The 141,547-nt window shown below is 42.2% G+C and overlaps 10 protein-coding genes across 17 annotated transcripts in view; 6 read left to right on the forward strand and 4 right to left on the reverse strand.

Moving 5' to 3' along the window:
• Positions 1-837: 837 nt before the first annotated feature.
• LOC124050620 (synaptogyrin-1-like) lies at positions 838-20,447 on the reverse strand. Of its 3 annotated transcripts, XR_006841664.1 has the most exons (5): positions 19,926-20,442; positions 5,258-5,495; positions 3,338-3,483; positions 2,938-3,137; positions 1,203-1,338 (listed from the first exon to the last, which is right to left on the reverse strand). XR_006841664.1 is itself a non-coding variant. In XM_046373345.1 (4 exons), the coding sequence occupies exons 1-4, from the start codon at positions 20,025-20,027 to the stop codon at positions 1,126-1,128; spliced, it is 699 nt and encodes a 232-aa protein (XP_046229301.1). In that variant the 5' UTR covers positions 20,028-20,447; the 3' UTR covers positions 838-1,125. The 3 variants fall into 3 exon arrangements, 2 of the variants coding, with proteins under 2 accessions (XP_046229301.1, XP_046229310.1); XM_046373345.1 differs by lacking the exon at positions 2,938-3,137 and having other exon boundaries at positions 838-1,338; positions 19,926-20,447; XM_046373354.1 differs by lacking the exon at positions 1,203-1,338 and having other exon boundaries at positions 1,345-3,137.
• Positions 20,448-21,131: 684 nt separating this feature from the next.
• Positions 21,132-28,373, forward strand: ift27 (intraflagellar transport 27 homolog (Chlamydomonas)). 2 transcript variants are annotated; one of them, XM_046373373.1, is made up of 7 exons: positions 21,132-21,311; positions 21,803-21,882; positions 25,993-26,052; positions 26,375-26,434; positions 26,671-26,788; positions 27,862-27,985; positions 28,100-28,373. In XM_046373373.1, the coding sequence occupies exons 1-7, from the start codon at positions 21,278-21,280 to the stop codon at positions 28,137-28,139; spliced, it is 516 nt and encodes a 171-aa protein (XP_046229329.1). In that variant the 5' UTR covers positions 21,132-21,277; the 3' UTR covers positions 28,140-28,373. The 2 variants fall into 2 exon arrangements, with proteins under 2 accessions (XP_046229329.1, XP_046229322.1); XM_046373366.1 differs by having other exon boundaries at positions 27,862-27,971.
• Positions 28,374-36,532: 8,159 nt separating this feature from the next.
• On the reverse strand, positions 36,533-89,077 carry LOC124050643 (voltage-dependent calcium channel gamma-2 subunit-like). Its single transcript, XM_046373388.1, has 4 exons — positions 86,968-89,077; positions 50,610-50,693; positions 39,159-39,299; positions 36,533-37,351 (listed from the first exon to the last, which is right to left on the reverse strand). Exons 1-4 carry the CDS (start codon positions 87,176-87,178, stop codon positions 36,819-36,821), a joined length of 969 nt encoding a protein of 322 aa, XP_046229344.1. The 5' UTR covers positions 87,179-89,077; the 3' UTR covers positions 36,533-36,818.
• A 12,005-nt stretch (positions 89,078-101,082) lies between these two features.
• LOC124050660 (protein CutA homolog) lies at positions 101,083-104,675 on the forward strand. 3 transcript variants are annotated; one of them, XM_046373420.1, is made up of 7 exons: positions 101,083-101,216; positions 101,720-101,793; positions 102,220-102,338; positions 102,476-102,535; positions 102,673-102,718; positions 103,895-103,944; positions 104,141-104,675. In XM_046373420.1, exons 2-7 carry the CDS (start codon positions 101,731-101,733, stop codon positions 104,238-104,240), a joined length of 438 nt encoding a protein of 145 aa, XP_046229376.1. In that variant the 5' UTR covers positions 101,083-101,216; positions 101,720-101,730; the 3' UTR covers positions 104,241-104,675. The 3 variants fall into 3 exon arrangements, with proteins under 3 accessions (XP_046229376.1, XP_046229367.1, XP_046229386.1); XM_046373411.1 differs by having other exon boundaries at positions 101,084-101,216; positions 102,190-102,338; XM_046373430.1 differs by lacking the exon at positions 101,720-101,793 and having other exon boundaries at positions 101,089-101,216; positions 102,190-102,338.
• Positions 104,676-104,822: 147 nt separating this feature from the next.
• LOC124050653 (somatostatin receptor type 5-like) lies at positions 104,823-116,362 on the reverse strand. The gene is made up of 3 exons (XM_046373399.1): positions 116,147-116,362; positions 106,794-107,634; positions 104,823-106,475 (listed from the first exon to the last, which is right to left on the reverse strand). The coding sequence occupies exons 2-3, from the start codon at positions 107,574-107,576 to the stop codon at positions 105,750-105,752; spliced, it is 1,509 nt and encodes a 502-aa protein (XP_046229355.1). The 5' UTR covers positions 107,577-107,634; positions 116,147-116,362; the 3' UTR covers positions 104,823-105,749.
• Positions 116,363-118,228: 1,866 nt separating this feature from the next.
• On the forward strand, positions 118,229-120,485 carry LOC124064664 (kallikrein-8-like). Its single transcript, XM_046399314.1, has 6 exons — positions 118,229-118,343; positions 118,937-119,111; positions 119,254-119,436; positions 119,591-119,649; positions 119,874-120,019; positions 120,144-120,485. Exons 1-6 carry the CDS (start codon positions 118,304-118,306, stop codon positions 120,321-120,323), a joined length of 783 nt encoding a protein of 260 aa, XP_046255270.1. The 5' UTR covers positions 118,229-118,303; the 3' UTR covers positions 120,324-120,485.
• Positions 120,486-121,236: 751 nt separating this feature from the next.
• Positions 121,237-125,725, forward strand: LOC124050676 (putative trypsin-6). Of its 2 annotated transcripts, none has more exons than XM_046373450.1 (7): positions 121,237-121,710; positions 121,820-121,847; positions 123,906-124,080; positions 124,223-124,405; positions 124,560-124,618; positions 124,834-124,979; positions 125,104-125,723. In XM_046373450.1, the coding sequence occupies exons 1-7, from the start codon at positions 121,588-121,590 to the stop codon at positions 125,281-125,283; spliced, it is 894 nt and encodes a 297-aa protein (XP_046229406.1). In that variant the 5' UTR covers positions 121,237-121,587; the 3' UTR covers positions 125,284-125,723. The 2 variants fall into 2 exon arrangements, with proteins under 2 accessions (XP_046229406.1, XP_046229398.1); XM_046373442.1 differs by adding an exon at positions 123,233-123,312 and having other exon boundaries at positions 121,574-121,847; positions 125,104-125,725.
• A 1,487-nt stretch (positions 125,726-127,212) lies between these two features.
• Positions 127,213-131,693, forward strand: LOC124050686 (cationic trypsin-like). Of its 2 annotated transcripts, XM_046373463.1 has the most exons (7): positions 127,213-127,373; positions 127,483-127,510; positions 130,177-130,351; positions 130,483-130,662; positions 130,865-130,926; positions 131,061-131,206; positions 131,336-131,693. In XM_046373463.1, the coding sequence occupies exons 1-7, from the start codon at positions 127,251-127,253 to the stop codon at positions 131,483-131,485; spliced, it is 864 nt and encodes a 287-aa protein (XP_046229419.1). In that variant the 5' UTR covers positions 127,213-127,250; the 3' UTR covers positions 131,486-131,693. The 2 variants fall into 2 exon arrangements, with proteins under 2 accessions (XP_046229419.1, XP_046229425.1); XM_046373469.1 differs by lacking the exons at positions 127,213-127,373; positions 127,483-127,510 and adding an exon at positions 128,619-128,738 and having other exon boundaries at positions 131,336-131,691.
• Positions 131,694-132,255: 562 nt separating this feature from the next.
• LOC124050698 (glandular kallikrein-like) lies at positions 132,256-135,068 on the forward strand. The gene is made up of 6 exons (XM_046373482.1): positions 132,256-132,594; positions 133,345-133,543; positions 133,776-133,958; positions 134,095-134,156; positions 134,528-134,670; positions 134,803-135,068. Exons 1-6 carry the CDS (start codon positions 132,555-132,557, stop codon positions 134,953-134,955), a joined length of 780 nt encoding a protein of 259 aa, XP_046229438.1. The 5' UTR covers positions 132,256-132,554; the 3' UTR covers positions 134,956-135,068.
• A 3,182-nt stretch (positions 135,069-138,250) lies between these two features.
• The window catches only part of rac2 (Rac family small GTPase 2), a 15,263-nt gene continuing 11,966 nt past the window's right edge, over positions 138,251-141,547 (reverse strand). The window contains exons 5-7 of the mRNA XM_046373507.1: positions 140,306-140,465; positions 139,519-139,652; positions 138,251-138,868 (exon numbers count right to left, since the gene is read on the reverse strand). Of these exons, the coding sequence (XP_046229463.1) occupies positions 139,522-139,652; positions 140,306-140,465 (291 nt within the window). The 3' untranslated portion in view covers positions 138,251-138,868; positions 139,519-139,521. The remainder of the gene's footprint in view (positions 138,869-139,518; positions 139,653-140,305; positions 140,466-141,547) is intronic.

The raw sequence follows: 141,547 nt of genomic DNA on the forward strand, positions 1-141,547 counted from the left end.
TCCTGACATCTTCAGCTGCATCTGGTGTCTCTGTCCATCCCACAAGCCCCTTCTCACGGATGTCCTGAACCCCTGGCTGTTGTTCTACTGCAGTTTCACACCTAACTGATGATCTTGTCCCACCCGTTGAATTTACTTGTGCCCCACAAAATTCAGAGTTTTGCCAACAATTTGTGGCCTGGAGATGAAACTCAGATTCCAATAAAGTTTGGATGCTGTGTGAAACAGAAATAAAAACAGAATATCAGCTACCGAGCTCAATCAGTTACCGAGCTCATGTAGTGATATCCTTTGTACAGTCATGTGTTTGACAAAGCCGTGAACCTTGTGAACGGCTGAGCATTGCGAGGATGCTCCTTTCATACCCAGTCGTGATCATCGTCATGTGGCTGGCATGAAATTCAGAATGAGCATATAGTACTGAAAAGTAATGAGGTTGATGAGGTAAATATACTGTCTTCAATTAAATGACCAAATTATCACATTCCGTTTCATGTTTGACACAGCACCCCGAGTTTTTTGGGAATCTGAATTGTAAATTATGCTTTTTATTCTACGTTAACAGGGGGAAATCCGACCAACAACTGAACTGTATAAAATCCGCTAACTTTCCTCAGCTGAATGCATTCGCTGTAGCGTGTACGCACCAATAATCACTGGGTCATTTACACAACACTGATGTAATACTGCACTAACTTAACACAGTAGTCATGGCTAGAAAATCACCCAACGCTGACCCAGTGTTGAGTGATAATTTTTATATTACTCTTGAGTTATTTACTCAGTTTGAAACAAGGCTGCAAACTGCTGGAATCCACTCCTGCTCTTTGTGACAGATTGTGACGAATATCATTTCTGTGTCATTTGCTGCCTTGAATGTTGGATGCATGTTGTTTTGTACACTTGACAAAACATTCTGTGACAGTTTCAAGGTAAAACTTGAGCTTATTGTGTTTAACACTCAATAAAAACTACCCATAGTGCATCAGTGCTATGTTTCTTCGTCAGTTCTGACCCAGTGATTTTTAGTGTGAAAGAAGCTATTTGAATGTCACTCTAGACTAGGAAATATCGGCAACTTTGCCCAGATCGTCCCCCCATATCACCCCTCCGCCCGCACGTATCTCAGTAATCCTGACGCTGGTAGCCGCCGGTGCCGTCGAAGGCCCCATCGCTGTTGGCCTGACCCCCTCCTCCTGGGCTCTCCAGGTCGTCCCCACCAAAGGAGGTGTAAGGGGCTCCGCCTGCGTCCTGGCTGGGGTCCGTGTAATCCTGGGAGAAGAGGGCCGAGTCGGCCCCCAGCTTGTACCTCTGGAAGGCCAGGAAGGACTGACCCGCCTTGGGGGACGGAGGGATCGGAGATGGAAGGTGACAGGAAAGCAAAGAGGACAAAAAGGTGTGAAGAAATGGACAGAAGTGGAAGCACAGATGCAGGAGTGTTAGAGCAGAAGGTTTGAGAGAAGAGACAGAGAACAAAGCGATTAGTTGGCCTGCAAAGCTTATTACTAGAAGTGAGTCATTTAGTCAGCAAGAGCAAGTTAGTTCTACAGGTAGCAGTGCAAGAAGCCTGTTTAGTCGTTGTTTAGCTCCTTAATGAGGAACACCACCTCAGCGCCACTCCAGTCCACAGCGGGTGGGGACCAAGCAATTTAACTGTGTCTTTGTGCTTTATTAAACAGATGAGGTCCTGCACCGTAAAACAACACAAATCTCTTTTTTTTGTCAGCACTTAGAGATGTTTAAAGAAAATGTGAAATTAAACAGTTAAAACTGTCTCAGTCAGTCTCAGTTACAAAAAACAACTAATCTACCTACTAATCTTAATTAAACAGTCAAAGAGGGGGAAGAGTGGACACACGCTTTGAAACATAAAACTGGAGAAAAACATTTTTTCACATTAGTTAGCTGGAGCCAGCAGCTGGTTAGGTTAGCTTAGCTTAGCATGAAGAGAGGAACCGGATAGTGTGGGTTTGTCTGAAGGTAACAAAATCCACCTCTCAGCATCTCTAAACTTGTTTGACCCTGTCATGTCATGATGTGATTGTCGGCTCACTACAGCGTGCTGTGGTTTTTTACACTATTTTTTGTACAAATTAAACAAATGAGATATAATACACTTCAGCGGTGCTGACAGCCAGACAAAGCTGTCCTCCTGTTCTCCAAGTTTCATACTCAAAAGTGTGGGCGGTATCAGTCATCTCATCTCAGGAAAGCCAAGTGCACTTACGAAAATACTGAATTGTCCTTTTAAAGTATGGAGTCTAAAGACAGAATGCTCTGAATACTAAATCAAGACAAAATCCAAGTGAAATCCAAAACTTTAATGCAAGGCACTCTGATGATGAAATCGATACATGAAATTGTGACTTTATCACTGACTTTGACCCGTACAGTGAAAAGATAAAGCACTCATCACTCTGTAAGCTTCATGTGAATGAGGAGAAGTTTCCTGTTCTGTAAATCAAGACTACTGCACCTGCAAGGACCTGCAGGTTCAAACTTAACCCTGTCCAACACACGAGTCTCTCTAGGTTCGTATCTTAAAATTTAATGATGAACATTCAATTTGCAAGTTTTTCTTTTCTTATCCTTTGACTTCTTTTTCCTATCAAAATTTCAAAAAGACATGAAGATGTAATATTAGTTTGTGGTTAGGAACATTTTAATTCCAGTGTGCGGGGAGGATTTCATTCTAAAACAGATTACAGAAAATTTAAGGAGGCGTTCAAGACCAGAAATCTCAGCCTTTGGCGATGCAATTGTTGAATCATGCATATTGATCAACAACTGAATCAACCCACCTGCACATAAATTATCATTATAATGTGTTGTGGTCAGGAAATAAGTTATTGAACTCTGGTAGACATTAAAAGACATTAAGCAACATCTTACTCGCAGCAACTGTTCTTCTTACTGCTGGATTAAAAATACACTCACTTCCAGCACTATTTACTGTTACTGGGCGCCTTTACACAAGTGCAGCCACAGTCATGAACAGGAGTGTGTTGGACCGGCTGTGGAGGGTTAAGGCAGAGTCAGACAAGAGGCTGACTGGGCTGAGGGGGGAACAGCTTGGTGTACTCCTCTTCAAACGTCACGTTCTTTAACTTCTCCATAGAGAAAAGAGTCTGAGCGCCCTGTTGGAACAACATCCACACACTCATGAGTTCGCCTGTACGTACGTTCAAGCTAACATGTTCACACGCATCTGAGTGCTAACCAAAAAGAAGAAGGTGGAGGAAAATCTTATGTATTCAGTCTTCTCTGGCCATCCATCCATCCACCCATCCATCATATCATGTGATACTATGCACCTGTGAGGTGTGCAGGCTCTTACCCAGGTGAAGATGGAGAAGAAGGAGAAGGTAATGGCTGCCCGAGCAGCATCTCCTCCCTCCCTCAATGGGTTGTCCTCATGTTTGGTGACCTGCCACTGGTTTGCCAAGAAACAGAAACCCACAAACCACATGAAGGACCAGAATGCTGGAAAGAGAGACAAGTAAAGAGACAGTGTCAAAATAAATTTAACATGAAGCCAGCCTTTCCCTTCCAGTGAAGGGAAATCTTAATGCTTCAGCACACCAAGACATTTTGGACAATGCTATGCTTCCAACTTTGTGCCAACAGTTTGTTGAAGGCCCTTTTCTATTCCAGCATGACTGTGCCCCAGTGCACAAAGCAAAGCTCCATAAAGACATGGTTGGATGAGTTTGGTGTGGAAGAACTTGACTGGCCCACACAGAGTCCTGACCTCAACCCCATCCAACACCTTTGGGATGAACTGGAACGGAGATTGTGAGCCAGGCCTTTTGGTCCAACATCAGTGTGTGACCTCACAAATGCTCTACTGCATGAATGGGCACAAATTCCCACAGAAACACTCCAACATGTTGTGGAAAGCCTTCACAGAAGAGTGGAAGCTGTTAGAGCTGCAAAGCTGTCTGTGTGTTTAGAATGAGGTGTCATTAAAGTCCCTGTTGGTGTGATGGTCAGGTGGCCCATTACTTTTGTAGCTTCAGGCCTAGTGCAGTGATAAAATTGTATATCATCATTCTCACAATGAAGAAAACATGAATTACATCCAAAACCAGATATAATTCTGTCCTGCTGGGTAGGTGTCACATTGAGAGGAGAAATGAGAGGGAAAGCTGTGAAGGGATTCATAGTTCATCCCATCACATATATTGCAGTTCGAAATGTGGCAGTGTGGGAGACATCCAGGTCCAATCAGGACACGTTCCAGATGCTCCCTTGTTTCAGGAAAGCACAAAGCATTTCATATTGCATCACAGAGGTAGTAGGAGGAAGAGAGGGAGACAGAAAGTGTATGAGTGATGAAAATAAGGAAGGAGATTCTTGTATGTGACAGGAACGGCCTCATTAACCGACTCAACACTTGACGATCCTGTCATCATGTCTGAGTTGAGTGCAGAGAAGGAGAGGAAGCCTAATGCACACGGTACAGTGTGTCAGAGGCTTGTTAGTGCCAGAAGAGTACTCCTCGACTTATTATCCCTCTCACACCCCTTCTCCTTTTGTTGTGATGATAACCTAACTACCAATCTCTGCAATCTCAGAAATGTCTTCCTTTTCACAGCCGCTCTGAGGGTGGGATTAGTTTTGATTAGCTGGGGAAAATCTATCTCGGAAAAAGGGAATAAAGGATGTTCTCTGAACTTTGTAACCTGATATACATTATGTAGACAAATGTATTCAGACACATCTCTTTGTGGGGCTGTTTCTCAGAGGTTGGGCTCGGCCCCTGACTTCCAGTGAAGGGAATCTTAATGCTTCAGACATTTTGGACAATCCTATGTTTCCAACTTTGCTAGGTGCCTCAGTGCTTTTGTCTGTATAGTGTAGCTCAATTGCAAGAAAAGTACCTTGACCACATACCCCAATACACTGCAGTCTGGTAGCACAAAACTACTGTATGTATGAGAAATGTATGCATGAAGCTGAGGGATACCATGTGTGCTACGTCAGCTTTCTATGGATGGCAAAAAAAAAGAGTTTGATGACAGCAGCAACACCAATCAGCTGTCTTTGTGTTCGTGCTATACATTCAACATTGCTTCTTTCAGCGTACAGAAGACAGTTTAGCAACAAAAAATAAGTAATCTTTTATTGTCTAAAAATTATTGTGCGCATATGACTGTTGAAAAATGCAAAGAAAAAACAGATGCTTCTCATTAACTGTCCACCGTGATCATGTGGAGTGTTATTGAGACGGAGTACGCATAGATGAAGGGCTTACCTGACAATCCGATGTCAGCCAGCACCGCCTTCTTGCGGTCTTTGACGCTGCTGATCTGGGGGAAGTAGATATCCAGAGCCAGGAAGGCAATGCAGCACAGGAAGGCCATGGAGCCCATGAAGACGCCATAATTGCAGGCGTTTTGGTTGCGGTTGAAGATGCAGAACTCCTCCACTTCGCTGGGGCGGTTGATGTAGCCCTCGTTGGCGATGCAGCCAAAGATCACGATGGAGAAGATCTGCAGGGGAGAAAAGAGGATGAGCCCATAAGAAAGGACATAAGGCAAAGAAGTCTGGACCATCAATAAAAGGATGCCGTTTAAAGACATTTGGGAGGACAGATCTGTCTCCCATTATTCATTTTATCATTAAGGGGAGCAAACATACTACAAGATCCATCATCACACATGTCAGATCCACCACTGCCTTATTTTTTACATCAACGCTCAAGAAAAGCAGCTCTTTTATCATATTCACTCCCCAATCAGCAAAAACTGTTTCTTCTAGCTGTTGAGCACATCTGAAGTGAGATACAGACGTCACTGCATGCATGTCAAATGACAAAGAAGAAAATAAAAGATGCACGACAGCAGTTTAAGGACAGGAAAATTTTGCCATTTCTGTGGTGTTTCATAGTGTCCCTTTTTGGGGACAGTAACAGTAACTCATGCTGGAATGTCCATTAATGCATGAACCTGAAATAAAATCTGGGCTGCACCTTTCAATTTTTGCATTATATATTCATTTGGAGATTATTTTCTTTATCAATCAACTAATTGCCAATAAAATATCAGAAATCAATTCATTCAACAATAGTAATTCTCACATACGAGAAGCTGGAACCAGGAAAAATAACGACACAAGAGGCAACTATCAAAAAAGTTAAGATAGATAAATCGATTTATAATTTAAATTCAAATAAAAAATATTTAAATATGCAGAAAAACCTCGACTAACCATTAATGCAGTACTAACATTATTAGAGTAATAAAAAGTAGTAACTGTAATCTTCAGTTCAAAATTGTTTTAAAGGACTCATGTCATAATAAAAGTTATGACATCATCTGAGAATTCATTTTATTTAAAAGCTTTATTAAAGCTTTGCTGGCCTTATTGCAGTTTGGATTTTATTAATTTAACTGAGTAAATGTCGGTCTTCTTTTCATTTCTGCCTTTACAAAGACTGTCTGGCATCTGCTTGCCACGATCCCACTGTTTTTTGACTCACTGGTTCAAACTCCCAGATCAGGATTGTATTTGCACACCACCTGCCTCACCCTGTTCTCCACCTGCATGTTTTAATAATACTTCATAAAAGCCCAAAAAGAATCTCTCCTGCTGTAGTCAGAGTGTATATTTAGACTGACCGGGTAATTTATGAATAAGAAAAAGCTTCAGCGTGAGGCTCTCAGCCCATAATGTCACGACAACCCTGCAGGGAGTTTCATGAATAATCCCTCATGTCTTTTTCAAACAGTTTTGTTCCGTGTGCCTCTGGGTTTTCTCTTCAAATACGCAGTCGGGCTGCGGAAAAATCCGTCTTTCTCTGTAATTCAGTCTGACAGCTCCTGAACACAATATGCTTAGTGAAGATGTTAGTGAGGGAGGACATATGCAGTTTGAAAAATAATCAGAACATTAGACATTAGTCCGCTAAAGTAGTGTAAAAACAGAATTTACCCATATATGACAATATAACAAAGACTAAGTACATTTGTTCAGATTATTTTTTGTTCCAAATTGATTGTCCTGAATTTCTTGGCTGTGTTTTCTGTTTAAATGTCAAAGTAAATTCAAGTAAAATATATTAATCGTGACCTCCAAGTGGCACAGGACTACACACTGCAGACTATATTTTAGCATCATGTAATGTTATAAACAGAACTACAGGTGCTTTGCATACCAGCATCATTACACAACAGCACACCAAGACATTTTGGACAATGCTATGCTTCCAACTTTGTGGCAACAGTTTGTTGAAGGCCCTTTTCTATTCCAGCATGACTGTGCCCCAGTGCACAAAGCAAAGCTCCATAAAGACATGGTTGGATGAGTTTGGTGTGGAAGAACTTGACTGGCCCACACAGAGCCCTGACCTCAACCCCATCCAACACCTTTGGGATGAACACTGATGAACCAACATCAATGTGTGACCTCATAAATGCTCTACTGCATGAATGGGCACAAATTCCCACAGAAACACTCCAACATGTTGTGGAAAGCCTTCACAGAAGAGTGGAAGCTGTTAGAGCTGCAAAGCTGCCTGTGCTTTTGAATGCAACATTATTAATCGGCCGTATGAAAACCTTTTTAAACCAAGCGTCTAATTTAGAAATGCATGGTACCAAGTTGAAATGTGATGTGGATTTTCTTAATTGCAAGCGTGAGCTGAAGAGGTTCGATCCTGACTAGGATCGAAGGGCAGGCGTACAGAGACAAAGCGGAGTCAGTCACATCGCAAGAAGAATTACTGTGATAGCTTCTGATCTCTCGCTCCTTTATGTCCCTCTGCATTCCTTTCTTTTCTTTATTTTCTCCTCCTGTGCTGTCTGCTTTTGCCTCGAGGAGTGGAGACACAAAGGGCTACAAAATGGAGTCAATAACAGGAGCAGGTTACTAAGATACCATCTAATTCCTCTCTCCTCTCTTCCAGTCGGTACAGCATTACAGGAACACCCTTACCAAGGCCGTAAATATGAGACCACACACACACAGTGTTAGTATTCAACCCTGCAGTGCAGTCTAGCAGTCTACTTTGTACTTCAGCTGATAACAGCGAATCACACAGCTCTATCCAACTGACAAACCCTCAGACCGAACCCCTGGGGAGCTCGTTCCGTCTGGATGAAACCAAGTGTGTTTATGTTCGCTTGCAGTCTGTGTGTGCGGATTTTGCTGTGGTGAGTGATGGACTCTGAATGTGTGTGTGTGTGTGTGTGTGTGTGTGATTGAGAGAATGCAAGAGAGACAAAGCTCGAAGTGAACCTCGGGTTGGGTAGTTTACCCAGCTTTTGTGTCTGTTTGTGTAGCCAGTGACAGCAATACAAAAGGGAGAGCATACAATAAGCTGCACATCCACTGACAGTCCGGACCACGGAGGCCAACAACAGGCCGAGCAGGAAACGGGGACGTCAGTCGTCTCTGCTGCTCCTTCCATCTTTATCTGCTTTCAGGCTCTTCTTTTCAGCGTCTGCTTCACACGTGAGAAACCACATTTTCACCGCTGACACTGAGCACTCGTCATCTGAAGCGCCAGCTGAAGCAGAATGAGAGTTTGTTAAATTTACTTGACGGGGAATTTCAAGAGTGAGCCTGGTGAGATACAATCCATTTGACTTTGTGAGGGAAAAAAGCTGAAAATCAAAGTCGCCTCGATTTGAAGGAATTCCCCGTTGCCCAAGCCTTGCTTTATCCCAGTGCTGGCCCAGTTAACACCAGTATGTGTGTAATTTGGACCTCTAAGTATTGTGTATCAGAAAAGAGATGCCTTATTAAACTTTTCATCAAGAGATATCATCAGAAAAATATTGCATCTGGCCACATTTCTGTCTGTTTTGAGACTAAATACCTGCGAAACGCATCACATTCCCATCAACATCAGCTGTACTTTGCATTTAGCGCTAACAGTCCGAATGCTAACATGCTAAATATCAGGGCGTGAGGATTGCTGTTGTGAGCAGGTTAGCAAATTGACATTAGGATTTAGCTCAAAGCACCACTGTGTCTAAACAGTTTCCCCGCTGGATTTCATGAGCCTGACTGGGTGGACCTCGGGAGATGCTCCCCCCGCAAGAAAAGTTTGCACATTTTTTTAGTTGAATGCATCAGTCTTGCACCCTTTGAGAGTAATATGAATCTAAATAAGAATGCGTAGAAAGTCTAAAACACTGAGGTAATTAACAGAAAACACTGCTGTGTACAGTCTCACAGAGCCGAGCAGGACGGCTGGCTGTAGGTTCTTTTTGACTGAGTTTTGACAGCCATACATGTTACTACCTGACGAAGTAAGGCCTGAGTCCCTTGTATTAATCAGCAATAACATGAGTAACTCTGTATATTATGGTAGATAAATGGTCATTTTGTGCTACGAGTCCCAGTCGGCAGTGGAGTCACAAACTGACCACAGATCTAATCGCCTTCTACATCACGCAGAAGGGAGACGTGGGCTGGCATTTGGAGTCTCGATGTCAAACTGGAACAGTTTGTTAGCAAGCACGCACAACCTTTCTGCTTCCCTTGCTCTCCCTCCTCTCCCTCCTTCAGCCTGGCACACTCCTCTCTCCCTGGAACGAAGGAGGAAGATAGTAACACCTCGACCCCACCGCACCCTCCATGTACCTGCAGCCTTTTTTCTCTTTAGAGAGATGATGAGGAGACGGAGGAAGGAAATGGAGGGATTGCGGCAGGCCGAGCTGGGGGGAAGCATCCGGGGCAGAAGGGGTATGGAGGCGGCTCTATTTTTAGACCGCTCGCTCCCTCCCTCTTGTCTTCTCCCAGCTCCCTTTTTACTGGCCCTGCCTCTGGCCGCGAGCATTCTTGAGAAAAACGAGCATCCAACACACACACTCGACCATATACAGCTCAGATGTGCACGGTGCTTCGCATGCCTGGCTTTCTTTAAGATCCAGGTCACAAAACACATAGTACATGTATGAAAACACACACACACACTCACTTTTGATCACATGAAGTCAGGAGGACGCCAGAATATTCTGTCTGCTCACAACAGTCGCGCAGTGAACATAAAGATGCATACACTGAAAAGTAAAGTGGCCTCTCGAAGAAATACATCTGAAAACTCCTTTCTCTTTTTAGAGATCGTGACCTGTCTGCTCGAGATAAAAAGCCGACCTTGTTGTGAGCAGTTTCATGTAGGGAACTCTAAGATTCACTTAGCACAACTTTTGAATGCGTCTGACATGTTTGATTTGCTGTAAAAGGCCACGGGATTCGGTCAAAAAATCTAATTCACCTTTGTTTAACGTCCCTCTCCCATCTCTCTCTCCTCACTGCCTGTTAATGAAGGCATGAAATGCTTGTTTCATACCATGACTGCGAGTGTTTCAGTCTACACAGAGACTATGGAACGTGCACATCTGAGTCCCTTGCTGTTCTTTTATTTGGGTAGCGAAGGGACGATGTCAACTCCTTGTAACAAGGACAGCAGGACCTGCAGGCCACTGGTGTGACACAGTTTGATTTTATGATGCTCCCCAGAGAAACTCCAGTGGGAAATAAACTCACCACCGGGGGATTATCTTTCTCTGAGTGCCTCTATGTTCCACACTCTCTCTCTTTTATTTCCTCTGTGCCTGTTCCGGTGACACAAACACCAAACACACTTACTTGAAATAAGGATCAGTTTTGGCATGACCCACTTCGCTGAAGCTGAAAACGCACATCGTCTTCGAGGTCACGATTCTATTTACTGTCACATGGTGGTGGTGGTGGATGGGGGGGATTGAATTACTGAGCTTTTTCTCTGGCTGCTGGGAGAAATCCAGCTGGAGTACGTCCTCCACATGCACATCAAATACATAACACAAGGTGTAACGGTAATCTTCCTACCATGGTGCATGTATGCCCTGTGTAAGAATACCAACTGCTCTCAGAAATGTGCAACAAATTGACATGTGAATACTTGAACTCGCTGCACCTAAACATTCCTCCCATGAAAAGTGGAGCATGTGATATGGCTTCACACATGACTCTCCTTCATACCCACCCCCACTCCTTTTTTTTCCTCTGATTCTGTCAGTATATGACTTCTTTAGGTGTGTGTGTGTGCGGCTCTCTGATCCGTAGACAGATCACAAGGCTCCTGGTGGTGATGAAAGCAGGCACTGTGAAGGACGCCACGTGGGTTTCTGATCTTGTGACCATCAGAAGTTCACTTACAAATTGCACATTAAGGATGCCGATTGCCAGAAATCTGTGCTTGTGTGCGTGTGTGTGTGCGTGTGTGTGTTCATGCATGCATGTGCTTCCTCCAGAATCTCGCCTCTCCTCTCTTTCTGACACAGGTTATCCCTCGTTCCTCTTCTTACACTAAATTTTAATAAAACAAAACTTTGGAGTGCTAGATGCAACACACACACACACACACACACACACACACACACACACACACATCATCTTATCCACTAGATTGGTCTAAATCATACCAGTCCAGTCTGGCTGCTCGTGAATGATTTAAAGGTGCTGTTGTGCAGGCTGAAAGGCCCTTTGGATCCATTGTAAAGACCAGACAATCGAGTCGGGCCTCATGTCACCCCAGTATTCATGCACTGTACCTCACACAAAGTCCTGTATTCAAACTAGCCACACATACACACACACAGGGACACACTAGACCAAACATTTTGTCCAGGTCAGTGTGACGTCAGCCTTCAACACAGTGAATAAACCATCTCTTGTGTTGAGCCGTCGACTGATTTAGAGAGCAAATTAATGTTGCCATCAAATTAATGGAACAAACTGACAGATTTTCACTGACAGTGTGACTCCACGCTGTGATCACACTTAGACAACGTCAGCTTTGACAAAGAATAAAGTCTCAGACCCAGCATTCAGACGTTTTGAAACAGGAAAAGGGATCCTATGGGGAGACAATTTGTAGGACTGAGCCTGCTTTTGTTTGGGGGATCATCCAGTATCAGCATGTAGGCAAAATAAGGCTGACCGCTTCATTAATAGAGAATATATTTACATTTTGATTTAAGAAAGTTAGATTTTAGGACATTTAGGGCTAAAGGAGAGTTAATCTGTAAGTCCAGAAATGTAAATTTAGGGTGAAGGCTGAGCAACCAAACTTACTTGCTAACACACTGTATCTTGAAATGAATGTTTGCATTAACTGACATCTGACACATCCTGTCATGTTTTATGCAGTTCAGCAGCGAACCCAAATGCAGGACACCAGGCAGCCAGGCTGAAGAAACAAAAAGCACGCTTTAATAACACGGACTGATTCCTGAGGAGCAGACTGAGGGGGGCAAAAGATACAGAAACTAAAATAAAACCATGGCAGTAAAGGCTGGACAGAAATCTGGCAAGGGACACATGCAACAAATGCAGATGAAAGAGGGAAAACACACAAGGAACTAAAAAGCTAATGAAACACAGGCAGCAGAAGACAGGTGGGGTAAAAGGACAAAGACAGGAAGTACAGAAAACATGACATGTACTTTAAAAATAAAACAGGAAACAGACTCCAAGTAACCCTAAGACTGTGACAGACGCATCCTATGGACAGAAGTAGTCAAACTATGGGGACCAGGATGTGCTGATCCACAGAGGGAACGTGACACATTAGCTGCTGCTTTTCTCGAGTGCTGACATGACTTGAAGCTGAGAAAAAGGACAGCGTTGTATAAAAAGGACAGTGGCGACGACACATGTCAAAACGCCGCCAGTTTGTGGGCTGACGAAGAAGACAGTGGGAGTGTCGTGCACGACTGGACTGACTTCTGGGTATATTTAAATGTGATTTAAAGGTCCACATATAAAGTTTTGGTGAAAATGAAAAAACTTTACGTTTCAAATTGAGGCACGAAAACAGAAAACACAAGACGTAACCAAAGTATGTTCAAAACAAACTAGCTTATATGAAGTGCCTTCAGATGTGTCTCCTTCCTAGTCACACTGTTGGTGTGGCACTCATTTGTACTCATGGAAAGTGGCAAAAGTGGGTGTGTTCAAACTACTTTTCAACTCCACTGCGACTTTGGTAAGAAATTATCGTGTAGAGTCCCACCATACTTGTCTGACAGGTGGGAAGAAGGTTTCATGCGCTGCTCAACCGTCCAACAAGCACTTTAGCTGGAGATTTCACATTAAGGACACAGCATTCAGCCTGCCAACCTCCACACCTTTCCTTCACCCAGTTCCTTACCGATGTCAAGTGATTAAAGCAGAAGAAATGGACAACAAAGGCACAGGAGAAAATGATTCTGGATCCTCTACAGAAACAAACAGAAACAAACAGAAAATTGTTGATTTACTGGGGTTTGTGTGTGAGCTGCTGTCAGAAGCAAATGAAAACATTATTCCAGAAAAACAAGATCGATGTGACAGAGACAAATGATGCTCGCTACACAAGTCAACACAAAGTTAGCTGGACTGCTGGAGGATATTTTATACTGTGTATGTGTGTGAGAAAAGAGTGTGTGTGTGTGTGTGTGGGCTTATTGTCTGCTGCAGCATGTTGGCCTGGACTGGCTACACCTGATTGCTGCTGTCACCATGGCAGCAGCTGCTCGTGTAATGAGAGAGAAAGAGAAGTGATAGAGAGAGGAGACCTTGTCAAAGCACAAATTCAAGGAGAGCCACTGCAGCACCAAGGGGACACAATGAGACACACAGACAGACACAGTCCCAAGTCCAGGACACGGCAGCACTCGCATCCACAAATTTACACTCATCGATTCTGCTCTCCTCGACATGCCTCTCTGTTTTGTTTTGGGTTTTGTTTATTTTTTTCACTTGGATGTCCCTCACCATTTGAATTTGGGAGGCAGTTGGTGGGAACACGATCAGACGACTGGTTACAAACAAAGTTGTACCTCTGCTACGAAACAGACGGTTGCTCAATCTCGTCAAGCCGAGCATAATGGAATCAAGAGAGAGCGGAGCTGCAGTCTGGACTGGTGGTCATTCGGTTGCTTCTGCATGTGATTTTGACCAGCATATGACAGACTCATTGAGCTTGAAGAGCAGTTTCACTAAGATGTCATATTAATCCTTAAGTACGGCACCAATGTGTTTATCTTATGGGACTCACATTAGAATTTACAGCACAAACACATAACAGAGAAGATTAACAGAAAGAGAAGTGGCAACAAACCCTAACTTCATCATAAAATTTCAAAATAAAGGAACAAATGGATACTTGGTATTCAGGAATCCCTCCAGGCCTGTACAGTTATTGGGGAAACGCTTGCGAATGGAAGCTTAACTGGGAGACTCGACTCCTGATCTCTTGAGAAGACCTGAAGAAGACTTCACTAGACTTCCACTAGAAATTGTACAGTGGCATTACAGTGTGAAGCTTCTTCCCTCACAAACAATCTTCTACAGACAAGTTTTGTTTTAGACTATTATCAAGTTACAGTCCACGTATGTTGCCAGCATTGATGCCTCAGTTCAGAGTCACTTCTACAGTTCAGAAAATAGTCTAAAACAAAACTTGTCTGTCCAACTCATTTTTCACAGTCACGGTTTCCGTTTGCATATGGAGCATAGAGGAGGTAGGTGCAGCAGCTGTAACAGGCTGAGGCAGACAACACACAATGCAATAAAGTAAATCCCTGCATTCAGTCTGCTTTATTTTAGTTGACACTGATCCATTAAATATATGCCCAGACAGGCCCCAATACCGATCAGCAGGATCGATTCGGGACCTCTTCATGTGGACTTGATAATAAGCAAACTACTCTTTGTTAAAGCCTGTTGCTATTGATCAGAGGTTTGGAACCACAGTGAGGCAATTCTTCACATCGTGATAATGACACAGTAACTGGGAACAGCATGTTATCCTCTCTTCTTTTAACTCACTGACTTCATCACAAAACGTGTGAACACAAAACGGCTTCAGCCATTGGCTGTGACCGCGCTGCATGCCGGTTGATCATTTGGTCCGCAGTGTAAACGTGCTGGGTGTGGATGGCTCACTCATGAGTATACCACTAAACAAATCACTTCAGCAAACATCCACAAGGGATTTTGAGCGACGTCTTCAACAGGAGCAAGTTGAAGAAGTTGCATGTTTGTTATAATTCGCACAGATGAAACAACAATACTGTGGCCTCCTACAGATGAAGGCTGACTAGATGTTCACTGTATGATGGACTTCCAGATGCCAATCGTTTGCTGGTTCTGGCTTCTTAAATGTGAGGAGCTGATTGTGTCAGACATGACAGTAAACTGAACTTCTTTGAATCTTTGGTCTGTCTTTTCACCTTGAGCTGTTTTTTTCCTGTGGTTTTTTCACCAAACCAGCAACAACAACAACAACAACAAAAACTAGCCCTCCTACCAGCTCCTGCTCTGTCCCAATGATGCAGCCTTCCTTTAACTAAAGTTACATGAACTGGAATCAGACACACATGCTTCTAATCCGGCAGTGCAAACACAGACAAACAAGATTCAGAAGCAATCGGTGATTGGTTAAATGCAGAGAAGTAATTTCCCAGCTTGGGATTAATAAAGTATATATATATAAAGTAAATATATATACACATAATTAGGCATCATCTGGGTGAGGTTTATGACAGAAGACAATCCATCCTCATTGCAGTGTGCTGACAAATCAGTGGAGGGCTCGTGGACTCACTGACACTGACCAGCCAAATACCGAACTGAATTAACAATCCTAGTTGACACACAACTACGCGTTACTCTGGGCTCATTTGTAACAGTTTAGAGCAAAAACAGAGGCAGGCTTACTTGGATCTGCAGACATACAGGACATGTTTGCAATGTGGAGACTGTGAGACAGAAAGGCATTCGCACAATGCAAATGTGGAACTTGCATATTAAAGTAGCTTTCAAACTCAAACTGTGGATTGTGACATGTTGGCTCTAACAAACTGTGAGTGTTTGTGTGTGAGTGTGTTCCTGTTTTACATGGAGCTGACACAATGCACTGCAGAGTGTGTGTTGGTGCCCCTAATCTCCCCGACCTCTGACATGCTTCTCATCATCACAGCTAAATTTAAAATGTTAACCCAAATGTTTGAGTTTTCTTCAGCAGCTCGGTTAGCGATTAAAATAGTTTATTTAGTCTGTTTTGAAATGTTCCAGATGCTGTTAAAAAAATCTCATGTAAGAGAAGCCGACTTTTGGTGAACTGTAAGATGAAAGGGAACGTTTTGAACCACTGCCAGCATTTCCAGGACAGACAGTGACACCGAAAGAGAGGACATGTTGGCTACTTCTGTTCTAAGTACAGAAAATGTTCCCTTGTCTGCGTACGTGCCGAGTTAAATGGTGAACTTGGTCTGATAATTCACGCAGCGAGCCGACAGAAACTCTGCTTTGTGCACGTTTGGCTTCAGAAAGCAAAGCGAAATCAGCACAAATCTGAAGTAAACACCGTGTTTACGTACATAACGATTCCATAAAAGTTTTAAGCTGCTCTGGTGAGAACCCAAATCCTTTAACAACAGCAGAAATTAAAAATATATATATATATATATATATATATGCTCAAAGCAAAAAAAAAAAAAATGAACACCAAACTTCAAAGTAATCTCTTTTAAAGACAGATCAAAACCAGAACCGCAGGCATAAAGATGTCATCACAACTTTACAAGACAGGTTGACCGCGTTTGGTTTAGTTTACCAAATAAATTTAATCAGCACTACGTTTTTTTACTAGACTGAGTCCCCGAGGCCGAATCTCTCCACCTCCACACACAGCCCTCGCAAGTCGGAAGAAGTGGGAGATGGAGAGAAAGAGAGAAAAGGGAGGGCAGGCCATCATTCATAAACTGCTCTCTCCCCTCATCATTTCGGCCATGTAAATCCATCCATCCCAGCCCGTCTCTCCCTCTCTGATGCACGCGAACACACACACTCACACATTTCATGTTCCCCATCGCCAAATGTTATAAGTGCTGATAGTTTCCTCCCACACAATCCACAGCAAACTGAGTTTTGGCACCATCACGCAATGACGTCACAGCTCAGGCTGTGGTGGTTACCATGGAGACACGCTGTTGCTCTGGTGACACCTAGGGGGCGAGGCATCTCACGGGGGCCAATAAAATCACTCCTTACCTGTGTGTCTGCAGGTTTGTCTTTATTATTATTGTTATTATTATTCCTCGCCGGCATCCATCTTACCGTACTTCTCAAAGTGCAGGGCACTGAGGACAATAACGTGTGGTTAGAGGAGTGGAACGTGAAACTAATAACAGCGACAACACTTCTGATGACTAATTCAGCAGTTTAGGAAGAAAAACAACAAACATTTGCTGTTTCCAGCTTGTAAGATGTGAGATCTGCTTCTTTTGTATGTTTCATTGCATCGTAAAAGGAATATTTTTGAGACTGACCTGGTGATTCAAAGACCTCATCGAACACTCTGGGAGTTGCCAGTTTCTTTTTCGCTATTTTCTGGTATTTTAGAGCAAATAATTAAGCCCTTTTTAGTTTAATGATTTGTTCTGCTGTGTAATCTAATGTTAAAAATAATGAAGCTCATGCCAAATTAAAACGAAACACAAAATGCTTCATCACGTTAATATAGTGAGTACATGTGTGCATCTTTATGTGCAACCAAAGACCTCATAACTCTAAGAAAACTAGACCTGATGCTGAAGTCTTACGTGTTCCATCTGCCACACATTTCTCGCCTTCCCAAGCTACTGGGAGGTAAAGGGCTAACACACTCACAAACCATGGTATTTTCACACTTCTTTGATGGGGTTTAGATTAAGTTAGTAATTCACTATCAGTCACACTTTTAGCCTCAGTCACAAGGGATGGAAATAGGACCATAGTGTGACAGTGCTGGATGGTTTACTGAAGAAAGAAGTAAAACTACTCTCTATCATTCCTTGGTCTATTTTATGCACATTTCAGCCAAAAAAAAAACAACTTTAGTGTTCATTTAATTTTGACTTGGTATGTAATTTTAAAGTATATATCAGCACAACCGCCTGCTGGCAAAACTTTCCTGGAAAGTATAATTTATGAATCCACCTGTTTCTTAATCCTTTCAGTGCAAAAGGCTCTTGGTGTTATTTAAGGACATGCACACAGTCCCATAAATAAGGAATAATCTCAACTGTGTGACTTTCTGCTGTGAAGTGGGAACACTGCAAAGAGTGACCTTCTCTTCATGTTTTAAGCACTGCCTAACAGAACGAACTGAACGTGCTGCAGGGCTGCAAAAGGAAACACACAGGAGATACGCTTTTTATCTTCTGTGTGCATTTCACCCAGCAAACTTAAAGAGTAACTTTACACACTTCTTATCAACAAGTGTAAACAATGTGATGAAGAGGTGGATTCACACACAGGAAGCACAACCTGCAGAGCGTGGTCACATCTCGATCTAATCACCGTCAAAAAGAGAAACAAAGAGCAGCTTTTTCACAGAGAACATCACTTGACAAGATTTATAGGAAGCTACATGTGACTTATTAAAATGTTGGTGGACGTCATCATGAAGTACTTCTGCAGCCACAAACTCACTTTTATGTGAGGAGAAATCAAAGAGGCTTTCAGCCTATATTACATTTTGGCAAAGAAATTGACCTTAAGTGTCATTTATTTAACCAGAAGTATGGATGTACAGCTAAAAAAAGGAGAGAGACAAAGGAAAGGAGTGGCATAGACTCTGCTTGATGCCCCCTAATGGAAAAAAAATATTAATCTTTTAATTCTCCTTTAGTGGTATTTACTGTGCTGTGTCTGTCTCCTCTGCTTTTTGGTGTACACTATATAGACAAAAGTATTGGGCCACCTGTCAGTCACACCAACAGGGACTTTAATGGCATCGCATTCTAAATACACAGAGAGGGAAGGCTGTCCACAACATGTTGGAGTGTTTCTGTGGGAATTTGTGCCTATTCATGCAGTAGAGCATTTGTGAGGTCACACACTGATGTTGGACCAAAAGGCCTGGCTCACAATCTCCGTTCCAGTTCATCCCAAAGGTGTTGGATGGGGTTGAGGTCAGGACTCTGTGTGGGCCAGTCAAGTTCTTCCACACCAAACTCATCCAACCATGTCTTTATGGAGCTTTGCTTTGTGCACTGGGGCACAGTCATGCTGGAATAGAAAAGGGCCTTCAACAAACTGTTGCCACAAAGTTGGAAGCATAGCATTGTCCAAAATGTCTTGGTATGCTGAAGCATTAAGATTTCCCTTCACTGGATGTCAGGGGCCCAAACCCTGAAAAACAGCCCCATAAAGAGGGGTGTCTGCATACTTTTGTCTAAATAGTGAATATCAGTATTCCTTATCTCAAAAAAGTCATACAGAAAACAGAAAATTAATTTCATAATGACCATAACATACTTCATGGCATTCATATGGAATTTTCGGTCTGCGTTGGTTTCACATTCCTCTTAAAAACGAACACTTCTATGGATGGAGTGGCCACCAGGAGCTCTGAGACCTTTAGGGACGTCTGTTGCCTTCTGTTTACTGTCCTTCCTAAAAGTGCTTCCTGTTGCTATCCCTCTTCATTAGTGCTCCTCCTCCTCCTAGGGGAGGGGAGGGTGGGCAGATATTATGAAATTATTTGTTATGAAATCCTTGAAGTGTGCCTCAGTGTGCTTATTCAAACATATAGTTGCAGACTAATATATTATCAGAGAGGAGGACAATAAATGTAATAAACAGAACCAATCAGGACCAATTCTGGGTCTACATCAGCCTAATGTAAACTCCATATTGGGTAATATAGACATACAATATCAAGAACATATAAACAATATTGTTATTTAGTAGCCTAATGATAATTTGGTACTGAAAAATAAAACACCATAAAGCAGGAAGTGGTGTTCATTATTTCTCACTGACATGAACCCTGCCTGGGCCATATTTAGATGAGAAAATAATTACAAGGTAATCCAAATCTACATCTGATTCAAGTGGCCTACGTAGCTAAGAACGAACAAACTTGAGTATAATTATTTTTCTGTCTCACTCACCCAAGACACTATGCGGAGAATAGTCTGAGGCTGCTGGAAGAAGGTGACGGGGTCGAAGGCTCCTCCGGCTTTCCCGGCTCCGTATGCCTGCATCCCCTCCATGGTCCTCCCCCTCTCTGCACAGCCTCCACTCTGGTCCTCCCCTCCTTCCCCGCTGCTGGTTCAAAGGCACAGGGTGTGTGGAGCACCGGGCAACCGACACGGAAAATCCCCGAATCTGCTCCTACTGCTGTCACTACCAGGCTACTGTCACTGCTGCAGCAAGGATGGATGCTGAGGTCTCGCTTGGCTCCTCAGCGCACAGCCTCTCGTGTTCCCTCTCGTTGTTTTTAATTTCACCTCTAAATTCCCTGTTGTCCTCTCTCGATATCCGGCCAGAGGAAGCTGAAGGCTGTGCCAGTGTTGTGATGATGCTCTCTCCCTCTCTGGGCGCAGGAGCCGGTGGCGAATACGTGAACGCGCCTCCGTTGTCACGCCTCGGACCGAGCGCTCCTTAAACGCCCCGCCCCCTCGTATAAACGCAGCAAGCGCGCGCACTTGTTTTGCTTGGGACGCGCGCGCGTGCTCGCGCACAGGATCGCCACGAGAAGTCAAGCGCTTTCCCATTTGTTTGAGGGGCTTTTCCTCCTTAAGCAGACAGCAGAGAGAGAAGACGGTGAAAACTATTCAACCAGAATATGATATCCAATAAAGTTATATAACCACATTGTCTCTCAGTGTGTTGAAATGTACGTTAGTATAAATTCGGACTGCATTTTCTCCGAAAACCACTATAACAATTTAATTATTAATTTGAACGTGAAACAGTAAAGTTACAAAGGCCACAGAAACTACCTCCATGTCAAAATAACTGATTTGGTGGTTTTGAGGCAACAAAGTCTGCCCTCTGGTGGTCTTATCGGTTTTTGGTTTTAATTGTCAGGTTATTAGTGCCAAAAACGAGCCTTTCAGACAGTTCTTTCCCCCAGCCTATGTACTATCGTTCCAAACCAACGAACTGGGGCCGTGGTTGGCATTTCAATATGGGTTACTGTACTATAAGCAGCGGCAATTGTACACAGATGAAGACAACTTTCCTGAGAGACATGCTCAGGAGAAAAGTTATCCCCTTCTGGTTGACGTCCTCACAACCAACCAATGACAGCTCAGATACGCGTTGTACGTACTCTCTGGCAGAACCAATAAAACACCTCTGTTGCTGGTCGCTAGGAGACGCGGTGTGTCCATGTTGCCGAGGTACAAGGAAGAAGATATGTCGATGCTTAGACTGCCACAAAGAGAAAGTGGACTTTATTTATAATCATTTATGTAGCAAAAAGTTTACTTAGAGTGTCTGGAAGTGATTCGTTGTAATGGTGAAGTTGAGGGCGAGATGTCTGCTTGTCGGTAAGGTTTAAATTGGGTCCATCCTCTGCTACAAAAGGGCAACAGTACGAGGGCTAAAGCTAACCAGTCTGCTACCAGAGCCGCCGTAATCACTTCACCCAAGTCATTATAACAAATGAAGGCACGGTGCTCTTTTGGAAACGTTGGGTGCGTGTCGCGTCGGTTCTTCAGATTCAGTGTGTAAAGCACAACGGTCTTCTGTACCACATATAAAACCTCAGATGTTATGAGAATCAGTTGCATCAGCAAACAAATAGTCTTAACTACCTGATAATTTGGCGATACCATTACAAGACTTTGCTTTATTAAGAAATTGAGATGAATGGTTACTTTGATTGACAGAGCTCTCTGTAAACACTCTTTTAACACTTACATATCAAAGCAGATGAATTCTGAATCACAACCTAAACACACACATTTTGAAATTCTGTCTTTGTCTATCTGTGTGTGTGTGCTTGTGTGTGTGTGTGTGTGTGTGTGTGTGCACGCAGGAGATGCTGCAGTGGGGAAAACTGCACTTTGCCATATGTTTCACAGTGATGGTACTCTCTTCCAGAAGACCTACAGCATGGTGAGAGCATTAACACTAAGGAAAGGTTGCTGGTTCAGTCCCCTGGTGTCATCCTGCTCCATGTCCCACAGCAAGGTCATGCTGTTCCAAAATATACTGCAGTGCATGTGGAGAACACTTCTCGTGATAATGAGGATACGCTGCATTCACATCACACAATAATAACACGAGAACTGGGTTGTAAAGCATCTGTTTGAGGGATTTAGGGATTGGGTTGTGCTCTGAGTCAGGAACTAGCCACAGGCTGCTGTTTTTACGTTCAGGTAGAGTAAGTGAGATTTTGAACAGGGTTTGAAGGAGCAGCTCATGAAATTTAATTTTAGCTCATAGCCAGTCCATGTTAGACCACAGCATGCTGGGAGTAACTTGATCCATGTGCTATGAAGAGCCATAATATTTACCCAGTATCAGGTTATTCATTCCTGTCTGACACCACAGCAGCTAATCAGCAAGTTAGTCACCAAAGTCTCCTGCTTTAGTTGACACACTTTTAAGTAACTCTGCAGAAGTCTCCCAGAGTACCCATACCTGCAGAGAATCATGAGGATATTATTAACTATTAGGTTATACCTTTATACCACACCAATAACAGAGTAGTTGAGCAGCAATCGACTACTTGTGGAGCATTGCTGCATAATAATCATGCATAGTCACGTATTTCAAATTTACTCAGTTAATCAATACTTTAAGAATTAGGTCATTATTTAAATGTCCAGGTAAATATTAGTTCACTTTGCCCGAGGTCACAGCATTTACCCAAGAACTGTGTATCATTTACAAATAATTGAGACTTATTATGGTCACTGATGATTATGGTCGTATTACGTACGTAGCTTCTTTACTTGAAATGGTTGCAAGTATTTCAAGGAGCTGCTGAGGTGTCTTAAATCTGCCACAGGAATCACCGAAGTGCAAAACAGCACAATGTGCCAATTACTGCTGATGCAGAGAAGGCTCATCTGCATTATTTATGCTAATGTGCACGAGGAAGGGAACTCTGTCATTAACCTGACTGTGATATATGAGGTCATGGCTGCATGCTGAATCCCTCTGTCAAAAGTTTCAGCTGCTACACACTGAATGACACTTGCAAGTGTGCAGATGTACTGCATGTACTTGTTAACATAAATATATGCACTAGCACAACTTGCACACCTTCATTTGTGTGTTTCCTATTAAACCCCATAGCTGGTTTGAGTACGGAACAGGTTGGTTGGTAAAATACTGGACAAAAGCCAAATGTGTGTGTGTTTGTTCAGCTCTTGCTGTGTCAGCGGTATTGGATGTTCTGAGGTGACAGGAATGTCGATAATTAATACAGCAGGATTCTGGAAAGCCACCAGAACAGGTACTTAACAAGTGAACACACACACACACACACACTGTACACCAGCCGTGCTGAGTTTCTCCATACTGCATAGACCTGTAACTGCCTATTTGTGATGCTGTACATTCGTGTTGGACTAGCGGAGTGGAATGGTGCTGCAGTAGTGCTTCATTTTCACTTTGAACTGGCTTAATGTTCTGTATGTGCTTGCTGAACCGCAGACAAGCTGTAACACACCTGCAATAGTGCATAATATGAAAACATACAAATTAAACGCAGACTGTACGAGGCATGAAGGTTAGCCTGTGTACCTGCAGATCAAGGCCCCGTGTCCAGCACTTAATTAGCGGGATGCACTGAAACAAATGCTCAGGGGAAAGTGTTGGTCACGGTCTCTGCTGTTGCCATGCAACTGTTAAAACACCTATCTGAAGCCAGCCGCTTGCTTGATGTTAGTGGAAATATTTTTAATTTTCAGCTCCTAACTGCTCACTTGGCGCCACGTGTTTTATGTAAGACTCCACCTTCTAAAACCTTGAAGCTGTGAAGTGGAGTTCTTATGTATATTAAGTGCTGTTACGTAGACCAGTTTCCATAATAGTACTGATAGTGGAAAACTGAAAACCCAGAAAGTAATTCACGAATTTCTGTTATCTTTTGAATTGGAAGCTGATCTCAGGACAGTAAGTCTTTAAAAACAGCAAAACTGTTGCTGTGTTGTTTATGCCCTTTTCCTCATGCTTCTGCTGCTAAAAAGACATCACCCAACACTCGTAACTCGGAGACGCTTTGCCAGTGTCAGTTTTAAGCAGTGTTAAATGTGTCAGGCTGGATTTCTCTCTTTAAGATTTCACTGCAGACAGAAACAGGGAACAGCGTGTCCTTTCCATTGTGACTAATGTGAACAAGAAAGCGGCACTGGGAAGAGTTATTCCTTGTGCAGACACCCAACTCCTCCCTCGTGTTCTTCAACTTTTGATTTTGAAGGGTAGCGGAGGCTGTCGGCCATTCTGCTCACGTCCTCCTTTGAAAATGTCAGACGGCCCGTTAGCAATATTCCAAGCTTATTTGTTACTAATAGGCTCTCATTGACATTCCAGCAAGAGGCTTCCTATGCATCACACCAGCTCATTAGACCGCTTCGAAGCGGGGCCGCCGCATCTTCTGTGTGTGTGTGGATTCTTGTTATGAACCATTTCTGTGTATGAATCAGGTAAATGTTGGTCTGAAGTGTGTGTGTGTGTGTGTTTCACAGAGGCAGTGAGTGTGAAAGGTGTATGAGTGTGTCGGTGATTTAGTCTCTGGCATTTGACACGCTCGGTTAAGTATGAGCTCAGGAGATCAAATCAGTTTAGAGTTCGGTGCTGATGTGAAGAAACCTGCGCTTGCTTCTTCAAGGTCACCACTGATCTCAAACCAGCGGATACGCAGTGGCGAAAGGCAGCCTGCAACCATCCAATCCACTTAGGACGTCATTAGATCTCAAAGCTTGTGAAGAACACGCATCTGTGATAAGACCATATTTATCATATCCTCCTCACCCTCTGCTGCCTGCAGTCTCCTCCTCCTTTGATATCCACCTCTCGTATTTGCCCTTAATCAATTTTTAAAAATCTCAACCACTTTTGACTCCAACGGCCACATCAAATGACTGTTTGGTCAGATTCACAATCGCTTTACTGACTCTTTGATCACGTTGAAATGACGTGAATTACGTAAAATTACGATCCAGATTTCGTCCGTTTTATTTCGGTAAGACGGCTGTTGTTCGGCACATTTGCAGCCTCTTTCAGGAGCTCGTGTAGGCAAAAGAGCTAAAACAGCTAAAAGGAGCGTGAATATTTATACATACATTTATGACTCCAAATGAATGCTAATCTTAATTGCTGTCTGTGTAAAAAGGCAATTTCGCCTCATGAATATAAGAAATTATAACGTGTTGTTTCCACTGTTGCAATGTTGCTAAAAGACCAACAGTACCGGTGTAAAAGAAACTGAAAAGCATGTTTTTGCATAGTATTATAGGTATTAAAGGAAGCATTATTTTTCTAAGTACACTGAGACTGTATGGTAATGAATTTCAACTGACATTCGTCCCCTTTTGAAAAGACAATACTGCAGGAAGTCTCACTTCTGTCAACATCCATTCTTCATTTTCATTGATGGTTTTCATTAACCATTATGAATTATCACTGTGTCTGTATTGTTGCCACTGTAGGGCCGCAATGGGGCTTGTATCATCTGTAAACAGAGCTGCTAAAGGAAGAGGCTTGAAGTAGTGAGAGTCAGAGTAATGGAGACACGGGAGAGAAGGTTTGGTCAAGATGTGAACATGGAGACGGTGAAGCTGCTTTCAAGCCGAGCCAAGCTGCTAATTAGTCATGCTTATGTTTAGACATTAATAATAAATCAAACCAGACAGTTTGTTGTGCCGCTGTGTATGGTGTCCACTCTGTGACAGCCAAATGTCTCTTCTCTTCTCTTCTCTTCTCGGATCTGTGAAATGTATGTTGACAGGAACAGCTGCAATCTGATTTGATCAACTACAGCTTTTGAAGAGCAGTGAAAAGAAAAGAAAATGTTGCTGAAAATACACTCAGTACAACAAGGTTCCTTTATAGAAAAAGCACCACATGGCACATGTTTTTTTTTTCTTTCTTACAATCACATTGTTGTTCATTAAAAAACAGAGAGACGTGGCCCGCAGGTTTAATGAAGGTCTTTTAGCTTTACATTACATAAACAGCTTTATAATTAACATCTTGGTTGTGTTTGTTTGGCAGACAACCGGAGTGGAGCTGCTAATTAAATGTGTGAACATCCCAGAGACCAGCGACAGTGTGGTGAGTCCAGCCATTGTCTCCTCCTCGTTCTGCGTCCACCACGCAGCTTCCGCTTTTTGGCCGTCTTTATAATAAAAGTGCTTAAATCCAGGTGGAAGGTGAGAGTTGGAATCCATCACTCGGTGTGGAAGACTTTTCCTCTCTGACATTTAATATTGTTAGTTTCTCATCTGTATTCAGTAAGCAATCGGGCAGCATTGTAGGAAGAACATTAATGCTCTTTGCAGTGAAAAAAAAGGAAGTTTAAAACCACGTAATTTAACTAAATCTCCATGCATAAGACCTCTTCCTTTCTCCTTCTCTCGTCGCCTTTCTCCTCCAGGAGCTCTACATCGTTGACTCTGCAGGGAAGCAGACATTAGTGGAAGCCTGCGAAAAAATGGTGCGACTGCTTCTTTTGAGTTTTGTCCATTTGCATGAAAGTAGTGAACATTACCATCCGGGACTCCACATGTTCCAATAAAGTGCAAACACAGGGGAGCTACTGCAGTATCACGCATATCGTCACAGAAGAGGAAAGGAATCTGATGTGATACTAACCCGTCTCCTCATTCCCTACATGTGAAACCTACACGACGCTTTGCACCACATCCTCGCCCACCACCTTCCCCTCCGTAGTGGGGCGAGCTGTCCTTGATGTGCATGGTGTTTGACCTGACCAGTGAGCAGTCGTTTACCAACTGCAGCCAATGGATGGAGAGAGTCCGTTCTCACTGCAAGGGTCTCCACATTCCAGGTAACAATTTCTAAAGGTCAAACGTTGTGTTCACACAGGAGAAAAGCTGTTCGCCTTTCGCTAACTCGAATACTGCACATTGCCCATAAACTCGTGAGCAACGGCAGGTGTTTGAAGTCAGTTCATCCAGCGCCTGGACTCCGCACTCACCAGAGGCTCCGGTTCAGGCTCTTCTTTATCCCCTGTTCTCTCTGTATATTCACGAAGTGCATTCCCCCTCCAGTCAGATGTCCCATAAACGCCCGACAGTGGCTAACGTTATGTCTGCGACTCGCCGTGGCTAGCAGGTTGATAAGGGAGAGTAAAGATAAATATGCTTTCTAATTCCAGAAATTTCCAAGTAAACCAGCAAACAGCTCGAGATAAGAGCAGAATCCAGTGTTAATCCAGCTGTTCCCCCGGCTGTCCCCAGCTGAGCAGCATTTCTGTCCCCACACAACCCTCTGCAAAGCCCAACATCACAGATGCAAATTTTGCAGTTATTTTATTTGCATTGTGCCATTTGCATCGTCCAGCTACTCGCATCTTTGCGTTAACTTTGTATGTAATCTTGACGTGTAAAAAAGTTGGCTTCCTGTCTGAACACATCAAAAAATCTGTGGAACTTTGATTTATTACATGGAAAACTTCCCCCTGAACCTGCACTTTTGTCACTGATGTTTTCTGTAAAATTAGCTGTGGATTTTGATGCTTCCCAGAGGATAAATCTTGTTTATTTTTCTCACATGTACCACAATTTGTCCGGAGTTTGCCCAGATTTTCCACAATATGTTATGCAAACAATATGTTATGCAAACAATTTCCTGATCTTTTAAAATATCTGCAATATGTAATAATACACAATACGTATAATACAAAAAAAGTTTTCTTTCTTTCTTTTTTGTTTCTCACATAGTAGATAGTAAATGAGCACATTTCCATCAGCTTTGTATAGTTTGAACATCAATTTGGCATTTGGCCTTGGAAACACTTTGCATGATACTTTAAATAGACAATCACTGAATTGTACAGATATTACATCTTAAATGCTTTTCATGTCTCTGTTCTTGTGTGTGTGTGTGTGTGTGTCACAGGTGTCCTGGTGGGCAACAAGTCAGACCTGTCAGGTAGAAGGGAAGTCCAAGCGTCTGTGGCCCAAGAATGGGCCCAAAGCCAGGGGATGGAGTACCACGAGACATCAGCTGTTAGTGTATTTCAGTATGGACATCATGCCGTGTTTGTGCAACGTACATCAAACGGGTTGTATTGTGTTTATGTATGAGCTGAGATCAACATGACCCATCACTGTGTGTTCACGTTGGCCTCTTGCAGAAGGAGATGGACAACTGTGAAGCACCGCTCCTCAGCTTAGCCCGGGCCTTCCACTCTCTCTACCAGGAACGTCGCGAGACCATCCAGAACCTGAGTGCAGGGTAGCTGCCCTGATGTTCCACTCACAGGATAACAGACGCCGGAATCGGAGAATTCAATAAGCTCTATGGATTGTACATGTGAGGGATTGTTCTTTTGTACCACAGAACGGCTTGTTCAGACTGATTATTTTCACATGAGCATGAATAAAAATTGTTTTTCTGGGATAATCAGCAGTGATGTGTGTTGTCTCTTATCTCCTCATCCTACACACAGATGGTGGGCTTTTTCTTTCATAAGAGATGGTCGGGTCATTAGCAAAAACCTCAATAACACTCCAGCTCATTGTGGAGGAGAGAGCAGAGTCTGCACCTCCTCTCCTCTCCTCTGCAGAGATGTCTGCTCCTGATTTCAGGCAGGACAAAGATTCAAGCTCACCTTTATTTACAGCCTCCTAACCTCCCCCTTTTTTATGTTTTCATGTATTCTCAATGTCACTTTGTTCTTTGTTTTCCTCCTGACTGCCTCTTCTTTCCTCATCTCTCTGCAGCACTTGCTCTTTCTCTCTGCCTTTATTAGTTTTCTTTTGTAGATTTTTTATTTTTTCTGGCTTGCTGTGTCTTCCCTGTCCTCCCTTCCCTTCCCTGTCTCTCTGTCTCTCTCTGTCTCTCGCTGTGTTAACTCCCCAGCTGCAGCCCTCTCACGTCATTTCAGGCGTGTCCCCGGTGCGGCGCTAACAACCAGTAATCACCGTTCTAATTAGCGGTCTCCCATTCAAACCAGGTCAAAGCCGAGTCCTTGTTCTCTCCCTGCCTCTCAGACCAGCTGCCACCATTCAAACGAGGGCGCGTTTGTTCAAGCCAGACACAATGTTTTATTTCTTATCTCAGTAGGCACTACATTGAAAGTGACTGCGGCGTGTACTAATCACAAGTCTCTGTCCGGAAATTGATTTTTGATTTGAGTGTGTGACATTTGTAAAAACCTTTACTCACAAACTGGGATTATAGATGATAATAAAATAAAGTAACTTACTGAGCAAAACTTTTTTTTCCTCTAAAAAGGTAAACTGATTTGTAACGAGTTTCTTTGCAGAGTCCATCTTTAACACCTTGTAATTGTTATTTCAGCACAGTGTTTTTGTATTCCTTGAGTGGGTGATCATAATTATAGCAATTAGGATTGTTCTCTCCTTCTCTTTATTTCTGTCTCCATTGTTTTTATGCCTATATTGTCTATTTGTGTGTGTGTGTGTGTGTGTGAGGTTGTCTGCATGTGCTATCTGGAGTGCCAGATTGTACTTTTTTCCAAGACATACAAAATCTAAATAATTGCAAAACTGTTTGTTACATTTGGGTGCTTTGTATGTCAGCATGTAGATTATAGGCCTGTTTCTTTTCCTGCCCACTGATGTGCTTATTAATGTGTGGAATATGTGTGGAAGGGCCAACTGCAGTGGTTTCCATGAGCTGCTTATTTCACACATGCAAAGGTGCAACACAAGCTCTTGACCATCCTGAAACAGTCATCGTAAGCACTTCAACAGTGTCCTAAAGTCTGTCTTCTCTTCTTTTAAAGCGGAGCATCAGGTCTTGGGAGTATAATTTAATAACATCTCAGGGCAGACTGTGGGCTGTCGCTTATTGCTTTGGGAGAGTCTTCTTCATTTCCACAGATATTGAAACAGTTGGTCAGCGATCACAGAAACGTTGAGACAAGCCTGTTTTAGTGGCTTTATACGCCTCCACTGCGCTCAGTCATCCGTCCCTGCTAAACGCACTTATTCACTCTCCGTCATTAGTATTCGAAACAGGTTTGCTGTCTTGGCGCAGACCTATAGCACAGCAGGAACAAGTGCTGTTCACCTTTTCGCCACGAGAGAGGGCGACAGTGGGCACCGCCTCTCCTGTGCGAAGCTGTGAGGTCTGCAGGGTGACAGTTCAGCTCTGTGATGTTTCAGATGGTGGGATGATTAGGAACTGGTCTGCAGTCCACTATGTGTGTTTTACCAATGAGTAATGATGCTTTTTGTGCCTGTCTAGATCACAGACCACAACCACTTCTTTCTCCACAGTTTGGTTCAGTTCATTTTAGGGATAGATTTGGGTTAGTTCTGATTATAACCATGAAAACTGAATATTATTTTCTGACATACAATAATTAATGCAGGGTCTTTCCTTGCAATACTCAGCAGACCACTGATGAATGTTTTTAAACGGTTCATTCCTTACACAATGACGCTTACATGTGCCATTAGATGGGTGCTTTTATTTGGAGCATATGATAAGTGCTTGTGTTTTATCATGCATGGCCGCAGTGGGCACAGAAGCACTGTGCTGTACTGCTGCCACGCTCCATCGAATGATTAAAATGGGGAATGACAAAAAGGTTGCGCATTCTTAATATCAGTATGAATATAATCAGTTTAAATGTGCATTAGGCCTGGTTTATATAAAAAGAGAAAGAGCAGCAGTGTGGGACTTTACCGTGATATATCAGTATTACATCATATCAGTATGTATGAATGGCATATCTGGCTGCGGCTTTTAAGCAAATAAATCAGTATTGCACCTGCTAAGGTTGTCAGAAGAATCAATACTTTTTCCATAAATGGTCTTGTATGTGTTCGCTTACTTTTTCCTATTTTATATACTGAAGACATTTTTTTTCTTTTTTGTATTAAGTATTGTTTTATTTTTACACTAGCATTACCATGTTGGAAGCTTGGTGTGAACATGTCACGCATGGATTTTAACCTCATTTGAACTTTTCGTCATTGGTCACCAGATTTGACTTGAATGGCAATTGGCCTTATGAGTAGTGCCTCAAAAGTGCATACAAAGTTTCAGTTGCTTGATCTTGTTGCCCCATTCATGTGATACATGCTGGGAGTGGTGCATGCATCTGTGAGCTATAGGCCGACATCCACACACACCTACAGCAGAGCTCTCAAACATCAGTTATGTCGTTCCTGTGGCGTCGACGGATCAGTTCTCATAGGTGTAGAAATTCACAGGCAATTATCACAAAGTAGTTTATTATATTGGACACAGCGCACAGTCTGAGATGCTGCACTGAAAATCTTCTCATGTACAAATGAAAAATGTTGAGTACCTCAAGCTCTAACAACTATTTTGAGATAAAACCTAATTTATTAACACTTGGATTATCAAAGAAATGTCGTACAGCATACATACGTATCTGCAGATTTTATAAACGATGCTCGCAGGGCTCTTCACAACATCGACAACTGCTATTAATCTGAGCGTATCTATCTGTGCATTTTTTCACATCATATCTGTGCAAGGTCTGAGTCTGCTTCGGGACATCAGGGATTTATTTCAGCTATATTTCACCGCAGAGCTCCTCACCCAAACAAACACAGAGGTTTGTATTCATGACACAGCCTGAGCACAGGCCAGAGAGTTCCAGCTCATATCTTCCACCTACACTCGCTCTTTTTCTGTTTGTCACACACTTTTCCTGCAGATCAGCTCTTTGTCTGTCTGGTGACTTTCTCCCTTGTTTTGCCTCTTTCCAATCCTTAACACGTCTAGTTTTTAAGCAATGCTTTCTGTGTGCCTTTTCCCATGTTCCTTTGCAATTCATATCAGGTTGCCCCATGGCAATATTAGCAAATTATACAATTATATTGTAAATTATATTAATGTAGTAATTTGATTAAATTGACCTCAACCTTGGTTTCTCTTTCTTACTTTCTCTGCCTGAGTGTACGTGTGTGTGTGTGTGTGTGTGTGTGTGTGTATGTATCTACCCATGGCTTGTTCTATAGCCCCTAACTGTCCGTGACCTAAAAAGCTTGCTAATTGCAGGTGAGGAAGGACACAGCAGCTGTTCCCCCAGATCTGCTACCCTGTCTGAATAGCAGCATGGCAAAAATCATCCACAAGCCTTCAAGCTCACCTGCATAATAATATTGAAAAAATAAATAAATAAATAAAGTCTCTCACATTATTACCTGTCTGCCATTTCAGAAATGTAATATCCTTTATAGCATCAAATAGTGCAACAGCATTCCAAAAAAGGAAATTAGATGAAATATATGTGCCTTGTTTAAAAATTGTCCCCCTTTCTGTTTTGTGCCAGGAAGTAAAAACTCATTGGAGCAGTACGTTGTTCAATGGATGGACTGCCGACACAGCCTGCCAGTCTTATTGGTTTGTGGTACTAAAGTTAGCATTACAGGGCAGCCGTGGCTTAGGCAGTAGAGCAGGTTGTCTGTGGTTTTGTCCATAGTTTGGTGGGTGATTTTGATCCCCAGTTCCAGTTGGACAAGATATTACAAAGTGCTCCCGGTGGCTGTTCCACTGAATGGGGCACTCAGGATAGAAATCGCAGAGCTGACCGTTACCTTGCATGACATCCTCTGCCACCAGTGTGTGTGAAAGGCACTCAGAGCTAATTCTCAAATTATAGAGTGTAAATTGCAATAAACTGCTACCCCATGAGTATGCTAAATCAATGGTTCCTCATCATTTTTAATTGTTGCCCCTTAAAGGAATAGCTGAAATCAATAATCTGTCAGTTTGAAGTTAGCCAGTTAGCTTAGCATAGCGCAAATAAACAGCAAGCCTGGCTCTGTCCAAGGGTGCTAAGGTCCACAGCTTACAAGCATCTCCGGCTTCCAAATGAACAATTTGGATCTAATTTGTTTAATCAGTGCAACAACTGAAGTGCAAATATTATAATTTGAAAATTAAGGGGTTGTGTGTTGGACTAGTTCTTTGCTGGAGGACTTCCTGCTTTTTTATGTAAATGTCAGGAATTCCTCTGTACTCGCTTTTTAAACTGTATCATATTATTACAAGATTATGATTTAAAACTGTTAAAGTCTATCATTATTCTGGCAGCACGCCTCAGATCCCAAATGTATATTAATCTTAAAATGGAAAGTCAATCTTTCTTTCTGCAAATGAGAACGTCTAAATTTGCTCTCCACTACATTCACGGCGCTAACAGGCTGTTGTTGAAGATTTATGCTCTATACATTTCAGCGAGGTCATCGAGTTGAAAGACTGAGGCGATAAAATCTTTATGTACCTCCACACCAGACGGGGGCAGTGTGGCGCTGCTTGAATCAGGCTGCCCAACTGCTCCTCTGCCTTTTCTCTTTTCTCCCTCCCCTCCTTGACTTCCCTCCCTCCCTTGCTCGCCTCTCTTCAGTGATCACAGCAGTACTGCAGAGAGACATGCCAGCCACTTTGATCATCGCACCAGGGGAGGAGAGATAGATGGGGGGAGAGAGAGAGAGAGAGAGAGAGAGAGAGAGAGAGAGAGAGAGAGAGAGCATATAGAGACAGAGTATCATGCAGCAGGACACCAAAGTTGATGTTGAAGAATTTGACGTTTATTCGGCAGCTGACGGAACAGCCAGCTACTAGTGAGCTAACAGGGAGATAGATAGGAGAGTTAGTGAGAGGGTGAGCAAAGGAAGAGATTGAGTGAATAAGGATATAAAGATGATAGAGTGAATCACAGAAAGTGACAGAGTGAGCAAGGACATGGCAGAGTGAACAAGTGGATGACTGAGTAAAAGTTTAGACAGACAAAAGACAGAAGTGTCCATTCCACAGCATATGTTACCCACGGATTTAAGACGGTAACAGTTTGAATAAACCCCACCAACAGTGCGTTTGCAGTACACATTGTTTGCACCCTGAGGAAATCTCGCCTGTACTGCAACGTACTGCTGCAGTTTTCTACCACTACCAGCCCAGCAACAACAACAATCAAGAAACTTTAACATTTACTGTGAGAAAATGTGCAATATGAGAGGCTGAGGTCTGTTATGCTGCAGTGACTAGAAAGCCTTGTCATTATGATGCAACCATGCAGTGTATGACACTGTGTGCTATGGCAGCTACACTATGCAGACAAAAGTATTGAGACACACCTCTTTATTATTGAATTCAGGTGTGGTATAAGGTTGTTAATGCTTCAGCACACCAAGACATTTTGGACAATGCTATGCTTCCAACTTTGTGGCAACAGTTTGTTGAAGGCCCTTTTCTATTCCAGCATGACTGTGCCCCAGTGCACAAAGCAAAGCTCCATAAAGACATGGTTGGATGAGTTTGGTGTGGAAGAACTTGACTGGCCTTCACAAAGCCCTGAGCTCAACTGGAACAGAGATTGTGAGCCAGGCATTTTGGTCCAACATCGGTGCTTGACCTGATGTCCAACATCAGTGTCATTTCAATGTAATGTCGTTAAAGTTCCTGTTGTTCTAATGATCAGCTGTCCCAGTACTTTTGTCCATATAGTGTAGTCCGCTGAAATGTGGACATATCACAGTAAAGTCTAAATGAAATCACAACAATGAACCTCTTATTTGAGATGGATGAAGATGAGATAAGGACAAGTAGCATCTAATCCGACCAGTTTGGATCAGTGTTGAATTTGTGTTTTTAAGCTTTTCATTGTGCTACAGTTTGCTAATAACCTGTCTAACTTGCAAAATGTTTGTCCAGAATGGCCATAAAGAAAATGTGGATTCCACTAGATGGTGAACAAATCATGCTACACAGTTCTCACTCACCTCTTCTTGTTTGCAAACATAATGTAAATAGCAACCTACAACTTGTCAGATTTGAGAAACTCAAAGGAAGGGCCTCTCTTACAAACACTGCATTTTCTTTCAGCTGCATTTTTGACCCTCCATTTTTCGTTTTGCTGGTCATTTTCACCTTTTAATCCAGAGTGCCTTGAGGGGGAATTCACTTGGGTCCCATAGAAAAGAAGAGGTGAACCTCGCACCTACAATCAGACCTTTTCAAGAGAGGTTCTTCAGTCTGTTACAGTAAAATGAACAACAGCACCCTGCTATCTCACTGGCCTTATAATTTTTTGCTTTTTGTCTGTCTCTTAATTGACACAATGACTTAAATCCTAATGTAACCTAAGGCGCCAATCATTCGTTGGTCTAACTGGATTCTGCAGCAAACACGATACAACAGAGACTCATTCTGTTCCCTACGGGGGGTTCAATTTTTATTCATCATCAGGACTTGATGCATCCAAGTTCAGAATCATTCAGTTTTGGCACCTTGAAAGACATTACGCTTTTTTCTTAATTCTCATTTACAACAACACAACGCAAAACCAAAGAACGAGAAAAAAATGAGACAAAGAAACAGACTAAGGCTGTGTGAGAGTTCAAAGGAACTGAGAAAATGAAAGAAAAAAAGGCAAGATAAGATTTTCTTGTTTAAAAAAAGCCTTGATACTATCTCGCTATCTCAAAATTTCTTCTTTTTGTTTCAAGCGTAATGGAGCCCCACCCCAAATTACCCATTCAAAAAAGAAAAAAGAAAGAAAAGAAAGACTGAAAGAGACACAGTACTGTAACATTAATTTCTACTTTGTCACCCGACTGCCCTTACATGGTGTCTTTGTTCATTTGTTCAAAACATAGGTTCCTTAAAAGCAGATCGGATGATTTTTGATTAGCATGCATGTAAATTCTTAATTTTTTGGAGTCACTCAGCTTCACCTCGCTGGTAGCCATATTCTCTCAAGCACTACTTTGTGTCTTTGGCAGTAGTGACGTTTCATTGTCCACAGTCTTCTTCAAGTTTGCTGAGAGATCCTCCATTACCCAGAGTTCTCTCTTCACTCCGCCCCTTTTTGGAGCAAAAAAAAAACGTAAGGTCAACTTTTCACCTCTAGTTGACCCTGAACAACGATGGCTGCCAGGGTTTTGGCGGAAGGCCAAAAGATATTTTTTTTGTTGTTGTTGTAAAAGAATGTGATGATGTGTCTGACACTAACTAATATCAGTTTATCAAGCCCGTCAAATGAGCCAGTCGCGATGAATCCTCCATCTTCGTTCAGTTTCCATGATGACTTGATTAAGTTTCACTTGTAGGTTACTTTGTTTTCTTTTTTTTTGTCCTGTTGATGTTTTTGCGCCAGGGAAGTCTAGTGTCATGATTTATTAACATATATATTCATATATTTATATATAATCAATACATATATTAACTTATGTTTTTTTTCTTTTTTTTCTTTTTTGCGGCCTGAATAGCTCCCTGCTAAAAATCCCACACCGCAATGGTTCACAGTATTAATGAGAATAAAGAATGAAATCAAGAAGATACAGCAACTAAAGAAAGGAGTGGGGTTTAAGGGAGCTTAGGGTGTGTGTGTTAGGGGCATGTGGGATGGTAGTGCGAGGGCGGGATCATAGGCGGGGCCAAGGGCTCAACCACGCCCCCTTTTCATCAGACTGAGGAAGAGTAAAAAATATAGAGTTCACCTTTTAATAGTCACTCTGGCCCAGCCCACCACTCCACTGTTCCACAGCCCCAAGACAGACAACCACCAGTCACCCTCCCGCCTCCTGACTCCTCTTTCCCCATCCTCCCCCTCAAATCTTTACAAACATGTTCAAAACTTGTTAAACAATGGCAGATGGAAAAATCATGCATGTTTCTTTTTTTATGCATTTTTTTTTCTCTGTTTCACTTTTTTAAAACAGAAACTCAGTGATCATCTGAAGTGCTGTGGAGCGCTCAGAACTTCCCTCCTGTCGCTTACCCCTCACTCCATCCATTCCTGTAAGCCTCTGTCTGTCTGTCTCTGTCATTTGCCGCCTCCCCCCAAATTCCCTCTGTTTTTTTGTTTTTTTTTTTCAATGTCTGAGGTCCCTGTCTCAGTTTCATACGGGTGTAGTGCGTCGGTTGGCGGTGTTGCTGTGGCCGCCTGAGTCTTTCAGGTCCTTCTGGATGCAGTTGTGGACCTGCAGGAAGTTGTGGTCCCTCTCCGTGGAGTTATAGGTGGCTGTTGGGGTGCCCGTTTGGCCCTTGGGCAGCGTGTACATGGACAACTCGGTGGAGGGCAGCGTCCCGAAGGCCTTCAGGCCCACTGGTGATGCCTCGCGAGAGTGCGAAGGATCCGTGGAGCGGGACGAAGAGCGTGAACGGCGCCGATAACGGTAACGGTAGCTGGGGATGCGTGTGATGGCCGCACCTTGGAGGTAGTCGGCAGCTCGCGCCCCCACGCGCAGCTCTCGATGGCGGTCGATGAACATGTGCACGGCCAGCACGCCCACCATTTCGGCCATGATGAAGGAGAGGGCGCCGAAGTAGAAGGACCAGCCGTAGGAGTAGCTGTTCTTTTTGGAGTCACTCTTGGAAGGGTCCCCAGCATTGGCTGATATGTACACAATGATTCCTATGATGTTGCTCAGGCCTGGGACAGGGAAAGAGGAAGAGAGATTTGATCAAAACTAAAATGCAGCCAAACTATTATTCAAGTAAACCCACACGCTAAACAATCAAAGTCATCACAGTTATTATCTTTGTCAGCTGCAAAAAATACAATATAAAAATGTAAGAGTCGCTCCCTGCTCAAGGTGTGACATAACTCATGATTTTACCTACAGGTACAGATGGGTTTGACCTCAGTTGTGAACAGGTTTGTATCATGAACCCACATTTACAACCAGCATGCTGCCAAAAAGCAGAAATTGACATTGGCAGGACAGTTCATCACCAAAATAAGCCTTTCCTACCGCCAGATATTCTGATCTCTCTCGTTTGTCTCACCCTCACCACCTCTTTCTCCCTACCTTTATTTGGATAATATGTTATTCTCGACATACATCATAACTCTGGCTGTGTGTAGCCAGAAATAGACAAATGGACAGACAGACAAAAGGACAAATGTGCAAACAAAGAGTGAAAACAATACAATATGAAGAGGCAGAAAAGCAGACTGAGGTGTGAGGGCCTGTGAGGGCCTGACTGAGATGGATCAGAGCAGAAGAGTATCAGGGACACCTTATTTTTAGAGTGTAATCCCAGTGGCCTCCTCTTAGCCTAGCAACAGGGTGAGAGAGACAGACAGACACAGTGAGAAAGAGAGTGAGAGAAACAGAGAGAACTGCATCTCTCACTTCTGACTTGGAGCGGGAGCTAGTTATCTAGCGCAGCACAGTAGGCCATGGCCTAGAACCAGAGTCCAAGCACACACACATGCATGCATTGACAAAATCTCCAAAACTCTCTTGAAAAATGGAAACCTTAGCTATATTTGTCCCCCCAGCTTCCTTCTGAGATGACTGTTATATGATCCATGCACATCAAAAATGCAACACATCACCTGTGTCTGCCTCCATAGCAGGCAGCTATTTTCACTGAAGAAAAAGCCCTAAAATCTCTGTACACTGACGGCCCAGTACCAATCAACAGACAGACAATTCAACAGCTGAAGAGTGAGATTTTTCCCCTCAAAAGGCGTTTGAGACAAAACAGCTAACAGATGACTGAACAATACTCTTCCATTGATCATGTGGCCAGAATCATAAATGCCAATATTACTCACTGACTGCACACTGTCTAAATAAGCCACAGTTTGTTCTCACACCTTAGCCCCATCAACTTTAAACACTCAATATGTCAGTGTTGTTACAGCTTGTCGCGCTGCCCTCAAATGGCCAAAAAATCAATGAGTGCAGGTTTAAGGATAACATGCATTACATCATCAGCACAGGCCAAAGAAGGCTATAAAATGAAAAATATGCAGCAGCCTGAAATGAGCATTTCTGCTGATATTACAGGCTGATAAGATGAGGCTTTGATTATGCACCCATGACACAAAATGCTGACTGACTGGTTTTCTTATTTTGTGAATGTGAATGTGTACATTTTGAAAAGTCTTGTATGTTGGTGTCTGCCAGTGGGTCATGAGGATAAGAGAAAACAAATAATTTGTTAATGTCATAACAAGAGAGACTTGATGCTGTCTGCAAAAAGGTGCAGAAAAGTGACATTGCATTTCTAGTTTCATCCACAGTATTTTTCCTAACATTCATACGATATACTTCTACTCTCTTCTGTTCTTCCTTGTTTTCTCTTCCATTTGTACTTTCTGTCATCCATACTGATCCTCTCTTTCCTCTTCCTTCCACCGTCTCCTATTACCATTTTACTCCAATATCTTCCCCTTTCTTCCTGAATCTTCCTCCCTCCCTTTTGCCCCTCCCCTTGCTTTGTACCTGCAGAGACGAAGAGGATGCCGGAGCTGAGGATGATGTTGTGGCGTGACTTGTAGAACTCGCTGGCGGCGATGCACAGCCCCCCCATGAAGAGCAGGATCACACTCAGGATGGGGAAGATACTGGAGGCTCGTACAGCGCCTGAGCACACGCACACCAAGAAGAGAAATAATTGTCATTCTCATAAATGTCACCATTAGACACGTGTTAAAGACGCTGTGATATTTACAAATTGTATGACAGCTGAATAAATACAAGAGATGATGTAGACGGGCGATACCAGCACAGCATGCAAATTACATATCAGCGATATGATCCCTGAAAGATTTCCTTCGGGGTTAAATATATTCATCATTGTACTATACATTGACTTCTCCTTTATTAGCATTATGGTATGTTTACTTGCAAAAATCCTTTTCCACCTTGTTTTCCCGTGACTCCTCCTTTTCGGTTTGCATCAGTGATCTCCACTATCGTGCAGCATGTCCGTCCTCCTTCTATCAGGCCTCTCTCCATCACTCTATCACTCCATCTCTCTTACTCTCTGTCTGTCTATGTCCTCTTTTCCTCCCCTATCAGTCTGTCCATCAGCTGTCTGTCTGTTTGCCCTCTGCTCGGCTGATTTGCTGATTGGCCTCGGGGTTGTCACAGTGCTGCCATGGTCACGGAGCTCGATCTGGTTTCTGAGGCGACCAATGTCACATTCCTAAACTTTTGCCGGTGTTAATGCCAATACAGCTTCCTGCAGAATTTAGCATCCCTTGTAAAAGATACCACGTTCTTCCTTTCACCTGTCTTTATCTCTCTGTGTCATTCTTTGCAAGAACACAAGGTGATCTTCAACTTAGCAGAGTAAATCCTTCAGTTGAGGACAGTTTGAGTGACACACCTTTCAGTTCCACGTTAGGTGGTTGGTACAGAATCTAACTTCAAGGTACACTTTAGAGACAAAAGTATTACACCAACAGGGACTTTAATGACGTCTCATTCTAAACACAGACAGCTCTGCAGCTCTAACAGCTTCCACTCTTCTGTGAAGGCTTTCCACAACATGTTGGAGTGTTTCTGTGGGAATTTGTGTCCATTCATGCAGTAGAGCATTTGTGAGGTCACACACTGATGTTGGACCAAAAGGTCTGGCTCACAATCTCCATTCCAGTTCATCCCAAAGGTGTTGGATGGGGTTGAGGTCAGGACTCTGTGTGGGCCAGTCAAGTTCTTCCACACCAAACTCATCCAACCATGTCTTTATGGAGCTTTGCTTTGTGCACTGGGGCACAGTCATGCTGGAATAGAAAAGGGCCTTCAACAAACTGTTGCCACAAAGTTGGAAGCATAGCATTGTCCAAAATGTCTTGGTATGTGGAAGCATTAAGATTTCCCTTCATTGGGAAGTCAGGGGCCGAGCCCAAACCCTGAAAAGCAGCCCCATAAAGAGCTGTGTATGGATACTTTTGTCTATATAGTGTAGGTTAAGCAATGAATCCATTTTATCAGACCTTGTGTATTTGTTTTTGGGTTTTTTTTGTTTAGCATTTTATAGCCATTTTATATAATAGTTTTATATACTATTTTCATTTATCATTATTATACTATTTCTTAGTAATAATAATACATAGCATTTTTAATTGTAGTCATCACATTAGAACTGTATATTGGGACAAGAACTGTGCAGTCAACTGGCCAGATTTTTATTTGTAATTACCGGACTTGTGTACACAGTACACAGTAAGTTTTCATGTGCAGCAAGAGAGAAAATTACCAAAGTTTGGGGTGTCGTTAAGCAATTTAGACAATCTGGCTGAACTCTCTCCTGTTGTGGTGATGTGTTCCCAGAGTACAAAGTTAGCATAATTAATAGAAATGATTGAAAAAGAAACTAACATAATATGACTTTGTAGTAAGTCTGTACTCAAGACACACAGAAAGTGGCCGCTGTCCTTGATCTGGTGCTTAATCATGAGTATAACCCTCTATTTGTTTAACTTTATTTTTTTAGCATTATGGGTTTTTTTTCTCCCTCTATCTGTACAGTGATGTTTCCATTCAGTGAAGCAGATCAAATACTAAGGTGACCTCAGAGTTGGCGCTGCACCAAGCTTCCCCTCCTCTTCCTCCTCCACCTCCTCCTCCATCATATTTGTTTTAACCCCATCTCCTCTTCTTCATTGACATGTGCTGTCAGGGCAAATTGTCATCAAGGTGGAAAGCCCCTCGCAGCAGCTACATGTATGCACACACACAGACGCACAAATCTGTTTTTCCAGAGTAAGCAGAAATGCCTCCTGTCACACACACACACACACACACACCTGTGCTACACTTGATTTATCACTTACTGCTGATGTTAAGAGACACACAAAAGGCTTAGTCCATCCTGGGCAGCGTGTATTATATGGCAGCAAGGTTGTGTTTTGTAATCAAATTTTTATTGAACGTTTCCCAAAGTCCCACCCGCCTTCGGCATGTTGTTATACCTGTCGAGCTTTGCATTTCGGCGCACAACACAATGTCGACACTGTCGCACTGAAGTTCACAGTAAGCTTTGAAACATCGTGTCCTTAATTTCAGAGAGAAATAAGATCAAAACGTCCTTCTTGTTTTTACAAACCGACTAATCTGTCGCTGGTCAGTTTTATCAGATGTAGCTGCCAATTCAATCCAAACTCCATCTTCAGCTGATTTTTTTTCCAGTTGACTTATTTGGCAACTTTGGGGTTCTGTTTCGGAGGTAAGAACATTTCATTCACATAATAATAAAATAACTACTTTGATTTGATATTTTTATCAAGCTTTAACAAGCCCCATTTCCTCTAAGTGCCATCCATTGTGAGTTAAATGTTAGTTTAGTTTGACATAACAAGGTAAGTGGCAGGTGAATCAGCAGGACAGAGAGCAGTTAATGGTGGAGACATTTTATACAGCAGAGACTGCAGCTGAAAAGGTGGAGTCATTACATAAGCTTAGAGCCGTGGTGGCTATCATGATATGGAGGAGGCCAAGCTTTGAAGCTTTAAGTACGCATGCTTCTAAATTTTCATGGCATGTAAGATTTTTTTGCATGCTCATCAATTAATCCTCCTTTAACTCTGTGAAGCCTCATTAGAAACAAATTCATCTAGAAGACTTCATGTATCTTATGAAATAAATTCACGAAGTTACTGAATCGGGAAGGCCAGTTATTGTTAAGACTTAGGCGTGGTGCCATAAAAACACAGGACAATACAAAAAAGGCAACTGAGGTGGGAAGCGAAAGCAGAAAAGAAAAAAGAATAGGAAAGAAAAAGCAATGAAAGCAGAAGAGGAAAAAGAAGAGCAGAGAAGTGAGAAGACTGCAGGCCTGACTTCTCTGTGAAGCTTCTTAGCCTCAAGCAATCGCTTTCTCTTCCTCTTTCTCTCTCTCTCCATTCCTCTCTGCACTAACGCTTTAAGTAGAAGGCAGGGAGTTTTAAAGCAAGAATTTTTAACCAAATGCGCTGGCCTCCAGGCGCACCCCACCACCACCACATCCCGGCACAAAGACAGAGAAGGTGAGTTAAGAGTGAGCGAGCATCATAGCAGCAGAATGAGGAGACGTCTGCGTCTGTTTGACTTCAGTTTCTCTGTTGGGGACATGTGAGACTGCTGAGGGGGGTTGGAGCTCTGACTTCCTGGATGCTTGATTATCCATCCTGCCGCAGTGTACAACACAAGTCAAAAAATTCCATTGCTGTCCAAGACACAGAAAAAACCCTTCAGTTCCTTGGTTATTTATTTTTGTCTTTGCCGGTTCTGAAACTTTTGCTCTTTGTGCCAAAACTCATGACCCAGTTTGCAGAGGTAAACCCAGAACGCAAACAGGTTTTCACTGCGTTGACTACATATGCTCATACAAGACTGCAGCAACTTACTTCAGTATTCTTTTCTGTATATTTTTTTTTCTTTCTATATCTTTGCGTGTAGTTACTGACTTGTGAAAAATAAAAAAAAATGGAGTATGGCTGATCACTGAACGCATTTTGTGTGAGAGCTCACAGTGTGGTCAGCGTAAACCTCTCTGTGTTGAGTTCACACAGTGTGACTTCAGTTTTGACCTGTGCATGTTAGCAATCCAATACATGTAGTATGAAGCCAGATTTAATTGCAAAGCAATCAACAGCTGATTATCTGCATCCATCAGGCCATCCATTAATGATATCCTGTACAAGAGGCGGGGTACCTGATGGACTGGTCACCTGTCCGCTAATTATCTGCATGCGAGAAAAACTTGTAATATGGTTGAAATGTTTCCCTGTTGGACCATGCAGTGGTGGAGGATTATTATTATACTAATGCTAGTTTGAGTTTATGAGAGAGTTAGGAAGGCTTTACATCACTCCTCTACATACTGAAACAATTATCCACAGGAGGGAGAGGAGAATATTGATGATAACGACGCTGTTGTGGTTGATATTCCAATAATGGAGGTCTACAGTTAATCATCATCAGAGCTAATCATCAGCTGTGCGATGTTTCATCTCACAAATCACAACTTGCATATACACACACAGGTGGTAAGAAGCTGATGCTAGGCTGTTTTGTTTCTTCTGGCTGCACACACACACACACACACACACTAAAACTATCGTTTTTTTCTCCTTCCTTCGTTCAAGTCTCTTTCCTCTTTCATTCTCTCTGTTACACTTTCACCCTCCCGTTATTTCTCCCACCGCTTGGTTGGTTCTGCTGCAGTGGTGTATGTGTGTGTGCGTGGGAGTGTGTGTGTGTGTGTGTGTGTATGTGTTTGTGTCTGGCTGACTTATGGTTTCATTAGCTGCGGCAGAGGAGAGCCTTGTAATTGTGGCTGAATTATAGAGGCGGGGGTGGACACCACCATGGGAGCTCCCTGGGTTCACACACACACACACACACACACTTAAATGTATACACACAAACTACAGCACAGTGCACCATTACTCTGTTACACACACACACACCAGCTCAACAAGCTACAAAATGAACACGCTCATCGATCAGCCTCCCACCCACTCACTTGCTCACTCTCTTGCTCCAAAGTGGGGTGTTTCCCATACACACTGTACTCTTCCCACGCAGGAACGATCTGCTCGCTCTCTCTCTCTCTCTCTCTCTCTCTGTCTCTCTCTCTCATACACACACATACTCATCTAACTTGTAACTTACACACACACACACACACACACAATCCACCCACGTGGGAGAGCCCAGCAGCAAAGAACATGTGGTAGTGGGAACTTGGCAAAACAGCTACAGGGAAATAACTAACTGTGTGTGTGTGTGTGTGTGTGTGAATGTGTCTGTGTGTGTCCATGTAAAGCTGACAGACGTGTTCACCAACAGAATCATTTTCAGAAAATGAACAAATCTTATATAGAGGGTAAGAGTGAAAATATGAAAAAGCAAAAAGTTTGAACACACACACACACACACACACACACACACAGAGCACCCGGCATGTGTGTGTGTGTGTGTTGTGTAAGTTTGCTTTTGTATGAATGTTGCATACACACACACGATGGTGCTTGTGCAGACTGCCAGTCATTATCATGCTGTATTACTCATGTAAATCGTGATATGCCTCCATGTCACAACTCGGCTCCCAAAAATAGCCTCAGTGACATCAGCGAGTCGGATGATGTCATCGGTGGGTGACGTCACATGTCTCCTCCCGATCTAGAGTATTAGCATTGTGTACAAGGATCCAGCGGTCTAATTATAGAAGCGGCAAGACTGCGCAGCGCTTCCACTTCAGAGTGTTCACAGCAAATCAGGACTCTGTGTGTGTGTGTGTGTGTGTGTGTGTGTGCGTTCTTGTGTTATTACTTTTGCGAGGACCACGTTTAAGACCTTGTGAGTGAGGACGTTTTGTGAAATGAGGACATTTTGCCTGCTAAAACACTGAACTTAAATCTCTCTCTTGTACATAAGTATTTTAAATGATTTCATACTTCTACTCCATTAAATCTGAGGGGAAAATGCTTTTGTACTTCACGACATGGATGCAACAGCTATAGTCATTAGTTACTTTGTTGATTAAGAAGACATCACACATAACTGAAACATCTTATCAGGCTGCATAACATACATCCAGTTTGTGTATTGTTAAACCTAAATCAGGATCAGCTTTAGTGGCTGAGTAGAATATGTGTACACAGACAGGGAATCTGTAAACATGTCCTGTTGTTTTACTTAACACAGTTTTCATTTGAATATTTGTACATTCTGGTGTTTACTTAGAGGTTTCCTGTGAAGTTGTGTGCCTCCTTGATGTCCAACAAACACGATGCATTTAGTTTCTCCTTCACGACTTGCAAAGCTGACTTTATTCAGCATTTTAAAACCTACATTGTCAACACCCCGTGTTTACACCATCTAGCATCTCTTTTCTTCCTCGCCTTTTCTGCACAAGGTCTTGTTAAATAAAGCACCTGGCTGCTTTCATCCACAACTAGTTAGGGTTGAGGCACTGAAACGAGCATTTTTTCCACGAGGGTCCTCATAAATATACGAGCATGTGTTTGTTTGTGTGAGGCTGTGCCTTGTTCAAGCCAGTTAGGGCCAGAGCTGAGCTGTTAGCCATATCTAATCCCATTCAGCAGCTCCATGCATGATACAACACACACACACACACCTACAGACACACACATTCACACACGGTGTGTTACATACTTCACACCCTTCCCATCTGAAGCTGCACACGAACATCTACATACTATCCTAAATTTACTTACACACACGCAACCATGCGCACGACGGCTTGTACATACCTTCAGTGATAACCCCAAGTGTCAGATAATTCATATGAAACCCAGATGTGCTTATTTCCTTTGATATGAAGTCTGAAAACACTCCTAATGTGTTCACAAACTGTCTCACACAGATGACATGTGCCTTAGATGCTTCTTAGCTGTGAGTAAATGATGCTTTTAACTGTAATATAAATTCTTTTGTTTGTGGTTATAGTGGATGTGTAGCGACTGACACCTAACTCTGCGATAGCTCAGGTTTCAAGGACAACGCGAGATTGTGTGTAATAATAGCCGACAGTGCAAGACATATGCTGGACATTATACTATACATCAAATACTGGCTTATGTAGGACATCACATAGTCTCAGCAGGCTGCTCTTTGTTTTCAGGAGACTTAATTTTCATGCCATCCCAGTTTTGATGAAATAAAAGAGGAGACCTGCAGTTATTTGTCGCAGAGCCCATTGTTGGGCAAAATGTGATTTAGGATTTTTGCAAAATTGTCCAATATCAAGATTCCCCATTTACTTGCAGTCTCATGACAAGGAAGGGATTTATCAGAGAGGAGGGGTGTTGATTAAGTGTTAATTAATTGTTACTTTCAATTTGGATGCAATGCTCATGCAGCCTCAGTTTGTGAGTTTGCCTCATGCATATTTTTGCATTGTATTTTTCACTACAAAATGCTCCACTTGAGATTGATTTTACTTAATATTTCCCAAATGATCTTTTTAGTCTGTCCAAGTCCAAGAATGTGAAACCAAGGTTGATATTGTTAGACCCGATCCAAAACGGACCTGTGTACCCAAACCCCACACGCATAAACTAGTTTACAAACAAGAGAGGAGGCAGAGGTGCGATTAATTAAGAAGTAGCTGTGGTCAAAAACAGTAGCAAGATAATAAAAATACATTTAGAATCAGTGGAAATTCAAAATAAAAAATAATTTGTCACTTCAAGGACTAATAAGTCAAAGTCCTAAGTGACAGTCCTCGGTGCACTGAGATAAAGCCTTCTCCAGCTAACTTGGGTGATGGACTGAAGTCGTCATTATTTCTAAATGAATCATTCAGATTTCAGATGCTGCTGCTCTCTGGTTCAGATGGGTACGACAGCACGGTAAACTGTAAGCCCTGTCCTCTATATTATGCTGTAGCGAAGGATTGGGGTGGTGGCTCTGTCTCTCTCTCTGTGGCTGCGGCTGATAGTACTGCTGCAGGAGGAGGGCTGACTGCTCGTCCTTACATAACCACATGTACAAATTCACCCAGAGAGAGTGGAGGGTGGGGGTGGTGGGGTGAGACCGCTATGGGCGAGAGACTGAGGGAGAGAGATCAAAAAGACTCTTGGGGAAAGAGAGAGAGAGACAGAGAAAGAGAGAGAGAGTGTAAAGAATCCAAGATGAATGACAGTTTTCAGTCTCCGTGTGGTATCGGCCTGCTGCTGTTTTAGCTGGTACACGAATGTTGGCAGATCGTTCATAAATTGTGACATTGCTGTCTCTGTTCTAGAAATGGGATTGAGTTATGTGAAGAAGTGAAATTTTAAATTACAAATGAAAAGCCATTGCAGTGATTTCCACTCTCAGATCAGTTTGATTCTGCAGCAGTTAAACGGGTGAACTGCCCCCGTAACATGGAGGCGAGACACCGCTGCTGCACGACACTGTTTTGAGGACACATCCCAGCCACTGATGTCGCAGCAGCTGCTGTGGATTGAAGCTTGTTTTATCCTGTGCAGTGTGGCTTAGTTTAACACTGGACACGTCTAGACAAAAAGATGAACATATCAGAATTTTTTGCTAACCCTCAAAGCTAAATCATGTCTTGCCAGCAACTGCACAGCACCAATTATTTTTAAAGGGAATATCCTCGCTTCCTCTTGCATACACCCACACTAGCAAGCTGACAGCGAACTGATCCGCCTTCGTGCAGGTGGATAGTTATTGCTGTCTTAATCAGACTTTTCATTTTAACTGAATTGCTTAGTGGCCTTAGTGGCCTAAATGCAGGTTCTGTGCCAGTGGTAAGGTGTGTGCGTGAAATACACGGCAAACCTTCCACACCAGGACTGAAATTGAGCCCACGTGGAATCTGTTTGAATCTGTGTGCTGATGCTTTCGTGAATACCCATAGTTGTGAGACACCTGATAATAATTTTGATGTGAAGAGGACACCTGGCATTGCACTGATCGGGAATGCTACTGTTTCTCTGAACTTGGCTGGAAATCTTTTTCACATCATTATCGCCCATTAACGCCTGTAAAGTTTTGTGCCGTTATTGTGCAGCTATATTTTTAGACAGCCCTGATGGAGCTCAGGATTTATCAGGAGGACAGCTGCTTTGCTAAAAAAACTATTTCGCTATGCGTACCTGGACTGTGTGTGTGTGTTTGTTTGTATGTGTGTGTGTGTGTGACCTTGCTTGGCAGGGAAGTTTGGATGCACAGTTCCTTTTTGTCTTATTTGTTCAGGTTTAGTGATGCAATACTTTTGTGAATTCGCCCCCAGATGATTGAAATTCAACATGTCAGAAGGATGGGAATTGAAAAATTAACATTTGAGCCCATTGGTGGTCTCAGGCCGCCGTATAACAAGGCACCAGCCCAGTAAAGCTACTCAGTGGCTACTTGTACGAGACTGTGGTTGTATTGGGAAGCTTCCAGGTGGCAATGTGCATGAGTGATAAACAAATGCTGCATCATTTCCATCTGTCAGAATACATCATCATCCACACTTTACATTGTCATTTTAGTAATGTAGCTGACACTGTTATTCAGAGTGACTTACAGTAAGTGCAGAATGAGCTTTGATTACCATATCACTGAAGATTACAGGAAATCAAAAGCAGAGAGTGCACGAGTCGGGGTGTTAGTGCATTTACTATAATTATGTGATCCTGCAATGCATAAAAGTGGTACTCAGAAAACAAACTGAATAAGAACAGAAGGACAATTTGTACAAGTGGTCACAGTCACATCCAATTATGGACCTGACGATGTTGAATTAGACATCAAATATGTGCTGTACGCAGCTATTCATCATCCACATTTGAAATGGTCTTTCTTGGCTAAGTAGTTCATTAAGAAGCTGGACAAACAGGGGCAGCTGTTTTTGACATGTATTTAATACAGTTAAAAGATAAGGTTGGCAGTATTTTATATTTTCTCAATAATCAAGAATCCCTGGAAAACCAACAACGAACTCTACTTAACAAGCATTTCACATTTCTCAGAAATAAAACTACAAAATGACTCCTTGTTTTTTAGGATTCATGTTGTCAGTATAAACAAATGGTACGGGAGCACAATCTTTTTGTGTGGTTTGTCCAATCTTTGTAGCTTTCACCTCGACCTCGGGTTTGTCCTGAGCTTAAGTGTACCTCACACAGCAACATTTATGTACCGTACTAAAATCAAAATGAACAAGCTTCTGTTTCCCACTCCAAAATGGTCAACGGATGTTCCTGTGGCCACAAGGGAGGACCAAGTGATCAGTGTTTTATTTCTGTCCAGTATTATTTATCAGAATTGGCATGAGGACCGCTTGGGTTTACAGCCAAAAAGTGACAGTTTAAGTACTGTCCTCTGTCAAGCTTTGAAGGACCTCATCAAGAATCATACCTCACCTCGAAACCCAACACAGTTAAAAATGTATGAAAACCTAAAACCTATGGACACCTGCAGTTATTGTTATTATTATTAGTTATTGTAAATTTGTCAAAATAAAAAAACTGTCAGACAAAAATAATTTAGCCGCTCTGGTGGATTCTTTTTCCAAACCAAACTTGCTTAAAACTTTCACCAACTTCGTTTCCTCCTCTGTCCAGTTCTCCATTATCCATTTTGCTCCACCCCACAGCCTCCATCCACCAGCTGTCAGACAGGAGTGCAGGCCTTGGTGGAGATGGACAGACGGATGGAAAGCAAGAGGGAGGAGGCAAGGGATGGATTTAAGGAAGGAGGAAAGGGAGAGGTGTGACCCACATAGCAGAGCCTGGAGTATTTATAGAAGAAAATGTCCTAATTGGCAAGCCGCTGGGAGAGCAACAGCACTGCATTGCTACCCTTTTCCTTGTCCTTCACCTCCTTAACCTTCCCTTCTTCTTGTCTTTTGCCTTCTCCTGCCACTTTGTCCTCCTGTGCTCCTTCGCCTCCCAAAATTTGTCTTCTGTCAGACTTATTTGCTCCTTCTGCTGTCTTTCCTTCATCCTTTTGTGCATCAGTGACCTCCTCCTCATCCCTTGGCTTTCACATTACGCCCCTCCTCCTCCTTTGAAGACCTTCACTGTTACACTGCTACTCATCTTCACTCTTTGTCTTCGCCCTCTCTCTCCTCCATATGCAGCTTCTCATCTCAGTCAAATCTTCTTTCTCTCCTTCCTTTTTAATATAAAGCTGTCAGTATCAAGTCTTTCTGCATATTCTCGTTTATGAGTTACACTTTTTGAAATGCCGAAACTTCACTCACTTTACCTCCAGTGATCCCTCAGATAGAACTGTTATCATTTCATATTAAATTCTTTTGATCCTAAAATGGGTACAGCAGAGGTGCTCCATGGCATCATATTGTTTTGAACTTCCAGAACGAGCACAAAGTAGTGGTGAAGTAAAATTACCCAAAATTAATGACCATAAAGACAAGAAAAATTAAAATGTAAAAAAGGATGAAAACATACAATAAGATAAATTGAAGGAAGGACTCACGTAGGAAATACTCTGAAGCATCCGCCTCATAGTCAGCATCCTCGGGGAAGTGATCTATTTGCTTACACATGCCTTTGAAAGAACCTGCGTGACAAGGAGAAAGTAATTAATACAACAATAATGCCATGATTAATTGATATGAGAAAGAGAAATGGAACAGTTAACATGCGTTGAAAATGTGTGTGAGACACATCTTTGTGAGAACCACCAATTTACCCACTAGTCAACGTTCACACATGCTATTTTTCATTTGTAGATCGTGTAATACACATTTGAGACTGTTGGGAGTCTAATGGGGGAGCCAAACTAAAGAAAGACTAAAAAGAAAAGCGGAGGATAGAAGGAGAAGAAGAGGGAGAAAGAGGTTTGCAAGCACCATTCGAGACAAATGGAACAAGGGGAGGAAGAGTTTGTTTGTCAACATCTTTGAAGGAAACACTTCACAGGGCAGAAAGTGGCAGACAGAAGAGGAAGAAGACAGGAGGAGTTTAATCTAAACGCCTCGACGGAGCCGGCGGGAGGGTGAAGAGTGGGGAGGAGGAGGGAGTGAGCAAAATACAAATGAAAGAGAGGAAGAAAGGAGAGCTGATAGTGGCGCTCATTAAGAGGAATTGTGTGTGTGTGTGTGTGTGTGAGTGTGTTTAGCTTGGTTCAGCTCCAGTGGTAATTGTATGCCCTCCCAAACCACCGCAATTAAATGGGCCCTTGTTAATTGGCGATTGAAGGACGAAAGACGAGAGCCTGAGCTTTCAAATGGGCATCGGTTACACATACACTTGCACAATATGTCTCACATTTAAAGGCATAGAGGAACACACACACACACACACACACACACACACACACACACACACACTCACACACTCACACAATGTAGCATCAGCCCTATTGTCAAGAGCCTCGCTGGCTGTCTTTTCCACTCATCACGGTGAGAGAGCACTTACGGCTAAGTTTTCAGATATTTTGCATTTTCATCATGACCACAGAGAAAAAGAACAATTTCACACCAAAGCTCGACACACAAAAGTGAAAGAAAAATGATGACAGAACTCCACAACCACAAGCCTGTTTCATATTCACATATCTTTAATACACCTCGGCAAACACTCAGGCGAACAAAGTGTTTTTCATCAGGTACACTTTGATAGATACATTAAAGATATTTCACCAGGAAGTGGAAACCTTTCAGCAAAACGCTTTCATCATTTTGTAATTTCGGTGTGAACTGTGGCGAGCTGTGTGTTGAAACTCTTTTCCTTTCCCGAGAGCACTGTGATGTGCAACAGCGCGGCGAAAGGAGGAAAGCCTTACATTCACGACGTCTCTCGTCTCAGTTACTTCATGACTTGTGCAAATTTGTACGATACTACAAAGTTAAATAGACTTCACGCTGGGTGTACTGCAGAGGCTTTTAATAAGTGCAAAAATAAAGTGCTGATGAGTCTCTCAGGTGATGCAGTCAGGCCTGCAGTGCACGCGAAGAAGTTCTCGAAGATCGTGACATTATTAGTTGTTGAATGAATGGATCTCATATTCCGTTTCTGCCCCAGTTTTATTGAATGTCCCATTGTGCAAGATGGCTATAATAAAGAACAATAAGCAAGCTTTGACTGTAGTGCGGAAACAAACTGAAAAACTTCTTGTGAGGAAAAGGTGGAGGAGTGTTAACTTTGTTTTCCTTTTGATCTCCATCAAACTGTTTTTTGTATATTTTTTCTTTAAACTACACAAATATGCTTTAGCCATTTGTCAGATCATATGACTCAATGATTAATTGATGGCTTGCAGATCTGCGTTATTGCAGCAGCCACGTTGTAAGAATTCAGCCCTATTGCCACACTTGGTGATGGTCTCTCTCCAACCATGTCTTTATGGAGCTTTGCTTTGTGCACTGGGGCACAGTCATGCTGGAATAGAAAAGGGCCTTCAACAAACTGTTGCCACAAAGTTGGAAGCATACAGTGGGGATCAAAAGTTTGGGCACTCCAGGTAAAAATTTGTATTAATGTGCATAAGGAAGCCAAGGAAAGATGGAAAAATCTCCAAAAGGCATCAATTTACAGAGGAGACATTCTTATAATATGTCAAAAAAAGTTAGAGTTTATTTCCATCATTTACACTTTCAAAACAACAGAAAACAAAATAATGGCGTCTGCAAAGATTTGGGCACCCTGCAGACTTAATACCCTGTACTTGGCAAGTATCACAGCTTGTAAACGCTTTTTGTAACCAGCCAAGAGCCTTCCAATTCTTGTTTGAGGTATCTTCGCCCATTCTTCCATACAAAAGTCTTCCAGTTCTTTGAGATTTCTGGGCTGTCAGTCACGCACTGCTCGTTTCAAGGAAACTTGGATCAAGGATCAAGGAAACTTAACTTTAAGGTCTATGCATAGATTTTCAATTATGTTGAGGTCAGGAGATTGTGAAGGCCATGGCAAAACCTTCGGTTTACGCCTCTTGATGTATTCCACTGTGGATTTTGAGGAGTGTTTAGGATCATTATCCATTTGTAGAAGCCATCCTCTCTTTAACTTCAGCTTTTTCACAGACGGCATCAAAGTAGAGTGCAAAATTTGCTGAAATTTTATTGAATCCATTTTTCCTTCTACTTGTGAAATGTTCCCTGTGCCAGTGGGTGCAGTACGACCCCAAAGCATGATTGATCCACCCCGATGCTGAACACCTGGACAGAGGTTCTTTTCATTAAATTCTGTTCCCTTTCTTCTCCAAACGTACCTTTGCTCATTCTGGCCAAAAAGTTCCATTTTAACCTCATCGGTCCACAGAAATGCATCAGGCTTGTCTATATGTTCATTTGCAAACTTCCAACGCTGATTTTTGTGGTGAGGACGTAGAAGAGGTTTTCTTCTGATGACTCTTCCATGAAGACCATATTTGTACAAGTATCTCTTTATAGTGGAATAGTGTACCACAACTCCAGTGTCTACCAGATCTTTCTGGAGGGATCGTGCAGTCAAACGTGGGCTTTGACTTGCTTTTCTCACAATCCTGCGAGCTGTTCTGTCTGATATTTTTCTTGGTTTTCCAGATCTTGCTTTAACTTCCACTGTTGATGATGATGGCCATTTCTTAATTACATTCCGGACAGAGGATATTGGCATCTTAAAACACTTTGCTATCTTCTTATAGCCTTCTCCTGCTTTGTGAGCGTCAACTATTTTCAGTTTCAGTGTTCTAGACAACTGCTTAGAAGAACCCATGGTGCTGATTGTTGGGGCAAGGTCAGATGAGTCTGGGCATTTAAAATCTTTGAGATTGACATCACCTGGTCTTTCCAGACGATGATTGTGAACAATCCATGACACTGTCAGGTGCCAGCTTTCCAAAGGGGTGGTGCATGCTATAAACTCTGCAGGGTGCCCAAACTTTTGCAGATGCTTTGTTCCCTTTTCTGTTATTTTCAGAGTGTAAACAAATAAAAGAAGATCTGACTTTTTTAATATGTTATAAGAATGTCTAATCTGTAATTTGATGCCTTTTGGAGATATTTTCCATTTTTCCTTGGCTTCTTTTTGCACATTAAAATAAATTTTGTGCGCAAGCTTTCGATCCCCACTGTAGCATTGTCCAAAATGTCTTGGTATGCTGAGGCATTAAGATTTCCCTTCACTGGAAGTCAGGGGCCGAGCCCAAACCCTGAAGAACAATAAGTTTGTCTATATAATGCATATAAGCACAGACCATTATCATTTTTAACATTCCCGTGTGATTTCTGTTATTTTCTCTACCGTCTAATTTACATGTAGCTACACTACAATTCAAAATGGTGCCTGTCGTGGTTGCTAGGAGATGTGCAAAGTAGTAGCCACACTGAAAATGCTTTTGTACCACCTCTCCCTCAACTTCAGTAATTATAATTATAGTAATAATAATAATAATAATAATAATAATAATAATTCTTTGCATAAGGTGTTTGGTTTTCAGTTGTAATTTCCACACGAAGATCTCACATTATGTCAAACACATCAATTCACACACACACACATACACATACACTCTCTCTATCTCCTCCATCATCTCCTCTCTCTTTCCTCAATCACTGCTCTCTCTCTCTCTCTCTCTCTATCTCTCTGCCTTTCACACTCTCCCTCACCGCCTCCAACACATGCCCACCCACGCTGCAGCACAAGCACATGTAATCTGGAATTGCATTTTCCCATCCTTCTCCCTCTTCTATCTCTCCCTCACACAACTCTCTCTCTCTCTTTCTCTCTCTCTTCTATCTGTCTCTCACATGCATACATGTGCGTGTACCCCGAGGACCAGACTCCCATTTAACTGAGCTGGCAGCTCAGCCCTCCTCTCCTCATTCTCTCTCTCTCTCTCTCTCTTTCTTTCTTCTCTCTGCAATTCAAATCAAGAGCACACTTTATTGTCTCGACAGGGATGAAACCTGCGCAGCTTGAACAGAGCATTACGTCATCATCTGAGATTCGCTGATGATGATACTGACTTCAACAGATGGCCGGAAACCAGAGCACATCAAATGGATCTGAAATTTAAGCATGTTTTGTTTTTATCCTTTTACAAATCTCAAAAAGCCTGAGTTAAGGCTGCTCGACATGACCAGAACCTCAGCCTGATTCAGGCCATTTCATATGCAGAAAACAAAACTATTTTTTAATTTTCTCTAAAGTGGTGGTGTTTGAGTCTGTTGAGGGAACTGGTCTGCATGATAATTTGCCATTTTCTGGTCCATGTCAGACTTCTCATACTCAAACCACATCCAAGCATCCACCAAATGATGAAAAACATTTTCATGACAACAAAACGGACGTTTTTCTATCGTCAGGTACACATTGTGATACCTCGCAGCCCGAGCCTCGGTCACAAGTCTTTTACACACACGTCTCATTAGCCGAGCACAGCACACATTCGCTGTTCTCATATGTCACATGTTTACTCAAGAACAAATAGTCTTACTACTCTCTGGTCGTCAGATGAATCAGTCAGCTGTTTGTGTTCTGATTTTGTCAATCTGAGACCTAATTTGTGAGGTTTGCTCACAACCAGTCGTTACAAACATATTTTAACATATTTTCAAGTATTTTAAAGACTACAAGCAAACAATGTGTGTCAGAGCTGACATGCCACAGTAGGAGAATCACTGGCTGTAAAGCATTAAATGAATGAATGCCATTTAGCTGCCTCAGTTTCAGGGTGCTGGGCTTGTTCATGCTGTCTTAATGTCACACTGTCATGACTTAGCGGATAGCTTGAATAACACAAGGCCTTTGTTGATGTAATTAGTAACACCTGGGCCTGTTTACCTGACCTTTAAAAGCACCCCCCTTCCCCCCCACACGCACACACACTCACAGGTGTTGTCAGTTATTCAGACTGATTAGACTTCTGCTTAGGTTGGCACTGGGTTTCACTAAATATAAGAGCAGAGAGAATCCCAAGCTGATCATTTCTCCCACCCTCAGACATGCAGGAGCTTTAAGCAAATTTGCATATTTAAAATTACTCACCAATGTGCTCACACTCCTTTAAAAATGTTGAAAAAATACCCTATTTTGTTATAAAAAAAACAAAATAAAATCAAAAACAATTTGAAGTTTTTCAACTTTTCTTGTCTGTTGTCTTCAGGCTCCAGATTTCCAAAGTCATGTTTTCACATTGCACCAAAATTACCAACAGATGATTCTTGCAAACACAAATGTAAATGCAAGCTAAAGCCTAAAGCCTGGACAAACACAGAGTAAAATGAATCAAAATCAGGACTAAAGATTACAGGTGTGAGGAGAAGTTTGAAAGTGAGGCTCCTTTCAAACAGCAACTGTGCAAGTTTGGGTTGAAGGACTGCAGCAGAAAATAAAAAAGTCCTCATGTTCCATCTCTGCTATTAAACTGTTTTATTTCAGTGACATCACCTGACCTTTTGCTCACACGGAAACAAACAAAACCTCTGCGTCTGTTTCTGTATTAAAGCCACATCAGAGAATCTCCTCCGCCTCCGCCTCCTCCTCCACCTCCACCTCCTCCTCCTCCTTTCCCTGCAGTCATCATAATGAGGTGTCGCTCTTCCAAATTACCCCTTAAATTATACATCCTGCTTAAACATGGAACAGATACTATTATTCTGAGACCAACCTGCACCTCAGGGGTCAGGACGGCTCTGTCACCCACTTATCCTCGCAGCGAGAGGGGCCCCTGTGACTCTCCACGGATGATTTATACCAATATTATGAGACCCCTGTGATGCCCCCGCCTGCTGTCAGAAGCCAATCAGACGCCTGGTTGTCGGCTGACCTTGTGGCTGTTAAGGATAAGTTAATGTAGTGTGATGTATTAACATCCTAACCCACTGCACAAATTGTGTGTGTGTGTGAATGCGAGATGTAATGTAAAACACAAGCTCCCTCCTCTGAACCTGCTCAGTGTGTTACTCAATAGAGTTCTAAACTATAAACTAAACTATAGAGAAATATTTTCTTCTTTATGCTAATTGTGGCTCAGTCTATCTGTATGCTAAAATGCAGTTAAAGTAACCTCTCAGCTGCAAAGGTGGACGAACATAAGAGACCTCAAAGGAGACGTGATGGCTCTCAGCTCAGTTCAGTCGATCACAGGTGTGATGCACAGTGTGCCGTTTCTGTCTTTCTTTTGTCAATTCTTCCTTCCGTTCCTGCGTTTGAAAACATTTCCTCATATGCTTTAGGTTCCCCATCTGTACAAGGACATCCAGAACTTTAACCTCTAAACTTTATTCAAGGCCTCAGTCAGCTGTTGTGAAGGGCCGCACTTGAAGGTGGAGCGAGAAGACAATTATTGCATTCAAATATGGGGATGAAGGAACGTGGTTTGAGACAATCTCTTCTGGAAGACATTCACACTATCGCACATTCACTCGCATGAAAAGTGAGAAGAAATTTTTCTTTTCAACTTTTTGAGAAGGAAATAAAGGAGCCAGAGAGTTCAAAAGGTCAAACAGTGGCTCCTGTCTGGACTCTGCTTTGACGCTGGCCAGTCAAAGCGTGAAGTTGGTGTGAACATGATTGTGATGGTTTTAGCTTCTCTTCGTCTCCACTTTGGTATTGAATGTGTAAACATGCTAAAAGGCTCGGGAATAAAAATAAAAAAGAAGATCCAAACTTCACAATCTGCTCTTCGTGTATTCCGGTGTAAAACCTGACACTTAAAAGACGTCTTCCCCTTGGAGAAGCGGAGAACAGAGTCACCTGACAAGCGTTCACTTCATTAAACGACTTCATTGTGAGCTGTATTTCATTTTAATCTTTGCACCCGGACAGCCCAATTCATTTCCGCACAATTTCAGAATGCATTCGACAATAGAAAGACCTATTAAAGATAATTGTAATAAATGTGGAATTAGATTCTCACCCTACTTGCACTAACTAATTTAGAGTAAGCAATTACTTTTCCTGTCTGTAGGCATGCATGTGTGTGTGTGTGTGTGTGCACAAAACATAAATTAGTTTGATGTGTAGTTGTGACATGGAAAGAAAACTGCTGGGTTTTGCAGATGAAAAAAACAGCCTCCTTTCTGACTTTGATTTGTTTATTTTTGTTTTTTGTTTTTTTGAGCCGTGTGTTGTCATGTGGCACGAAAACAAGAAGCAGCTAATGTGACAGCAGCACAGTGGCTGGTTAATTGTAATTTGGCAGGACAGGAGCAGTGTGTTGAAGGGCACCGAAGGGGCCAGGTGGTCGGAGGCTATCCCACAGCCAGGTGTTCACACTTCCAATCCAAATGAGTTTATCACCATTAAAAAAAATAATTATTCTCTCAATGCTAAAATGAGCGACGCGAGCACTCCAACACACACACGCTTCTGAACTCATTTAAAGGAGACCTGTGCTATTTCACGCAGATTACATAACACAAAAGTAGCTAATTCGGGCCATTTAAATATGTTTTGTGTGTGTGTGAGCAAAAAGGCTAATAAAATATTTGCTCCTGGTGGCAAGTAAATTTTTATCTTGGATTTATATGGAGTTCAGCTTTGGTTAGCTGTGCCTGACCAAGTCCCAGTCTCAACCAATAGCGTGTCGTTGACCCCTCAAATGGGCCACAAGCTAGCAAACTGGTTTCCATGTGATTTCCATGTGTGTCACATCCTACACTGTCCACATTCACCACCAGGCGATGATGAACCTGTCCTAAATTTGGGATTGAGTGAAAGTGCTGCAAGCAACAAACCCTACAAACTACCACCAGACAGAACATGACAATTCAACAAAAAAATTAAAAAATTCTAATCTATAAGAACAAGTCTGAACATTCAATACCATCAAGGATTTATTTTATAGAACACCATAGCATGTGAACAACAGAGGGATGAAGATTAGGAAAAGTACAGTGGCAGTCGCATTACATCGGTCAGCAGCATGTGCTTATGTTATAAACTCCCAGGAAAACACTTTTTAGGACTGCTGATTTAACGAAGACCTCTGTGCGCCCATGGCTAACCTTGTTTCTAACCGCATATTTCTGTATCAAAGCACAGGACATACACCACAATATGCATTTGATGGGCTCAGGGCTGCACAGCGAGGTATCGACGTCTGCATTTCTTTTGCAGCAGCTATCGGCTAACCACCTCAGTGTGACGTCTCGGTGCTTGCACTTTTATTGCTTCAGTCGTGTACCTTCCGAGAGGAAACTGCTGAATCTCACATGCTAATGTGCATGTTAGAAGCACCACACTGCACTTGGATCTGCACTGGTGTCATGTATAATATAGAAGAATGTTAGCTCTATCATTGAAACTGTCGCTGCTAATTTCCCATCATGCATTGGCCCTCTGTGCATCCAGTATTGGATCAGTCACACGGCTGCAGACGTCTCTCTTGGTGCATTTCCCCCACATTAGAACCACAGGGCTCACCTGAATGGCACACACAAAATCACATGTGCGCCGTATGGGAAAAGTCAGGATGTTGTTGTTGTTACCAGACATAATTTAAGAGAGCTGAAACAAAAAACAGCAACATTTTTTGGGACAGTAGCTCAGCAGTTGAAAGTAGGCCTGCATGTAGCACTCTTAGGACAAGAGTGTTACAACTTGGTGAGTGCATGCTTGTCTGGTATGCGCTCCCTCTCTCTCCTCCCCCTGTCAACACCCCCCCTCCCTCCCACCTCTCTCTCCCTCTCTCTCCCTCTCTCTTCCTCTCTCTCCCTCTCTCTCTCTCTCGCGTAGTTTTTCCGAACACATTAAACAGCCACACTATTCCCCTGAACAGGTGCAGCAATTGGAATTGCCAGCTTTAGCACAGAAATAAAGAGTTTATTTCGAAACTTTAAATCTTGAACTGACTGCAACAAGAGCTACAGAATAGATTGTGCCACAATCTTAGTAACACAGGAGCAACTTGCTCTTTTAGTCGTGAAGCAAATAAGTGAACAGTTAATTCAAGGGAACGTATTCATACACCAACTGCTCCTGTCTCACGACTGACTGCAGACCTCGCTGCAGTGAATCTGGGTTATGAATGTGTTATGTTTACGATCTGTTCTCTTATGGTGTTTTCTTCCCCTGAAAACTCAGCATTGTGAAAACGTTTTGGAGCTGATCAGGAGTCTGCATTCACAGATCAATGTTCCCTGAAGTCGAACTCTAAACTGAACTGAAATTTCTTTCACCTGAAACCACTGATGGTGGCACTTGCACTGAAAATGAATTCCTGTAAACGCTAATGTGAGCAAACTCCATCCCGTATTTGTTGCGATATCTCTGGAGTCACGTCACTAGTGTGGCGAAAACGTATGACAGCAGGAGGTAAGTAGTGAAAAGGTACATGGATTGAAATTAAGGAAGAGAGAGACAAGATAACAAAAGTGAAAAGACTCGAGACGAGTGGAGTGAAGGAAGGGAAAAGGAGTGCAGATGAGACGCACTGTTACTGATTACTGGAGACATTTGCATCACCATGGGTGTACACGTTTAAATGTTGACATTTGCAGACAGGATTTGGAACAGGAAAGCGTCAAACAACTGAGCAATTACAGTTAATAAACAAGTCTGAAAGAGTTTTAATGGAGGGAGTAACAGCAACCACCTGCAGACAAGCAGGCTGTCCCCCTTTTGAGAAATCCCTCAGCTCCCTCTGGTCCCCACTGCTGCTCTATCCTAGTTTTATTTAGTGAAACTTTCTGCAATGTTTTCCTCCCCCCCTCCTCCCACCCAGATGAATTCACTTGGCACAGGGGGAGAGGATGGGGGTGGCAGAGGAGTGAAAGGAGGCAATAAAAAGAGGGAGAAAGGGTAAAGGTGGCAGAAGAGAAGGAAAGAGACGTATGGAAGTGATGTGCGAGACACAGAGGTGACAGAAGTGAAAGAAATCTGATCGAGCTCATTGATAAATAAGGCGACAGATGTTTGGTGCTGTGTAAAATGACATCAGGAAGCCATATGTGGAGCAGCTACCTGCCCTCATTCTGCAGCTCTACATTACAGCCTGCCCAAATCCTCTCCGTCACGTCACACCGGCCAGCAGAGCCCGAGTGGGTGACGTCAGCTCAGACTGTGCAGCGTAATTCGGATTTTTATTACTGTATGGTCATATCGGAAGTGTCAGGTTTTAGAGTCACCAGATTTGATCAGATTTAATCTCTAGTGTCTTTCCTTCACTTAAGCAAAACCCCAATATTTTCTGTCTTTTTGACAATGCTTTTTTTTTTAAATTTTGAACTCTGTGTGACTCTGAGTTAATTTTAGGTTTAACTGTGAAGCAGTAATGTGTCGGTCAGGTGAGGCTGTCAGCACTTTTGGCTCAGACTGGACTTAAGAAAAGCAGGACAAAATCGGAGCTTTCTGACATCACATAATGAAAATTTGGAAAGTGCTGCATCGAAGCACAAAAACACAGCAACATACAATATACAGGCCATCACTGCAAATGTAGCCATAGAGAATTAGTCGCATTTACTGTATTTGTGCCAGAAGAACATGCTGTTACTGTTACACTGATGAGATCTTCCGAGTCGCCACTCTCAAAAATATTTTTGCCATTTAAGAACCCCGTCTTACAGGATAAAGTCAAAGTCCTGAGTCACCCTCACATCTATGCAAAATCATTCTATTGAGTAGCTACTGCATCATCTTTAGTGTTGTTTGGTCCAGTTTTCAAATGTTGAGAATGTTATCAGAGTAAACCTCTTCATGTCTAAGGAAACATTCCCTCGCTTTAAAAGCCCATGCAAATGAAATGCAGCGGCCTATTGATCTAATAAATGATTTAAACCGCAGTCGTACTCTCAGCGCACGCAGTGACTCACAGCTCCTATAGTGCAGTTCAGATTTCAATATTATCCATCGGTTATATGCCACAAGCACGCACGCAATCAAATAGGTTCATTTGTATATTTGTGACCTGAAGTGTGTGCATCGATTTACCGGTTAAGAATCTGAATGAAAAGCCGGTCATAATGTCACACATTACGCCACATTAAAATGCATTCGCGCTCCAGCGGAGAACTGGAGTGTAAATGGGTCAGAATCAGCCATTAGCTCACGAAGGTTGAGACGTGAGTGACGGTACCACGAGACCCGGCGAGATAGTGGGTCAATGAGCAATGAACAGCTCTCTCAGTGTCTCCCATCCTCCGCCTTCTCACCCCATCCCTCCCTCTCCCTCTCTCCCCCTCTCTTTACTTTGCTCCCCCCTCCACCCTCCCATGCCCCACAGTGTGTCTGTGATGGCCGTTGCATAACATTACTAAAGAAACACCACACCAGCGAGCAGCCTCGGTGGGGGTGAGGAGTGGGAAGTTGTGCAGGGAGCACTGACCCAATATCTAATGAAAGGGAAGAGAGAGAGAGAGAGATGAAGAGGAGAGGATGGGAGGGGAGGGAGATTAAAGAACGGTGGAGATGGAGAGCAGGGAGACACAGGGCAGAGGTGAGGGGATGAGAGACTGGAAGGAATGGAGACACAAAAGATATGGAGTTAAAATGAGAGGGAGAGAGGGTGGGGTGGGGGGGAGGCTAGAGGGGGAGAGGAGGAAAGAGACAGAGAGGGGCAGACAATGAATTCAGGCAAAAAGGAGCCAGGACATTTAAACTATAAATAACCAAAATACTAGCAGCAACACTGTTCTGCTCTTTCTCTCACTCATTCCATCCCTACATCTTTCTAGCATCCCCCTTTCCTCCCCAAATCCCTCCATATCTTTCCTCATGTCTGCCAAAAAGCCAGTCACTTATTTGCAATCCCAAATACCAGTCATAGTGGAAAACTTCTTCTGGATCTGATGGTTTCGTTTCCCTGGCGATTTTTAACGCCATCAAATGAGTTTCATGTGCGAATCATCTTGATTTGCTCTCTTGCTTGTTTATTTTGCACCCTGAAAACTCACTATATTACGTTTAAGACTTAAAGCAAGAAATTGTGGCACATCATTAGGCCTCAGTTTATCTTAATAAGCTTCATTTATATTCTGTTACCTGTTAAGAGGCCAATAATTCTCACTCTGAGGAAGATTTTTGAGGCTGACCTTTAATGGTTAAAGTACATTTATCAGAAGACAACGGGCATCAAATGGTTCAAAATATGAAAATCTTTCTCTTTTTCCTCCTCTGCGTCCATCTCACTTCACTCCTCTCACTGATTCATCCTCCCCTCTTCTTTTCGGGTCATGACTGCATCACCTCGCCTGTGTTGTTCTTCCTTCATGCTTCCATCCCATCCATGGACCCAGTCATGTGTGCCTATATCCAATACATCCAGGGATCATTTCTAATTTAAAATCATGCTCATACCCTAATCTTAATTCATAAAGGAAGAGCTGACTGAGCACTTATGAGATCTGTCATGCCCCTCTTCAATCAGAGTTACTCACATTCACACACCTGGGAGCTTCAGAGTTCAGCCAGTCCTTCAATAAGCAGCCATGAGGTTAAGTGCTTCCCTCAGAAGCCTCAGCAATGAGGTGTGTGTGTGTGTGTGTGTGTGTGTGTGTGTGCGCGCGTGCATGTGTGGAGATACTTAAAAAGACCTTCCATTATATTTACAGTATGTTTGAGGGCATCTGATAACATGCGAGTGTGTTTCTGTACATGCATGTGTGTGTGAGTGTGCATGCATGCATATGAATATGATCCATTAGCTGTTATCCACAGGGAAGACATGTTAACAGGTTTGGCTACCACTGAGACGATTGGAAAGAAACCACCAGGAGCTCCGCGTGTGTGTGTGTGTGTGGTGTGTGTGTGTGTGTGTGTGTGTGTGTGTGTGTGTGTGTGTGTGTGTGTGTGTGTGTGTGTGCGGTCCCATTGAGTCAGTGGAAGGAAAGCAGGGGGTATGAGTGTGAGCAGAGGGAGGGCTGGAGGGGGCTATGACTCATCCACTGCATGGGCCTGTGGCTCTTTCTCTCTCTCTGTCTCTATCTATCCTCCCCCCTCTCTCCCCCTCTCTCCCCCTCTCTCCCCCTCTCTCTCCTTGCATAGCGACGGCCGTGCAGCTCATAAAGGTCTATTGCAAACAGTACCTGTAGTGTGGTGGCCTATTAACACTCCATTAGCAGGTCAGAGAGACACAGGAAATCATTTGTCATGTACACACAACTTTGACAGACCTGATGTAAATTTTTTCATACAAACCACGGCTGTTTTCACTGCAATATCTAGAAACTATAGACAACGGGGAGACTAGTCAGTAAAATCCTGTTCAAAACAAAACCTTGGGCAAGATAGTACAATACCATCTTAAAGCAGCATTAATCAATATTTTTTTTTTAATGTTGTTTTTTTTGTTTGTTTGTTTTTTTAATAGAGCATACAGTAGTGATGCAAGTTGTGTGCACACATACAATATAAAGACAAAAGTATCCAGACACACCTCCTTATGGGGCTGTTTTTCAGTGGTTGGGCTCGGCCCCTCACAAATGCTCTACTTCATGACTGCAAGACCATCGCCAAGTGTGGCACTAAAGGTTCCTTTATGCTGTGTAATTATGGTCAGAGTTGAAACTTGACTTTGTGAGAGAAATGTGGTAAATCTTTGTACACTCCAACATGTTGTGGAAAGCCTTCACAGAAGAGTGGAAGCTGTTAGAGCTGCAAAGCTGTCTGTGTGTTTAGAATGCAATGCCATTAATATCCCTATTGGTGTAATGGTCAGCTGTCCGAATACTTCTGTCTATATAGCATATGTGATCATCTAACATGTTTACTATAACAAATTAATTAGACCATAATGTATCATTGTTGAGTGCACAACTGCCCTCAAGTAGCCAGAAAACCTGAATCTGTGTTTAACATAAGATAAATTTCAATTTTCTGACAACAGAGAAAATTTCTTCCTTTAAAGTCAGTAATTCTAATCATCAATCAGGAGTTGCTCATCTGAAGCACAGGTTTGACTTTAAGCGAAGTAGAAAATGTCACCTCTGTATCTTTATTGGAAGCTGGCGGATGTTGAGCAGGTTTAATGCGCTTGTCTCAAATGTCATTTGCATTTCAAATGGAGTCAAACAGCTTTTATGCACCAGAGCAGATGGACCTCTTATGTCATGGCTTCTATCACATCCTAATATCATTTTCAGTATTTTGGCCTTTTGCCTGCAGCTCACCTTTTTTGCACCCCAGTCACATGACCTCCACCTGTGTGCACACCTGCCCCAGTTTCTGCCAATTAGCTCCTTCCTACCAACCACTTTACTTCCCTTTCCTTCAGGTTTTATTGCTCGTGCTTTTGTTGTTTCAGCCAACTCTCTTTTGTTTTTCTGCCTGGCTGTTTGTTAGGACCATTTTTTTGCATTTTCCAATCTTGTTCTAACCCCATAGTTGGACTGACACAAACTTTGTTTTGCCATTTTTTTGAAAACAGTAAAATTTGACTTGCTGTTTGTCATGCTGTTGTGTCAAACACTTGTGAAACTGAACCTTTACGTCTAAAGTCGTTCGCACATGTGAACTGTGGTCAGCGTCCACAGACTCAGGAGCATGCAGGAGGGAGAGGAGGACAAATCTGATGACGATGAATGTGTTTGTGTCGATATTAATACTGCATGCATTCAAGGAAGAGCGGAAAGAAATGTACAGGCAAGCAGAAAGGAGGACGAAGCAGCTATCGACATCAACATCATCAACACGCCCACTCGCTCGCTGCGAACTCTCTGGGCTCGAACTTTGTACGATGGAGCCGATTCGGACGTTTGCATTCCCACATGCAGGTCTTTGGGTGATGTCTGGAAAATTTCCTGTGTGAAAGGAGCTTAAGTTAATCTGATATCCTTTTGTGTTATGTGTGGACGCAGACCTTTCTGGTTGGGAGAAAACAAAGACGAGTATATGGTACAGCATGCCAGCACATGTACCCGACTGCAGCAGGAAAACTCTTCCACCTGTATCTTCCCCCATCACAGTCCTGCTCTCTGATGGCGACTAAAACCCGCTCAGTGCTAGCTGAAGCGCCTGTAGCGCTGATGGTGATAGATGGGACAAATATCAAAGCTAGTAAGCCATGCTGGTGATGGATGATGTTTCCCAAAAAGCTCAGCTGCGGTCAGGTTTTTTCCCCAAATCAGCAGAGGAGCAAACAAGATGAAAGTGCTGTTGGTCGCTATCAGCTGATGTTATGACCACAGCTTCCAGTGTCAGGATTTTTCAACTTGCTCGCTGTGTCAACAACATTAACTATGAGTAAGAATCAGTCAGAGCAGCGTCAGCCGTCACCTCGCCACACTCTCAGTTTAAGACCTCCTCTTCCTCTCGCCTCACCTCTCCTGCTTTCCTCCCCTTGCAGATGTTGCTCTCGTTGCAGATGTTGTTTGGAAAGCTTTCTCCCGTACACATCCACAGCTACCTCTCCTCTTCCTCTCTCCTTCGCAGATGTTGTTTGGCACACGTCTTCCCGTCCCCTGTCTTCTTCTTCTCTTTTTCCCTTCCCTCAACTTCCCTCCATCCCTACCTTTACACTCCCTCTTTCTCGCTTCACCTTCTCTTCTTCACAGGATTCTGTTTGTCACTCCATCTGCTCTTTTTCCCAGTTTCCCTTCCCCTCTCCACCCCTCAATCCTTCCTTCACTTCCACATTTTCCCTCAACACACACACACACACACACAACTGTTCAAACTCTCCATTTCCCTCTTGTTTTTCTCCCATCCTTCCATCCTTCTTTTTCCCTCCCTGCTCACCCCAGCACTTCAGCCTCACCCCGCCGTCTCTCCCAGATGTTTTCTGGACAGACATGATCTCTCCTGCAGTGATAATGAAACTGAAAAGTGTCCCGAGGCAAAAGAAGTACTTGTTGTTTTGGGTTGGAGGGGTCGTGTCACAGTCAGATGCCTGCAGCCTGGATAAAAGGAAGCAACACATACTGTCACGCAAGCTGTGTGAGTGTGTGTTTGTGTGCGTGTGGAGCACAGGGCTGAGCAGGGTTGGATAATGAGTGTGTTGGTACACATATTTTTATATCATAGTCATAGGTTTGCTGCTTGAAGATCAATTTTAAGGTTGCTGATTTGAGTCTTAAAGATTCTTAAAACTTGTGATCAATATTTGTACCATGTGTCAAAGGATAATGTGAGTCACTTAAGCCGTAAACCACACAGCCTTAACAAAGCCTCACAGGGTTAACAGGAAATGCCACATTGGTTAGATTCGGGTCTCCAGGGTGAACCTCGTGACCTCCACCCTTCTTAGGACTTCTTTGCTTTGTAGACTTTGTTGCGTTTATGCATTTGCTCTGATTGTGGATGTGTTTGAATTGGAGGCACAGTAAAGATTTTACATTTCATACGGACGCTAAAGGGAACCTCCTGCGTCTGGGAGAGGTGCTGAGGCTGACAGAACAGCAGTATTTCACACCCTGAGAAAGACGCTGGGCTTTTTGGTATTCATGGGACATCTGTGATGTCTGTGACAACAAGATGTCAGTGAACCACAGACAGAAACAGTCAGACTACCCTCACTCGGTAAGAGCTTTGTTTCAGTCTTTTAACAAGTGAAAACAAATTGTTTCAGTTCTGGATACTCAAAAAGACAAACTGATAATTTGTAAGTACATGTCATCGTATATGATAAATGCTTATTTGCATTTACCCCTCTGAAATGGTTCACTAACTTTTTCTGTGTAGGCTGTGAGAGGAATAAGTAAGCAAGACATCTCCTTGGTCTTCGGCAGGACACCGTGATAGACATTTGTCATTATTTTTGACATTTTATAGACTAAAAGATTGAGTGAATAATCAATAGATTAATCAACCCTGAAATAGGTGCTGAGAGTCAGCAAAAAAATGCAACGGAACATAAACACAACACAGAGACTGAAGAGTCCAGCTCGGACCAGACTAGACTGGACCAGACCTCCAGGTCTGAAGTCTGTTAGGAAAAAAAACGAGAATATTTCAAGCAACTTCAGCAGTGACTGATCTCCCTTCACATTTACAGGATTTTGAAAGCAGAATGACACCAGAAATGCAAGCAGCCAAGCAGATGAAAAAAGTCAAACAAAATAAAATAAAATAATCCTATGAATTTCCCTGAATCTTTTCATTTTGAAGCCTATATACTCTGAAAATATGAGTCCAGCTCCATTAAACCTACCAGCAGAGGGTTAGAACAGAGACTCACAGGTGTTATTTTCACATGCTCACACAATCATTTAATATATGCTACAAATAACAGGTGTGCAGTAATAAATAAGAATATGAACAAAAACAGAAAATTTATGAACATGTAATACAAGCACCGAGGCACTAAAGTGTGGATTGTGCAGTTTTTCAGTGCACAGAAATGTGAAACATGCATGTCTCAGTTGTGAGCCAAAATAAAATCCTGTACAAACTCCAGCGCAAACACAGAAACGTGGTCTTCATCACTGCTACCAAAACTAAGAATTGTCCTCCTTTTTATTTCTGAATGATGCCACCTTTTGACACGGTTCATGTTCAGATCTGGTACTTTAAAATCTCTTGACTGTCGGGTTTCCAGAGCAGACGAAGGATATTTCCTCCCTGAAATGATATGAAGAGTGTCTAACGGGGGCGCCACAACAATTGCCATGACAACAATGATTACTCATCCCCAAACAAGTGAAACAACAATGAATAACATCTAATCAGGCTCAAAGCTCTGAAGGTGTGATTATGCACACTGCTGCTGCTTTGCTATCTTTATGCAAACCATCTCCTCTCTCTCTCTCTCTCTCTCTCTCTCTCTCTCTCTCTCTGTCTGTCTTTCTCTCTTTCTTTCTCTCAAAGCGCTCAGGGCAGAATGATTAATTTGCGACTATTGATTCCTTGAGAATGTGGGAGGGATTGAAGGAGAGAGGGAGGGGAGGAGGGAGCATCCAGTATTCTGAGAGGCGCCTCGCTGCAGCTCTCGCCTCTGGTCCTTGGTTTAAGAAAAAGCCATTGGGTGCAGTGAGTCTGGATCCGCTAAACCACCTCCATCCAGCCGTTCCTCCCTCACTCCTTCTCTGTCTCTCTCCTTCCCCTCTTCTTCTCCCGCTTCCTCTGCTCATGCCTTCCTTTCTTCCTCTCCCCTTTCTTCTTCCTTCTCCTTCCCTCCCGCCTCCTGTCCTCTGCCGCCTAAATTATCTGTGAATATTCAACAAAAACGCCCGAGCGTTTCACAGCAAGCAGGAAGGAACCGAGGGCAGAAAGAGAAAGAGAGAGCGAGAGAGAGAGAGGAGGAGAGAGGAGGAGAGAGGGGAAGAGTGAAATGCTTAGAAAACAAAAACAAAAATATTTGCCCCTCCTAAAGTTCAGAAACTATTTAGTTCCATAAATATCTTGAAACCGAGAGGCCAGCCGTTAGCTCTGTTTCACCACAACTTCAAAACACTTTGGAATTCAACAGCAGAGGAAAATTAGCTGAATAATTCTCATTTAATATCACAAGGAGCATATTAAAACACCAGCTTCTTCCTCGGCGAGGGCAAACCGCAGTGAGCTGACTTTCTTTCACTTTCTTTAACGGGACACCTCTTCGTAAGAAAAGTAGTGGGGAAACCTCTAAAAAAATCAAAACTTTTAATTTCCATCTTAGCAATTAGCTTTTTCTGAACAGCTGTCCCGGTCAACACTCTTCTCCCCAATTGATGGATAATATATTGTTTGTGCAAGCCTTTCAAAACTACCATGTAAGCATTTTCTGATCTAATCTAAACTAAGCTAAAAAGTTGTCAGGACGAGTTTTCTGTTCCCTCTGAAACAATACGAAAGACAAATTATTCATTAGAACCATTGAAGGAAACATAACAGTTTGACTTTAAGAAACTGCTTAGAAACCGACAACAGTCCACGCAGACTTCCTCCATAAATGTCTGGCTAACTTTGTTCCTGTCACACAGGATTCACTATGCACACGACACCAACACTTCAGTGTAAACGTGTTGTTTTCGGGTTTGGCACAAACGTCTAACGTTGTTGTACTCGATCAGGACGTCTTCTCCAAGCAGCTTAGAGTGCTGCAGCAGGGCTTTTAACTTTTAACAGTGACTTCCTGTTAGCTGACGTAGGGAGTTTAATATCCTGCTGTTTGTCCGTTTCAAACTGCTCACATGTCAGACATGACAGACGTGATTGTTGTTCACTGTTGTTAAAGAAATGGTTTCAGCACACTGTTTCTAAATGACACAGCTTTGGCTCGTCCTCCTGCCTCCCTACAGGAGTTAGATGTCTGGCTTTTCTTTCTTTACCCCCCTCCCTGCACTATGGACTAATTGTGTGGAAAGATGAGATGAGCTGATTTCTGCTTAATGTAACTTCACTGTATCAAATGATGACTCTTAAGTCAGCTGCCAGCAGGATGAGGAAACGCAGGCTGAAGGGTGCAGGAGCTGGAAAGATAAATTCCCACACTGCTAATGTGACAGGGCCCACCGCTTCACCAGCCATCGTGGCATTTAAGATCACACCGAAGGCAGGTACATTCGTACTAAATCATAGACAGACGCGGGAGAGAGCTGGGGTTTGTCTAACCACAGCCAGGATCCAAAAACTACAGAAAATGTTTAGACACCATCAAATTGCTGCTTTGAATAATTTCTCAGCTCAGCACAGGGGTGGAAACGTGCACAGGCATTTTGGCTCTGCCATTTTAAGTGTGCAATTGTCATAGCGCCTCAGAGTCTTTTTAATCTTTTAATGAGTCAACTGGCTCATTGGTGGCGAGACGTTTAAAGTTACTATAATGTTGTGGCATCTGTTCAGGGTTTCTGGTTTGAAGATGGCTATATATATTCCCCTCCCCCTGACTTTACATATTTAACGGGAAGCCTTTACAAAGAGAGAACAGCAAACAATCTGGTGCCTCAAAACACACACTGAAACATGTGATGTTGTGAGAGAAGTGACACTCCACTGTACAGTTAGCAGATGGCCGACGCAATGTGTTTTAACAGTCGCTTAATTCACAATGAGAGTTGAAAATAATGCTCATATAGACACACAAAAAAGAAATTCGTTAAGTACACACACACAGAGACATACTACTTCACTGCAAAACCTGCGCTGAAACAAAGTCGTTTCTGCGGGTGTCACCTGTCTGTCAGCACATTGGAGCACAGCTACAAAACAACAAACAAGCACACTAGCTGGAGGCCATTTTGTGTCCACATGCTGCTGTCACTGCACTGACCTGAACTCAAACTCCAAGAGGCTTCGGGAAACTGCTGAATCGTTTGGCTTCGTTCTGACTCAACGCGCGTGCTACAGTACCTGCTGCAGGGGAGAAGCTTCCCTGCTCCATCAAAACAGCACCGTCACGTTCTCAAGCATGTCATCAGCTGTTTGCATGAGTAAAGTACATCCAGCATGCGTGTCAGAATCACGTTATATTAACTGGGTTTCCGAATAACACAAGGACGAACACATTGACTGTTCACTTTTTTTGACTGATGTTCAATTCTATACCTGCAAATAAAAACACAGTTTAGAGTAAATGTTTTTGTTGTTAACTAAAAACATACAGAACATACACTATAAAGACAAACGTATCCAGACACACCTCTTTATGGGGCTGCATTATCTTATCTTATCTTCAGGTGTTGGGCTGAAGTTGATGAACTGGAACGGAGATTGTGAGCCAGGCCTTTTGGTCCAACGTCAGTGTGTGACCTCACAAATGCTCTACTGCATGAATGGGCACAAATTCCCACAGAAACACTCCAACATGTTGTGGAAAGCCTTCACAGAAGAGTGGAAACTGTTAGAGCTGCAAAGCCGTCTGTGTGTTTAGAATGAGATGTCATGACATCCCAATAGTTTTGTCCATATAGCGTATTTACATCATTAAGCCCTGAGTAATGTCTGCAGGTTCTCCTCTCCCCAACAAAACCCTCCAAACAAGGTGGTGCAGTCTGCTGAGGGGCTGAAAAGTCTGCGACAGACTTGCCCCGCCGCTCGCCCAGCGAGCTTATTGCTGCGAGTACACAGTAATAACTGAGGGCGTCTCAGGTGAGCGTATCGAGTCAGATCTTCTCTCGCCTGGGTGATGATGGCTGCACAGTGAGAGGACAATGTTCAAGTGAGAAAATAAACCCGAAACAATAAAAGCAGAGGCAAAATAGGATTTAGAAAAGTGAGAGGAAATTACAGCCTTGAAATTACATACCTGGTTTGAAAAGTTTGACACAAAAGTGTACTTTGATAACTATTCTTTTTCTGTACTAAAAAGCATTTAAGGCATGAAATTATTTTTATTATTTAAAGGTATTTTTGAACTTGTCTCGCAATGGAAATCCTGATTTTCAAGAATCTGTTTTAATTTTTTCCATCGACCTGCCTGATGATAAAGAGATTTGGGAGAACAATTGACTGAGCTGAGTTTAGTATTACGTTAACAAGAAGTTAACTAATCTATTTAGCTTCACAGTACAAGACTGCATGAGAAAACCATGTTTTTTGAGTTACATGGCTGTTAAAAAAATAAAATAATGGGAATAAAAGCAGCTTTAACAAACAGGTAGATAACAGATGAGCATGCAAGCTGCGTTTCGGCAACACATTCCAGCTCGTTATACTTTCACACACCGCCACACAACACCACCTGGCCAGCACAACCACAGTCTTTTACGGGGTCATTTAGCTGCTGCAATTGATCAGCGAGTGTTTCAGAGTGTCAGTAACTGATTCGTTGTGCAGATACTTACTGCACGTCTCTCTGCGACTGTCCGACTCGGTCCCACAGGGCTGACCAGCAGAAAGTCATTTTGTGATCATGCATCACGGTTTCAAATGAAAAAAAATGATTTGCACTATTCTGTTGAAGCACAGCAGAAATTTCCTTCTACCTTGTGAGATTATTCTGAACCATATGTCTTTTGCTCAACAAAAATTCTTGGGCTCATTGCTGGAACCAACTCTGGATTAAACTGTTAGAAGCTGAGACACTGTACATGCCCAAAAGGCTAAGCGATGGCGACTGTTTTGTGAGAGAACAGCCCAACGCCATGCAAGTTACAAAATCTGAATAACAGTTTATTTTCATCCCTTCAGGCTGAATTTCCTCTATACCATTTCCTCCTCGTACACTGCGCTCGGTGACTGTAGCACTGAAGACGGAAAGGCTGGAGGATACGATGAATTAATTCAGGAAAACACTCACCTGCTAATTGCAGTAATCGCTAACTACTTACCTAGCCTGCTCTTTAGGGGTTAACGCTAACGGTTTCACCCTGCTGAGAGGTGAAGCAGCGAGTGCAGATGGAGCCACCACAACTTGAAAACTAGGAAGTGAATAATCAGCAGTAAATATAACTGTATACTACCATCAAGCAATTTGGGAGATTGTCAGGACGGCACCTTTATTATCCACCTCAGAGAATATGAACTTTGCATCATAAGCTGATTTCTACAACCATGAGCCTCGGCTCCTCTGGAGCAGCACCACAGTACTCCCCAAGACCTGTGAGAAGACTACGATATACCTGCAGTTTCACTTTAAATATTCATCATTAAATAATGAATTTTAAATTTAAAGTTAGGTTTAAAACAATCGTCTGTCTTGTTTATTTCGAAGATAAACTGCTTCATCAGGACTGTGTGGTTGATTCAGATTTGATTGGCAGTAACCAAACACCCAACCAACTGTCATTCAGATATTGTCACAGCTTGACTGCAGATGAGCACGGATAAAAAATACAGACATCTCTCATGTGGGAAAAAAAAACCAAAGAAACAATTCGGATCTAATTTTGGTTCTTGAAGGACACTATCATTCAAAGCAAAAAGCTGATATGTTTTCAGGAAACTTGAAATGCACTTACTAAGTTGGAGTGTAGGAGCGTTCCTCCTGCTTTCTCTGGAGTTTTTAGCGATTAATGTTTATTTTTTTTAACTCAATGTTTGATGTTTTATTTGTGGTGAAAATTTATCTGAAGGAAAACACAATTCTGTGCCGAAGCATCTACAAGAGTCACTTCTCATCACAAACAATGACATTCACAAACACACACACATCCTGACAGCCTTATATCTACAGCTCCACCCTGGCCAGTGCAAACTCTGTCCTCTCTCTCTCTCACTCACACACACACACACACACACACACACACACACGAGACAGTACATAAACACATGAGGATTTACTGCAGACTACCGGTCATAAAACACAGACACCAGAGTTCATCATAGCCTGCTTAATGTTGCACCATCACCGTTAACGCGAGCCACCCACATCTGGCGTGTAGCTGTAAACTCATTCCACTGACCATAAAAATGTGATGAATCCAACCAAACACCTCGCTGGCTTCCACTTTGTGTCATGAAGACATCTGGCTGCTTCTCACACGAGCAACAACCAGATTATAGAGCGATTGTTTCATCTTTAGCGCACACAGTGTCCTGGAGTTTCCACACAATCAGGCGGTTACAACATGGACGACCACACTTACAGACTCCTTCTCCTGTTGAAGGTGTGTGCTGCACCACCCACCCACCCACCCACAGGGCTGCATTGTGTCCCATAACAGGGCATCTGCAACTTACTTCTGTGATCTTATGTGAATGTAAAATTCCCTCTTTGGCAAAATAGTAACACCAGTGTAAAATAATTCATGGTTTTATGGTTATTGAATGATGGATTTACATGGTAATAATAAGGCCATAATTAGGGCATATCGGCGTCGATGAATGGTCATCAGTTCATAGTGAGTGAGGGTGTGTGTGTGTCCTTGTACATAATACATCACTTGACCTTACGAGACAACAGAGTTGACCTTTAACCTCTGAACTGTGACCTCTTTGATTGAAGAGTGGAGGCACAGACGTTCCATCATCACGCAGCCCGTAACCACAAACCAGCCCCAGAACATGTCAGAACAGAATCGATTTCACTGCAGAAAACACAAGCACTTGTGTGTTTGTTTGTCTGGAGTTGACTTTCCATTCAGACAAATCAAAAAAGTTGATTTCTTTGTGAGAGGCTGCAGGTCAGTGTGACTCCGGTTTGTCCTTGTGCATAAAATCAACCAAAACTCTCTTCCTAAGTAATCTGTTAGCTCTTATCTCCACTGTCTAAATCTTTTATGGAGTTAAATCATCTCTCCACAGTCCATGGACTCTCCCCTCTGAACATTGGTTATGTGTCGTAACCCCAGATTCTATGAGTACAGGCGTAGCCCTCTAGTCCTGGATTCACAGTATTCAGTCTACAAGTAAAAATTAAATAAAACACAAGTAAATGAAAGCTTGTCACTATGTGCTCAAATTTGTTTGTGTCTTGTGGCATGCATATGTGTGTGTGTGTGTGTGTGTGTGTGTGTGTGTGTGCGTGCGTGTTGGGGGTTTCTTATCTGACTTCATATCAGTAATCAATGGGCTACTAATGTATCGCATGCTGGCAAGTGGGTCTATGTTCTTGACTCAGTGTTTGTGACTCATGGAGCTTACAGATGACTGCACTGTTACTCTGTCACTCCGTCCATATGTTACCGCTAAGACAAACGCCATAACGGAGCAGCAGCGGCTTTACCCTGCGAACCCCACTGAGAGCATCTCGGCCTCATCTGTCGCTCTCTTCTGACTGATGGTGGGCGGGACCAAAGGCTCTGACAGCATCTCTCATCAACAGCGATAGACCTTTTACACAAAACACAGCCGATGTATTTACATGTTTGACTTAAGAGTTTCTTTATCTTTATGTGTCGGTACGTCCGATGAGCATTTCACAGGAAAGTGGTTTAAATCGAAGGAATCACGGACGGCTCTGGTGTGTCCGGTAATGCAGGAGGAGACATGCTGTACATACATGTTGCTCACACACACACACTGAGCTCCTTGGTCATTCCCTTTGGCTCCTGATGTCTGTAGGATTAGGGAGCAGTCGGCCTGTCAGCACCTCTCCCACCAGGCGTTAAACAGACTGTGTGGAGGTGCCAACAGCTCTCCGCTACACCACACTCAACCTACTATACTGTAAAACAAAGAACGTGACATACTGTTACTACTGCAAAATCACTGGACTCCACTGTGAAACACACAGCACGTGACGTTGTGTTATCATGGTGAAAATCACACTGTTATCCTGTTACTATACTGTCAGACGGTGGCTCTCTGTGGAGAGAAAGAAGTCTGAGGGGTCAAAAGATAATTAAATGAATGAAGAAAGACAAATAAACACAAACAATTTGTTTGTTTCTAACATTTTTCTTTTTCTTTTTTGTCGCTGGAACAAATGTTGGCTCTGTACATTTCTGCAAACGAAGAATGTGCTGAAACTTTATTTCTCTTTATGTTTTAGTTTTATGTTGTGACGATGCTGTGCTTCAAGTCCAGTTAGGCTTAAGCACAAAAAAGGAAAAACAAAAACAACTCTTGGTTAGTTTCAGGATGGCATCGTGTTTTGCCTCAAAATCTCTCGAGTCGCCACAAACATTTTAACATTGCTCTTCATTTTGTGCACGAAAAGGTGAACTGTTTGTGGACTTATGTGAGCGACAGAACTTATTCACTGCACCAAATGGAAGATCCTGTGGCCGGAAAAAAATAGGAACTCACAGCCCAAAACTCCTGCAGAAACTCTAACACCAAAGTTAAATGAGGTACTAGTTAGTCGTTTAGATTTACCTCATTGGTATTGAACTGATTAAATGTTTAATAGTGGGGTCCAGTTTTAGTCAAGTCTCTTCTGGTTAGGACTCTCATGACCAGGATGAGCGAGAACGATTTACTGGACTTAGTATTAGTACACTGTAAAGCACGTATTCTTGTCCGATAGCTCACATCATTTTAACGCTTGTGACCTTGTGACAGCGAATGGATCACGGTTTGCTTGCGTCTATGGTTGACGACCTGTTCAAACAAAGGTCATTTTTCTCTTCTCAGATTGGCCTGAAAATACAGTAAATAAAAAGCAAAAATGCACAGATACAAGTTTTCTTTTCTCATGTCCTGCAATCACGTTGCAGCCTGTCATATTAGTCATGTTTTGTTATGTCTGTATATAATAGCATATATCTGAAGGACAGTAGACATAAAAGGTGTCCAACAACAACAACAACAACAGAAATGGAGGATATATGCCAGTATCACAGAAGCATTTTTCTTCAATGTATTTTAGATCCAACAGCTGCCTCTGGCATTCAGTTTGGTGTTTTTAGTCAACAGTGATACTGCTGACTAGAAAGCACAATCTTCAGGTTTTTTTCTTTATTCAGTAATAGAACGTGCTTATACATATTTAATCTGGATCATAATACACGCAGGGATAAACAATCAAGCCATGCATGTTGTGTTCAGAAATTATTTGGCTGAGCTTAATTAGCATGTTGTCATGTCTTTTAAAAAACTGAACATGTTGTGAACGCTCGCTGTGTGTTAACTCTGCATGTCCTTGTGTCTCCACTACACCTGCATCCATGTGTGTGCGTGCTCCTGCATGTAAATGGCTTCCCTATGCTCCTGTGTGTGTGTGTGTGTGTGATTGATGTCCCTCCCCTGGTGCAGAGCAGAGTGTGTGTCAATCCCAGGTGTGTGTGTGTGTGTGTGTGTGCGCGAGTGCTCGTAAACAGTCTCTTTGATTGAGAGGCCGTGATGCCTGTTTGACAGGCGGCCTTGTGCTGCCAACAGAGCGCTGCATCGCCATCGTTACACGGCGTCACGTGACCGCAGATGCCGCTGTGAAAGAGGATGAGGATAGCTGTTCCTCATTGGAAGGTGGAACGACTGCATTAATTAGCTAATGAGGAGAAGGTCATTAGGGATTTAAGCACCACTGAGTGATAAAAGATACTAAATATGATGTGTATATACTGTAAAAACACACTGACTAATGTAAGATCACATGTTCACCAACTAAGCTGATGTTCATTTCTAAAAATTAAATCCAGTAAAACTAAAAATAGAGTAAAAACGTCAAACAGGTTATTGTGATGAAATTTCTGAGAAAGTATGACTAAAAATGGCAACTCAACGTACACTACATAGACAAAAGTATTGGGACACCTGACCTGACAGCTTTGCAGCTCTAACAGCTTCCGCTCTTCTGTTGGACCAAAAAAAAATTAAAATCCTGCTTTCTTTTAAAGATCTGCCAAAATTACCATCCCGGCAAAGCCTTCTCACAGTTGTGACTCATATGAAGCAAGCTGGACAGTAGATGTAGTTCTCCTGAAAAACAATCTTTGTATATATATCTTTATATATCTTATATTTTCTGGAATATAATCATGCATACAACATAAATATACAAAATTTTTGTCCCCAGTTAGGAGCTGAATTCTCACAATTAGCTCTTTCCCACCAAATTAGGTCTTGGTTGTTGAATCAGTTTTGTTCAGGATTCTTAGAGCCTTGGTGCTATCTAGGAAAGCAGCCTGCGCTTCCACCGGTTTTGAGTGGAGCCATTGTAATCGAGGATGTGTCATCGACAGATGGCGTCGAACAATGCACAATGGAAGCAAACAGTAGTAGCGCGATGGCAGGTTGACTACCCGTAAGCTTTTGTTCTGTCATTGCAGATACTTGTTTTTATCCAAAAGCAAGCATGGACCAACTATTCACAGGAAGATATATAAGAGTAATATGTGCAAGATAAATAAACGCCTTTCTCAATCCTCTCTTTCCAACCTGTAAAATATGATGATCCCTGATTTTGTCACAGTTCACACACAGCTCAGGGAAAACCCATTTTCCCTTTTTCAGTTACACTGGGAACCAACCCTTCCAATTGTGAACCAACTTTTTTTTGGTCAGAATGGTTCAAAATGAGGTGCTTCAAGCAGAACAGAAATGTTGGCGGAAAAGGGTTGTACAAGTGAGTCCCCCACTGTCTGAACAGGTTTTTAATCCATATGGGAGCATACACACATGCACTTGCAAACCGAACAAGTAACAATCAAAACATGCATAATGTCATAACATATAAAAATGAATATAATGCATGCAAGTATCAATAAAAACAGCAGTGGTACCATGTTACCTTACCTGTTTGTTAATTCAATAACAATGGTCTACACATAAAACACAAACGCTCTGCTTCTATCACAGCTGCCATGAGGAGACCTCCGTGTACATTTCCATAACACGTATCTGTTAGAGCTTAGGAAAATCAACTTTGTTTTAAACTGACAATTTGCAAAGAACCCTCTGGGCTTAATGTCTGAAAGGATTTTGCAGGCCCAAAGGTCGTTTGTGTTTTGTCAGTGCAGGCCACCGCTGTTTAGATGAAAATGATTAAACGTGGGGAGGTTTTCAAAGGTTCAAAGGGTTCAGATGTCTCCAGCAACAAAATGATTCTGAGTGTGATGAAAGACAAAATTGAATGCTGGTACAACCGCATACACACATGGAGCACACACTCTGAGACACTCACACCTCATTCCCAGAAACATATCTCCTGTCACACACACCTCACTCACTCCCGAACCCGCCGTGATGGAGATTAATAGCAGCATTTAGAGCCTGCTGAGCTCCACCTGTCAAGGCTGGGGGCCCCCAGGGCAGCTCGGGTCTGTGCCCAGGAAAAAGAGAGACTGTCCTGAGGCGAGATCCATCATTGGAAGACCGTGACAGGCTGGATCTCTGGAGCCAACTACCCACAGCTGGACCACCGACACGGGGCCATTCGTCCGGGATGACAGGCACACAGAGTGAATCCAACTGGAGCAGACTTGATAGCTGCTGGATGGAGGAGTGTGGGGCCCGAGAGGAACGTCTGATGGCTGCAGGGCCATCAGGAGGCTGACGTGTGTGTGCACCTTTATACAAGTGTGTGCCGCCATGAGCACAAATATACTCCGTGTGTGACTGACAAAGATAGATGAAAAGGTGTGACATCTTTCCAAGTTTAGTTAGTGGATGTGATGTTAAACTCAACTTCTGTTCTGAGTTAAAACTGCAGTTTCCGTTTGGTCTTTCCAACAGTCCAGTTCAGACAGTTCAAGACATTTTATAGTCACTGTCTAATATTTAGGCCCTGCGATCGACTGGCGACCAGTCCAGGGTGAACCCCGCCTCTCGCCTGTAGTCAGCTGGGTTAGGCTCCAGCTCCCCCGCGACCCTGATGGATAAGCAGTACAGGAAATTGATGGATGGATGTCTAATATTTAAACACCTTATATCACAAGCTGCACTGCTGCTCAGCTTAACTTTGTTAAAATCCTCCAAACTTAGTTTTAAATAAAGTCATTAAGTAATAAACCAATTTTTAAAAAATCACATCATGGCTATGTGTGTTTTCAGATCAGATTTTCTAGCTGTCGCTGCACAAACGTTGGTGAACCTAAGACTTTAATGATAGTTTAAAAAATCTGGGCTTACAAGATAAGTTAAAAACAATGTCAAATAGTTTTTGTTGTTGCTTTGTTAAGAAGAGTCTCCAGGAGTTGGGTGGCTGCAGCACACTGACGGCTGAGGTTTGACAGCTGCTGTGACCTGTCAGTCACTTCTATTACAGTATCAACAACAGCACGCCCACAGAGCGCCGCGGGATGCTGACTGTTTGCCAGCCTCAGTGCAGAGGCAGAACAATGGCTCTTATTTCCTTACCCAGCACTCCTCCATCATACGCCAGAAATAGCGTGTTCCATCTTTCTGCATTTTTAAGAAGGGTGGCTGTGGCTTTGACCTTTGCTCTCCTTAAAACTGCTTGGTTTTCATTTTGGAGATGTGTGGACAACATAACATGACGGTCTTTCATTGTAAATTCAATCCGAGATGTTGAATGAAGTGATGGGTTCACCTCAGGATGTTCATTAATATGCTTCTCCATCACAACGTTGTCACTTAGGATAATGTGATCTCGTGGCGAGGCACAGAAACCGCACACCACTTTTCAGAGCGTCGTCTGAATGTTAGGAATTTTGGTTGAAATCAGTGTCACAGTAACAATAGAAAACATGTGGTTAGTTTTGTGTAAAAGCTACTTGGTTAGGTTAAAGAAAAGATCACGGCTTGGGATAAAATAAGTTCCACATGTGCCATAAGTTAAATAAGTCACTTAGGTTAAATTAAGGATGTTACTGACTTGATGTTGTATCCCATAATCCACACTCTTGACCTTGAATTATGGGGCGTAACCTGCTTCTGCACTAAAAAAAAACCTTAAATCACTAGGATGCACAATGAATATAAAAAGTTGTGGTATTTTAACACACAAGGAAAGCCTAATTGTAATTATTATAACTATTACAGTGTCACAAATACATGAAAGCTGCTTTGTTAACTCACTGAATGTCACAAGATAACCTAACATAATAACAACTTAGACAACAGCCAAATAAAACCCACTAAGAACTCTTCAGAACAAGACAAAGTGAAAGGTAATTATTTGTCTCTAAACACACAGGATGTGATTTAAACAAGGTTATCAGAACTTGCTCTTTAAATTGTCGTTTAATTTGTCTGTACTTTCATTATCCAAATTGTTTTCTATCTGGAAGCCCGCAGGTCACACGCAAGCACACAAATTCTGACTAAATCGGCTCGTAATAATCACTTCCAATCCCATCATATCATGTAATGAAGCCTCAGATAAAACACCAGTGTGTGATTTCTTTTTCCAATAAGATTACATGTAATTTGCCATCCCTACCTACCATGACTGGTGCTTGATATGAGAGATCATATTTTTTTTTTCCAACCAGACTACTTGAGTAATCAGATTACACATCATTTGTGCTCCCCATCCACTGAACGCCTAACTGGAGCTTTAGATAAAGAGTTGCTCTGCTTTTTTCTCCTTTGTGTAAACAGATTATTTTTGTAATCTGATTCCATGTAATGGGTTACAACCCCATCCTGGTGTATCACTGGCTGGAGCTTTAGATAAAGAGGCAGCGTGGAGAGGATCTGGTGACGATCAGCACTGCAAAGCTAACGGAGCTGATGGCTATTAGCATAATTAATGTCATTGCCGTAATGCACTCCAATTGTGAGACAGCCTGCTTCACACACACACACACACACACACATGCTCAAACACAGTGTGTAGAGGCATACGCATGAAAGCAGAAACATAATCAAATCTGCAATATGTAACTCAAGGCCCAACATTAAATGTCACGCATGGTCCTTCCTGTTTTGTGACGCTAACATGTCACTGTGATGACAGAAGTGCAACAGTCCGTCAGCCGCTGGTAGCCGCAATCATGGCCATCATGTCCCGGGCATTAAAATAAAAGCATACACTGTGACGTATTATGTTAAAAGCTGGAGAAAGATAGGTTAGATAGAACGTAGGCCTGTGTGTTAAAGATAGCACAGGATGCCTGAGGGGGTGTGACAGAAAACCAGGGCCGCCTGCTCTTTCTCTCTCTCTTGTTCTTTTTTTTTCTCCCTCCTTTTTTCTCTTTCTCAACACCTCCCAGTTTCTCTCTTCCTCTCTCTTCCTCTTCTCTGCACCACGCAGCTATAAAGCAACTGTAGCTCTGAAGGCGAAGCACACACAGAGAGCGAGCTGGATCTCTCTCAGATTCCTCTCTGCTCTTAACCATTTCAAATCTCCAGTGCCAAGGACGCCGAGTGAGCTTAGAGTGTGAAAAGTAAAGCCACTTATCAGGGGGGATAAGCATATCACATGGAGTGAGTTGGCGTGGCTGCATTCACGACAACAAATGTGTTGGTGATTTGACACAATTTTTCAACCTCTGCCAAGATTTCATGTTTTCTGTCTTGAAAAATAAACACATTCTGTCCTTAGACGCACAGTAGTTCAAAACCAAGTGGTTCAAAACTTGCAGTGATGGATGTAATCCAGTCACTGTGTCCACCGTTATGATTGCAAAAATCTGGTCACATGGCTGATCAAAATCACACCTGCACCAAATTAGCAATTTTGAACCAACAGCTTGACAAAGCAGTGATGTGAAACAGTTTGCTCGCTGTCCTCCTTTGAGGTAATTTCTAATAAAACCAACTAATCACTGATAAGAAAATGAAGACCAAAAGTTCATGCTGAGTGATACATGTGACCTGATAAAGGAGCCTGTAATCGTCTCACTTGTTGGCTAGCATTAGCATCGCACTCACTGCCAGTGCCAGTACTCTTGTTTGGTTGGAGCTTTGTTTTATTCTTCCAGTCTTCCAGAGGCTGCATAGATAGTGTTAATTTCACAACACTTGTGCAATTACTAAGTATACTGATATTGATACTGTGTTGGCTATTTGCATTTAATACTGACCAGCCATACTAAAGTGTCCCTGACTTCTTACAATGGCTGTGGTGGCAGGTCAACATAGAAGGAAAAGCCAGTTGCTTATGTGTGTCTATTATCTCCACTTTGATCATCCAGAATTCATAGAACCTTAGTTACATTTGTAAGTCTTGCCTTTCCCATAGAATTTTGTTTCTTTTGCACTATACTTTGTTGGTGTGGTTTAGTTTACACGTCACACTGTTCACACTTTCCGCCCAGTGAATATATCAATAAGATTGATAAGTGTCCGTGTCAGGCTTGATTTCTTTTCTGGACATTCGGGATATTTGGAGCTTCTCCCAGCTGTGGAGCTGTTTAAACCACACTGTGGCCTAATTTTGTGTAGATCTAAGCTTTGTTTTCAGGGACAGGCTGCAGGGTTTGCCACAGGCTAGGGGGACATCACAGTCAAAAGCCTCAACATTCGTTTCTTTTCATTCACTTAGACTCCGACTTAGACATCACTGTCTCAGGCCTGAGAGCCCAAGGCCTGACCTTTTCACTCCGTGAAGGGTCAGTAGGTTAAAGATGTAGCCAGGGGCAAAGATTTGACAAAGCTTGGCAAGCATCGGTATGAATGTAATGCTGATGGAAACTAATGTAGCCAGGTATGTCTTCCCTTTTCTGTCCTGATAAAAAAAAACAACTGTAGTAGTAACTTACAATCAAGCCATACTGTTGAAGACAAGCGGCAGAAGGAGCCATAGAATAGGGATATTGCATGAAAGCTAAGTATGATGTGTCTGTGTGAAATTTAACCCAAACAGATCAAATTTAAGCAATATTATTAGCTGGGAAAATGCATGTAATAATGTGGAATAATAGCAAATATTGGAGGGTTTTCATGCAGACTTTGCCAGAAAAAGGGAAGCAAAGCACATATGTTTCAAGCTATTTAACAGTGGTAGCCTTACATGAATAATGGCTTAGCTACTGTAGCAGAATAAAGATGGAGCAAAGGAAGGAGCCCAGGATTTAGTTCTTAGGAAAGCTGGTAAATTTAATCTTATAATTATTTATTTATTACTTTTTAAAAAGCTGCCTGCCCTGAGGAAGGTTTCAGCTCTACCTGAACATCATGTACTGTGATATCCGCCCTGTTAGCAGCAGAAGATCATTTGTGTGAACCCGAAAAGATCCAGGAACAGCTGAAAGTCAGCTGGTCAGAACTGAGGTGTAAAATACCAACACCGTAAAGCTGGAGAACAGGTGGGCATGTGTGACCATCATTTGAGATTTGTCTCCAATGTCACACAACTGACATTTTTGTATGAATTAAGGGATTGTATTTAATTTGAAGATGAGTGACCTGGCATTAAACTGATTCTAGCTCTTACTGATTAAGAAACAAAATTTAAATGTCACATGCTTTAGTTGCCCTCCAACCTTTCAGCTCCTTTTTTTTTTTTTTTGCAAGGTGAGACCAGGAAATTTAGTTAGCAAGTTGTTAACACCGTAGTTTTCCTGCACACCCAGCTGTGTCTGCATCAGTTTAAACAAAAGAACCGGCTGCCACAGTGCTAAGGTAGACTACATGAAGGCGAATGCATATTAAATACAGTTAAATGATTGCTCATGAGCCGAGCTGAGGAGCTCATCACAGTTTATCTTGATGTTACAGTGGGGCCTTGTGACAACAGATAACCAGGTGTGTGACAGGATCAGGCTGCATGGCACAACCTGTGCGACAAACTCTCACAGTAAGAGAGTCACGTCACAACATGATAACTGATTACGCATGAGCGCACACAATCACATGAGCACACACACACACACAAACCCATACAGTATGTGAGCAATAGACAGGTGTCCATTAGGACAAACATCAACCTGCAGAAAGAGGTCTGATGCAGCAAAACGCCATAATGTCTGTTTCTCTGTCCTTCCTTTACTGATAAACCCACACTTAACAAAGACAAGACAGGTGCTGCACTTCCAGCAATCACCAAAAGACAACCCAAATGAGTCATTAAAGAAAACACACACACACACAAAACAACACATCACAACTGAGATGATGTCATCACCACATCGCTTTGAATTCAAAGAGCTGTGTGTGGATCACGTCAGTGTGTGTGTCCTCACCCTAAGCAGGCCTTTGTGTGCACTCGTATTGCTGTCCTCTTGAGGAGCAGCAAACTTAGCACCTTGAGGAGTGTTTATTTCTCTCCTCTTACTTAGCTGTGGTGTTAAGGTTAGAGTTAGAGAGACGTTAAAGTATTTAGCAGCAACTGAGATTAGAAGCAGGACAAGTTCAGATCACAGGAGTTTTAAAATCTAACCTAACCTACGCAAAATTTTAGTTTCACACATGAAAAGAGATGTTTCACTTTTTCATCTGTATGACATCAAGACATGACTTCACCCATCACACACTACGTGACGTTAAGACTGCTTTTTCTTTATATAATGCACACGTCCAGCACTTTTATTTGTTCATAAGTTTGAATGATTTTCTTGAAGGACGTGTTATATAGGGCACTGCCGGTTTATGCCACATTTAATTCAAAATTTTCTTCATCTTAGCTCCCAAACCAACCTGTTACAGGTTCTTGTCTCTAGCTGTGGTACAGTCACACACACCAAGTTCATTGTTGACCAGTACAAATATGTCATGACATGATGTGAGTGTTTTAAGTGTCTCTAATCTTTGTTCCTCTTACACTGGACCTATGTGACTCTACTTTTCAGTGTGTGTCCTCTGTCTGAAACAGGGGACCACATTTTATTCTTTGTTCATGCATGCAAAAATGCATTGTGAAGTCCAGGACAAAACCTCATGATGGTTCAAAAGCAACAGAACAATGCAGATACACGACACAAAAGTTTCCCAATACCACAGATACAGCAATAAAATTAGCAACAAGGATCAGAAAAAACTTGAATTGGCTGAATCAAACTGCTAATGCAGCAGTTTTTCAAAACATTTTTACATGGAAGGTGGATTTTGTTCCACTTTTTGCAGTCTAGACTGGCACAGGTTAGCTAAAACTTCAGGACTAGCATGGAGAGGACGAAGGATTACTGGGGTTGCCTGAGCAAGAAATTAAAAAAATCTTTCATGGGTTTTACTTTGCCTGTTCATTTGAACTACAGACTAATAGAGACATCTGGCTTCATGAAGACAACCATGAAGAGTTTTAAGTATTTTTCTCTTCAATAGCATGTAAAACAATAACAAGTTTTTGCATCCTGTGCAACCAGTTAAGCTAAGTGAGCCGCACTGCTCTCTGCTGGGGCATTTAAAAGGCCAATCTGCACACCGGGCCATGCCAAAACAACGACCCAAGCGCTGGACGAGAAAGCGGCCATTTACGCCATTTGCTGTGTAGCTTCTTCCAATTCACCTGTTGGGAAGAAGCTGCAATCATCACTCAACAGTTCAAAACGAGGTTCAGACTTCCTACACTTCACCAAATGGAAAGAAGTGAAGTGAAATTCAAATCTCTGCAGGAACATGAAGGACCGGTAACACTTTTCAAATGAGGATATGATGTCACAGATTTCAGGCAGGAACAAGGAAGTATGCAGATGGATAGACAGAGCGGAGGTGTGTATGTGTGTAGGTTAAAGCAAGCGTTTTCATGAGTGGAGATGGATGCAGAGCACATACAGAACAGTGTGGGCATGTGAGCGTATGTGTAGGCATATGAGTGCGAATGCAGGAGTGTGTGCATGTGTGCGAGTGGGCATGTAGGAATCGATGTGCCTGATGCATGATGTTGTCGGTGTATCTGAGCATGTGTATATATATACAGCTCCTTCAGTGCATCTACGGCTCACCTTCCAGGCAGCAGGTCCTCCAGAGGCCTGAGTGCGTCATCACCTCCTCGTTCTTCTTGCTGGTCTCGTTCTCGTTGGTGCTCTTGATCTTGCAGACGCCGCGCGAGTACAGCCAGTAGTCTGTCCCCACGGCGATGGTCATAAGGCTGAAGGCGGCGAAGGCCCCTACCGTGGTCAGCAGCATCTGAACTCCGCGGTCAAACACGCCCATGTTGCCGCATTCCACGAAAGGGGGGCCCCCTTTCCTCTTGATGTACAGGAAGTAAATATTTGTGAGTTTGCGTCGCCACGCCAGCTCGGAAAACGGGGGGTGGGCGGTGTCGGGTGGACGACGGTAGCGGGGGGCCGCTGGGGGGGCGGGGGAATTAGGGGAGCTCGGGGGAAATCGTATGGTTGGTTTTGGGGTGGGACAGCAAACAGGTGAAAATTAAGATGAGGGTGGAGGTTTTGGGGGGTGGATGGGAGGCTGTTTGGCCCAACAGATGGGTCAAACAGACTGGATGACAGAACCCTTAGCTACAGAGGTTTCTAAATTCTAGTCCTCAAGCGGCAGTAAGTTGCCCTGCTCTGGAAAAAAAAAGTTGACCTAAAAACACAGGCTTCTAGCAGATCCCACAAGAGACCTGGTCTGGGATGTAGGCCTACTTTGTTGAGTTGGAAGGCCTCTAAATGTCAAACTCTGAAACAGGCCAAGATAACGAGAAGATGGAGGATTTTGCTTGCTTTTGTTTCTCGGGGTTTGTCTCAGGCCTGAATTTGGCTTTCTGAGCTGACTAAAACTTGCATTACAATCCTCACAGCTTCAGCGGTGATGTATGGAATGATGTGCATGTAGCGCCTGATTTTTTTTCTCCCCCCACGTAGGCTGTCACATACAGCCTACACTGTCATTCTCACACACAAGCACAAACACACACACTCCCTCGCAGATCCAAACTTTCGCTCACACACACCTGTACACGGACGAGCACACGCATGCACGCAGAGTGAATTAATTCATACTGAACAGGGATGAAGAAACACTGGGGGTGTGGGGGTGGAGGGCGGTTAAGACTAACACAGTTTGTGGCCTGATTTCTTTAAAATGGCCCCAATTAAAGCTAAATAAATAAATAAAGCAAAGACCTCCAACAGATGATGACACAATTCAGAATGAGATCTGACTACGTTGATGCAACCCGGTGGATCAGTGAATTATGGAGGCTCATCACAGGCATTTCTGAAGATTCAGGCTATCACATGTATTCTGTGGGAAGAGGGTGATGAGAGACAGGCAAGACAGACAGGCAGGGCCCAAAATATGTTAAAAATATACTGGATGTGCTGAAAAGGAATTACAGAATAAATTCAAACCAGCAGAATCAAGCGCTCCCCCGAAATCAAGGACAGAATGATAAATAATGCCAAATAATCAGCCGGTACCATGAGTGCAATGAAAACCAGCCATTCCTTAAGAGATGAAGGAAAATAAACCAACCAGGGACGATCAACCCCCTCTTTCCAAATAAAAAACAAACAAACAAACAATCAAGCCAAAAAAGGAAGAAAAAAAATTACTAAGTTATGAAAATCAAACGACGGCCTGCTTAGTTTTCCTTTTTCCTAAAATTCTGATCCCCAGTTTCCATATGTGGTCCCTAGACCTTTCTCCGGCGACAGTGGAAATCTGCTATAGGGGGATAGAGGCAGCGGGACCGACGGCACACCGCGGAGAGAGGGGCGCATCCAGGCGGAGAGGCCGAGCATCACCGGTCATGCAGCCGGTCGCAGGAATGAGGAGGACACAGAGGGGTGGACGAAGCTTCCCGGAGCGTCAGAGCCTCTTCCTCCAGCATCCAAACGATCCTACACGGTTATATCACGGCCAACCGGAGCACAGCGAGCGCGCGCGCACACACACACACACACACACACATATACACACAGCCGTTTACTGTCATCACATAAAAATCATCAGAAATCATCTAAAGCACTGACTGTTTTGGCGAGGCTGTCAGGCGTGGGGGGATTATGTGCGCAAAAATGAAAATATAAAATTTAAAGGCGAGCAACACATCAATCCTTGGTTTCCTCGTTTTTCTTCTTCGCAGAGCTGAGATAGAAGTGGAGAGAGGAGAGGAGGAGGAGGGGGTGGATGATGGTTAGAAGCAGAGGATGAAAAAAAAATCGACACAACCAGAGAGAGAGAGAGAGAGAGGAAGAGAGATAGAGAGAGACAGAGAGAGAGCGAGAGAGGGAGAGAGGAAGAGAGAGGGGGGGGGTGAGGGAGGGAAAGAGAGAGAGAGAAAGAGAGAGAGAGAGGAAGAGAGAGAGAGAGAGAGAGAGAGAGAGAGAGAGAGAGAGAGAGGAAGAGAGAGAGAGAGAGAGAGAGAGAGAGAGGGAAGATGATGTTCCGTGCGCAGCAGCAGCAGCAGCAGCACTTTACGCAAAAACAAACGCACTGCAAAAAATGTCCTTTTCAACAAGTCAGTTGTTCTAATGCTGAGTTTCAGCATTTCGTTTTCCTGAACAAAGAAAACACGTGGCTTGTCGGTGTTCCATGGACTTTTTTGTAAAATTATTTTTTGGCCATTTCTTGATGTACTTTAGTCATTTGTGTGCCACCACCACAATAAAAAGTCAAATGAAATCAATCAAAACACAATAAAATGAGGTTAAAAAATAGACAGATAAAATACAAACATACAAAATAGACAAATGAATAAAATAACGAGAACCATAAATATGTTCAGATGAAATAATATTCAGAACAAGTGACATTGCGGAAAGAGTCTCCACCTCACCGCTTTCAGGGTGACAACCAGGAGTTTACTCTGGAGGTTTAAAGTGAGAGTACACACAGCTGCCCAGCACGTGCTCGATTTCTACTATATTTAGTACCTAATTACATACTTTTCTTTCAAGGAACGTAGCATGAAATGAATCTGTAGTATTTTGTTTCTCAAGATCTGTTTGCTGCCAGGAACAAGTCAGGTGGATGCACAAAATGTTTGTTTTTTTAAATTCACTTTATTGGCCTAAAAATTATCCAAATTTTAGTTTTATGGATCAACAGATTGAAATAAGCCCAAAACCAGTTTCCATGTCTTTCACTCCAAAAACTTCCTCCCGTGTTTAAGTCCCCCCAATACAAAGCATTTGACTTCAATGGCTCTTTTAAAATAAGACCTGAAAGTAGAAGTTGTTGGAGCAGATATTTTTTTGCAGTGCAGTTGCCCTAAATTGCTAAAGGAATGTGGGGTTAGATTGGCTGCTGTTTTATGTTTTTCAGTGTGGTCATTTAAAAGGAAAGTCTGCAGAGTCCTGGCTGAGTTTTATTAGGCAGCAGGTGTGACTAACGCTTAAAAACATTTGCAAGTAAAGTTCAGATCCCTTTGACTGAAGAAGTGTGCTGAAGCAAGGCACCACCCCGTGACCTCTGACCTCTTCACACAGAAGAGGGAGCGCGAAGGAAGACTATTGTCTGACTGATCAATAAGGCGTCACGTATCATCACAAACAGGTTATTGTTTTCCAACAGACTGACGTGTATTTTAATTTCCTGGTGAGGGTGAGATATGAGGCACGAGTGATGAGAGGGGTGAGCAGTGAGTGTAAAACACCTGACCGAGCTGTTCAGGGCCTGGACGGGTTCAACACAAATAGATGGGCTGGGCTGTAAAGCTCACTGATCCGGTCTTTGTATGTTTGACACTGTCGTACGTTTCATATCCTCGCGTCTCGCGGGGAAGACGTAGATTCTGCTCCTGTCACAGCCACTGAAATATACTTCGTACCATGTTTAGACACATATTCCAAAGATTTTCACAGAGTATAGAATAAAATATATTATCTTAAAGGTAAAGTATGCCCAAATATTATACACGTGCATCTAAGTGTCAGCTGTGGATGCAGGTGGACTAAAACACCTGCAGTCTGCATGATTGTAGAACAATAATCTCCATGCAAATCCCCATATATTATATTTGGAAGTTTGGGTAAAAAATGTCCTCATTGTGTTTGTTTGTTTGTGTTTTATTAGTCACATCTCGTTCGTCCTCACAGTGCACCATGGTTACTGTTGCCTCTTCGTGGTGCTGAAACGGACAGCTCCCTCGCTGGATCCACGGCAACTGTCTCCCTCTTGTGATAGGCTGCTCTGTCGCCACATGGTATTTTCATGGGGGATTGCCAGGGATATAGACACAGATGCACACACACACACACTCAGTGCAGCAGGCTGACCTGGAGGTAACAGAAACTCTTTATGTTTAGAAGCAAAGCCGGGTTGAAGCTACATTTCTGACTCTGGGTGATTTGTTGTTCACGGAGGCTTGAGATTAATGTCTTCATGCACGTGTTTGAACTGATCTCTACTGTTGTTGCTTCTCGTCTTGGCCTGGTTTTGCTTGAAAAGGCGGTTTTCCTGACCAGGTTAAACAAGGCTTTAAATAAAAAAAGGCATTGCAGTTTCAGCAAATATCAACACTACTCAAATGTCTTTTTCTGGTTTAAAATCTTTCTCAGTACATCATGATGTTCATTTTGTAACATGTGGTCCCATTTGGGGTAACATAGATGCTAAAGCAGGGCATGCTTTAGGGTGTGTCCTTGGGTAGTTGGAAGGCAACTCAAAATTAGTTGAAAGGTGCACTCCAGTGATTTAGTGTTGTGTTTCCAAAAAGTTAGAGGACTTACAGGAGCCAAATGTGAAGCAGCAGGTGCGGATATATCTTAATTTTTAGTCCTTCAGAGGATAGGCCAAGCTTCAAAGACATGGCTTCCTTCAAATCCCATAATGCAACTTGATAACTGTCTTAAAATGCCACAAGTGCAGTTTATGAAACAGACATTCGATTAAAAATATTAAATCTCCACCCCAAGTTGAGATAGTCCTTTTCTATGTGTAAAATCAGTGGAATGAGCCTTTAACATGTAGCTCTTTATCCAAGGAAGGAATATTTAAAACCAAATCTCACACTGATTTACTACCTGTTTACATGATCATGGACTACATTAGACTGCACTGTGATTACATACGGTCACAGTGAACACACAGATTCCTTCAGATAAGACGTGTTATGACGTTTCAGATGCATGGAGCTCACATCCTACACACACAGCAGCAGCAACGTGTCTGTGGGCTACGCGGTACAAAGGCTAACTCACAGAGGAGGTGAGATTCCTACACCACATTTCATGATTTCTAGGTACCAAAGTTCACATTTTTCACAGTTATCTCTCGCTGCCATTTGCAGCCTCTGATATGCAAAGTCGCTCACTACAGCTCCGAGATATAAGGCTGCTGGCGCTGCTGGCCTGAAATAGCAATTCATGAGACTCAGAGTGAATGTATAAATCAAGAAGCAAAAGGTAGCAACTGGTTCAGCCCCCGATACATGTTTCAGATGATGCCTCAGACATGGAACGGTGCATTTTGCCATCCTTATAGCATTTTGAAATTGCACTTAGTTGCCCGTTGGGACTGCTGTAATTAAATGTCAAAACGTCAAACTTTGAAAGGCCATAACAGCTGCAGCAGTAGTCTGATCTGGATGTGATGAGGGAGCTTCTGTCTTGTCACCAGTTGGCCCACAGCCGCCTGCACCTGCGGGTGATGATATGCACAGTATGCTTATGCTATGTCTCGGTCCACACATGTCTACATGCTCCTGTCAGTGCCACCATAAACACTTTACAAAGGCAACGATGAAGACCCTGCCTTGGCATAACAATGTAGATCTGATTCTATTCTGTCTTGGTTAATGAAACTTAGGAAAATGGCGGGAAACGAGGGAAGTAAGCTAGCACGGCTCTGTCAAAAGGTAACAAAAATACTCCCAAATGCGCCAGTGCAACAAAAGAGTTTGCTATGATTGTTTTCTGGCCAGTTTTGCTGGATGCCTTACGATTTGGTTTTTCGTGTTAATCGGTGAGTTTAAGAGCTGCTGCTGGTGGATCTCGACTTAGCCAGGCTAGTTGCTTCTCTAGAGGTAAGCTAACTGGCTGCTGGCTGTCATCTTGGATTTTCTCATGTGATCCTTTTATCCAGCATCAGAAGTGGTTCATTTTATCACCACATTCAGAAATTCTTGCACATTTCTTATATATAGCAGCCATCAACATTTCTACAATATGTGTCATATCATGGACAGATTAGATGCAGATGAGTTTTTGATTTTCTTATTGGGTGGTAAAGGGGTTGGTGGCAGTGCGACACATCATAAAATTGAAATGTAAAGAAATGTAAAGTTTCTGTATATCAAATCTCAAGTTTCAACATAATCCCTGGTTTGCACAAATGTAAGAGCCAACATTTATTTTGTTGACTGTGTTGTGGCAGGGACTGATGTTTGCATCTTGTCCCCCACCAGGAGTGGATGACAGTTTTGTCATCTTGGCCTCACATTAATCGAGTAGTTTTAGTTGCATGAACTTAACCAAACCCAACCATATGGTTGGTGGATAGAAAACAGTCATGTGAATCTTTTTAAGGCGTGTAGGTAGTTGCCATTACAATGTGCTGCATGTCCTTAAGTGTGAGAAAATCCTGTCTGTATAAAGTCTCAAAAAGACTTTACAGAAACTATTGGGAGTTGTTAAATGAGGGTATTTAAGTGCTCTATAAAGGTACAGTGAGGTATTATGATATTGCTCTATCAATCATTCTGAAAGAGCAGGTCTAACTTCTTTCAAATGAGCGTTACCTCATTCAGTGACGCAAATCTTTTAGCCTAATAACATTTCATACACTCAGTGAATTAGAATTACAGTAACGAAACTAAATCTGAAGACTGTACCGAGACACACATAATGATGAGTGCAAACAGTCTCCAGAGGAGTCTCGGACGACGAGGAGAAGCTGCAGATAGAGTGGGAGGAAGAAAGTGAGAGGAAGAGCAAGAGGAGGACAGACACAGAGCCACAGAGAAGAAGAAGAAGACGAAGAAGAAGAGGAAGAGAGAGGCAGAGGGTGAACAGTCTGCCATGTTGGCCGCCCTCCCTCCTCCTCTTCCTCCTCCTCCTCCTTTTCCTCCTCCTCCTCCTCCTCTGGGGTCTAGAGGACATGTTTAACATTCTACACTACTCCTCCTCCTCCTCCTCCTCTCCTCTCATCCAGCCACAGCCTCAAGTCCCTGCTGCACTCTGGCTGCTGATGGCCAGAGACAAAAGGAGAGGCACAGAAAATCCCTTAATCATGACCAGCACGGCATTGTTGCTGCGTCGCTGTTGCTGTGTTCTGACATGCTCATTCTGCACAAGCAACGTGCAGTTTGTGTCTGTGGTTTTGGCGTTTTCACAGTTTTCATCTTCACTGGTCTCAATGCAGTCTCAGCCAATATGATTTACTGTAGTCTTTCAGGAAATTCACCCATTGGTTCTAAACTTATCTAATTTTCATGGTCCACCCGTATTAGTTGTTTTGAGTGTTTCTTGTAGCATGTTTAGGCTGTACCTTTTTGTCCTTTTTCCTTATGTGAACAGGCAATACTCAGGCACTCAAATTAGAAGTGACTTTGTGATTTATCTCAACTGAAATACAACATATTTAAGACTTGAATGTTTTTGCTTGGTCCTCAGATGCCATATTGAGGCTGGGCACAAATGTTATGGATCATGTCAGGAAGACTGTTGATGGTTAACATAATTGTCTGAAATTTCAACTTCTGAACAATGTAAATCTTAGTATGCCATGATGACCACTGAAACTGTGGCTATGGATGCTCATTTTTCTGTCTATTCACACCACAACGTGATAAACTAAATTCTCCTAGCCAATTTGCCAACTAAAAATAAAGCACAAAAAGAACAAAGTTCATCATCTACCCAATCATGACTCACTGCAGATGGTGATTTGTATTGTAAAGTAGTGTATCTCAATTCAAAAGGGTTGTTAAAAAGTGACAAAACCCACAGGAAATCTTGATCCAACTCTGCAGATTCCTCAGCTCTGATTTAGCTTCAGTCATTTTGTAAAAATTTGATTTGCTGAAACTTTACTGTTTAGGTTCCACCTCACTGCTCTATGAGAAATCAACTTAATTTCCTGTCACAGTTGTTTTCACAGAAAAAAATCTGTGATTAAACCCACGGTCTAATGCTACCTGCCCACCACCAAACAGCAGATAAAGAAGGTCAAAGTTCAACAAAGATTAAGTTGCAGTTACAAATGCTTTTCAGGCATTCACAGCAATACCAGTCAAATAAATTGAATTCTTGCGGCGTTAATGCTTTCAGCCGTGTTTCTGCTTTCTTAGCATTTGTGTAAGAACGAGAGTGAGCGTGCAGGAGGTGAGTGCATAAGCACGTGCGCTGCATTTTAATTTTAATTCTATAACTTATGTGGCTCTATGAGTAGTTCACACATTATAGTCACATACAAGACAACGTGGCCGCATTCTGTTCTCCTCTCTTCTTCTTCACCTCCTGTCTTTTTTTGTTCTCTCTCTCCCACTTCATTTTCACAATTCTTATCTCTTTATCCTCATCACACTCCTGAGCACTTTTCCTTCCCTTTTCTTCACCTTCCTCTCTTTTTTCCCCTCTTCCTCCCTCCCAACTCGTTGCCTGAGGGTGAGCCAGGGTGTCCTGTTCCCCTCGCTCTCATCGCGAGCTTGCAGTCTGCATGAATGACTCTGCGTTACCTGCTGCAACCTGGCCTACTTCGAAAGTTCCTCCTCTGCTCTGCTCCAGCGCCACCAGCAAAGTCACAGCCAGACAGAAAGAGGTGGTGGGCTGGTGAATTAGCAATGTGGAGGGAGAAGGAGAGCAGATAAGAGAGGAGCAAAGAAAGAAAAGTACAGCTTTGAATGTATTTTAAGAGCACTTCATGCTGCATTGACATTGTGGCAGTACTCCACAGAGGAAAACTGTGTTCACAGGGAGAACAATGGGAAAATTTCCTGCCAGTGCTGATATAAATGGGTTCATGTTTTCTTTTTATCCTCTGCTGTAGCACTGAAGCAAAAACAGACAGCGAAAAGCCTTTCAGAAACGATGCAGTCCCAGCTGTTTTGTCCAGCTGTTTTGTCACTTGCTCTCATTAGGAGTTTTCCTTTGAAAAGTGGAGTTTTGGAAGGAAAAGACATAAGGTGAAATTTCACTTTGGTCGTTCTGTTCCACGTCTTTGTTTTGCTGCCTTCTAATTTACAGTGGAAACATTTAAAGTGGAATCATTTAAATAAATCATGTCCATGTTCATTTTCAGACATTACCATAATTACCCGCAACAAATTAGACCATCGCTGAAACAACAGGCAGCCTGCATGCTGAATTAAAATGGGTCAGAGTTTGTGTGGAATTCTGTGTTGCAGAAAACTGGAGCTGTTGAGATTTTTGCAGTCTTACACCTACATGCTGCAGCTTTATTGTAAGTCTACTTCATTCCAATTTGTTCTTCACATTAGCTGACCCAGTCAGAATAAAATTTTACTGATATCAAAGGCTGTAACCAGAGGCGTAAACAGCAACATGCTCACTGTACTCAACATGAGAGTATGAGAAATATGGTGTTTAATGATACGGCTTTGGTGATTTATGAAGATCTGTCCCTTTATTGGAGAACACACAAAACTCTTTAAGGCATATTTTCACACAAATCACACACTGGCCCAGCTAGCATTAATGGAACACGCGTTAATTCACAAAGTATCATTATTTTTTACAAATAGTGATATCTCTGCTGTGCTTTTTATTCTTTTTTATTTTGGTCAAATGTTTTTGACCTGACCTCCTTTCAGGGTTAATTTGCATGAAATAAATAATACATCACATCAACACTCTCTACCCCCAGTATTCGTCGAGGGGGTTCTGGATCCTCAAAAGCAAAAATCAAAAGCAGACGTCCCTTTTTCAGTGTGCAAACTACAAGCTCATTCATTTATGTCCAAAATGCACCATTTAACAGTTAGATCTGAGTGCTGTCCAGCTTGTGATTTCTCTTTTGCATGGACTCTGTCTCATGTAGACACTGAAACAGAGAGAAGTGTAGATAGAACACAAGAAAATGAAGAAAACATGTTTCATTCTTTACTTTGTCCCCAAACTGGTTGCTATTCTTCCTTGGAGTCACAAAACCACAACAGCAATTAAAAACAAAAAACAGGCCGACATACTGACAAAAATAAAGAGGATAATGTAGTTATACACTTCTCATTCTCTCTGTGAGAGTTCATGTACGTGAACAAAAGACAACAAAGTAATTTGTGTTTCTAAGAACTACATATATAAAATATAAGAACGTAGGCTCACAATACAGTGTAATTGTGTGATCAACATTTTTGCAAATGATGAGTCGCTGCTCACCTGCAAAATGTCTTATATTCAAGGCCGAGACTGTAGGTCAGAGAGCTAATCAACAGACAGCGTGTGTGCCTCCATCCTTAAGCCACAGTCGCAACTTAAACAAGCAGATAAGTGCGGGAATAAGTACGAAGAAGTGGGAGACGGGCTAATTGCTGTGGATTTTCCGCCCTCTGAGGTATTGTCTCCCACACCGTGGTGTTACAGAGGTGAACCCGTCTCTCTCGTCTCGTCTCCTGGGTGAATGAGGGAGGTCCCGAGGCGCTCCCCCCCTCCTCAGAAGTCAGTGTTAATGGGGGCAGAGGAAAGAAAGAGAAAGGAGCTCAGTCAAGATTTCTTCTCCTCTTTTATCCCCACTCTCAGCTCTTCCCATTTCTTTCTCTGTTTCTCAGTGTTGGTTTGTGTTGGCTGGTACTGAGAAACTGAGCTGACACACTCGTCCAAGAACACTATCCTACTCAGAGCCCACCTTGTCTTCTGCCACCTGTTTGTCATTGATCTGTACTAATTATTGACACTTAGCATACTGTCATAAGGCAAGTGGCACCATCAGTAAGACATCTGCTCATGAGGGGAAGCAGTTAATTTAGGATTGATTGGATCAGGGAGTAAATATAAATATATATTTTCAATTCATTTTCTGAACAGACATTTTTCAATGACTGGTAGTTTCAGCACATCTTCAGCTCAGCTGGGCATGAAACTCAAAGCACTGAGTCATCAGTACAACTGATCAGCAGCTCATCATCACAGATTATATCTCATAGAGACTTTTAATTATTTAAACAAGTGTCATTCAAATGGGCTTCACAGTGTTATAATTTGTGCTTGTATTTCTTCCACTGTCCCAACCCTTTTCACTTATAGCAGCTTTGTCACTCAGTGACAAGATGATATCAATGCACAGAGCAACACACCAGCTGAGATGTTTACAGTGTAAAAAGGTCATAAGCCTGACGTGAGTCCTCCTCAAAGTCTGCATTGCATCCGAAAGTCTTGGGTTTAAGCCAACATGTTTCTAATTATCAGCCCTGTTAAAGTGTCCTTGAGCCTGATCTGTGGCTGACATTAACCTCTGACCTACTGTGGAGAGGTAATGCAGAAAGGCTTAAAATACAATGAAGACATTACAGTATTATTCAAAGTAATTCAGACATAAGTGAATCAGCATGGCTAACAACAAGGGACGATAAAGACAAAATATATAAGACAAAGAGTCACATCGGGGTAAAAAGTAATAATACAACGACCAACTTCAGTGCAACAATGACATATAGAACTATAGTACAATCATATATTACACAGTTACAACAAAGCTGAGCTGTAAAATCCCAACAAGGTAGTTAAACTCAAATTGTACGTATTTAGTGCTGTATAATCAACGCACAATACTTTCTAACCCTCACATGAACAACTCTGAAATCATACAACCTTTAAGGGCTCGTTTGCAAAAACAGATAACTCCCTTTGGCTTTGGATTCGTTTTCCTAAATCACTGGCTTTTTGTGTTTGTGTTCCAGGGGAGCATCAATCAAACTGGTGTTGGTTTATTCATTTTAAGGAAAGGCTTTCATCTGCTTTTACAAATGCACTCTTCATAGACACTTTCCAGATGGCTTTAAGGCTGCAAAAACAAGAGTGTAAAAGTGTTTCCTACAAGGAGAAACAGTTAGGATCACTTCCGACGTGTACGTATCGGTAACACTCGATGGGGTCGTTGTTCTAAATGATGCAGCAGATACTCATTCAGGTTGGAAAGCCGTAAACTCTTATGACATGTTTCGCCCTGTCAGAGTGGCAGATGAAAGGTGAGAGATTGCATTGAAGTCAGAGGAACAGAGGATCGACCAGATGTGATGTCAGGACTTCAGGACTTCTCAGGACTATGGGCTCCATATGGCCCATAGTGAAAGAGCAGGATAACATTCTTTAACACACACTCCACTGATTCTCGCTCGGACATCTTAGCTGCATCTCAGAAATGTCCTTTGGTTGAGGTTCTTACCCACTTCTTCTTTTTCCTCCCTCTCTCTCTCTCTCTCCTTGTGGAAGTTAAAGGGCCAGTGGAGCCTGATTAAGATGCAGAGGAGGAAGGCTCTGCTGCAAATTGAAAACATATTGATTCTCCTCATGCTTGGAGAGAGAGGGGGCGAGAGACAGAGGGAGAGGGAAGGCAAAAGACGAGGGGGCGAAAGAAAAGGAGAGAAAGAGGGTGAGGGGAAGAAAAAAAAAGAGGATAAAATCTGGTGATGGAACAGACAGGACGAGACAGCTGCCCAGTGCCCAGTGGGAACTTGTATGGATGTCTGCTTTCTTTCAGGCAAAAGAACACACATATGCATTTTTTTTTCCTATAGGATAACATCCCATGGGTTGAGGGCTCAAATGTCGCCATGGCAACGGGGTCAGGGCAGCGGTTGTGCGTATATCCCTGTGTGTGTGTGTGTGCGTCTTCTGCGTGTGAGCGCACGCTGTCATGTCCAGCTGTGGCGAGGAGAGGCCGCGGGATGCCGATGAGAGAGGACAGCGCATAACACGTACAGATGTGCTGACTGCACAGTTTCCATGGGAACGAGCCCCCCTCCTCACCTCCACCACCACCACCAACATATCCCTCCTCCTTCCATCGCTCCTCATTGCTCTTGCAAAAGCTTGACAAGCTCCACTAATACGTCTCGCTGCGTCTTTATGTGTCCATGCGTTCCTGGTGGAGCTCCCACATTGGCTACAGCTCCATCTATCTTGTCCTGAGTGCACGTGTCATAGTCTATAAGTGTGTGCGTACGTGTGTGTGTGTGTGTGTGCATGCATATTAGTGCGTGATATGCTTGTCTCACTCTTTAATCAAGGATGAAGGCGAAGAGAGGAGAGTGTTAGGGAGGTGGTGGATGTTATCAAACAAAGTGGCTCTCTGTCTTCTGCACACACACACACACACAAACAAACATCATTTGTGTACACACACAGACAACTGCAGTTATTGCTGGTACCAAAGCTGATCATAAAGCGTATTCTTGTCTTGCTGTACAAAACCTGCCATTATGGGCCTGTCCACTGCCACAGCATGTTCAATAACTCTGACGTGTTGGATGCAATAGTGGAAAATCAGTATGTGGCACATCAGATGAAACGTGCGCACGATTATTGGTATCTGTTTCAGAGTGCTTAGAGTTCTGCAGGTACATTTTAAATCTTTCAGAAAATACCATTTGATAAGCAGTAGTTTGGAAGCATTAGCAATCATTTCCCATAAATTGTTTGATTACATAGAACCACATATTTCATCAAACACTAGCATTTAGATCTAACATGAAAAGGCCTAAGTTCTGCACACAAAAGTTATGCTTGCTGGGTTTGTAGCTAAAATGTGGGTCCAGCACTGGGATCGAACCTGTCCTTCCCTGCACTGAACCAGCAATGCAAAGATGCTGTAAGGTCTGAAGGTCTGGATGGCCCTCTACAGGTCTACCATTGTATTGCAATAAATTGTATTTTTGAATGGGTTGCTAATCTTTTACACTGTGCGCTGCACTTTGCCGCACTCTAGTGGCTCAGTGATGAAAATGAATCAAGCCAGTTAACGGCCAAACGTTTTATATCTTGCACGCACACAAACATTGCATACAGGCTACGAATAGTGGAAAGATTAATAGGCATACATACAGGCTACATGAGTGATGCTGTGGTTTATTGTTCATCATTAAGTTCACACTTAAGTTACGTGCTGCGACTGACAACATTAAATTGATTATACAGTCTTAATTGATTAAGAAGAAAGAAAATTAGCACAAAGAAAACATTTTGTTTTGTTTTTATTTTATAATTTATTTGTTTTTTTACTGAAAACAAACGTTAGCAACATTCGCCTGATCCCCACGCTGATTTACGACAGTTTCACGAGCATACAGCCGTTACGCTTTACGGCAGGGTTTGTCGCCCGCTAGCCAGACCCAAGCAGCTGCTAGAAGGTAACATAAAACCAATACTAATCTTGAGTATTTACGCTCTCTTTAAACAAATCATTTGAGTTTTTTGCTCACTTCGTCTTGCGGTGTTTCTCTTTTATAAAGTGACCAGTTCTTTGGCTCCTGACTAGCAGCTAACGTCACCGCTAGCTCTCACACATGCTACTAGCAAAACACACCTCCGTCACATCTGCATTATTATTGCTGTCAAACGAAGGTCTGATTTCTGTGGCTTCTTGTTACATAAGGAAAAGAAATTGGCCATTGGCTTTATGCACACGTTGGTGCTGTGTTACAGCACTGTGTACGACAGTAGCCAACGTCACTCATGAACTTCGGTTGTTCTACTAAGCGTGTTTACTTTTCTCGTGTACCTACTATGTAAACTTTGTATGAAGGTTTGCTTATGAACAAAGTTAAAGTGAAAATTGGCAGTACATATTAACAGTTCTCACACTTCAACATGGCCGTAATGACTGTGTGTATAACCGTTGTGTCTCTTTAAGCCGCTCGGGCAATGCGCATTGGACTGCCCGGCGCAGAGACGCTGCAAGGTGGATCCTTAAAAGCTTTGGTTGTGGTGAGTTTTGCGTTTGCTTAGTGCTCCACACGGCATGGACATGTCTCTGCCACACCGCATGGACATGTCTCTGCCACCTCGCATGGACATGTCTCTGCCACACCGCATGGACATGTCTCTGCCACCTCGCATGGACATGTCTCTGCCACACCGCATGGACATGTCTCTGCCACCTCGCATGGACATGTCTCTGCCACCTCGCATGGACATGTCTCTGCCACACCGCATGGACATGTGTCTGCCACACCGCATGGACATGTGTCTGCCACACCGCATGAACATGTCTCTGCCACCTCCCATGGACATGTCTCTGCCACACCGCATGGACATGTCTCCACACCGCATTCATTCCATCTGTTCATGTTTGATGAACTGAACACGTTGTTGTCTGCACAGACGGTGGTCCTGAGTGCGTTTATGTTCCAGCTGCTGAGGACTGTTGGACTGAGGGCCTTTTCCATGGCATCCGAGACGTACACGTCGGGCACACACTCTGCCGCCTTCGTCACTTGTCCTAACGACACAGTGGCTAAAGACTTGGCCAGGTGACAAACATGATCACAGGAAATGATCCCCCCCTCATGCACTTCCTCACCCTGCAGGACAGATGTTGGTTTTCAGTCTGCTGTTCAGTCAACAGCATCTTTGCCTTTTGTGTTCATTTGTGGCTTCTGTCTCACAGGGGTATTGTGGAAAGGAAGCTAGCGGCGTGTGTAAACATCATCCCAGCAATCAAATCTGTGTGAGTTTTGAGTCGTGTGTGTTTTCAGTATGAGCACAGTGTTTTTGTTTGGTTTTCTCAGACAGTACTGGAAAGAAATGATTTTGTCCTTTTAAAATGTGATATTTTCTAAACGAATATCTGCCCTGCCCCCACAGATATGAATGGCAGGGTAAGATTGAAGAGGACGATGAAGTGCTGCTGGTGAGTGTTGAGTATTGTAATATTTTGACTATTTTTGACTGATGTTGCATCCAATGCTTTTAGGTAACCATTTCACCTGCTTCTGTTGCTTCTACCACACAGACTGTTGATATTCTGCCCTCTGGCTGTATTTTCTTATTTTCTCTTATTTTTTTGCATTCAGGACGTTTCTGGGTGTCAGTGATTCTGGACAGAGATAGATATTGATTATTGATTGTTGAGTTTTTTTGGGTTGGTGGCAATTTGATGATCTGGAATTGAGACTGAGCGGTTAATATATTAACATAGAATGACTCATTGGGCTGTTAACAAACTTTGACAACTGCAATTGAATCTTCAACTACTTAACATACAATTAACATATAATAGTTTAGAAATAATAAAACGATACCAAATAAGACGAATGAGATGAAGCACAAGTCTGAATGTTCGGCCTATTCTCTACCAGTGAACTGAGCATAAAAGAAAACAAGACTATGGAAGAGCTAATAATTATTGAGCTTATTTGATCATAACAAAAACAGACAAGACATGTAACAGTGTCAGACAAGCTTAGCTGCTTATGGCTGATACACACTGAGTATTATTCAGCTTGTAATTGATTTAAAAACATCTTACAATGTCAGCTCCATATGAGCTGTAAATCTTCAACACCTGCACATTCCTCACTGGATCTCATTCTCAGTCTCAGGTGTCAAGGCAGGTTATTTACCTTTGGTAACATGACATGTTTTGAGGTAAAAAAAAAATGTAGTATGGTGTAATATCCCATATTTCAAATCCCCTTTAAGTTCTTGTGCCCGAATTTCAGAATCAGACAGACTATATGATATTTGTATCTTTTGAGAATGGTGATGTTCAATCTGCCAGACACTGTAAATTCTTGACCCAGATATGACAGAGGATATATTGAGCTGTGACTAATATCAGCTTGTGCTCTTTCATGGCTTGCATCTCTTGTAAAGTTGACTGAGCAGGACAATGTAGAGACAAATTTCAGACATCAAAAACCACAAGATACTGGGTGAGAGAGGGCGACCATTTCAGGGCATCCCAGACTGAGAATAGTTTGTTTTTCAATATCAAGAAGAAAAAAAATACACATGATAATATAATAAAGTTGCCAAGTGTCTAATGAAATTGGTCAAGCTGACCCAGTGTCCCTCTGTGGTGCAGATGATTAAAACCAGAAGTTCCAGGGTTCCTGCTCTTGCTGAATATGTCCGGTAAGTTTATTTTTAAACTCCATCCCAGAAAACACTTTCCTCCAACCTAACTCTCACGGGAACACTGTGTTAATGATTGCCCCATTACCTGCCATGAGTCACACAGTCAAACACTGTGGCTTTAATTACTCCTGTTTTAGATGTACCTGTCTGTCAACTGAGCTGACTCATGCCTGTTCATCATCTTTGTCTACAGCTCTAACCATCCTTATGAGGTGGCCGAGGTCATCAGCCTGCCTATTGACCAGGGCAACCCGCCCTACCTCAAGTGGATAGGAGACATTGTCCCTGAGTAATGATGGACTAATGGTGGGTCGACTGACTAATGGCTGGAAGTAAAAAAAAAAATCATTTGAAAACGTGAAATTGCACTTACGATTTCCCTCAGAGACATGTCCAATGCTTAAAAAGACACTATTCAAATCTGCAGAAGACTTAACAAGACAAAGTGGCCGCCAAGGAACAAGTTGTCATTAAACAATGATTGATTTTACATTGACAATAAACAACATGAAATATGGATTTCTTCCTGTGTTCCAAACACCATTTGAGACTTTGAAGTGCTTAATGTTTCCCCTTCTGCTGTGTTCACCACTAGAGGGCACCCTTGTTCCTTTATTTTTCAAGTTATTGTTTAAAGCGCCCATTTAAAATGTTTCAGTTGAACACACATCTGTTTTTTTTTTCTGTTAAAGGAGAATTTTGCAATAAAGTGGAGCATTATTTTTTTATTGATCTTAAGTCTTTCTTGGGGAATGGCATGCAGTAAATGTGAAGTCATAAAGGCAAACTTGGCAAGTACATATTACACACTGTATACATGTACATTCTATGTGCAGTAGTTCAAGTAACATGACTGCACACAAAATCAATTATGGGACACAAATATTCACATTCTGTACATACATATATAATCTGTAAACGTTAATTTAGCCAGCTCTCGGTACACTTGACTTCATTACTTAACAAAGCTCTGACAACAAAGCAGATAATACAACATCTTAATGTAAATGCTGAGCTCGTGGTGGTCTTTACAACCTACTTAATCAGGATTTGGCTTTAATCTGTGGGCCTTTAAAAAAAAATATAGAGTTCACAATACATTACAAAACACAGCTCTACTATTTCAACCATCATTGTCTACTAACATACAGTGTAACTACAAGAAGCAGGGAATCCAAGAAACGATCTTGGATAAAAATGACTTAACGTGAATGTTCAAGGGTGACAAAAATAACGTAATTTTTCTCATGTGCTGTAGGGATTCATGCTTAGTGGATCACTAAGTTAACTTTCAAATATACATGATTATATTAATCTTTGATGGCCTTATTGGTGTACAGTCTGGGCTTTTCTCAGGCTAAAGGGACCACACCATACCTGCTGGCAAAATGGCCTCACTCTCATGGCCAAAGGTGGGAAACAGAGATACAGAAATGAAGACAAGAAGAAAAGATATTAAAAAAAAAATCTAAATAAAAGGAATGAACTGTCAATCTTCAAGTGTTTCTGTGTTGCTCGCTTCCCTGGCATTGTCTTTTTCCATTTGTTTTAGATATTTAAGTTTGTTCTTCCTACGTGTTGACTGGTTACAATCCAACATGGATAACAACATACCTGCTTTTCTATTGTGTAAAAGTTTGATTGTTTCTACATTGTTACAGCATGGCAAAAACAGTTGCATCGACTGAGCCCTGCCATCTGTTATCTGCAGTCATTTGTAATATTTACAGCCCTTTCAAATATCTGTGAGAAACACTTTTAATTGCATGGACGAGAACGCACTGAAAACCTGTCAACATCTCTTACAGATAGCTGATTTCAAGCACAGAGTGTTTATCTGAGAATTCTTCAGGTTGGCACCTGCTGTTTCTCATATTATTGTCCATAGAGGACCCAGCCACAGCAGAATCAGGCCCTGGGCCTTTCCCAGCCAGGTCTCCCTGTTTGACACTCAGACCAGAGTGCTCCGGCTCAGGCTTAACCCTCTGCACCGCCTGTGTCCTTGAACCCTCCGTTGCTCCATTCTGGTTTCCATTTTGTGATGTTTTGCATATTTCACTCATCTGCATGGCCCCTTCTGTTCCATTGATTTCCTCCTCTTCATCCTTTTCACCACAATCTTTCTTCTGCACATTTGCGACTCCTTCACTTTTTTGCACGTGGAGCACAATGCCGCCCCACTCCTCCGTCGGTCGCTGCACCTCAGTGCCGGCCCTGTCGTTGTTCTTCACCCTACGTGAAGCGCCGCAGAGCGCCTTCCTGAAGCCTCTCTTGAAGTTGTCAGACAGAAATCCGTACAGTATGGGGTTGGCACAGCTGTTCGCATATGACAGCACGACAACAAAAACGTAGAGTCCCCTGAAGTCCCCAGGCAGGACCACCAGGAGGTTGACAATATTCAGAACATAGAATGGTAGCCAGCAGAAGACAAACACTGCGACCACAACGACCACCATCCTGGTGATTTTACGCTCCGACTTCCTGCGACGAGAGGATGTGGCCTGCGCCCGCTTTCCAACACTGCGCACCTTTGAAAGAAGAGATGTCCATTTACATACACGTTTTCCTATAAAGGGTGAATTACATCTTGCCTTAATTGTGAGGTTCTGAGTTATCATTGCCTGTAATTTCTGCTTCTAATACAAAGATGAAAACTCCAAATGACTTTGTTCCTAATAAATAGTTTGTATGAAAAATGTTGACTGTCCATTACCAAGAACAAGTGCAACATTGTCATTTTTCAGTCTTTTAGAATAAATAATTTTTCCTGCATTTTAAGACCTACTTTCCTACTAAAAACTTGACAACTTTAATGAGACGTGTCTATGTGGAAGTAAATGCTGTACCTTGATGACGATCAGCAGGTAGCACAAGCAGATAACCAGCAATGGGCAGAAGAAGCCCATAGTGCATGTATACACGATGAAAGATGTCTTCCACACTTCCGATGGTTCAGGCCACACGATGCTGCAATTCCCATCATCCTTCAGCACGTCGGCAAACACCACAACTGGCAGCACCACCACAATGGACCCTGCCCAAACTGTGGCACTTATGGCCTTGGCTACACGGGGTCGCCGCCACCAGAAGGAGCGGATAGGGTGCACCACAGCCAGGTAGCGGTCCACTGACATCACGGTCAGGCAGAAGATGCTGGTAAACTGGTTGATGGCATCCACCGTCATGACCACCCGGCACATTAGAGAGCCAAAAGGCCATGAGAGCAGAGCGTTCTGCACCGCCAGGAAGGGCAGGCCCAGCATGAAGAGCTCGTCTGCAATGGCCAAGTTGAGGATGTAGATGTTGGTGACTGACTCGTTCTTGGTGTAGTTGACAACAACGTGGATGACCAGTGTGTTGCCAACAAGGCCGACAACACACACCATCCCATAGATTAGAGGGATGAAGATTCCGGTCAAACCGGGAAGTGATCCAGGTTCACGTGTGGTGCAGTTCTGGCAAGTGCTGTTTGAGAGGAAAGAACCAGTCTGGGTAAAGTCAAGAAGCGGTTCAGAAGGAGTGGAGAGCAGCAGGAAATTGGAGTTAGAAAGAGTGGAGTTGTTGTTCCAGGTAGGTGTAGGAGCCCCCTTAGCCATCAATGAAACCTGCGTGCCCTGTATCAGCTCCATGGTGACATCAAGCAATAAGAGGTAACAGGAGTTGATAGGATGACATCAGTGATAGACCCTAAGAGAAACAAGAAAAAAAACAAACAAAAAAATTAGTTAATTTAGCATTTTATGTATTTTGAAAGTATCCAGCCAACACGGGCATATCAGATTTTTTTTTCTCAACAACAACACCTAAAAAACAACAAAAATGCTTCTTAAAATACATTGCCTACCCTTGCTTTTGACATTTTAGGAAATGTATTTGCTTTAATGTGAAGAGTTAGATAAGGAAACTGAGACTACTTTTATATCTGCACATTAAGTAGTTGGCTGGAGCTACGGGAAGCAGTTAGCGTAGCTTAAAGTCAGAAAGCAGTTGAAGTCAAGTTTGCTTATGTAAAAAAACTGCAAAATATGACATGTCTAAACTGAAACAGTTGTTAAATGTTTCCCATCCCTCTCAACCATCATCTCTCTTGAACTACAAGTAAAAAGTAAAAGTTTCTCTAAAACTACAATGAGCTAACCAACTCTCCATTAAATCACAAATGATAATTTCTACATTTGTTTATGTTTGAATTAAAGAAATGCACTAAAGAGCAGCCTTTATGCTAAGCTAGGCTAATGGTCTCCTCCTTATTTAACACACAGATACAGTGGTGGTATAGATCTTAACTCTATATTTGCAAAATCTCTGTTTAAAACGTAGAATATGTGTGCAGAAGTTTAGAAGTTTGGTGCAATCTCAGACCAACAGCTTTCAGAATACTAAACTACAAATGAACTTAACGATCTTCCTTCCGTCACAACAAAAACAAGCCATCACCGGAACGAAAACATAATATATTTAGTCCCATTAGTACAAGATTTGTTTATGAAGCCATCCTGGCTTCTTAATAACCAACACGCTGCACACAGGCACACACCCTCATCACTGACAGTGATGGCTAATAATTGATGCTCTGCTAGGAACAAAATGCATTGACCTATGGAGAAAAAAACACAACCACAACCTGGACTTCAATGCATTAATGTGGATGTGAGGGTAAAAGGGAAGAGAGGAGGAAAAAAGGAAGAATAATTTACAGTCAAAGATAAAACTAAGGACAGAACTACAGTGTGTTCACTGAAACAACCATGTGATTTTTACACACAATACATATTTGATTATCTTGGTTTTGTTTCAAAGTAAAAGTCAGTTAAGGAAACAACACCGGCATGTCGAAGTCATCTCTGTTCAAAAAACCTGAAATCCTCCTCATTTCACTTGTATGTTTTCTTTCTGGGCTGAATGTAGGAGGCAGCAGCCAAGAGATCAAGGCCAGAGGACTCTATATGTTCTGCAGATACAAGAGGACAGGAACCACTTAGTACTAAAAATATGCGAGTACACACACCCATTATAATCCGGTAAATATTGATTTTTGTTACGCAAAGCATGTTTGTAAGATCTAGTCAATCGTATTTTGAGCAATGCCCCACAGGAGTCTCAAAATCAGCTCACTGCAGGAGATGTAGGTGGATTGGGGAGTTCATTCAGGTTGTCACAAGGTACGGTGGTGTTGAGTTTAAAACTGTCTTCCAATACGCTGTCTTCAGTCATTACGGGTCCCGTCACGGGTCAAGTAGGTCGTCTACTAATGGGAAAGTCAGTAGTTAGATCCCAGGCTCCAGCTGCATGTAGAAGTGTACACATGCAAGATACCAAACCCCAAATTGCTCTTCATGGCTGTTCCATGGCTGTGTGAGTGTATGTGTGAATGCTCTGCACAGGAAGTGCTGTATCACTCGTGATGAGCAGGTCAACACCTTGCATGACAGCCTGTGCCATCATTGTGTGAATGGCTGACAGCATTGTGAAGTACTCTGAAGAGTTGGTAGACTAGAAAAGTGCAATTTAACATTTACATGCCATATTCACACTTGGCACTGCTCTCTGGGGTTTAAGTGTCAAAACTACCCACCACTTCATACAGTATTTTGATGTGACAGATGAATGAATCAATCCTGTTATTCAATGTCATACCTCTAATGGTGTCAAGCCTACGTGAGCTTACAAGACGATGATCTGTGTGTGTCAAAGGAAACTCTCAAAAAGGCTCACATTACAGGTTATATATGTGACTCATCAGACTGTGCTCAAATTCAGCCTTGAAACATGTCAGATGTTAAACTTGGAATATGACCACTAAACAGAATTTTATTCAGAAAATGAAAGAATATATATTAATTTTATCCATTTCCACCGTATATCCATATAATCATATAAAGTCCATATTCATAATCAAAATACATTAAAATAAAATAAGTCATACTGAAAACTTTGTGTTAAAACTAGATATGCTTGACCTCAGTCCTGCAGTGAGAACACAGAAAAAAAAACCTGTTCCACCTTATTTGTAAAAGATCAAATATGCATAAGAAAAGATATAAAATGCACAGGAAAAAATCTAAAAATGCAAAGCAAGCTGTGGATTTCTGTGGCTCATAACAATACTGGCCTGCAGGAGATGCAGTTTTATCACCAATAGATCTGAAATAGATCAGCTAATCTGGAAACAGAAAATTACCACCTTGAATGGTTACACGGGCACACAGCATTCAGCACATTTCTATCTTTTTTCTGAATCATTTGTGATTAAATGTATAGTAAATGGAAAAAAATACATATAGCCCTGCTGAAGACAAGAACTCCCTCTCTCTCTCTCTCTCTCTCTCTCACACACACACACACACACACACACACACACACACACACACACACACAGACTTCCTCCTTAATTTGCCAGTACTGCAGCAAAAAACCCTGTAGTTCTAATCTCTGACGCACAATAAGAGCAGACAGACAATCTGTCTTCCCAGAAGGCATCACCTCCTTTGTCTGCCATTCAATGGTTGGGTCCAAGGAAACCTTCCTGGGAGACGTTGCTATGGTGATTAAAGGGGTCAAGACAAGGCCCAAAAGGCCCTGCACAGAGCAGATGAAAGAGACAAACGTAAGAGCCAAAATGAAGGCTGATTGAAGAGCCGCTGCTCTTTACATTCACATACAAAGGCAACAATGATATTTATTGAGCATTGTGTGAGTGTACGTGTGTGTATGTCAGCTGAGTGTTTTCTTGCACACTGCAGGTTTAAAAATACCAGTAAGATCTTGATATTACTAAGTTTATAGCATTTAATGACAGAAGACAATTAAACTGTTTTCTCCTGCTGCTGTTTACGCCCATCAGGTCTGAAATAAGAAGCTCAGTTTGCTCATGAACATCTGCAGTCTTGGTTAAACATGACTTCACTTGGTCAGAAATCAGGACTTTAATCTTCTTCACGCGTACTCCAGTTTGTACTGTGATCTTCGAGTTAGTCTCGTACAGCCAGAAACTTTCTTGTCACAGAGAAACTTGGACAAACTAAAGCTACAAAATCTGCAGAAACCAGTGTCTTACTAAATTAGAAACTAAAGCTATAAATGTTGGTTTAACAAGGGGAGCGGAGTGGGAGAATGTTTTTTAACATTAATTTTTTTTAAACTAATTGCTAATCTAATGGATGCATCATAGTTTCAAAGGTCTTATTATTCAACAGCACAGTCGCTTCAATCAGCATACAAATTACACAACTTCAGACAAATTGCATCCAGAGTCCAATGTCCAATTTAGAACCCTTTGACCCTTTGTTGTCTGAAAAACAGATGCATCCAAATACTTCAAACAAAAACTGCCAGGTGGGTTAGTATAACGAGCATAAAAGTCCAAGGTGGAGGTGGTGGTCGATGGATGGGTCGTGTAAAAGGAGTTGCGCGTGGTGACAATCCCTGAAGGACACATTTTAGCATCTTTTAGCTCATTGTTTTCTTTCATTTACAAGTTTTAATCAAGCTACAAAAAAGTTCTTCAAGTCTTGATACAAACACATCTATATGAGCGATCTGGAGAAAATTCCTTTATTCTTTTTTTTGTATCGCAGTTTGTATCTCAATGTAAATTATTGCATTATCATATTTTTATGACCTTACTTTAATGACGTCTCATTGTAAACACACAGACAGCTTTGCAGCTCTAACAGCTTCCTTCTCTTCTTCCAGTTCATCCCAAAGGTGTTGGATGGGGTTGAGGTCAGGACTCTGTGTGGGCCAGTCAAGTTCTTCCACACCAAACTCATCCAACCATGTCTTTATGGAGCTTTGCTTTGTGCACTGGGGCACAGTCATGCTGGAATAGAAAAGGGCCTTCAACAAACTGTTGCCACAAAGTTGGAAGCATAGCATTGTCCAAAATGTCTTGGTGTGCTGAAGCATTAAGATTTCCCTTCACTGGAAGTCAGGGGCCTGAAAAACAGGCCATAACAACTCTTAAGAAACGCACATTGTGTGTGTGTGTGTGTGTGCGTGTGCGTGCATATTCACATTGCACTTGTTTATGGTAGTGATAAGTAAAGGTGACTGTAATGATGACACTGGATGCCACTCCTGCAGGGTAATCCATTTCTCCATGATTGATTCCTGTGTTCATTATGCTCCAGGTTGCTGAATGCACTGCTTCCATGACATGCTATTGCTTAGTCATAACTCTGCATTCAGAGTTTAATGGTGACAACTCTTTGACGACAATAAATAAAACTGATAGTGCAGACTCAGGGTTGCTATTGGATTTCATTGTACCTGGTGTAAATTCAGGCTGGATTCAGCTGCCATCCTGAGCGAAGCAGCAGGCTATACAAAGCTTTTAGAGCCATCTTTCAATGCTTTAAGCATTTCAGACTTAAAGGATACATTTTTAGCAGAGCACTCCATTAACACCATGCTCCACAGTGCTACAGCTGTGATTTTACAGAAGTGACATGCGTGGCCGCCATTGCTCTCGAGTGTGTTGAGCTGCCGTGTGTGTGGCTCTTTCAATAGCCTGTGAATACATTTCAGCAGCTGAATATTCAGAAAGCAGTCGGTTATGCTGACAGAATTGTTGACTGCGTATAAGAGACCTCTTCATGATTACACAGTTCATACTGGGTGTGAAGAGCTGCTTCCTCCTCACTGAAAACACCATTGATGCCTGTGTAATAACATCGCAATTATTGGAGCCGCAGCTTAGTACAAATGACCTGCTGGTGTGATCGAGAGACATCAAGGTCACCGTTTACAAAAATACAAAAAAACGCCTGTCTGGTAAATATTTAGTCATTCACGCTGATTGCTCAGATGTAAACCATTATCATTACCTGCAATCATTTTCAAACACTGCCATTTTTTGTCACTCTATCTGGTTTGTAATTTAAACTTGGTCCCTTTCGGAGACCTTTTGTCGACCTTGAGATCGAAATTGCAAAACATTTTAGCAGACATTTTGGATCTGTTAAGTGCTTTTCCACGGTCGTTAATTTCACTGAGCTGCCGTCAATACCGAGCCTGCAGGAGCCTTTTTTTGTTTTGTTTTTTCAGACCAGGTGGTGCAGTGAATATGAACAAAATGAGTTTTCGACCTCAGAAAATGAGCCAGTTAAACAGATTGGGAAATGAACAAACCGTCTTTGTGCTTTGACAGTTTGGTTCGTTGGTTTGGTCACATGCTGTTCCATCCTGATGTTACTGGATGAAACAAAGACCACTGAGACACCTCACAATTCTCTTTCCTTTTCGCACCTCTATTAACCACCACCATTACTACCGACATCGACGGCCCCCTGACCTTTCCTTTCCTACGATTCCACCATGAGTTTAACATTTGAAGTTCAGGGTGAAATGTGTTGAACTGTGTTGAGAAGTTGCTGCACACATTCAGGGTGACTTTGGTGATGTTCTGACTTTTCCTCCTGCACCAGCACTGTGTCAGGTTTTCACAAGGTTTTCTCAACAAATTAGGTTCATTCATGCCCTCCTTGAGGTAAATTGTTATAACTTTGGTGATCCCTTAGCTTTTCATTCAATTGTGTTTAGTGCTAACTGTTAACATGCTAACATGTCCTACATTTGAGAATTTCCACACTGCAGGACTAATAAAGGTTTATCTTATCTCATGGTGCACATTATCTGGTATGCATATGAACATTTGGCTCAAGTGCAGCCTCACAGAAACTCACTCTTATTATATGTGGACTTGCTAGGAAGAGCTCCCTGTTGTGCAAGTAAATGTATTTGGGTTTGCGTAAAAGTTAAAACTTGAGAAAAACACAGCAGTGTAAAACATACACAAAGTCAGTGTGTATCAGGATGTTTTTAAAAACTTGCCTGGATTTGGTTTAAATAGGGTTTAATATTAATATAATAAAAAAATATTTCTTTATGAAAAGCTATGGCAACAATCTCCACTGCATTACAGACGCATCACCATATGTAGCCTCAGTGCCTTTACTGAGACATGGAGATGGAACACACACACACACACACACACACACACACACACACACACACACACAGGCAGGGGATCAGCAGACCAAAGCATTTTCTCCTTAAGAAGATGCCCTGCTATTCAGTGAGACAGCAGACTAATTAGGTGTGTGTGTGCTGGTCTTTTAGCTGACAGATGATCGACAGCAGTGTTTTCACTTTACAACAAGAAACTGTAAGTTGAAGAGAGATACGCCATCGGCTAATTGGCGATCCATTTGCCTTATTCCCCACGGGACTCTACTTCCTCGGCTGCTGTTCAATTAACGGATTTGCAGGATTGGATCAGGCCTGCACCCCCTCCACGTCGCTGCCCTCACGCTTTTCATTACGCTCAGAGATTAGCATGAGTTTGATCAATACTCCTACAAGCTAGTCATGCACACACACACACACACACACACATTTTTGAATGTTGTTTGCCTTTTTCAAACCACCCACCCACATGAACACACACACACACAGATTTTTAGGGAGGTAAAACATGTTAGTCCGTGCTGAAGTGTTTCTATGTTGCCTTGTCATGAGACGTCACAGTTTGTCCAAACACGATGTTAGCTACAATTAACTCCTCTTCCCACGCGCCGCGCGGCACACATGTAGTGCAAACAAATGCACGTAATTACAGGCCAAATTGGCCCGGTGAACAGAATAGAATAAAAAGCCTTAAAAGCTACTTTAGAGTAGATGTCTACCAATTAAACAAAAAGCTCTCCCCTAACAGATACAGAGAGAGCGGGAGAGGAAGACAAATAAAAGACAGGTCATGAGAGGTTATTTTCTTCATTTGACTGCTATTCATTAAATCAAGCAGCCAGACTTCACTAACAGGTGCAAACTCAGGAAGAAGAGAGGAGAGAAATCACAAAAGTGTCTTCTCTGTCTGTTTCTTCTCAGAGTGGGGGAGTGGGCGTAGGACTCGCCTCCCCCATCTCCTCTTCTCCTCTCCTCACGTCATCTCCTTTCCTTGTCTTTCTTATGTTACCTCGACTCTAGTCTCTCCTTGTTTCCTCTCCTCGTTCTCTCCCTTCTCGCCTTTCCTCCATCCCTGACTGTCTTCCGGTCTTATCTCCATCTTTCCTTTTCCCCTTTCCCTCTGTACCCGTCTCTCCTCATTTTTAACCTTTTACCCAGTCCCTGTCTCTTCATTCCTTCCTGTGGTCTTCCATTTCTGTGGCTCCGACCTTTTTGGCTTGGGACCTCTCAAAACAAATCAGTGTCTACTTGGAACCAGTAGTGGAAAAGTTATTTTTATTTCAGTAAAAAATAGCAACACCAGATGTGCTGAAATGCTGCAATAAAAGCTATACTTAAAAGTACACAAGTGTTAGCATTAAAATACACTTAAAGTACCACAAGTACAGTGGCCAATGTGCACAGTGTTGTTACAGTCTTATTACATTACATTTACTCTATGCACTGTCTAATGGCTTTACAACACAGTTTAAAAGTTGGTGCTCATAATCTGACCCTACAAAGTGACCAGTGACTAAAACTGTCAAAAATAAATCTAGTGGATTGAAAAGTAAAATATTTGTCATTGAAATGTAGACGAATTAAAGTATTAAGCAGAAGAAGATGTACCTCATTATGAGGATAATTGTTCTTCAGCAGTCTCATTTGGAGGATTTTAAAGGTGTGCAGTTACCACACTGTTCGATGGAAAATAATGTTCCCTAAGAGCTTTAAACAGATTTATGACGGGACCCACCGTCTGTGTGACCTCCTGTCTGATCAGTTGTCATCTGTGCGTTGATTTTGCTGCTGCATTGCCTGAATGCCCACATGCATTTGACTGTTTGAGTCTGAGGGATTTTCCTCTGCTGGTGTGTTAAAATAAGTGAAGACGATACACAGCAAACAGCATATACTGAACAGGCTGCTTCGTGTGTCTGTTAGCTGATCACTAAATGTCAGCCAGCACAGATGGAAACTGACACTTTACTGCACGGAGCCGCCGTGCAAGTTTCGTCCACGATGCGGGACTCGTATCGCATCCATGAGGCAAATTCAGGGCATAAAGGCTGTGGATGCGTGAGCGCTTCTGCGCTGATAAGCTGAGTGGACTGACTGAACTTCATCTGCCGTGGAGACGGTTAAACGTGAAACTGCACTCAGCACCGAAGACTGGAGATGATAACAGAGTCACTCAGCACATTTTTACATTTAAATTTAAATTTAAACAAATAAAGAAGTAAAAACTCACCACAGGCCACCTGACATGTCGGTTTTGTAGCGCAGCCGCGTCGTTAGAGTCCAAAGGAGATGAAATGCGCTCAAATGTCACCTGTGAAGCGTCGCGTTGCTGAGCTCCGTCTGGGAACAGCCTCCACCCTCAGACCCCCGACACACACACACACACACAGTCCCAATTACGACGTTAATGATGTTATCGACTGGTTAGTTAATGCATCCCGTGGATCGAATCACCTCCACTCATCAGCTTATAGACAAAAACTGTTCCATCAATTTCTCATATTTGAACTGAGTTCCTCAATTGAAATAGAGTTTTTTTTAACATTGATTATTTAAGATCCATTATATTTCATCCCTCTCAGGAAGAAGCTGTTTTAGCTTTGCGCATTTACAGCTCTAACAGCTTCCACTCTTCTGTGAAGGCTTTCCACAACATGTTGGAGTGTTTCTGTGGGAATTTGTGCCCATTCATGCAGTAGAGCATTTGTGAGGTCACACACTGATGTTGGACCAAAAGGCCTGGCTCACAATCTCCGTTCTAGTTCATCCCAAAGGTGTTGGATGGGGTTGAGGTCAGGACTCTGTGTGGGCCAGTCAAGTTCTTCCACACCAAACTCATCCAACCATGTCTTTATGGAGCTTTGCTTTGTGCACTGGGGCACAGTCATGCTGGAATAGAAAAGGGCCTTCAACAAACTGTTGCCACAAAGTTGGAAGCATAGCATTGTCCAAAATGTCTTGGTGTGCTGAAGCATTAAGATTTCCCTTCACTGGAAGTCAGGGGCCCAAACCCTGAAAAACAGCCCCATGAAGGGATGTGATACTTTTGTCTACATTGTGTGTGTGCAGGACCACAGAGTTACAAAGAAAGAAGAAACAAATGTGAGGGTTGTGACATGCAACACAACAGACTTCTAAAGGTGTTCAGAAATCAGAGTAAACCTTGTACCTTGAACCTTGTGTCTTCTGCCCAGCTTTGATGGCTGGTGAAAGTATTCACTTTTCCTCCTCTCCTCTAATATCTCATTCTTTCTTTTCCTCTCTTTATCCCACCTCTTCCATCTTAATGTCCTCTCTCCTGTCTGTGACTCTCTCTCTGTTCCTTCATTCCTTCTTCTTGTCTTTCATTCCTGTGAGTCATTTTTGGGCTTGTGAGCCACAGAAACAATTCAGTGTCTTCCTATGCCAAAAGTTACATGTGTACTTGAGTTCTGAGCAGGTGAACCTAAGATCGTTTCTTTTGAACAATTTTTGGAGGCGTGCAGGGTGTTAAAGTATCAGGTATTTCAGAGCAAAATTCTCTGAACAAGCTCAGAAAGCGTGCTTGTTTGACAGACAGACAGACAGACAGACAGACAGACACCTTTGTCAGTCTTAGTGAGTGAATTGTTGATCAGAATTCATACATTCAGAATAATACCAGACATGTCTGAGTCAATTCTGTACAGCAGTAAGCCATAAGTAAAATATATTGAACACCTCATGTTTCTGTTAGATTAGAACGGATGATAAAATAAACACAAATATCCTTGTGCATAATTTGGATAATTCAGAGTAGTGACCGGAGAAGCAGTAGCATCCTGAAGTTTTGTATATTAAAATGCTGTGTACTATCACACCGTGATGGAAATTCAGTGTTTCGATAAGCCACCTGTCACAAGAGCTGCCTTCACGTCATCTCATTGTTTCCTGAAGACTCAGAATAAACGCTACAATTCTTGTAAACAACATGTTATTCAGCGAAGTAAAAAATAATGCCAAGTGAGTGACCGTATTTATTTTGACTTTCCATGCAGACATGATGAAGGTGGTGACTTTGGAGGATGAACCAAACAGGGTTCTGGTGATGTTTCTGGGTCAAAACTGAGGTTTTGTGCTTTTGCTCACTTTTTGAAGGAGCATTCTGGTATTTTTATAGTAAATTAAACTTTTGCTGATCCGTGTTCATCTCCTTGAAAACCTCATGACTTTGGCCTCATGTCTCATCTGCCTCTCACATTATGTGAGATGGAGCAGGAACACATGATTAGTGATAAGAAATTTGCATCTTTGTAGCCAATAGGGTTTGTGTTGATAACCATCATGAGGTGACTGGTGCCTCAACTGAACAGTGTGAACATATTTAAGGAGGCACCAGTGGTGCTCCAGGAGGACATCTTCGTACGAGATGGGTGGCATGACAGGTCTTCTCTTTGTGCTGTGGGTCGGTGAGTAGACAAATGCTGTTTACACGTCTGCTGCTCATTTTAACCATTCAGTCACAGTACTTATGTAAAGAAAGTGCATTTAAAAGTTGTGTTTAACAAACTGTTATTACACTTCTCACTCTGTTGCCGTGGCCACACTCAGGCCCACAGTGTGCTGGGATGTCCATTATGCATGCAGTCCCATGATCATATGTTCCTCTTAGACACAGTAAATGGTGGACATGTTTGTCCAAAAGAATCCTTTCCTCAGGTGGATTGTAAGAGAAACTACAAGGCACAATGTCACTGGGACTAGTGGCCAAATACTACGACACACATTGTAACAATGATCTGACTGGAGTTGGTTGTGAGATGTGCCTTTTGGTTGCATTAGTGTGTTTCGGATGTGAGATAAGCTGTTTTACTGAGCAGTATTTTAGTAAAGAGAAGGCAACTCAGTATCACTAAATGTGTCTTACCAATTGTAAGTTGTACTATAATCCTGGGCCTTAAAAGAAAAACAAATTTTGGCACAGTTCACCCTGCATAAGTTGCTCTGTGCAGAGACCACTGGTCTGAAGCAGAGTCACCTAGTGGAGGACTTTGTCTTTCAGGTGTCACAGTGAGCACAGCAGCTGATTTGCAGAAGAGAGTCACAGGAGGACAAGCATGTGAAACAGGGGATCGTCTGTACCATGTTAAATTACTTGATTCTACTGACAAGTTAATTTGTGGAGGCTCCCTGGTCAGCAAACAGTGGATTCTGACTGCATCTCACTGCTGGCAGAGGTGAGAAAGCAGCAGTCTCACTTAAAATCTTGTCACTGATGTCATCTATCACCTTGTCATCTGGAAGTCCTGAAGCAGCTTTCTCTGTATGCCCAGTAATTCAGTGATGTTCTTCTTTAACATCTGTTTTTTGTTTTTTTAGGAATATGAAAGCAGTTTTAGGGGTACATCCAGGCTCATCAGTTAAAACGGTGCAAATCACAGCGCAGCCTGTGATGTTTGAGGACAAAGAAAAGAGGCAGCATGACATCATGTTGCTGCAGCTTCCTGAAACTACTGAGATTAAACCTGTAGAACTTCCTGATTGTAAAAGTCGCATCAACCCGTGAGTTGTGATCCTTCTCCTTTAACAAATCAGAATCATTTTGAGCTGACCAACTCTTGGTTTGTAGGCCATTTGTCCCTTTTAATCATCATTTCCAACTTTTTTATCCTGAAAGAAAATTGTAATGAGATTGCTTCTTTTCATTATATTTCAGAGGTGGTAAAGTTCAGATTGCAGGTTATGGAGCCCCAGATGCAGGTTCTGATGAAGGCGGTGAGATGAACACTGTTTATTTTCTTTTACTGTTTATATTTAATTGTTAAAGCCATTATATTTTACCTGTTTGTAATATTTAAATGAAAGACATTTATATCATTGTATTATATTATGTATTTTTCATTATTTTTAGACTTTTTTTTTTTTTTTAGCTTTGTGGAACCATTTTGCTTGTGCAAGTTAAGAAGATAATGTACAAAACAATTTTTCTCTTCATCTAGAATCTGGTGCACCAGCTGGTCTCCAGTGTGCAGACCTCAAAGTCGCCAAGTGTAAGAAGCTTGAAGCTATTACGGCTGTAGACAACCCAAACAGAGCGTATGAAAGCTGGTTCTGTGGTCAGTCTTCTGGAGTGAATATTTGTTCAGTGAGTGGCCTTGGCTTCTAACTTTATATCTTTTCTAAACAAGTTTTACCACTTCATTATGAATATGCGTTTCAATAAATGATGCAAAAAGCTGTAACAAACAATACATTCATTTCTTTTACAGGGTGACTATGGTGGAGGAGCAGTGTACAATAGCAAGATTTATGGTGTCATTGTCAGTCCAACCGAATCCTGTGCTGAAGCAGCTGGATTCATGGACGTCTGTGAATACAGAAAGTGGATCACAGATACTACAGATCCTGGATTTTTCAAAAAGATAGGGTCATTTTTTGGGCGTCGTTAACTGAATCTCTCTGTCTTTTAACAGACATTTCATATTTAAGTAGGAAACTGTTAAGTTTTGTTCTAAATTTGCAGTCAGAAGACTTGCATTTGATTGGTTTACATGAAATCATCATCTGTAAATCCCTTTAAGACAAGCAATAAACAGCATGACAGCACAAAATGGTGTCTGAGTCCCAAATGTTGAAACACCCTCCTCTCCTATAGGGCTGTGTCAGTTAAAATAAAGCATCACACTCATTTTTCTTTTTCTTCTTCTTCTTCCTTCTACCAGAAAATTGGATGGTGGCACTTCAGCAAAGTTTAAAACAATTCATAATAAATTAGTGGTATGTGCTTCAACTGTGCTTTCATCAAAGTGAGCAGAAATGTTCAGATGCTTTAAGCTGACAGAAGTTATGAATCTATCACTTGATTCAATTCAATTCAGTTTATTTATGTAGCTCCAATTCGCAACAAAAGTTATCTCATGACACTTTCCAATTAGAGCAGGTCTAGACCAAACTCTTTAATTAAATTGTAATACAGAGAACCCAACATTCCCCCTTGAGCAAGCACTTGGCGACAGTGGTGAGGAAAAACTGCCTTTTAGAAGGCAGAAACCTGGGAGCAGACCCTGGGTCAAGATGGGCAGCCATCTGCCCTGAAGGAAGGAAGAGAAGGAGAAAGAGAGAGAGAGAGAGAGTGAGAGAGGGAGGGACAGACAGAAAGAGAGAGAGAGAGAGAGGGAAAGGGGGGTGGGGCGTGAGAGAAGGAGCACACAAACAGAGATGCGTAGCAGCAGCAGCAATAATACCGTAAGTATTGGAACTGTAGATAATGATAACGGTAATGAGGTATACAGAAGGTACTATTGTCATGATCTGCTGTCTATGAGTCACTGGTTTTTCTGTTTTCCCCTGAATGCTTCACCCACTTCCAAGTCAATCAGCCCATTATCACCTCAATCAGCCTCACTGCTCTCACCTGTTCTCCACACAGGTTACAAAGGCAACCCCTGCCCATCTTTGCCAGATTGTTTCTCTGCTCTGCATGACTCTCCAGCCCTGTTTTCCAGACCCTGCCTGCTTCCATTTTTTTTCCATTTGTTTTTTTGAAGAAGGATTTTTTGTTGTGACTTCATTTTTTGCTGAAGAAGTTTATGTTATTGGGTGTTTTTGTGGAAGTTTTTTTAGAAAAAAAATTTTTTTTGTGGCAAAATTTTTGTTGAAGAGGATTTCTAATTAGAGTGTTCAGCTTGCCCATCAGTGCCAGAAGATAAGGTCATGTTAGCTCCCAAAGGAGTACAGAGGGCCTTTCACACTTACAAGTTCAATTGGTGGCCCTGGTCCAAAGCTGGTGGGTTCCAGGGGGATTCCACAGAGGCGGAAGACTTGATGAACCAGGAGGTCTGTTGTCTCATGAGCTGAAGGGTGCTTAGGCAGAACAACAAAATGCACTTTGGAGAAATGGTCTGCAATAGTCAGCATAACTGTGTTACCTCTCTCCACATCCCAGGTGACTGCAGCCATCACTCCTTCCAAAGGTATGATGGGATTTTGGAGAAGGCTCATCTTCATCCTGTTTGTACTGGCAGGACAGAATGTCAAGCTTAATATTTCACCTTTAAGCACCTTTAAGCCTTTAAACTGATTTAAAAGAGTTAAGAAACTATACAGCAAATACAGGCTACTTCAGGTGACTAAATGTCAGTGAACACTGAGGTCCTTGTGTAGAATCGTACAGATGGACATTGATAAGACATTGATAAGACAGATGGAAATTGACACTTTACTGCATGGACAATAGAAGCCATAGTTTTATTCACAATGAGGGACTTCTATCGCACACATGAGGCAAATTCAAGAAATAAAAACTCTCCTCTGGCTTGACACATTTTCATAGGCTGAGTGAACTTACTGTCATAAACTTAATCTTTGGTGGACATGAAAATACACTGAGCACCGAACGTAGAAGATAAAAGAGCAAGTAATCACATTTTTAACAATGAATTAAAAAAAAACTCACCACACTCCATGTAACATGTTGATTTTGTACAAAAAAAATGCAAATATCCTTGTAATAATCTGGATAATTCACCACCCAGACCAGACCAGAGCAGCTGTGGTATCCTGAAGTTTTGTATAATAAAATGCTGCGTACTATCACACCATGATGGAAATCAGGGGATAGAAACTCAGGGTGTCTGTTTGGATAAGTCACCTGTCACGTTACAGTTCTGTCCAGTTTGATCCTCGTTAAGACAAAAAAAAATTTAATGTTCATAATTTGATGTTCATTCTGCATACGTAAATCCACATCCGTATGCTGGAATTAAATCTGCATGGAGACCATGTTATTCAGTGAAGCAAACTAATGCCAAGTGAGTATTTATTTTGACTTACAGACAAAATGGGAAATTATTTTCCATGAAAACAAAAGAAGAAAAGATGTCCATGTAAGTGTGGACCCCAGATCACCTCAGTGTCCAGAGACAGACAGGAGGTCCTGCAGGAAGTGGACATGAACAACATGAGCTCAGAGTTTCAGCAGCAGAAATGAGCTGCTGAGCTGCAGCGTTTGCACCTTCCATGTAGACATGATGAAGGTGGTGACTTTGGAGGATGAACCAAACAGGGTTCTGGTGATGTTTCTGGGTCAAAGCTGAGGTTTTGTGCTTTTGTTCACTTTTAAAGGAGCATTCCTGGTATTTTTACAACTTTTACAACTAACTTTTACTTTTACTTTAAAAACCTCATGACTTTGGCCTCATGTCTCATCTGCCTCTCACATTATGTGAGATGGAGCAGGAACACATGATTAGTGATAAGAAATTTGCATGAGTGCAGAACTTTGCAGCCAATAGGGTTTGTGTTGATAACCGTCATGAGGTGATTGGTGGTTCAACTGAACAGTGTGAACATATTTAAGGAGGCACCAGTGGTGCTCCAGCAGAACATCATCGTACGAGATGGGTGGCATGACAGGTCTTCTCTTTGTGCTGTGGGTCGGTGAGTAGACAAATGCTGTTTACACGTCTGCTGCTCATTTTAACCATTCAGTCACAGTACTTATGTAAAGAAAGTGCATTTAAAAGTTGTGTTTAACAAACTGTTATTACACTTCTCACTCTGTTGCCGTGGCCACACTCAGGCCCACAGTGTGTTGGGATGTCCATTATGCATGCAGTCCCATGATCATATGTTCCTCTTAGACACAGTAAATGGTGGACATGTTTGTCCAAAAGAATCCTTTCCTCAGGTGGATTGTAAGAGAAACTACAAGGCACATTGTCATTGGGACTAGTGGCCAAATACTATGACACACATTGTGGCAATGATCTGACTGGAGTTGGTTGTGAGATGTGCCTTTTGGTTGCATTAGTGTGTTTCGGATGTGAGATAAGCTGTTTTACTGAGCAGTATTTTAGTAAAGAGAAGGCAACTCAGTATCACTAAATGTGTCTTACCAATTGTAAGTTGTACTATAATCCTGGGCCTTAAAAGAAAAACAAATTTTGGCACAGTTCACCCTGCATAAGTTGCTCTGTGCAGAGACCACTGGTCTGAAGCAGAGTCACCTAGTGGAGGACTTTGTCTTTCAGGTGTCACAGTGAGCACAGCAGCTGATTTGCAGAAGAGAGTCACAGGAGGACAAGCATGTGAAACAGGGGATCGTCTGTACCATGTTAAATTACTTGATTCTACTGACAAGTTAATTTGTGGAGGCTCCCTGGTCAGCAAACAGTGGATTCTGACTGCATCTCACTGCTGGCAGAGGTGAGAAAGCAGCAGTCTCACTTAAAATCTTGTCACTGATGTCATCTATCACCTTGTCATCTGGAAGTCCTGAAGCAGCTTTCTCTGTATGCCCAGTAATTCAGTGATGTTCTTCTTTAACATCTGTTTTTTGTTTTTTTAGGAATATGAAAGCAGTTTTAGGGGTACATCCAGGCTCATCAGTTAAAACGGTGCAAATCACAGCACAGCCTGTGATGTTTGAGGACAAACAAAAGAGGCAGCATGACATCATGTTGCTGCAGCTTCCTGAAACTACTGAGATTAAACCTGTAGAACTTCCTGATTGTAAAAGTCGCATCAACCCGTGAGTTGTGATCCTTCTCCTTTAACAAATCAGAATCATTTTGAGCTGACCAACTCTTGGTTTGTAGGCCATTTGTCCCTTTTAATCATCATTTCCAACTTTTTTATCCTGAAAGAAAATTGTAATGAGATTGCTTCTTTTCATTATATTTCAGAGGTGGTAAAGTTCAGATTGCAGGTTATGGAGCCCCAGATGCAGGTTCCGATGAAGGCGGTGAGATGAACACTGTTTATTTTCTGTTTTTAATTTAATTGTTAAAGCCATTATATTTTACCTGTTTGTAATATTTAAATGAAAGACATTTATATCATTGTATTATATTATGTATTTTTTATTATTTTTAGACTTTTTTTTTAGCTTTGTGGAACCATTTTGCTTGTGAAAGTTAAGAAGATAATGTACAAAACAATTTTTCTCTTTTCATCTAGAATCTGGTGCACCAGCTGGTCTCCAGTGTGCAGACCTCACAGTCGCCAAGTGTAAGAAGCTTGAAGCTATTACGGCTGTAGACAACCCAAACAGAGCGTATGAAAGCTGGTTCTGTGGTCAGTCTTCTGGAGTGAATATTTGTTCAGTGAGTGGCCTTGGCTTCTAACTTTATATCTTTTCTAAACAAGTTTTACCACTTCATTATGAATATGCGTTTCAATAAATGATGCAAAAAGCTGTAACAAACAATACATTCATTTCTTTTACAGGGTGACTATGGTGGAGGAGCGGTGTACAATAGCAAGATTTATGGTGTCATTGTCAGTCCAACCAAGTCCTGTGCTGAAGCAGCTGGATTCATGGACGTCTGTGAATACAGAAAGTGGATCAAAGATACTACAAATCCTGGAATTTTAAAAAAGATAGGGTCATTTTTCAAGGGTGGTTAACTGAATCTTTCTGTTATTTAACAGACATTTCATATTTAAGTAGGAAACTATTAAGTTTTGTTCTAAATTTGCAGTCAGAAGACTTGCATTTGATTGGTTTACATGAAATCATCATCTGTAAATCCCTTTAAGACAAGCAATAAACAGCATGACAGCACAAAATGGTGTCTGAGTCCCAAATGTTGAAACACCCTCCTCTCCTTTCATAGGGCTGTGTCAGTTAAAATAAAGCATCACACTCATTTTTCTTTTTCTTCTTCTTCTTCCTTCTACCAGAAAATCGGATGGTGGCACTTCAGCAAAGTTTAAAACAATTCATAATAAATTAGTGGTATGTGCTTCAACTGTGCTTTCATCAAAGTGAGCAGAAATGTTCAGATGCTTTAAGCTGACAGAAGTTATGAATCTATCACTTGATTCAATTCAATTCAGTTTATTTATGTAGCTCCAATTCGCAGCAAAAGTTATCTCATGACACTTTCCAATTAGAGCAGGTCTAGACCAAACTCTTTAATTAAATTGTAATACAGAGAACCCAACATTCCCGCTTGAGCAAGCACTTGGTGACAGTGGTGAGGAAAAACTGCCTTTTAGAAGGCAGAAACCTCGGAGCAGACCCCGGCTCAAGATGGGCGGCCATCTGCCCTGAGGGAAGGAAGAGAAGGAGAAAGAGAGAGAGAGAAAGAGTGAGAGAGGGAGGGACAGACAGAAAGAGAGAGAGAGAGGGAAAGGGGGGTGGGGCGTGAGAGAAGGAGCACACAAACAGAGATGCGTAGCAGCAGCAGCAATAATACCGTAAGTATTGGAACTGTAGATAATGATAACGGTAATGAAGTATACAGAAGGTACTATTGTCATGATCTGCTGTCTATGAGTCACTGGTTTTTCTGTTTTCCCCTGAATGCTTCACCCACTTCCAAGCCAATCAGCCCATTATCACCTCAATCAGCCTCACTGCTCTCACCTGTTCTCCACACAGGTTACAAAGGCAACCCCTGCCCATCTTTCTTTGCCAGATTGTTTCTCTGCTCTGCATGACTCTCCAGCCCTGTTTTCCAGACCCTGCCTCCGTTTGTGCCTCCTGCCTTCTCTTTTGGTCTCTAAATTTTCCCTTTGTTTTTTGAAGAAGGATTTTTTGTTGTGACTTAATTTTTTGCTGAAGAGGTTTATGTTATTGGACTTTTTTGTGGAAGTTTTTTTAGAAAAAGATTTTTTTTTTTTTTTTGTGGCTAAATTTTTGCTGAAGAGGATTTTTGTTATTGAACCTTTTTGTGGACTTCTTCGACCTGCCCCACTCCCTGGTGGACATTTTATTGCCTCTGCAAAGCTTCCCTTATCAAATTAATAAAGTTTTTTGCTCTTTACTGACTTTGTCTTGTGTGTTGCATTTTGGGTCCATATAACTCTCTGGTCTCAACTATGGTGATTATGATAGCAATAGTAATAACAAAAATAATGCTATTGCTGTACAGAGTAGTAATAGAATTAAAATAGATTATGACTAAACAATAGTAACAGTAGTAATCGCAGTAGGTTTCAAGCAGGACCACATTGGCGGGTGAGGAGTTTGGTTGTCATGAATTTAATCTGCAGTGGAGATGGTTAAACATGGAAATTCACTGATCACCAAAGACTGAAGATGGTAACAGAGTCAGTCATCTCATTTTTAAAGCCAAAGTGTCTTGTTCTCAGGAGGGTGGACCTTATCTCCTTCCAAACCTTATGACACCTGCAGAGATACCGTTGTACAGAGGGCCTACCCTCTGTGCAGGAAACACAGAGGGTAGATAATCCAAAGAAGCTTCAGAAGGGGTCACAGCTGTGGTAGAACTAGTCAGAGAACTGTGCACATACTTCACCCAATCCAGATCTGAACTCCAGGGTTGGAGGTGACAACACACCTAAGGGCAGCTTTCAGATCCTAATTAGAGTGTTCAGCTTGCCTATCACTGCCAGAAGATAAGGTCATGTTAGCTCCCAAAGGAGTACAGAGGGCCTTTCACACTTACAAGTTCAATTGGCGGCCCTGGTCCAAAGCTGGTGGGTTCCAGGGGGATTCCACAGAGACGGAAGACTTGATGAACCAGGAGGTCTGTTGTCTCATGAGCTGAAGGGTGCTTAGGCAGAACAACAAAATGCACTTTGGAGAAATGGTCTGCAATAGTCAGCATAACTGTGTTACCTCTCTCCACATCCCAGGTGACTGCAGCCATCACTCCTTCCAAAGGTATGATGGGATTTTGGAGAAGGCTCATCTTCATCCTGTTTGTACTGGCAGGACAGAATGTCAAGCTTAATATTTCACCTTTAAGCACCTTTAAGCCTTTAAACTGATTTAAAAGAGTTAAGAAAATATACAGCAAATATAGGCTACTTCAGGTGACTAAATGTCAGTGAACACTGAGGTTCGTGTGTAGAATCGTACAGATGGACATTGATAAGACATTGATAAGACAGATGGAAATTGACACTTTACTGCATGGACAATAGAAGCCATAGTTTTATTCACAATGAGGGACTTCTATCGCACACATGAGGCAAATTCAAGAAATAAAAATTCAGGATGTGTGATCTCCTTTGGCTTGACACATTTTCATAGGCTGAGTGAAGTTACTGTCATAAACTTAATCTTTGGTGGACATGAAAATACACTGAGCACCGAACGTAGAAGATAAAAGAGCAAGTAATCACATTTTTAACAATGAATTAAAAAAAAAACTCGCCACACTCCATCTAACATGTTGGTTTTGTACAAAAAAAATGCAAATATCCTTGTAATAATCTGGATAATTCACCACCCAGACCAGAGCAGAGCAGCCGTGGTATCTTGTTTTGTATAATAAAATGCTGCGTACTATCACACCATGATGGAAATCAGGGGATAGAAACTCAGGGTGTCTGTTTGGATAAGTCACCTGTCAAGTTACAGTTCTGTCCAGTTTGATCCTCGTTAAGACAAAAAAAAATTTAATGTTCATAATTTGATGTTCATTCTGCATACGTAAATCCACATCAGTATGCTGGAATTAAATCTGCATGGAGACCATGTTATTCAGTGAAGCAAACTAATGCCAAGTGAGTATTTATTTTGACTTACAGACAAAATGGGAAATTATTTTCCATGAAAACAAAAAAAGAAAAGATGTCCATGTAAGTGTGGACCCCAGATCACCTCGGTGTCCAGAGACAGACAGGAGGTCCTGCAGGAAGTGGACATGAACAACATGAGCTCAGAGTTTCAGCAGCAGAAATGAGCTGCTGAGGTGATGATGCTGATGATTAGTGATAAGAAATTTACAGCAGCCAGTAGGATTTCCATCGATAACCGTCATGAGGTGATTGGTGCCTCAACTGAACAGTGTGAACATATTTAAGGAGGCACCAGTGCTGCTCCAGCAGAACATCATCGTACGAGATGGGTGGCATGACAGGTCTTCTCTTTGTGCTGTGGGTCGGTGAGTAGACAAATGCTGTTTACACGTCTGCAGCTCATTTTAACCATTCAGTCACAGTACTTATGTAAAGAAAGTGCATTTAAAAGTGGTGTTTAACAAACTGTTATTACGCATCCCACAATCAGGCCCATAGTGTGTGGGGATGTCTATCGTGCAACAGTGCTGTCACTGGTGTGATGTGGTCTCTTCCTTCAGCTTTATTCATATCCTGGAAGGTGAATTTTTGTTAAGCTGGAGATGTAAAGTGTCCTCTGACTGAGGCAGACGTAAAGTCTAACATATTGAATGTTCTCTGTTTTTGTCATGTCTTTCATCTGCTTCTTTTCATAAAGAAACTCATGATGAAGCAGCTCTGAGTGATGAGGAGGAGGTCCAGGGATTGAGACAGCAGATAGTGGATGGCTTTGCTGTAAGAACAGTGATGTGATGTCAGGTCCTTAAGGCAAACTTTAAGCTGAGATGTCTGCAGTTTGCTCTGTTGTCACACATGTTGTGGTCACTTACAATAATAACTTACAATAACGACAATATGACAATGAGCTCCACACAGCGAAGGGAAGCAGTTCTGAATGGTTCTTAACAGGCAATGCAAATAACAAAATGCATATATAATAGCTTCTCCTACCAGTGAGATTGCCAATCAGTGGCTAGGGGAACTAAATAAATATATAAAAATAAATATATATATTTGTATTTTGGGCCACTATGTGTAAGTAATGAAAATAAAACAACAGAGATGATCAGTGAATCAGGGAATGAATATTTCACTGATACGTATCAACCAGCAGACTAACCAAATACTTTAATTAATTACATATTCTTAAGAACATAATTGGACAACATAGAGGACCATGTCATTCAGGTCAATCCATCCATTAGCTATGCCAGTTACACCCAGGTGATGCTGGGTGAGAGGCAGGGCACAGCCTGGACAGGTCAGCAGTCAGCTGAAGGGCTGACACACTCACACCGACAGGCAGTTCAGAGCTGCCAGTGAGCCAAAGCTGCATGTCTTTGGATTGTGGGAGAAAACAAGAGGAGAGAGAAGAAAGTACATCCAACCACTAACACCGAGAGCCCTTTTCTAAACCCAGTTTGATCTGAAAAGACTTTTAAATGAGCAGGTGAGGCGAGTGAGACTGGTGATGTGGCCTTTCACTGTTTGCTTCCAGTCACAGGGTGACACCATCCCAGCATGGTGTCATTTTATCTTACACCTTACTCTCCATACCTAACCTCACAGAGGCATTCGTTTCCTCACAGAGGAGAAACCTTTCTGACCACTGTTCAGGAGTGGATCAGACAGGCAAAATTATTTTTTCCTCAGGTGCATTTCAAGAGCAGACTTGATATTACTGAAAACTTGCAGAAACCATGGTAGAGTAGCATTGTTGTATTTCTGACTCAGAGTCACCTTGTGGAGGACTTTGTCTTTCAGGTGTCACAGTGAGCACAGCAGTGGATCTGCAGAAGAGGATCATCGGAGGAAACCCATGTGGACCAAGGGAACGTCTGTACCATGTTAAATTACTTGATGGTCATGGTAACTTCATTTGTGGAGGCTCCCTGATCAGCAACCAGTGGATTCTGACTGCAGCTCACTGCTGGCAGTGGTGAGAAAGCAACAGTCTCACTTAAAATCTTGTCACTCATAAATTCAGTCTGGAAGTCTTGAAGCAGCCTTCCCTGTACAGCATGTCCAGTAAAGCAATGATGTTCCTCTTTAACATCTGTTTGTTTTTAGGAATATGCATGCACTTTTAGGAGTACATTCAGGTCCACCACAAGCCCCTGTGAGTATCACAACACCGCCTGTGATGTTTGGGGACCAAAACAGAATCCATGACATCATGTTGCTGCGGCTACCTCGAGCTACTCAGATTGCACCTGTACTTCTTCCTAGGTGTAATAATCGTCCTCAAATGTGAGTTGTGATCCTTCTCCTTTAATAAGTCAAAAAGATCAATTCTTGAAGACCTTGAAATAAAAATTCTACTGAAATGTCATCTTTCAAAGGTTCAGCTTCATGAATTCAAAACTCAGTGGTAGTGAAAGTAGTTTTGCTTTTTCTAAAAGAAAACTGAATTAAAAATTGTTTCCTATTATTTTTTTAAACTGTATTTCAGAGGTAATCCAGTGCAGATTGCAGGTCATGCAAGCACAGCTATGGGTCCTAATAATGAGAGATGTGAGATGAATATTGTTTTTATATACATCACACACACACACACACACACACACACACAATACATTTGACAAATTGTACATGTCAAGTAGATAATGTAGAATAAGAAAGCAAACAATTTTTCTGTTCTCATCAAGCTCCCGGTGAAACATATACTCTCCGATGTGCAAACATCCCAGTTGTCGACTGTGCGAGGCTCAGGGCTATTGTGAACCTATCAGATCCAGATCAGCTGCATGAGCACTGGTTCTGTGCTCAGTCTCCTCAAGTGGACACATGTTATGTGAGCATGCTTAACTTATAATTTTCTATCTTTTCTACGTCATTACAAGCTTTACCACTTTAATATAAATATGCATTTTAATAAATGTTGCAAAAGACTCTACAAACAACACATTCATTTCTCTTACAGGGTGACTCTGGTGGAGGAGTCGTGTTCAATAACATGATTTATGGTGTCATTTCATTCACGGGCAGCCCTTCCCATGCCCTTGCTGAAGCAGCTGGATTCATGGATGTCTGTGAATACTCACAGTGGATCCAACAGACTATTGGACCCTAAATGTGTTTTGGTTTTTTTTGAGAAATAAGGGAATATTTTGGGCGTAATTAACTGTAGAGTCTTTCCATCATTTAACAGACATTTCATGTTGTTTAAAAGACAAAAATGTGAAGTTTGTCTAAAGTTTCAGTTGATATGATCACAACTGATTGGTGTACATGAAATGTACATCATCATCATCTGTAAAGCCCTTTAAGACAAACAATAAACAGCATGACAGCACAAAGTGGCGTCCGAGTCACAGATTCTCATAACTCATAACAAATCAGTTTCTGCAACTTAGCAACTTTCAACAAAGTGAGCAGGAATGTTCAGGGGCTTTGAGCTGGCAGGAATTCCGAATCCATCACTTGATTTTTGCAAACACTCCACAAATAATCCAGCCAGAGATTTGAATTATCACAAACAGACTCTGCAGAGCCTCAAAATGTTGAAACAGGTACATTATACAGACACTGTGAATTCTGATCAAATTCTCTCTCAATAAATCTCCAGTCTTCATGAAAAATAGATTTTGAGATCCTGATAGATGAATTGTGCTAAATATATTTTAGCCTATCCCAGTTGACTACGAGCAAGAGGCGGGGTTCACCCTGAACTGGTCTGCAGTCAATCGCAGGGCCGACACACAAAGACAGACAACCACACACTCTCACACTCACACCTAGGGGCAATTTAGAGTAGCCAATTAACCTAATATACATCTTTTTGGGACTGTGGAGGGAACATTGTTAATATTTACCCAAAGTAAACTGAGTTCACCTCAGCTGGAAGCAGCAACACGATGCTTTGGGGCAAGTTATGTCCACTAAAAGTCTTTTTTTTCTGCAACTTACACACTGAGACTGAATGAATCCACAATGAGGTTGGCTTCAAGTCTCATCTGCCTGCTGAATATAAAACATATGAGGAATATTTGAACTATCATCACTTTATGTCAGATAAGCGCAGGAACACGTGATATATGAGCTGAAATTTGCATGAGTGCAGGACGTTGCAGCCAGTGGAGTTTGTGTTGATAAACCTTCATGAGGTGACTGTTGCTCCAGGAGGGCAGTCGTCACACGACATGGATGCTGTGACAGGTCTGCTCTTTCACCTGTGGGTCGGTGAGTAGACGAATACTGTTTACATGTCTGCTGCTGCTTTAATCATTCAATATGCTTTGAGACAGTAGTTGTGTAAATAACTCTTATTGTGCTTCACACTCTCTGTTACTATGACCACAATCAGACCCATAGAGTTTTGTAATGTCTGTTATGCATTCTGCGTCATACTGAGTTTAATGACATTTTAAAACCTTATTGTCAAGGTAGGAACACTAGAGGGATTAATTTGCTTATTGTTGTAATGGAATCTTGGTGTATGCCAAATTAATGAATAAGCTGTTGAGGGCAGCTGTGGCCTAGAAGTTGGGGAAGCAGCTTGGGACTGGAGAGTCGCCGGTTCGATTCCTGGGACTGGCAGGAAAAGAAAAATGTAAAAAATTGGGTGTGGTGGAGTAATCAATTAGCTGGCTGATGTGTGCTTGAGCAAGTCACTTAACCCCCGGGCGCCTGACATGGTGGCCAACTGCTCCTGTGTGTTTCACTGCATGTTGCATGTGTGTGTGTGTTCAGTGATGGGTTAAAGAATTTCGGTGTATGTAAAAATATGCTGATGAAATATGCAAATAAAGTTGAAGTTAAAGTGAAGTTAATGTGTAATGAGTGACAAAGCTTTACTGTCGGGACACAACTGTGCTGTAACACTGGGCTTCAGTCGGAGCTTTTAGCACAGTTCACCACCATGCATATGATCTTCCTACAGCGACCCCTGGTCTGACTCACAGTCACCTCGTGCAGGACTTTCTCTTTCAGGTGTCACAGCGAGCTCAGCAGCGGATCTGCAGAAGAAGAATCAGAAGAGGATCATCGGAGGAAAGGAGTGTGACAGAGAGGATCGTCTGTACCATGTGAGACTGGTAGGGAGGTTGAGGGTAAAACAAAAGCTTTGTGGAGGCTCTCTGATCAGTGACCGGTGGATTCTGACTGCAGCTCACTGCTGGGAGATGGGATGGTGAGGAAGTGACAGTTTAACTAATGAATTAGTACAAATGTTTCTTATTTTACAAAGTCTCAAAGTCCTCAAGCATATGTAATCAGTAATGTTTGATGTGAAGGCTTTGTTTGTGTTCATGTTCAGTAATTACTGTAGTATTTCAGTCAGTAATTACTGACTGCTGATATCAACATATGAAGTATATTCTGTAAGTCAATAACATTCCTCTTTGACCTCCACTTATTGGCAGGACTTTGACTGCATATTTAAACGTGCATCCAGATCAAAAAGCCTCCAAAGAAACAAAAATCAGCGCAGTTCCTGAGATCTTTTACGACAACAATGGGAGACATGACGTCATGCTGCTGCAGCTGCCTGAACCAACTGATATTACACCTGTCCAACTTCCTGACTGTGAACGTCGTCCTAAAGTGTGAGCTTTGATCCCCTTTGAAAAGTCACGAAGCTGAAACTTTGAGGAGCTCGCGATGAGAAATTTCTCTGAAGTATATGTTGTTAAATCTTAGGTCATTTGTGGTTAAAGATGTTTTCGATCTTTTGTATTTCAGAGGTGATAAAGTTCAGGTTGCTGGTTTTGGAGCCACAGCTGCAGGTCCTAATAACAAGAGACGTGAGAGGAATATTTATTTTGTACACACATATGTATGTTTAAAACAACACGTTTTCATGTCTTAGTTAGTATTCTTAGTTTGGCATTTCTTTTCGTAAAAATATTTAAATGAAATATATTTTTATTTTGCCTTAAAATTTTGTAGCTCATTAATTATATTCACAGAATAAAACAGAAATGTGCCATTAAACTTTTTCCAACCTAAACAAATTCAAGCTGTTTAGAAACGTGTTGATCCTTTTCTAATACAAATAATAAATAATGTCAATAACCTACAGGAGCAGTTTGATTATTGAGACATGAAAAATGTTTGGATGTTAAGGAGAAAATGCAGTAGAAAAAAACAAATAAAGTTCTCTGTTCTCGTGTAGAACCTGGTGTTTCAGATTCTCTCCAGTGTGTAGACATCTCGGTCGTCGACTGCACGAGGCTCAGGGGTATTATGAGCAACGACCCACAAGCGATGTATGAACACTGGTTCTGTGGTCAAACTCCTAAGGTGGACACGTGTCCAGTGAGTGGGCTCGGCTTCTAACTTTGTGTCTTTTCCAAGTCATTACAACTTTTATCACTTTAATATAAATATGTATTTTATCAAATGATGGTAAAAAGACTGTAACAAACAACACGTTCATCTCTCTTACAGGGTGACTCTGGTGGAGGAGTGGTGTTCAATAAGATGATTTATGGTTTCCATTCGTTCACCGGTAATCCCAAGAACGCCTGTTCTGAAGCGGCTGGATTCATGGACGTCTGTGCATACAAAGACTGGATCAACAAGACTATTGACAGAAAATGAGAAACTACAGGAATGCTTTAGTTTGGGTTAACTGTGAAACCTTACTGTCATTTTAAAGGCCTTTCACATTTAATAAAGCTGTTTGCAACTGGTAAAAGTGAAATCAATCAAATGAAATGCATGTGATGGCTCACACAATGTCACTCACTACTTTACAAGGGAAATTGTTTTCCTTAAGAAGCCTTGCCAGAATGAAAGCATTGCTAGGACCAGGGTTCAGTTCTTAGTGTTCTGCTCTGGCAAATCTATCAAGGAAAATACTGGAGTCAGAATCCAGAACATAATTATAGAGTATCAACAGTAAAAGCATAATGAAACCTACTCAGATCATCGCTGACACACATCCACAGAATGTTCTCGATTCAAAGCAAAGCCTCTGACTGCTAGTGAACCTCTTTGGTGCTTAGAGGTGAAGCAGGGGACACAACGTTCACTACCTGCCAAGACAACTACGTTCTGCTATGTGAAATTTAGATCCATTTATGACTTTAAAAAAGGTAGCAGTGAACACACCAGGAGAAGATTAGGAATGGGGGGTAGAATAGATATGCAGAAAGGTCGTAAGGGCCTCCTTTTAGAGCATCGTCAGTACATCTACATTTTCTTATTCTTTCTTCATCGTTCAGAAGCTAACATTAACACTCTTTGTTCTCCTAGCTGAGTCGGGGCCATTTCAGCGAGCCTGTATTCTCTCCTTTAACTGGCCGTTGGTCAGTGAGTCTGTAGACGCGATCTGAAATCACAGAAAGATTCGATAATCTGTTGAAGATGACTTGATAATAACTGCTGCAATGCTTTGGAATAACTGATAACTAATAATAACATCATTAATGTAAGTTCCTTTTCCTGCAATGACAGATCACAATGTCTGCTGTGACAAAGGTCCCTCAACTTTACTTGGACACCACCCTGATTTTCTTATACTCCCTTGTTTATTAGCCACTTAATTTGTAGAATAAATCGATATGCATCTGATTAAGTTGAAACAAGGCTGCTCTGATGTCTGCAAGGTTATGATTGTGCTCAGTGAGATTCATTTGGAAAGCAAAACAAATGATTTTTATTGCTTCTTTTTTGCACTGATAGCCTGTCGAGCAGTTTGGTGAGTAAACCCTGCTGTAAGCCTCTTTCAGATCTGTCTTTGTGCACCTTGTGCTCCCCGATGTTTTAAATGTGTTCAGCATGACTGCACATTTAAAGGGAAGCCTTCTTTGGTCTAACACATTAATGCCTTGTCAAGTGAAGAGTGTCCCTATTGATCTTAATCTGAGCTGTCAGGCCGAGTTCTCTGTAATCATCAAGTCAAGGATAATCTCTTTTGAAAGGGCTGCCTACCTCACTGCTGCACACCAAACGCCTTTTTTACCGGCTGCTGACAAATCGCTAAGCCTCTGTGGAGGCTTTAGGGTGAAGAGAAAGAGAAATTGATTTAATGCAGAGATGTGTTTACCAGACGCACAGACAGAAAGCTATCAGAGTAACTGTGCGACGGTCACGACCGTTCATGCTTGACGTGACTGACAAGCTCTGACTGCCGTTGTTCTCTTTATGTTTCCATGTTACAATCAGGTCCATACTTTATAACTAACCTTTGCTTAGTTTTTAGTCCTTGTGCATCCACCAGTCCATGATGATATAATTTAGGCCTGTACAGTATTAATGACCACAACACTGCTCTACTACCACTACTACTACAACACTACTCCCTTTCATTAAGCTTTTGAAAGTGTATTCGGTATAAGATTACAGAAATTCTTTCAGAATTCGTTAGAAATCTTTTGTATTTTCTACTGAAAGAAAAACCTGTGGTGCTTGGGCTACATGTTTAACATAGCTGCAGCCCACCTTCTGAGTCAGACAACTGTGTCGAATGCATGGATAGTTTGACTCATAGAGTGTGTATCCCGTGTACTGATTCCAACCTGTGGCTGTTTTATTTACTACATATAGAAGCATATGGATTTCAATACCTATTTCTAATCAACATAATTTTTGTTTTCTCGTCTGCTCTTATGATTCCATTGGGGTAATTTTGATTGAGATGTTTGAAATGTCATACAATTGGACACATATGTACCGCTTACAATTTATCGTTATAAGTTAAAACTTTATTTACTCTTAGGGGTTAATGAAGTCAAATAATTTGGCAGCACACCAGAGTCAGCGGTGAAATCATCGCTTTTCCGTTGGGTCAGTGTTACATTAACTCTCTTAAAGCTACATCTGAAGCTTAGTCTGACAGGTAGCCTCCCCTGGAACAGGTTGGCTTCTCAGCTTTCTCAGTTTTCATAGTAACTGAGCTCGAACTGTATGGAATTTGCTTTATGGAACTGAATCAACTGGAAAATGGGTCTGACTAAACCTCAGATTTGGTGCACGCTTTATGGAACAGGACAGAAGGTCTCAGTAACATGTTCATTTCTTCTGTTGTCCTGCAGTATCTGCTCTTGCATTACAATATATTTTCTGTGATTTTGAGAACACTGACGTCTTGGTTCAATTTTAAACTGGTTTCTGGTGTCTTGTGATTTGTATGCACACCATCCACCCTGAGCACCTGCACAGGATTTCTGTGCTGTTCAAAAATGTACTTCACTCTCTGAAAGAAAAAAAGAAATAAGTTCCCACAGGACATGATCCACGATTACATTCATGATTACATCACCCACAAAGACCGCAAAACCAGCAAAACATGTTAGTGCCTCGTAAAGTCATCTGTACATTGCTGTATATTTAGAAAGGAACAGCCAAGGGAATTTTTTTAGCATGTACTGTTTGCAGAAGTACATCATAATAGAACGAAGTAGTGTGGTAATTCTGGTGCCGTGTGAGTCCATTTGAGCTACACAGGATTATTTGTTCCCTCATAAACACACAAGGACACGCACACGCACTTAAAGCAAATAATGAGCGATGTTCCCCACCTGGTGAGCAGATAACTATAACCTCTCCCCCATTTACACCATTAATCAGTTGTTCACTGTCTCAGTGCAAATAAATAAAGTCAGATTGATATCTCCATCCCGATGTCTTAGCCTCCAGGAAGGCAAACTGAGACAGATGGTGATGCAGCAGATGGTGCAAAGGCAGACTGATATATCAGTGTTACATCTGACAGACCCTCCGCACCGTCCTCATTCATTTCACTGCTGGGATGGCGTACACGATGCTGCCGTAGGAACCCGTCGTAGAGCCTAACTGGAAAAAAACGTTTGATCCTAATAGCAGTCCTGTGTTTTACCCGAGTAGAAGCAGTCGTGTCAGCTCTGAAGAAAGAAAGTTTACTCTGCAGATATTTCATTTGATCAAATGTCTTTTATTTTAATATCACAACAAAAAAATACATTTTTTAATAACATTTTCTTGTTCAAATACAATATTGTTCAGCTCCCTGCTCATACAAAAATGATCATCCTGTTTTCATTGTTCCTCACTCTCACACACAAGACATTATAGGGTAACCTTATTGCAACACTTTATTTGCACTCGTAACAAATATTTTCATTATTTGAAGCTGCACAAGACACCTGTATATACTGTTGGACCTGAAAGGTGACTGAATGTAGTCTGGTGTGCAGGAATTTTGGTACATTGGCTGAAGGCTGCTTCTGGTCTTACATTTGATCTAATAGGGTGAATCAACATCCTGTTGCATCCACATTTAGTGATATAGAGAAAAACAGGCCTTGTTCACTGTCTATAATGCACTTACCTTATCTTAACACTTATAGTCACAGAGTATGCTGTACATGCTACTGTACTGTTTCATTACAACTGCAAAAGTACTATCTTTATTATTTATTTGAATCTTGTCGTTGTTGCCTGTTAGAAACCTAACAGAACTTTCAAATCGTCTTCTGTAAACTCGGGGGTCAGCCGTCTGAATCGTTTTCTCTCTCCTCTCCGCAACAACCTAAAACAGTGAAGACCACATGAATCTGTGACAACTTCGTTAACACACACACACACACACACACACACACACACAGACTGAAATGGCAGCGCATGCAGGACGTCCAGGACAATTCATTTCATCTTCAACATTAAGAACAAAAACAATTCTTTCTCTCAGCAGAGAAGTGACAGTTTTGTGAAGGTAATTTTTTTTTCTCGGTGACATGCCTTCAAATCTTCTTTGTACCTTGGCATATTGAAATACCAGCAGGGTGGTTTTGGTTCCACAATTATTATGGTAATTTTACAGCTCACAATTAGCTTCCTTGTAGTATCTTCTAGCTCACTTAATTATGTGTCTGTCCTTCTCCTGGCAAATGAGAAACCTGCCCTGACAGCATTGAAATAATTACCCGAGTTTTGTAATGGGAAGGTTTCACACAGTATGCACACATTTGTAAAATAACTTCTGATGAATCTGCCTTTATTCTCTGCATATAATACAAGAGCTTCCCATCTGTTTTCTAATTCTGTCTTTGTCTTGTTGCTCTTGCCTTTGAATCATCTCTTACTAATCAGTTAATTCTCAATGCGCTCTTGTGTGAGATGAATTCAGGCTCAAGACCCACGAAAAGCAAATGAATTAATCAGTGCTCATGTCAGTCTTACCATTTACAGCAGGGAGCATGGCTTCTTCTTGACCTTGGTGGGCTGAGGGCAGAGCACTGCCCGGATGGCTTCATCAAATACAGTCTTCAGACCACGCTGAGTCAAGGCAGAGCACTCCAGGTACTTCACTGCATCTATACGCATGAGTGAAGAGATGCAGAATAAGAGACTTCAGCAAACCTACACATAGAGGCTTAAACGAACAGGCTGTGTAATGACATGGTAGGCAAACTGCACTTTTTAGCCATGTTTGTATTGAAATGCTGCATGCAGGACCCGCCACGGAACCTGCCTGCTGAGATACAGTAATGGAAAAGCATCTGAAAAATCGTTAACATGTCAGCTGGGGGGCTGATGGGCATATTTGGACAGCTTTTTAATATAGCTGATCCTCATCCTAATACCAACGGAACATCAACAAAACTGCAGATTTCATACTGGGCCTTTATCAGTCATTCCAACTGTGCAGGCGAACATGAAGTTTGGGGGACAAATCTGACGCTGCTGGATTACAACATAATAAAATCTTTATGCCACATCCAACATATCCTTGCAAAGGTTTTCTGGCAACATCAGTGCACAAAACTTTGGGGAAAGTGGCCCATATGGTGAGCCATAAAATCAGAACAATGAGCTGAAGGATGCTAAAATGCTTTGTAGAGCTGGGGAATTACAGGTCAGAGCTAACGCTGTTGACCAGGGCTTGGTCAACAGGTATTTTTTTTCTCTCAAGGCTGAAGTCATCACATACATTTCTGCCTTATAAGACCCAGTCAGTGTTATTCACCTATCTCCTTAGCCAGAGCCAGGCCCTGAGGGTACGTGATTGGTGCCAGCTTCTTTTCCTTCAGCTTCTCAATGGTATCCTTCTCGTCCCTCAGATCCAGCTTGGTGCCTACCAGGATGATGGGCGTGGAGGGGCAGTGGTGACGAACCTCGGGGTACCACTGGCAGAGTCGAAAGCAAACACAATGAGAGCAGAGAAAGGGGAAAAGACACAACGTGAAGGTATGTGTCAGAGATGAAGAAAACAGCAGGGGGTGGAGGCAGATGAGAGGAGAAAGTTGGAAGCCAGGAAGTACAGAAAAAGTCAGGCTGGTTTCTTAAATTGTCATGAAATATGGTTTAAAATGCAAATGACATGCTGTAGGTCTGGATAATGAAAAAATATATGCGGTTAGGTGCTTTGGTGTAGACTCTGCATTTGCTTTCCTGCTCGATCAAACCCAAGCATATTTTCATACCTGTCCTGGCTGCCACCTCTCTCCTCTTTCCTCTCCTTAAAATTCTTGCCTTTGCTCTCTCACCCTCCATATTCCCTCCATCTCCTCACACCCGCTGCCTCTGATCTCTTGTTTGCTTCACCCTTCTCAACTCAAACCTCCCTCTCCCTCCCAAACTTCTCCCTCTTGCTCTCTCGCTCTGCTCTTTGCCTTGTCTTATACTCTCCCCATCCATTTTCCCCAGTGAGGAAATGAGAGATGCTATCTGCTAAGAGAATTAAGTAGATTTTGTGAGAGCCCACAGGTCAGTGATGGTTATAGTTTTAGACTAGCAAATCCATCCCACTTAGTGGAGTAGTCCGCATAAGAACCAGCTGATTGACATGTGGGGATTATGGGTATTACTGCTGCTTCTTTGAGTCAGTTCTTTTTGAAATTTCTTACCAAGCTGAAATTCAAACCACTGCGAGATTACAAATTCAAGGATTTCTTGAATCTCCTTCTTCTGCTTTATCTTCCTCTGAAGTCTACTAAAAATGTATTTAAATGATGACACATTATCTTGGGGACAGCCAATGGGGGAATTCCCTTGTGGGAGTTTTTAATCTTCAAGTGAGTATTTTCTTCACATTATACCAGAGCTTTACACTTTAAAAGAGCTGAGAGAAAATGGAAAACTTGACACTTGACTTGTACTCGGCTGCCGTGAGACTTATTGGAGAAGTGACTCCCTAAAGACTGCACTTGACTTGAGATTTGAAAGTAAAATGACTCAAGTTTTAAGTTTGGTCTTCACTGTCTGAAAA

The sequence above is a fragment of the Scatophagus argus genome, chromosome 2, assembly GCF_020382885.2.
Source record: "Scatophagus argus isolate fScaArg1 chromosome 2, fScaArg1.pri, whole genome shotgun sequence".
In the NCBI taxonomy this organism is placed as follows: domain Eukaryota; kingdom Metazoa; phylum Chordata; class Actinopteri; family Scatophagidae; genus Scatophagus; species Scatophagus argus.

Excerpts from the sequence above, each read along its gene's own strand:
- LOC124050620 (XM_046373345.1), bottom strand. The coding sequence starts at position 20,027 with ATGGAGGGGATGCAGGCATACGGAGCCGGGAAAGCCGGAGGAGCCTTC. Across the intron at positions 3,484-5,257 it reads GGCTGACATCGGATTGTCAG|CATTCTGGTCCTTCATGTGG; the intron begins GTAAGCCCTTCA and ends CTCTCTTTCCAG. Across the intron at positions 1,339-3,337 it reads TCTTCTCCATCTTCACCTGG|GCGGGTCAGTCCTTCCTGGC; the intron begins GTAAGAGCCTGC and ends CCGTCCCCCAAG.
- ift27 (XM_046373366.1), top strand. The coding sequence starts at position 21,278 with ATGGTGAAGTTGAGGGCGAGATGTCTGCTTGTCG. Across the intron at positions 21,883-25,992 it reads TCCAGAAGACCTACAGCATG|ACAACCGGAGTGGAGCTGCT; the intron begins GTGAGAGCATTA and ends TTTGTTTGGCAG. Across the intron at positions 26,789-27,861 it reads CAAGGGTCTCCACATTCCAG|GTGTCCTGGTGGGCAACAAG; the intron begins GTAACAATTTCT and ends TGTGTGTCACAG.
- LOC124050643 (XM_046373388.1), bottom strand. The coding sequence starts at position 87,178 with ATGGGCGTGTTTGACCGCGGAGTTCAGATGCTGCTGACCACGGTAGGG. Across the intron at positions 39,300-50,609 it reads TGCTTCAGAGTATTTCCTAC|GCGCTGTACGAGCCTCCAGT; the intron begins GTGAGTCCTTCC and ends GCGTGTGCTCAG. Across the intron at positions 37,352-39,158 it reads CATCCTCTTCGTCTCTGCAG|GCCTGAGCAACATCATAGGA; the intron begins GTACAAAGCAAG and ends TCCCTGTCCCAG.
- LOC124050660 (XM_046373411.1), top strand. The coding sequence starts at position 101,731 with ATGCGCATTGGACTGCCCGGCGCAGAGACGCTGCAAGGTGGATCCTTA. Across the intron at positions 102,339-102,475 it reads GTGGCTAAAGACTTGGCCAG|GGGTATTGTGGAAAGGAAGC; the intron begins GTGACAAACATG and ends TCTGTCTCACAG. Across the intron at positions 102,719-103,894 it reads AGGACGATGAAGTGCTGCTG|ATGATTAAAACCAGAAGTTC; the intron begins GTGAGTGTTGAG and ends TCTGTGGTGCAG.
- LOC124050653 (XM_046373399.1), bottom strand. The coding sequence starts at position 107,576 with ATGGAGCTGATACAGGGCACGCAGGTTTCATTGATGGCTAAGGGGGCT. Across the intron at positions 106,476-106,793 it reads ACCTGCTGATCGTCATCAAG|GTGCGCAGTGTTGGAAAGCG; the intron begins GTACAGCATTTA and ends CTTCTTTCAAAG.
- LOC124064664 (XM_046399314.1), top strand. The coding sequence starts at position 118,304 with ATGGGTGGCATGACAGGTCTTCTCTTTGTGCTGTGGGTCG. Across the intron at positions 118,344-118,936 it reads TCTCTTTGTGCTGTGGGTCG|GTGTCACAGTGAGCACAGCA; the intron begins GTGAGTAGACAA and ends TTTGTCTTTCAG. Across the intron at positions 119,112-119,253 it reads GCATCTCACTGCTGGCAGAG|GAATATGAAAGCAGTTTTAG; the intron begins GTGAGAAAGCAG and ends TTGTTTTTTTAG.
- LOC124050676 (XM_046373442.1), top strand. The coding sequence starts at position 121,756 with ATGCACTTTGGAGAAATGGTCTGCAATAGTCAGCATAACTGTGTTACC. Across the intron at positions 124,406-124,559 it reads TGTAAAAGTCGCATCAACCC|AGGTGGTAAAGTTCAGATTG; the intron begins GTGAGTTGTGAT and ends ATTATATTTCAG. Across the intron at positions 124,619-124,833 it reads TGCAGGTTCCGATGAAGGCG|AATCTGGTGCACCAGCTGGT; the intron begins GTGAGATGAACA and ends CTTTTCATCTAG.
- LOC124050686 (XM_046373463.1), top strand. The coding sequence starts at position 127,251 with ATGTTAGCTCCCAAAGGAGTACAGAGGGCCTTTCACACTTACAAGTTC. Across the intron at positions 130,927-131,060 it reads GGGTCCTAATAATGAGAGAT|CTCCCGGTGAAACATATACT; the intron begins GTGAGATGAATA and ends GTTCTCATCAAG. Across the intron at positions 131,207-131,335 it reads CTCAAGTGGACACATGTTAT|GGTGACTCTGGTGGAGGAGT; the intron begins GTGAGCATGCTT and ends TTTCTCTTACAG.
- LOC124050698 (XM_046373482.1), top strand. The coding sequence starts at position 132,555 with ATGGATGCTGTGACAGGTCTGCTCTTTCACCTGTGGGTCG. Across the intron at positions 133,544-133,775 it reads CACTGCTGGGAGATGGGATG|GACTTTGACTGCATATTTAA; the intron begins GTGAGGAAGTGA and ends ACTTATTGGCAG. Across the intron at positions 134,157-134,527 it reads AGGTCCTAATAACAAGAGAC|AACCTGGTGTTTCAGATTCT; the intron begins GTGAGAGGAATA and ends GTTCTCGTGTAG.